The sequence below is a fragment of the Cnephaeus nilssonii genome, assembly GCF_951640355.1.
Source record: "Cnephaeus nilssonii genome assembly, chromosome: 12".
Taxonomy (NCBI): Eukaryota; Metazoa; Chordata; class Mammalia; order Chiroptera; family Vespertilionidae; genus Cnephaeus; species Cnephaeus nilssonii.
Genome location: NC_137083.1, coordinates 68,709,916 through 68,854,094, shown reverse-complemented (window position 1 = coordinate 68,854,094; position 144,179 = coordinate 68,709,916). Strand labels below are relative to the sequence as shown.

General features: G+C 41.8%; 2 protein-coding genes across 4 annotated transcripts in view; one reads left to right on the top strand and one right to left on the bottom strand.

The window, feature by feature from the left end:
* The window catches only part of KCND2 (potassium voltage-gated channel subfamily D member 2), a gene marked incomplete at both ends in the record, with an annotated part of 537,232 nt that extends 522,572 nt beyond the window's left edge, over window positions 1-14,660 (top strand). The window contains 4 exons of the mRNA XM_079786391.1: window positions 4,757-4,852; window positions 7,730-7,822; window positions 12,233-12,480; window positions 14,483-14,660. Of these exons, the coding sequence (XP_079642517.1) occupies window positions 4,757-4,852; window positions 7,730-7,822; window positions 12,233-12,480; window positions 14,483-14,660 (615 nt within the window). The remainder of the gene's footprint in view (window positions 1-4,756; window positions 4,853-7,729; window positions 7,823-12,232; window positions 12,481-14,482) is intronic.
* A 37,229-nt stretch (window positions 14,661-51,889) lies between these two features.
* On the bottom strand, window positions 51,890-124,139 carry TSPAN12 (tetraspanin 12). Of its 3 annotated transcripts, XM_079786400.1 has the most exons (9): window positions 124,122-124,139; window positions 123,701-123,872; window positions 122,645-122,780; window positions 107,032-107,114; window positions 105,895-106,030; window positions 79,095-79,169; window positions 74,610-74,717; window positions 70,395-70,538; window positions 51,890-53,475 (listed from the first exon to the last, which is right to left on the bottom strand). In XM_079786400.1, exons 3-9 carry the CDS (start codon window positions 122,708-122,710, stop codon window positions 53,170-53,172), a joined length of 918 nt encoding a protein of 305 aa, XP_079642526.1. In that variant the 5' UTR covers window positions 122,711-122,780; window positions 123,701-123,872; window positions 124,122-124,139; the 3' UTR covers window positions 51,890-53,169. The 3 variants fall into 3 exon arrangements, with proteins under 3 accessions (XP_079642526.1, XP_079642525.1, XP_079642527.1); XM_079786399.1 differs by lacking the exon at window positions 124,122-124,139 and having other exon boundaries at window positions 123,701-123,977; XM_079786401.1 differs by lacking the exons at window positions 123,701-123,872; window positions 124,122-124,139 and adding an exon at window positions 122,972-123,495.
* Between the last annotated feature and the right edge of the window lie 20,040 nt (window positions 124,140-144,179).

Genomic DNA, 144,179 nt, shown 5'->3' with positions numbered 1-144,179 from the left:
CCTCTCTACTTCACAATGTGATCTTTTGCGAGAAATCCAACTTCAAAGAAACCTACTTAACCTCTTAGCATTTCCCAAACTTTCTTTATACACACATATTAATTTATTTCAGAGAGGAAGGGGGAGGGAGAGAGAGACAGAAACATCAATGATGACAGGGAATTATTGATTGGCTGCCTCCTGCACACTCCTTTCTGAGGATCAATCCTGAAACCTTAACTGGAATCAAACCTAGGACCCTTCAGTCTGCAGACCGACACTTTATCCATTGAGCCAAACCGGCTAGGGCTCCAACACTTTCTTGACCACAGAATCATTTTGCTTTTAAACCCATCAGTTTTACCTATAACATGTACTAGTTTTATGGAATTCACTTTGAGAAACCCCCAAATTTAAGGAATTAAGAAAAAAATAAAGTTATGAAAAATTGGGATGCATAGGAAAAATGTGCTTATGAGACAAACAATTTTTTTTCCAGCACCATCAATATTTCTCAAGGCAGATTAGGAATTTGAAAATAACTGCAAAGCTATTTTTTATACTGACAGTATGAGCCTTATTTTTAATTAAAATTTGGGAGCCTCCTATTTTTCATATAGGCTTAATATTTACTGAAATCTTGCTCTAACTTCCATAATAGTTGCTAGTACTTGACCATGCAAAGAAGTTGTATTTCCTACAGGGCTGCGGGTAGCGGGCTGGGAGGAGTACATTTCCTCTTACTAGTGAACGGCGCTCTTTTAACCTCCCAATTATTCAGCCAGAGTTGCCAAGATTGTCATAATGAGTGGAACAGAAGTAAAGTGATTTTCTAAAATATCTTTGTAAAGGAATTTCTCTCAATTACCTACTGGAAACAAAGATATAATCACAGGTCATCAAGGGGCTAGCATTCAAGAGACATTTGGTGCGGTGCTCTACAAGAACAATTAAGCCAATTAACCCAAGATGAAAGATAATTCGTCATTGAAATTGAGATGAGAAGTGTGTGTGTTTTCTAACACAGCACATGACTTAGCAAAATGGTTATTCTGTCTCTAACATAACTGCTTCTTTTTTCCTAAGCTTTAGAACTACTTCTATGGTAGTGGTTGCCACCATGTGCATGCTTTCCATGAGAAAGATGTTTCATTTTCCTTTGCTGGACACTATTTTTGGTTAATTTCTATGTCTCCTTTATGAAAGATATACTGTGCCCTAATACTGCTGCTAAATGCAGATGGAATGGCATAGACAAGACTAGTAACTATGATAGAGTAACTATGATATAAAATTAGTTACCATCAGGAGTTGCAGAAAGAGAGAGGGAGAGAGGAGAAGGAAGCAATGAAGAAAGGAAGGAACAAAGAAAGGAAGAAACAAAGAAAGGAAGAAATGAAGGCAGGAAGGAAGTGTTAGAAATAAGGTGAGCCCCACAAGTCAGGGGTCCTGGTAGAACACAAAACATACTCCGGAGCCAGGCAGCAAGGCAAACATCTTTACTTCTACGTAGAAGGGTGCGCACACATGGTCTGGAAGCGCACGCACACCGAGCAGGCGGTCTGCTCAGATTTATAATCCCTTATGCACGTGATCTGTGCTTTGCTCTTGATTGGAGCTCAGGCACACAGTCTTTCACGATTGGCTAATTCAAAGGGAGGGGTTGGCCTTTGCTGTTTCAAGGTGGCAGCCCCCAGGGGAGCTGCAAGTCATGTGGCCAACCTGGCAGCTGCCAAGTCACACAGTCCAAAATGGCGGCTATCTAAACTGTTCTTTGACAAAAAAAGATGACTTGTTTATTCTCATAGGAAGGGAGGAAAGGGATGATGGAAAGGGGGAGGGAGGGAAGGAGGAAGGAAGGGGAAGAGCGAGGAAGAGAAACAAAAAAAGGCATTGACTGTTCCAGGGGACCAATGAGACTTAGGGACTGAAATTTAACAATAACCCCTTTCTGAAAGTGAAATGTGTATTTAACTTACTTATTTCTGAATTTCTACCATCAATTCTACTAGTAAGTCATTTCCAGGTGTGCTTGACACTTGCCATTGTTTTATTGAGTTTGGCCTGAAGTCCTGGCTGAGCAGCATGGCCTTGAAGTTAAACATTTATAACTTCCAACTTCATTGTATAGTATTGTCTCAGTATTTTAAGTAAATATTATACCATCAGCTAAGAGAAAAATTTGTCTATTTTTCCCATCACTTATAAATGTGATCTTTCTACAAAGTTTTATTTTAACCTGGAATTGGCACACAAGAAGAAATTCATGGAGGAAGAGAAAGGGAGTCAAGTTGAAGCTATATGTTATCTTAATGCTATTTTGAGAGCTTCAGACATTTCAGTGTTACTTTTAAATGCTGTGGTGAAGGGCCATCTTGGTACTACAACTTTGGAAAAAGTTTAGTAAAACACACCCACACATACACACACACACACACACACACACACACACACACACACACACACTTTAGTCCAGGAATACTTCTGCTTCTAGAAATTTGTCTTGCAGATAAGCTCAAATAAAGGATGCTTCATTCATACAGTGGTATATTATACATCCATAAGCAAATGGGGTGGATCTACACATGTAGATATGGAAGGAATTCCAAGCTGTATTAAATGAAAAGAGCTGAGTGTAAAAGTGTGAAATGTATTCTCCCAACTGAGTAAAATATACATGTATACACACGTGCATGTACTTATATTTGCTTTCATATACCTAGAAAACCTCTGGCAAGATGCTGTAGAAATATTGTGAGTGGTTGACTCTGAAGCATAGGAGTAAGGTAGCTCCAGGGTCCAGAGAGACTGACTTTTTTCCTGCATGTTTGTAGTATTAAAGTTTTATCACATGTATATATTAATTTTCCATTTTTAAAATCTAGATCATTTTTAATTGTTATTAAAAAGAATATTCCAGGGCTAGAAACCAAAGGTGATATGGGGGGGGGGGGGGGGTAGGTGTAGAAAGGAGAAAAAGGGAGTCTTTATAGGATAATTTTACAAAAATGTTTTTAGCCAAGTTATCCCAGTTGCTTCCTTACACACCCGTGCTAGATACATGTCATATAAGTAGAGTGGTCACCAGAAGATTGCTCTCCAGGACAGTTGGAGCAGATACACAACAGCAGTTCTAAAGGAGAATGAAATATTGGAAATCTGGCTACACAGTCAGTTTGCTCAAAAATATCACTTTGGTGATCTCTCTGTCAATGTGAGCAATTCAACTGACCACCCAAAACCCTCTAAATTGAAGAACATTCTCTATACATAAATGCTTTTAAAATTAAAAATAATAATGTTAGTCTCTCCAGCAAGGAGCACTATGTTTATTTCAACAAATTTAAAGGTGAAATAGAAATTAGGTGAGCATGTTTTTGTGTGGACCTGTGACACAAAAAATTTAGTGCAAAAATTTAGGGATTTTTCTTAGAAGCCCCTATTATTCAGCATGGGTTCTACACTGGACAATTTAGCAAACTAATTGCAAAAAAACCCCACAAAAGTTTCTATTTGAAGGCACAGATGTTAACTAAATTTTGTTTTGTTTTGTTTTCAAGGGATAGAGGGAGGAAGAAAGGAAAAAAGGCAATTGGTTTCTGAAACTTAATTACTAATTTTTAAAAGGACATTAATTTAAATAAAAAGTTGGCAGCTGGTTTGCTGGGTCTTTATTTCATTAAGTTACTCAGATTGGGATAAAAGTGAAAATATAAGTAATATAGCTAGCTATTTTTTTCTCTTAACACTATTGACAGAAACAATAATGAAATAACTTGATCTTACTGTAAAGACTTAATTACAATCTTTAAAATGCATAACCCAGTTCCAAAGTAGTTAATTGATCTTGCCGATATGTTAACTAAAATAAAGCACTCATATTGTAACCAGATGGCTTCCGCCCTGGGTGCTGGCCCTGGACCTTTCACAGGTCAAAGACCTTTCACAGATCAAGCAACCTACAGGCTCTGACTCATTTGAGAAAAATTTCAAGACACAAGTCCAGGTGAAAGTGACAGTAAATTTATTAACATTTGGGACAGCGAGGCAAAGGAAGGACCCCTGGAGATAGGATTGGGGATAAGACCAGGATGAGCTGCCACTGCCCATTGCTCCCCTGGGTGCAGGTCTTGTTGGTACCCTTAAAGCTTAGGGTAGAAGAAACAAATACACGCCTGAGGAAAGGGGACATGGATGCACTCAAAGAAGCATGTGCTGGCATCCTTTGTCCTGAGTGTTTTATCTATTTTCTATAGGCCAGAATTTTAGAGGAGGTCCCAGGGGAGGATCTCAACAGAATACTCATTGGATTTCTGCTTGTGTTGTTTAATATGCTGATGTATTAAAATGAGTGTATAATGGAGTCTGGGGTCATTTTCTAGTTAGTTTTGCCTTTATCTTGGATTAGTCTGGCTCTAATTGGTTTTGTTATCTACTTCCCTGACTGTAGTGATTTAAACCATCTGCTCTTAGGCATCTTTCGTTAGGGAGATAGGGTCTTATGATTTATTGCTGAGCCATTCTGGCAGTTTGTTCAGCCATTTGTGTGTTTGTTCAGCCATTTGTCTCAGTTTCCTCACTCCACTTTCCAGGGAATGTTCCTAGTTTCTTAACCTGCTTCAATCTGATGAAAATTTAATTGTCAGTAATTACAAAAAGCTGGCATGTTTTTAAACATATGTATGCTGACATTGGAATTATACAAGAGTATATGCACTGTTTTTAAGAAAACAATTCGTTGAGTATTAACAGGACATTCATTTTCCTTCTCCTATAGAAAGCCAGACTCGCCAGGATACGGGCAGCCAAAAGCGGAAGTGCAAATGCTTACATGCAAAGTAAACGGAATGGTTTGCTCAGTAATCAACTGCAGGTACCGTCAAGCAACTCACTTTTTTTAATGCTCAATTTGTTGATGTAATATTGATTTATTTCTACTTAAGCATACAATTTTATTGTGGGTAATTATGAAAATGGCTACCAAAACAAGTGTCATTTTTTAAATAACCTCTCCCTACAGTCTTATTGATGGTAGCAGATTAGAAACTGGGCTATAAAATATTGCCAGTGAATCATGATTCTCATTTGCGTTGGGCAAGATTTTTACACACTCGGATGTAACCACATACGATGTTGTGATTTCTAATAAGAAATATATATTTGGTCTTCTTCCTGCTTCTGTCACTGAGCTCCTAAATTTCTGGAATTTCCTAAGAGAGGAGAATTAAAAAGATGTCTTTTGTTATGATAATGAGGTGACTTCAGGACCTCACCTAAGGTTGGTGGCTGAGTACCAGGGGAACCAAGTGATTGGAGGGTTAGAACTTTCAGACCCACCCTCCAACCTCCTGGGAATGGAAAAGGGTTGGAGATTGAGTTCAATCACCAAAGGCTAATGATTTATTTACTCAGTCGTATCTAAGTAATGAAGTCTCCATAAAAACTCAAAAGAAGGGAGTTTGGAGAGCTTCCTGGTTAGGTAACAGTTGGAGATTTCGTTGCCAGTGGAAATGGGGTTCTTTTATGGAGTGGCAAGAAAGGCATTTTCAAGGACCCACATATGGGAGGCTAAGATGTAGTGGTAAGATTTATTGGAATAGAAATAGAAGGCTGCCTGAGGTTCCCGGTGTCTCCTTTTTGTTCATCCCGCTGTGGAAAAAGTCCAGCCTTGTTTTCATCAAGCCCAGAAGAAAGGCCACCATCCCAAAAGTCTGCACCAATGGTTCAGTCCATGTCAGAGCTTACTCCAGCTTAGCTTTTGGCCCTGTCCAGATAGTAGCCTCTATTCCCTGCTGTGCTACAGCTGGTGCTGCAGTACTGTATCTGGGCTTGCAGTTGGAGCCCCCGCTTGGAGCCCTCACTTGGAGCTCACCTGGCTGATGGGCCTCAGGCAGCTGCTAGCCCACATGGCTGCTATGAAGAGAGAAAATGTGAGCACATGAACCCACAAATGTGTGTTACGAGGCAGGAGTTGAGAGAAAGCTTGACTTTTTAAAGCTTGGATTATATTATCTCAGGCTTGGGAAGAACCAAGCACTCTTTCAAAATAACCAATCAATTTCCCAATTCTTTGCCAGGTTGTGCTGGGTCCTCCTCCTAACCAAACCATTTCTTAAATCTTCTGGGGTTCTGTGTCCCTCATCCAACTGGATTATTTTCCCAGGCGAGGTTCTGCCCCTTATGGCCACCATCTTCGTTTTTACTGTGCATGCCTCATAGTGGAATGACCTCCCCCTGCACCATCTTGGCTTCTACTGAGCATGTGCCCAGCAGAGGAATTTCCCCTTTGTTGTTCAATTACTTCCCCCACCCCTCAGTCTGGACAAGTGGGCTGGTTGTACCCTGAGGAAAGCTAATCCTTCCACCCAACACAGGAAAGGGAGAGGTGGTAATCCCATTGGTGGGGTAATGCCGTGATCCCCTGCATGCCTGAAGCTGTCACTTCCAGACTTCATTAGGCTTATTGTCCAATTCAGCTACCTGGTTTATTAGGCATGATGTCTGATTCAGCTTCCTAGTTGATTAAGCTTCTTAATGTCTGATTCCCTTTGCTCCCTTCCTTTATTAATAGCTAGCTATTTATGCTCGCAATCTGAGAGAGTGGCACACTCAGAGAGCCCAGATGCCCTCGCCCTTTTCACATACCTTGCCTTATGCATCTCTTCCACTTGGCTGTCCCTGAGTCACATTATATGCTTTTATAATAAACCATTAATCTAGTAAGTAAAATGTTTCTTTGAGTTTTGTGAGCCGCTCTAGCAAACTAATCAAACTCAAGGAGCAGACTGTGGGTATCTCTGATTTATAGTCAGTTGGTCAGAAGCACAGGTAAACTGTCCCACTTGCAATTGGCATCTAAAGTTCAAGGAGAGGTCACCGGAACCTCTAACCTATAGCCAGATGGTCAGAAGGCCAGGTGATAATTTAAGTTTGCAATTGGAATCTAAGGTGGGGAGAGGAGCATGAAGGACAGTCTTGCAAGACTGAGCCTTCAACCTGTGTAATATGATGCTGTTTCCAGGTAGACAGTGACCAAATTGAGCTGAATTGTAGGACACCACTAGTGTACAGGCCACTTCACTGCTTGATGGCGTTGGGGATAACCCCCACCACTTCGGAGTTGGGTTTAGAACCCCTTTTACATGGGAAAAGGTAAAAAATGCTCAATGACTCAAATACCTAATTATGTTTTATTTAAAAATTACTTATGTTCCTTAAAGTTCATATGAGTGGGAGTAGGGGATGGCATGATGTCTCCTTTTATTTTTTTAATGGAGAGAGAACACCATGTAGTGTCATAAATATCACACAGTATGAAATACAATTTGAGAAACCACTTTTAGCTCAAAACTTTACTTCAATATTTAGGATTCCAGTAATTGTTACTTACAAAATAGCTTTTATTTAGGTGATCATAATGCCATTTCCAGGATTATCTAAGTATTAGATTAAATTTTACTAACCAAAAATAATGGCTCTCAGGTTTTCAAAGGTAAGTGGTAGTTGAAAGAGTAGAAGAGATTTAAATTTTCTGTTCAGGGAGGCAAGCCTAAAAAACCAGACTGCTAATTTGAAAAAAAAAAAAAAAATGTAAATAATGATTCTCAGACTTAAAAGCAACTGCCAGGCTGTGCCTTTCTATCTAAAATAAATAATAATAAAATGCTGACATTTAATCTCAAGATTATGCAGTTGAGGTTCTCATTGTTTGCAAATAAGATAGAAAAGACTGTCTTCTCTGTGTTCACAGTCCTCTGAGGATGAGCAGGCCTTTGTCAGCAAATACGGATCTAGCTTTGAAAGCCAGCACCACCACCTGCTTCACTGCTTGGAAAAGACCACGGTAAGGAACCGGCATCCCTGCCCGCCCTGGTCCTCACAGTACTCCCATTTGCTTTGTGAATACTCGGTCCTCCTAGGAAGGATTTCCCTGCCCGCATCACTGGAAAATAGAATAAAGGACAAAAACGAAAGAAAACAAAACACAAAATTACTTTGAAAGACTGTTGTGACATTTCCATTTGGAAAGTGTTTGAGAGACTTATTAAAATGTTGTTAAACTTAGTGGCTATCCTCACTCTAGTCTAAAATACTAGTTTAATGCAGATGGAAAGTTGTTTTCCAATAGCCAACTGCAAGTCCTATAAAATATCATTTACCCTGCCCGGCTGGGGTTGCTCAGTGGTTGAACATTGTCCCATGCACCAGGAGGCCACCAGTTCGATTCCTGGTCAGGGTACATGGCCAGGATTTGAGTTCGATCCCTGGTAGGGGGCATGCAGGAGACAGCCAATCAATGATGTTTCTCTCTCATCAATGTTTCTACCTTTTTATCCCTCTCCCTTCCTCTCTCTGAAATCAATAAAAACATATTTTTTAAAATGTAATTTACCCTGATTTTAAAAATGCTAATTAAATAGGAAAAAATAATGAAGTTCAAGTGTTCCTGACATCTGGATGAAGGGAATATTAATAGCAATAATACAAAATAGAGAATGACTAAATATAAGCATTTCTTCTTTTTTTAAATATATTTTTATTGATTGCAGAAAAGAAGGGAGAGAGAGATAGAAACATCAATGACGAGAGAGAACCATTGATCAGCTGCCTATGCCCCCTACTGTGGATCTAGCCTTCAACCCGGGCATGTGCCCTTCACTGGAATCAAACTTGGAACCCTTCAGTCCGCAGGCTGAGGCTCTATCCACTAAGCCAAACCGTCCAGGGCAATATACTAGTAAGCATCTCTGTAATTCACAGGTATAATGAACACAGATAGTAAAATTATTTGTTCTCATAAGAAAAAAATGGTGTTTAATCAGTGTGGTGACCCTTTGGCTGCAGATTGAATGTGCATTTGGCCATTTATAGGCTCCCAGTTGGACCTCCTCTTTAGCAAAGTCATCCTTCCCCTAGCTGTCTTGTCAAAAGACGTCACAGTGTGTGACCACAGAGCAGAATGAAACTTTCACCATATTTGGATCAAGTCTTCTCACTCATCAGAGATGCATATTTGTGTTCTCAATTCCAATATATTGCCCATACATTTATTCATTTACTTTCATCTACCTATATAGTCATTCAACAAATACTAGTATGTATCTCACTTGCCTACCATGTGCCAGACAGTGAGCCAAGACCTAAGATATGCCGGGAAGTCAGGTGTGGTCTCTAACCCATCAGTCTGTATGTGTGGGACAAACCACAGCTATTCCTAGGGAAGGGCAGTGAGCAGCAAAGCAACAATGGGCCACAGTGTAGGGGGCAAAGAGGATGGAGCCAGAGGGTACAGCATCAGACAAGGCTTTCTGGAGGAACCTGAGTTCAGACCCACAGGTGACTGAGAGCTAGTTAGGCAAAGAAGTGAAGGGGCTAAAAGGTGATGTAACCCGAGGCAGGCTAGAAATGGCTCTAGGATAAGGTGACCAGATTTTAACATTGGTAAAGTGGGACACCATTGACCGGGGGCCGGGGGGCGGGGGGGGGGGGGGTTCTTCATTAAAAATTTGGTCTATATGGAGCAACAAAAATTTTCATAGAACGCAAAAATAGTATTGTAATATATTTTTTTAAATTTCAACGTAAGTACAATTTACAAATATAATAAATAAAAAATTATGTATAGTATTATTTTATTCTTTAGCATATTTCTCATTTGAGTGAATTTTTTTTAGTAGATTGCTGTCGTTGTTTAAAAGGTCATGAACTTGCCTTAACGTAAGTCGTAAGTGTCACTTTCAAGGCCAGCGCTAGACTTTTTGCCGCCACTATAAAATATAAATAATACGAGTACTGTCTGCTAAATTCAAGAAAATTTATGTATATATGAAATAAATAAATAAATTACTTACCTAAATTATCTGAATAGTTGATTTGTAATGACATCACTTGTTTAACCAGCTTACTAGCACGCAGTACGATGTGTATCGTCTGAGAGACAGTTACAAAATGTTTTCATCGATGCCAATCCCAAAAAATGCCATTGTTCATTAAGTCCAAACAATGGTGGTCGAATTCTAACAACTGATCAACAATGCGAACTTTGATAAGCAGTTCTCGATAATCAGTTCTCAACAATTATTTGTTATTATTAAAGTTTAACATTATAAAATTAACAAAAATAATATAAAACTCATATCCTGGCTAAATGGCCACATGGTCACCGAAAACCGTATATTCCCTTCCCGTTCTACCGCTGTTCCCTAGCTTGTCGTGCATTCTTTCCAAAAATCAGGACTTTTTTAAAACGCCGCGGGACGCGGGACAAATTGTTAAAAATCGGGACTGTCCCGCCAAAAGTGGGATGTCTGGTCACCTTACTCTAGGAGGACTTTGAGGGTGGTGGGAGGGAGAGAGTGTAGCATAGCACACGAGGAGACAGAAAGGCAGTGACTAGCTCATGCTAGGTTTTCGAGGCACGTGCAAAAGTTTTATCTTCATCTCAAATGGAAAATTATTTGAGGCTTTAAACAGGGAAATTACAGGATTGTGGCTGCATTTTAAATAAAAATATGGACAGGTCTATAACTTCCTAATGTAAACCTTTGACATTTAAATAGTAACATTAATAAGAGAATGTATTTATGACTATCTTTTCCTTTCCTTTCATTTTAATTTTTTTACTGTTTTACCATTTAGGGCTTTTTAAATCAAAAATTATTAAATACCAATCGATACAGTTTAAATTGAGCTGCCTATAAAAATATATGGAAACCAGCGGCAGAATGACTTCTTCACTTCCAGTCACTGAGGAGACAAATTGGAACCTCGTGCATTGTAACTTACATTATGTGTGTGAGATGTGCATTGCCAGAGAAGAAAACAGTTGCTTATTGAACTATATTTTTTCTAGAAATTTAATAGTTAACATAAAACTCTATCTTCTCTAAACATATTTTTCTTTGACTTTCAACTGTAGAATGTTAAATTTCGTTTACTTCAAAATGCTTGTCTCAGCAAAGAAATGACAAAATGAGTAACTAAAACAATCTATTTCCTATTAGCCAGTGAATTGCTTCAATTGTTTTGCTAATGGTTAGGCTGAGGGATAGTTAAGTGGAATTCTGCATGTGCAAAGTCTCTCATTATAAGACTATTCCCAGGGACACAAAGGAAAAAATAGTAATTGAAGTCATTTTTTAGTAGCTTAGACCAAAAATATTTTCCTTTATACGACTGAGGTAAAGGTCTTCCATAAGCATTTTAGGAGACAATGCTTCGCTTTAAATATCTTTAAAGCAAATTTTACACCGTGTTTCTCTAAGATGGAGAATATGAAATTATTTCCATCACTATTTGCTTCTTGGCTAGAACCCTAAACACAGGTAGAGATTCTGAACACACCTAGTGATGTATCACAAAGATAAGAAAGGAGACCTGGAAAGTTCAGTTCTAACCCCTTCTGAGTCAGACATAAAGTGACACATTTTGCAGATAAATATATTGTATTTGTTTAACTAATAAGTCATATATTTCTCTCCCCTATGAATTTTATAGGAACATCTAAAGAAATGGGAAGTGTCCTGGGTACCTTATATATTTTTTTAATATATTTTATTGATTTTTTACAGAGAGGAAGAGAGAGGGATAGAGAGTTAGAAACATCGATGAGAGAGAAACATCGGTCAGCTGCCTCTTGCACACCCCCTACTGGGGATGTGCCCGCAACCAAGGTACATGCCCTTGACCGGAATCGAACCTGGGACCCTTGAGTCCGCAGGCCGACGCTCTATCCACTGAGCCAAACCGGTTTCGGCGGTACCTTATTTTCTAATTTAAAAATGTTTTCAATTCCATGTGGAAAATATTTGCTTTTATGTAACAGACAATCTAACTTGGATTAAAATAGTCTCTTTTTTATAATTTCAATTTGTTTAAAAATAAGTCAATGTGAATTTACACATTTTTATGGGTGTTATCTATATTCATTTTCAAGTTTTTTTATTTAGTTTATAATCTCCAGTTTAAATAAATAAATGATATTTCAAGATAAAGTTAGCCTACAAATAGATACCACATCAGCCTTCATGTGTCAATCTCAAGGTGTAACTAGAGAGATGTTGTTTTCCCACAAATGCCAGTATTAGGTAGCTTTGATATTCTAATCTTTATAAAAATGGTACTAGTTGTCCATTGCATAGTCTACATGTACATGGACATTGTTTTAGTTTCAAAAATAAAGCTATTCATTTGTTTTTTAAAAGTTAAAGTGTGTTTCTGTCTTTCTTCACATTTTCTTCCACCTCTGGAACAGAATCACGAGTTTGTGGATGAACAAGTGTTTGAAGAAAGTTGCATGGAGGTTTCGACTGTTCATCGTCCTTCAAGTCATAGTCCCTCTCTCTCCTCACAACAAGGAGTCACCGGCACTTGCTGTTCCCGACGACACAAAAAAACTTTCCGCATCCCAAGTGCCAACGTATCAGGAAGCCATCGAGGCAGTGTGCAAGAACTCAGTACCATTCAGATCAGATGCGTGGAGAGAAACCCGCTATCTAACAGGTAGATTAATCTGTGTGGACACACCTCTGTGCTGGTCCCCAGAGCACATCTCCACCTGCAGTTGTGTTGCTACATGTGTGGCATCTAAATCCTAGTTCCTAGGGTTTAGAATGAGATAAGACTTAGACTGTAACAAGCAGGAAAATGGATCTACTGTAATATTCCTTGAGTCATAGAGTAGTTGTAGCGATATTAAAAGAACAGAGAAAAGATAAGGAAGGCAGGCAACCACAAATGTATTTCTACCTCTTCAATTCCACAGCTGTTTCCTATTTGAACAGACACTTATATCCCCAGGATCCCCATAGGTAAAAACAAATCGCTTGAAATGATAGTTAACACTGCTGAAAGAGACCAGTGAAACTGACATCGATATGATTAAAAAGTATTCAACAGCACCTGTAAATAAATCAACAGTCACTGTGACAGTAAAAACTGAAACTATATCTACACAAATCTTTTGAATCAGTACACAACTTTGATCAAAAAAAGTATTTTGGCCACAATAAACACAAAAATCAATCCAATTCAAAGAAAGATAAGTGCAATGCTAAAATGGTTATAAGTTTATGGACAATTGAAGTGAAATTTTTCTGTTGGTGTTTTCCCTTTGTTTCTCTTTATTTGCTTGTTTTTACAAGTCATTAAAAAAATCAATTTGGCCCAAATAATTTTACTTTGTTCTTCAAATGAAGTAGCTTTTTTTTTTTAGAGTAACAACCATTAATTCAGTGCCATTTCTTTGTTGGTATCCAGTAATGTTTGTGGAAAACCTGAATGAGATTCTGAATTCAGGTTATGTTGATTTACATCAATCAGATATCTCTGGAACCAGAATATTAAATGTTGGAGCAATGAAAGATTTCTGTCTAAAAGATATTCTACCACTCCAACATAGAAAATGGAGAAGTGCTTAGAAAGAAATTTTTAGGCCATAAACATTTAAATTAAGTTTTCCATGAAAACAAAATAGTTTGAAGTTCCCAAGTATGCCCTCCTTTCTCCTTTCCCCCTTCCCACTCCCCACTTAGAGTATTAAACTCATGCAAGAATACCACTTGGGAAAGCCTTTAAGTATTAGTAATGGCTAACTTTTTGGGGGTTCTTAACATTTTTATGTTACTAAGTTGAAAATTTTAAGGGCACCCTATATCCCAAAGGGACAAGATAGGGAAATGATGCTGTGGTCAAATAATTGAGGCTTATCTACAGGATATATCCCTTTCATAATGGTATATCAAACCTCTCAGAGATTCAGTCTTAAAGAAAACTATTTTATTTTGCTCAATTCAGTGTTTCAAAAACCTACCTGATCCTGTTTCTTACATTTTTATATAACATTTTGTTTGAAAAACACTGATGGAATCGAATTTAGCTGGTTTTTACACATTCATTTATGATTAAGGACCTGACTAATGTTCACTTTAACATATAGAGTGGGGTAAACATAGGTTTGTAGTTGTATGTGAAACACAGAGTTTCATTATTATTTACATTATTACTTATTAACTAGAGGCCCAGTGCATGAATTCGTGCATGGGTGGGGTCCCTTGGCCTGGCCAGCGATCAGGTCCAATTGGGGACGTCTTGCCCAATCCCAATGGGGCCATCAGGGTCAGTGGGCCAGGGGGAGGGACCATGGGAGGTTGGCTGTGGGAGTGCACTAACTACGAGAGGCAGCTCCTGCATTGAGCATCTGCTCTCTGGTGCTCAGTGCACATCATAGCAACCTGTTGACCATTTGTTCAACCAGTCCTAATGGTTGCTTAGGCTTTTATATATAGAGATTATTGTATTATTTTCCATGGGAAAAACTGTAGACCTACTTTCACCCACCTTGTATGTTAAGGTTTTGGTGCTTCCTTTTTTAAAATCATGGTGATTATTCTTATACATTTAAAAAGTAACTTATAAACCTGACATCATGTACACGTCTATTGTAGGCAAAAACATTTTTAAGTAAACAACTTACCTTCTTAAATCTATTTTCTTCCCTCATCAGCCGATCCAGTTTAAATGCCAAAATGGAAGAATGTGTTAAACTAAACTGTGAACAACCTTATGTGACTACAGCAATAATAAGCATCCCAACACCTCCAGTAACCACTCCCGAAGGAGATGACAGGCCAGAATCTCCCGAGTACTCAGGAGGAAACATTGTCAGAGTGTCTGCTTTGTAGACAGTTGGAATCAGGTCTAGGGGAATTTGAGCCCTGGCTGTGGAGAGAATTCCAATGTGGAAGAAAGAAGACAAGATAAACATTTTGCAGCTGGAAACGGCAAAGCAAGAAGGTTGGTAGTGACATAAAAACAAAGCTTCCAAACTAGAGGATGGAAATAAAACCACCAAATGGCATTTCTTTAGAGTTTGACCTGTTGTACCGAGGAATAGTCTGTGGCCCTTTGGCTTTGTGAATGAGCACAATGAAATGCCGCCTATTGATGCTTCTTATGACCAGAACTCTTTTATAATAAAATAAAATAAATCTTTGAACCTAATGTTCCAGTTGAATGCAAAACAAACAAAAAAATATGGAAAACATTTTGATAAAAATTTTTCCTGTTAAAACCATGAACATTGGCTATGATGAAGATTTATTGCATATTGAAAAATTCACGCAACGCATTTGTATTAACTGAAGGAAACCATCATAATGCATGCTAGAATTCTTTGGAGTAGTGATCTCAGTTTCCTTATGTTGTCTTCAGAATAGGCATGATAAACTATAAATGTAGAGAGGGGGAATTTCTGTGCACTTGCTACAAGTTGGATGTTCATGTCCCATGGTGGGCTGTGCAAATAAACTCCTATTGGCACTGCAGCATTTCTCATGGGGATGCTCAATAATAAATCTAAAGTGTGCAGATAGTGCTGTATTATCATTTTACCTTGCACCTAGATACTGTTACAACTGCAATAATTCATTATACACCTGTTGTATCAGGAATCGGGATTTTTGTTGTGAGACTTTCCAGATTTTCATAAATTCTGTAAGAGCCACATTCATAGAAAAATGTGTAGCGTGGCCAGGTTTTAGATAACTTTTTAATGCCAACCTCTTGTGTCATACATGTTTCTCAGTAATATTCTTTGATCCACTGTGTCCCTATGACAGTGCATTTCTTGTTCCTGTGCTAACCTTTCTTTTGGATTTATTGTCATCAACTGGACTAACGTTTTGTAGTTCAATAGACTTTCCTACTTTTGTATTCCCCAACAAATCATCTTGTAGGTCGATTATCATCAACAATCCTCTCGTCAAAAATTAGGAAAAAGGAGTTCACATCCATGAATTATTTCTAACCTCTTTGCTGTCATGGAAAAGCCCAATTATTGGATATATTACTGTATGTTTCATACAAAGAGCTGGCTGGGACTATTACCACAGGATCAATGATCCCAGAATCTCACTTGATGTATTATTTATTTTGCTTTAGATCTGGAATAAATTTTGAGAATAACTCATGTGAATTGAAATGTAGAGATAAACTGAAGTGCTTTGTGTAACCATTTTTGATGAAAGCACGCTTTCTATGCCACTGGAAAGGCAACCCAAGTTTATCTCAGAAAGGTTCCTGTATATGGCAAGGAGTCATTTTCTCCAATAAATCAGGAGGACAGGAGTTTGATGATGCAAAGTTGATCTCTATGTACATTTCAGTAAAAAGTCTCAATACTTTTTCACCTTTAAAATGTATCAGCAGACATGTCTGCACGAGACAGTGTAAAAATGTTTTATGTCAAATGACAAGTTTTGTTTATTTCAAACCACCAGTGTAAGGAATGAAGTTTAGCTTCCATACATGGAACGAATTAATAATTATCCCTCTACTGTAGAGATTTTTAAATGCTTATCATAATTTATCATAAAAAGGAATTAATCCAACTATTTTCGAGTGAAGCCAGAGATTCTTGCTTCCCATTTCTAGAATTGCTTCTAGAACAATGCTGTGCACACGGTAGATTTTAATAAGCATTTGCTGAGTGAAAGGAAGACAAACTCTTCTCTCTCTCGGGAAGAATTGCCTTTATTTATAGAATGTCTTTTAAAAAGTTACTAACCTTCCTGGAGTGTGAATACTAACGATTATATTAACACCTGCCTCATGCCACTTTATGCTTCTAGAGCAAATATATAGTGAAACTTCTTTGACGACATTTGTTGAAAATCTTTTTAAAAGTAGACTAAAGAAACCACCATCGAGAATACCTAGGTCTTTTGATTCCCAATGAGAAGTTCTACTTTCATGTTCTGAATATTACATTTTAAAAATGCAGTTCAGTTAGATCAGTATTTCAGTTGACAATTCTGCCTCCTTTTCAACTTATCGTTTATCCCAAACTATTACTTTGTTTAGACTTTTTGGAAAAGAAAAAGAAACTTTTTGGTGTTTTAGGTGATTTAAAAATATACTGTGTTGGTGGTGAATGACTCTTGACGACTGTGTTAAGTGCATCTGTATTGTAAGTGAAATGTAATTATTTCTGTGTGCCATATGGAGTAGCCAAGGTCATTGTTTTTGGCAATTTGGTTTGAAACTCATATGTCTTTATTTTAAAGGGTAGCCTACTATCTGCATTATGCTGGAAAAGTAGACCTTTGGAGAATACTTAAATAAAACATGTGCATGCTTGAACAGGATGACATGGATGGCTGTTGCCCTTTTTTCTTAGACTTTCTTCTTTTCCAAAACCTAGAATGTGCCACACTCCTAATGCGTATCTAGGAGAACTCTGTAACATGTACTCCAAGAACCCACCAATTGTTACCGTTAACTCTAGTCTAAACCAGCGGAGAGAGTAGTTCTGCCATCAATGGGAAGCTAGGCAGTCTTGTTAACAGCATTTAAAGATAAAAGAGTGTCACTGCTTTCAATGATCGTTTTTGGAAATATCTTGGCAACTCCAACTCCATAGCTACTAATTATGATAATTTAATTTTGTTGCAAGATTTTATTGGTCATTAAAAAAAGATGTAGTATAGTTAAAACCAGTGGTGTGTTATACATGATACTATCAAATAGGGCGCTCTCTGCAGGGTGTGACCACAGTTTATTAGCCGGTACCCTACATGCCACTGGCTTCTTGCACAGTGTGGGCCAGAGAGGAAGCTGCTGCCTGAACCTCATAAACTCCTTGACCTCCACTACTTGAGTTAAGGAAAGAGCCGTTATGAGGTAATAACTTTGGTCAGAATTCAATAGATTCTTAGTTAAAGACTCTTTTCTATCTAAGAAAACAGACAGGGTGATTTATTTGTTTGTTTATATGTGTCTCTGTGAGTATGCATATGTAATATTCATACACATACTCATAGGTTTGTATTCATTTTTTAAAATATGCACATACCGATGGTTGGTGGCTTCTATCCAGTAAGGGACAAAAAGTTTAAAAAAAATGTTACAAGATAATTAGAAGAACAATACAGAGTAAATCATTTAAAAAAGACAGTGATTTTAACTAGTGGTCCTTCTGTTAGATAGTCTCTATTTTTTTCTTTATTAATTCTTTTTCCTTATGGGCTTGATTTATTGAGATGTCAATCTTGCATTAAAAAGGTTCAATATACCTCCCTATTCCTTCAACTTAGCTACAATGTGGACTTGGAAAGAGCCTCCAGAGAGTTATATCAATGTCTGCCAGCAATAGTGCTCAAAAGAATAAAAAATGGTTCTTGATATAAAATAAATGACTCCTCAGAGATTCATAAGAAAGGCATCTCTTCCTAGGGTGTTAATAGCTGTTTATTTTATTAACTCACAGATACAAAAAAGGGTTAGTGCTCTGTACTGTTTAAACTTCACCAGAATTTTCAACACAATTGTGCAGACACTATTTTAAAAAAAAAAAGTTTAAATTTCTATCTACCTGGGCTGGTTTTATTTAGGGTGGCAAAACATTCTCTAAAGAGAAAGATTTTTTACTTGTGAAAAATAATTACTTTTTTGGAATTATTATTTTTGAATAACACATTTGCTTAAGATAATTACATAATACTAGAAGCCCAGTGCACGAATTAGTGCACCAGTGGGGTCCCTTGGCCTGGCCTGCGGGATTGGGCCGAAATTCGCTCTCCAACATCCCCCGAGGGGTCCTGGATTGCAAGAGGGGGCAGGCCAGGCCGAGGGACCCCACCAGTGCACCATCAGGGCCAGGGAGGGACGCAGGAGGTTGGCCAGTGGAGAGGGACCACTGGAGGGCTCCAGGACATGTCTGGCCCATCTCACTCAGTCCCAGTCAGCCAGACCCCAGCAGCAAGCTAACCTACCAGTTGGAGCATCTTCCCTGTGGTGGTCATTGCTTATCATAGCAAGCAGTTGAGCAGCCTTAGCATATCATTAGCATATTATGCTTTGATTGGTTGAACGGCTGACTGGATGTCTGGACACTTAGCATATTAGGCTTTTATTATATAGGACTAGAGGCCCAATGCATGAAATTCATGTAAGAGTAGGCCTTCCTTCCTCTGGCTGCCGGAACCAGCTTCCCTCTGGCACCTGGGACCCAGGCTTCCCTCTCAGCCCCGACTTCATCCGGAGGATGTCCAGTCTAATTAGTATATTACACTTTTATTATTATAGATATTTCTTGCAAAAATTTTTTAGTGTAAACAATATTAGATCTATCTTGTACCTTCTAATCCTTTGCTCTCTACTGCTTGCCTTTTTCCTTTCTTTCTCTAGAGCACTAGTAATTATTTTATTAGATTATTCTCCCTCTTTCCCTAATCATTTTTTTCCTCTGGTTATTCTATGGAAATCCAATAGATGACTTCTCTTAATTCTACATATAACTCAAATCCTTGAGCATGTAGGATGTGCCAGACATTGCATTAGGTGCTAGAGAAACAGAGATTTAAAGTTCCAGACCAAATCCTCCTCAGGCAGTTATGTAGGAAAAATAGCTTAGAGTACTCTCTGCTTCACACTGCAGTTCATAATCTTAACCTACAAGTATTCTCCTTTCTGCATATTGACAGTCATTTGGCTACTTCAATCTCCCAAAGACCTCTCTTCAACAAAGGCTGCATCAAGATAGTATTCTTCAAAGTTCTTTCTAAAATCTCCTCACATCATTAAAACTCTCTTTCTGCAGTCCATGGTCCTCCTATTGGAGGAGGGGTTGCAGAAAAGGACACCCATATCCTGGCCTACCTGCTTGGAGAAAGATTGGAAAGCGAGCCAACACAGAACAAAACAGAAAGGAGGCAGAACTTCACATTTGGATTTTTATTCTAATTTAACCCAGAATTTTTTTGTTGGATCAAGTTAATCCTTTGTTAGAGCTAAAAATTGTAACACCAAAAGTTACTTACCTTAACTTATTCAGTTTTAATAGTCAAGCACCAATAAATTGCTCTGTCTGAGATCTCCCAGGTTCCCTGTACAACAGAGGACAAAACCCTGGAAGAGCACAATAGGGAACTAGTATTGAGATGTAGGAAAGAGTATTGAAACAGCCAAAGCATGGACCTGGACCTCAGATAGATGAATCTGTACATTTCCTTATCAAAGGCACTGGATATAAAAATTCCAAAAGTAAAATGTCATGCACACACAATGTTACATAAGATTTAATCTGGATTGTAAAATCCTAATGCAGCCTTTCAATATAGTTTCTTTCTTCCACAGATTCGTAGTGAACACTAAATAATAGTGATTATAGCAACCATAAAAATATGACATTGTTACTGCGCAAGGGTTGATGCACATGGGAGACAAAACTATGACGTTGACTTTTAGAAAAGAAAGCTTTTTATTGCTGAGTGCACACACAGGAGAAAGAAGGCACTGCTAAATCTTCTGGGGTCTGGACAAGTTTCAAAGGTTAAGGAGGACAAGGTGGCATGTGGTAGAGCTGGCCTAGCAAATTTTGATTGGAGTTCTTTTGGAACGTGGCCAATTAAGGTATAGACTAGAGAGGTGAGAGAAAGCACGAAGGAATTCCAATCAAGGAAGGTTTGATTGGTCAGTTCTGTATCTGTCCATATTTTCTGTCTAGGCACTGGATCTTCCATATTGAAGGAACTTTCCCTTCACAAAGAGCTCTGGTGGCCACACTTCTGTTACTTGAGTTCTGTATCCTGAAGATTCTAGGTTCTGGGGTCAACTTGAGGACAGAGGGAGCACCTGGGCAGTATTGTCTCCGTGAAAGAAGGATTACATTACCCACCACCACTCTGCTGTAAGGAAGCAGAGCCAGAGTTCTGTTTCAACAACAACAATAACCATGACTGCTAACTTTTACTGGGTCCTAAATATATGCCCAGGAACTGTGCTAACCACTTTAGCATATGTATCATTCCATTAGCCACATTTCCTTGGAGACCAACCCTTTAATGCTGTACAATGAATTCTCCTAATTCAGAAAAAAATACACATTTTTAAAATTAAATCATGTATTTTTGTGATGTGATCGTGTTCTCCTTTGTAGAAATATTGATGCTATTTATTCTTTTAGAGTTAAACAGAAGTGAGAGGAAATGGGGGGCAGGAGGAAGCTGGGTTATATTCATGCTCTGTTGGTTGCAAGGCCATCATCAAGGACAATCAATTTTTCTTCCCATTTTCTTAGGTCTAAATTTTTTTTATCTCCAAAACTATGCTATGAATAGACTATTTCTGATTGAATATTGGTGAATAAAAATAAAATGAAACCTGACTGACAAATAGATTGCCATTCTAATTGACAAAGGTTTTTTTTCCAGCAACTCCTTATCAGCACAGCACACTCACGGAGTTAATATTCCAGTGTGAGAGCTTCCATCCTCTCTCACTTGTCTCCTTTTTTTAAAAATATTTTTTATTGATTTTTTACAAAGAGGAAGGGAGAGGGATAGAGAGTTAGAAACATCGATGAGAGAGAAACATCGATCAGCTGCCTCCTGCACACCCCCTTCTGGGGATGTGCCCGCAACCAAGGAACATGCCCTTGACCGGAATCGAACCTGGGACCCTTCAGTCCCCAGGCCGACGCTCTATCCACTGAGCCAAACCAGTTAGGGCATTGTCTCCATTTTTGAACAAGGCCTGCCAAGATGTGCAAGCAGTTGGTCAGGGCTGCAATGATAGCCTCAACACAGAGTTGACCCATAGTCCACATCCTGGAGCTCTTTCTCACGGAAGAGAAAGATTTTGGAATTATGTCAAAACCACAATTGCCACCCTTAATTATCTTTTGTATCTTCCTCAAATTATGGCAGACAAAAATTCTGTAGCACAACAATGGCATTTAATAACATGCAAAATAAGATTCAGATAGGCAATGCAATAGCATAATTCAGTGTCTCAAGTTAATATGATACAATAAAAATTTCTTAGATTTTAGAATTTTTTCACCCTCACAAAGAATTCCAAAATTTTTCTGTAAGTTGTTGATATTTTTTATTTGCTCTTGATAAAATAGAAAGCTTCCATAAAGGTATAAACACAGACATCTGATTTACACAGAACTGTAAAAAATTTAATGTACCTTTTAAAATGGTACTTGGGGTATAAGTACTTGTCATAAAACTTCTTCCTTGTGTTTCATCGTTTGCTTGTTTTATGTTCCATGTAGCACTGGCCTATTAATAATATCTTTTTACCTTTCACCTCAATGTTTCTTTTCTTACTTCTCAAAAGGTAAATGTGTTTATCACAAATATTAATGTTGTGTCCAAAACTTCTTTTACATAAAAAATTAAGGTGCAAATATGATTTAAAAGAAATGTATCAAAAATTTAATATTACTTATGGTTTATCATTGTCAAATCCTATTGAACATGATGATAACTTACAAATATTTGCCTCAACGACATAAAGCGTCTTCAAATTGTTTTATAAAGGATAAAAATTCTCATTTCTGTTATTTTCCAAAGTAGGGATATACAGCAGGTAAACTCTAATATAAAAATCACACTTTAATTTGCAAAGGAGGGACTTATTGAATATTCAACAGCCTTACTAGTATCTAAAACAAAATCCACAAGCCACTAATGAGAGACTAAGAAAAAAATGGAACCATGAGTGACTGGAGGAGCCTGAAAGTATATATCCTTTGAAAAATACAGAGCTTGAAAGACTGGACAGAATTCAACATCCCATCAGTTTCTTTAGCTAGGTTATCTAGAATCCAATTCATTGGCAAAGTTCTGAGAACTTAGTTTGATTACACTGTATTTACTATGAGATATGGATTATAAATTTTGTAGGATTATCTGAAATTAATTTGACATTTCCCTCATTACCTCTAGCCTCAAAGTATAAGTATCTGAACTTTGAAGTTAGACTAAATACTAAAATGATTATAATAAAGTCAAGTTAGGAGAATAGGGTTAAGTCCATAAGTCAAAAAGTGAGAGTATTAATGCCTCACTTTATGTGTCTGAGTCTCTCTGATGAATACATTTCTATAGTAATCCCTGACCATATCAAAATTTAAATACAAATGAGCTTTAGAATGACTATGGTTTCTTTTTAATCAGTTGTACTTCCCTTCTCCATTTCTTCTTATAACAGAGAAAATATACTGATGCCCTAAATGTATTGTAAGAGCACAGTCTCAACAAATGTTTTTTATAATATAAGAGAAAGCCAAAAAAAATAATAATAAATTAACTTAAGCATCCAGTGCACTTCTCATAATAGAAACATATAAAGTAATATAAAATATTGCTATAAAAATATAAGTTCTTGGGAGCTTTCTTATATATACATTTCTATTTTTAAATCATAGATTACCATATAATTTATGTAGTGGTTTTCTTATGAAATTCTTTTATGTCTTAGATAAAAAGGAGAGAAAATGAGGGAGGAAGATATTAAACATATATACACACACACAATGAGACAGGCAGAATGTGGAGTTCCGTTTATCTTACTAACTGGTGCATTTTAATGAAATGTGGAAGGGAAATTTTTCTTTGCCAGTAACCATTATAGTTTCTGGTGGTTTTTTCTTTGTTGATTGTAAAAAATTATATTATAGCTATGGGTAGGCTTTTTAAAGCAAATCTTCCTGAAAAAAACTATCAAAGCAGCATTCTTAGGATTACCAAACAGCATTGTCTTTTTTCTAAAGCTTAAATACTGAGAGTGCTGAAACCTGCATTAGCTGGTACAGGAAAGAGATAAGATAGCAGTGATTTTGAGTGCACACCTGAAGTGAAACTAATTGTTTATTCACTTGCAAATGTATTGAGAATCGGTGCCTTATTAGGTTACTTTTAAGTAAAGCAACCCATAAATTAAAAAAATAATAATATTCCACTTCTTAGCTAAATTTGTATCAAACATTAAGGTAATCATTTCTGTTAGTGGGGTTGTGAAAAGCAAACTATGCTTCTATTTTATTACCATGAAAGTAAAAAAGACACCAAGCATTTTGAAGTCTTGTTTTCTAAATGTGTCTATGAGCTTCTGTGCTATTCTTCTCCCTACTTTTCAACTGGTTAGATCTCTCTCTTTGGACTTTGTAATTTATAAGGATCACAGAGATGTACACACGCCCACACTATCCAGTCCATGTTAATCGCTGTACATGACACCATGTGGAGATCTGGAAACAACGTCTTCCACTCAAAGGGAATGTTATAAATGCTTCCAGGATGTTAAACAGTGTGAAATTCACCTCAGGAAAGTTGTTGGAGCATGGATGGGACCTGGAGATTATTATGCTAAGTGAAATAAGCCAGTTAAAAAAAGACAAATATCACACGATCTCACTTATAAGTGGAATCTAAAGAACAAAATAAATAGACGAACAAAATAGGTCCAGAGGTATGGATGCACAGACAGAATAACAGACCTCAGTGGGAAGGGAGAGAGAGGTTAGGGGGGCAGAGGACAGGAAGAGATTAACCAAAGAATAGATAAGCATAACCCATGGACACAGACAATAGTATGGGGAAGGCCTGGGGTGGGATGGGGGTGGGGTGGAGGGGGCAAAAAGGGAGCAAATGAGAGACATCTGTAATACTGTCAACAATAAAATAAAATAAAAACATTTTAAAAAACAAAATTGTTGGACAGTATATTGCCTGTAGTTTCAAGTTATGTAAATTTCAAGAGCTTTCTAATAAGGAAGAATTTTTAAAGGAATGGTTCTTGCATTATATGTCAGCTATGACTAAAACTATTGCAAAGGAGCATATGGACACTCAAGTTGTAGAGGAAGTCATTCTATTCCTTCATTTCCTGTGTGAGTACATTGAATGTTTCAGGCACTGTGCTAGGTGCTAGGATGAAATGATAACAAGATCCTGCCCTTGTTGATATCATAGGAGAGGAAAAATAATTTCCCCTCTATCCTTCTGAGTGCTCAGCTGAGACTCTCTATAACAAAGCACAGATTAACAAGAGAAAAACAAATAAGTTATTAGTGTGTATACCTCAGGGAGAAACCCAGGGAAAATAACCCTCTGAGGTGGTCTAGAATTCAGGATTAAATAGCATTTTATTAGGGAAAGGAAGAGTTGGGGATGTAGGCCTCTTAGAAGAGAGTAAATGATTTTTAGGGAGGAAGAATAGGCCCTTAGAAAACTAGATGGGAGTTATGATATTATGTGGCAAAGTTTGTCCCAGTGTGGTGTTCTCTTCTCATCCCTCTCTTAAGACAGGAGTTGATATAATTCCTGAGGAGGGGACTTATGACCATTGAGTTCCTTTGGAGGACGTATGTTTATACAAGTAAGAGAGTTCAGAGAAAGCCTGTCCCTTTATTTGCTGTTTTTCAAGTGCCTACAGATCAAAATAATCACTACAACTGAAAGGGCAGAGCAGGACAGCACAAAATGTACTGTACCCTCCATCCTGTGTAACTATGTATATGACTCCCTTTTCTGAGCAGTTACCCGACCCGCCCTTAAACCTGCCAATAGGAATGCAGAGAAGTGGACTCAGTCCAAATTAGGCAAACTGCACAGTGCCCCTGTGTAACCAGACCCCTGACCCTGCCCCCTGACCAATCAACGGGGCCACAAACGTTCCCCCCCGCCCCGCCCACTGCTTTGGACCCCCTATAAAGTCTTTGTTCTCCCAAAGCACGCTCTCTCTCTCCCCCACCGCAGCGCTGGTGATTGTTGGAGAAGGGAGCTCCTGCTAGCACGAATAAAGGTTCTTATGCTTTTACAGCGGGCTTGGCTCCTTCCTGGTGGGTTTTGGGGGATCCTGAACACTGGGCATAACACAACAAAGAGGCATGTTTCGGTATGGCATGTTCTGCTACCCTTCGCTACCTATCATGTCCTTGATGACTTGGACCCAAAACAGGTAGAAAGTTAAGGAACCTAATTTAGAGCGAGATACATTCTAGAAAAACAGTCTAGTGCTCAGATCAGCAATGAAATGGTGATGGGGTGGTGGGAGGTATTAACAAAGTGTTGAAGAAAAGGCCTCTAGGTAAAGAGAGACACAGGAGAACTACAGAAGGAAGAGCCAGCCACGCAAAGAGCCCTCCGGGCCTGAGAAGCACCCATAGATTTTCTCTGTGAATATAAAGGACCAATCTATTTGGTTTCCGTAAAATTCATGGACTTTAATTGTTTCCTTCTACTATCTGTTACTTCAGGCCTTTGTGTGATTCAGGGGCCAAATTTTTCTAGTGGTTTTAAAATAATGAATAGTTTATCATTCTTGGTTCCTGTATCTTTCCCTTTCATAGTTAAGTGGCAAAAATAAAGGTCTTTCAGTAAAAATGTCAGCGAACATTTATTCACTAAGCAACCAGCAGGAGCCGTTTGTTGCCTCGCAATTTTCTGCTGCTATTAGGATAACCGTTTCCCAAGCGAAGGACCTGAAGTCAAGGGGAGTTAAGTAACTTGCCCCAGCCACAGCACTGGTAAGTGATTAAGATGGAATTCAAACCCAGGTCTGACAGCAAAGCTGAACTCTTCCCCCTGTAACAGACTCTCTCGTTATTAAACCTGCATACAACACATAATTCTGGTTTCATCACTTAAATACAAGTTTAGGAGCATCTTCTGTTGTTCTTACATCTGTATTATTGTGTTTTTTATCGTTAAAATGACCACTGAGTATTTTTTTTTTATTCTGAGGACATGCTTAGAGAGGGGAAGTTGAAGGGGAGAGAGAGAAGAAGGAGGAGGAGGAGGAGGAGGAGGAGGAGGAGGAGGAGAGACATCAATTGGGTGGTTGCCTTCAGTATGTGCCTCAACAGAGGATCTAACCCACAACCCAAGTATGCACCCTGACCAGGAATCTACCCAGCAACCTTTCAGTGCACAGGCTGATGCTCAACCAACTAAGCCACTCTGGCTGGGCACTTCTAATTATTTTTATAAGCCAGAGTTCATTAATTCACTTTGTTAATTCAACAAATATTGATTAGGCATTGCTCTGCTAGTCACTTGAAACAAAAGAGTGGAAAAGACAAATATAATTTCCTATCATTGTAGTGTTTGTATCATTGAAAACGCTATCATTAATCAAATAAACATATAGGTAATATGTAATTGCAAATTGTGGCAGTGGAAAATAATGGGCTACTACAAAAGAGATAACAGAGGCATTCTCATTAAGATTTAAGGTGCAGAAAAGTTATGTTTGAGGAATTGGCATTTATTTGGTCCTAAATGAGAAGTGAGAATTATCCAAAAATTAGGAAAATACATTTCAGGCAGCAGACATTAGAAACAAAACTGTAATTCACAAGACAGAAAAGCTCTGGTAACATGTGCAAACCTGTTAGAAGGCCTGTGTAGTTGAGCCAGAGTGAGTGAGAGGGGAGTGACTATTAACTGGAAAGTGGACATGGCAAAGGACATGCATGAACTTACAGACCCCTTCACTCAAGGATTTTGGACTTTATCCATAGTCCAGTGGGAAACTAGGAAGAATTTTGAGCTGAGGAGTGACAAGATCCATCTTATGCTTTTAAAGGAACACTCTAGTTGCTGTACTGAAGAATTGTTGGGGGAAAGGACACAAGAGGAAGCAAGGAGACCAATTAGGAAACCAGTTCAGTGACTCCAGTGAGAGAGACGAGATATGGCAGATTTAGAGCAGCACCTGAGAAAACTAGACAATTTAAGGGACATTTTGGAGTTAAAGTCAAGGAGACTTGGTAGTAATTGGTATCAGCATGAGCAAATTCTAGAAAGCTGTTAATTTCTGATTTAAGTAGCTGAGTGGAAGAAAGTGTCATTTGCTGGAATGACCAGGAATTCTGCTTTGAATATGTCATGAATCACCCAAGAGGAGGGGGCAAATAAAGCAATAATAATAAAAATTAGTAGATATTTATTAAATGCTTAGTATTAATAGTTATTAAATATTTAACTGGGCCAGCCACAGTTTTTAAGAGCTTTAAATGTATTAACTCATTTATCACCAGAAAAGCCCTATAAAGCATTTACTACTAGCTTTTCTAGTTTATAGATAGTCATTTTTTCCATAAACATAGAAATGTCACATAATTTACCTAAAGTCGCACAAAAAATAATTTGCAAAAGGTGGATTGAACCCCATGTTGCTGAAAATGTACCCACCCCTGAGGTCTCTCTCTTTGGTCATTAAGTAAACAGTTAGATCCAGGGGTACACAGCACAGAAGAGGATTCGAGAATTATTCCTTTTGGGAATCAACATCATGTAGGAAGTATTAAATCCAAGGGAAAGGAATAAAGTGGAGAATAAGGGAAGGATTCCTGGAAATACCCAGGAGGAGCTAAAAAGAAGTCTGAGAAAGAGTAGCCAGGAGACTGTGGAAGTAAGTCAAGACAAGGGAAGGCTCAATTCAAGTAATGCTGCAGAAATGTCTGTTGGGTAAGGCACGGACTGAAAATGGTGGGGCCATCTGGCACCAGAGTGGTCATTGTTCAACTGAGCAAAAGCACAGGACATGATGTAGTGAGCACAAAACCGAGACCGAATCAGAGACTCAAACATTCTTGAGCTGCTTGACTCTGAAGGACAGCTTTGAGATGAAATTTTTAAGGGACTAGGGGTGAAAGGGGGTGAGATTTATATTTTCTCCATTTGATGGGATGTAATATGGCACGTTCCAATCTGGTGGATGGGAAAGGAAAAGTTGGAGTTGCAGGAAAGAGAGAAAGAATGTAAATAGTGAAAGAAAGGAAGACATGGTCCTAGCCTGTTTGGTTCAGTGGATAGAGCATCAGTCTACAGAGCAAAGTGTCGGGGGTTTGATTCCGGTCAAAGGCGCGTACCTTGGTTGCAGGCTCCTCCCTGGCCCTGGCCCTGGTCGGGGCTCATGCAGGAGGCAACCAATGGATGTGTTTCTCTCACATCGATGTTTCTTTCTGTCTTTCCCTCTCTCTTCCACTCTCTCTAAAAATCAATAGAAAAGTATCCTCAGGTTAGGATTAACAAAAAGAAAAGAAAAGAAAGAAGGAAGGAAGGAAGGAAGGAAGGAAGGAAGGAAGGAAGGAAGGAAGGAAGGAAGGAAGGAAGGAAGGGGATTAGAGGGCAGAAGAAGGGAGAAGCCCTGGGTGGGATGGCCAGTGGCCTCTCTCTGAAAGGCATTCTGTGTGGCAGTGTGTGGCTGAGCATGGAATAGTCACTGAGTGTGCTTCCTTACTGTCCTCTGCTTGTGCTCACCAAGGGTTTGCTTCATCACCTGGTAACCAACTTGCCCCCCACTGCTCTGAATAAAGGAGGAGTGACAGAACTCTAAAGAGCACCTGGGAACCTCTGGAGCACAGAACTGGACCAGCCATGCGTGGCACTCAGCAAAATAGGGAAACAACTGACTTTTTCATCGGCTTCCTCTGAATTCCCTTCTGTTTTCTCTCATTCCCCGGTGCTGGCCAATTCCATGGATGAGAAGGAATCCCTGTGATCCAGGGAGATCATTCAGGAGATGTCATCTCAGCTATCAAGCCACCCACCCACCACCCAAGGGTCCCTAGGTTTTCTTTCCTGAGACCCTTGCATTGGTTCAGATCTCTGATTGTTGTCAGCAAGTGTTAGGAGGAACACGACCTAATTATCATAACTCACAGGAAGATCCAGATGAGGGATGCAACTCCCAGCATATTTGCAATTGAAAATAGACCACTTAGACCTAATGAGTCTCTAGAGATATATTAATGTTGAGAGAGAAGATGCATGTAGTCCCTGAGTATTCTCAAGGGAGCTGTCTATTCTGCCCAATCTGCTTATCAATCAGGATGGCCCTTTATACACAGAGGCACACCAGATACACACAGGCACACACACACATGCAGATACTCAGACACATGCTAATGCATTGAAACATGCATATTTATCTACAACATGCACATAAACACACCTATGCATGTAAACACAAAAAAAACCACAGATACACATGTGCACACAGTGTGTGCTAATATACTGTGTAGTTTTAAAGTACTGTGTAGTTTTTTACATTGAATACACCTTTTTCAATAACACAGATTGCCATCTTTATTTATCTTCTCATCAGTCACAAAATGTATGATCCCATCCATTATTCATTAAATCAGAGTTTCCTACTAGTGTGCCGAACTTATTTGTCCCAAATCTAGTTATGATATATTTTTTTTACATAGTCTGCACCCGTGGTCGGCAAACTGTGGCTCACGAGCCACATGTGGCTCTTTGGCCCCTTGAGTGTGGCTCTTCCACAAAATACCACGGCCTGGGCGAGTCTATTTTGAAGAAGTGGCATTAGAAGAAGTTTAAGTTTAAAAAATTTGGCTCTCAAAAGAAATTTCAATCATTGTACTGTTGATATTTGGCTCTGTTGACTAATGAGTTTGCTGACCACTGGTCTGCACAAATAGAAAATCTCCCTCACTTTTATGGGATATGCCTGACTTAGGTATTCTGTCCAATTGTTTCCCATAATCACTATTCAAACTATGTATTCTAATTATTTTTTAAATCAATACTCAGATTTTATTGCATCTTTAAAATATCACAAATAAGTCTGAGGAATCATCTGGCTGTTTCTATAGCTGGACAACTTAGATCTTATTCATCAGCCTGCTCAACTGTTCCTTTTTCAGAAACATAAATACCATCCAAAATTGTTCTAATATCCTTGCTGAATCAAAGTGCTGAATTTAATAAGTTCAATGTCCCTTCTTTTAAGAACTAACTTCATCTTCCTCAGTATTTCTGGGCTTGAAATACTGAACAAGCAATGCCTGACCTCATCTGAACCCTGAGGATGTATTCTTCAACCAAGAAATGTATGAGTTCAACAAGTGAACCATTCTCCTGAACAACGCATTGATGGGGAAGTGAGCGTACACAGACCTCATCTTGTAGCAGAGGCCCAGTGTAACACCTTGATCATGTTCTGTACATGTCTGCAGATAGTGCGAACAGTGACCAGTTCCTTTCTATTTTCCCACCATTTGCCAACCAGGAGCCTCTTCTTCTCGTTTCCTAGGAGACTGAGTTTTACACTGATGTGATTGAAGTCCCTCCACAGGGTGCCTGTGGGGCCCTTCACAGTAACGGTGTGTCCTGTCAGAGTGATGTTGACATTTTCTGATTGCTGAGAATGGTCTTCTTCCTCTCTATAGATGGGACAAAGAACTACATATTCTAATGTTTTAGTTACAATTGAAGTAAGATTTAAATTCCAATTTAGATTTATTTTTTTTTTACCAAACCATATTACATGTGTGTGTGAAAGAGATAGCAGAGACACAGTATAGCTGGCTAGTGGGCAAGAACAAGTATATGTCAAAAACTCTAAGTCAGAGCAAGGAGTTTGGGTTTATTATTCTAAGTGAATTAGAAAGCCATAGAGAGTTTTAAACAGAGGAGTGATAAGAACTAATTTCATTTGCAAAATACTACCATGGCTGTACAATGGAGAATACTTACAACAGCCAGAGGAAAAGGTATAAAACCCATTAGGAGGCAACTGCTATGGTCCAAATGAGAAGAGAGGTAGCTTGAGCTGGAGTGGGAACAGTGGAGATGGAGAAAGTTTGGTAGATGCAGGAAAGATATTGAAGGAAGTGCTGACAGACTTGCTGTGGGATTAGACATAAGATAAAGAGGCGCACAAACAACTGGGTGGATTTATTAAAAAGAAAAGGCTGGGAAAGAAGCAGGGGGAATCCAGAGTTGTTAGCCATGGTGCATTTTAAATTCATGTAATCTGTGTGGAGATGTCAAAGAGCAGCTGGAGCCCGGCCAGTGTGGCTTAGTGGTTGAACATGAACCTATGAACTAAGAGGTTATGGCTTCAATTGCGGTCAGGGCAAATGCCTAAGTTGTGGGCTCCATCCCCAGTTGAGAGTGTACAGGAGGCAGCCAATCAATGATTCTCATCATTGATATTGCTATCTATCTCTTCCTCACCCTTCCTCTCTGAAATAAATAAATTTTTTAAAAAAAGAGAGCAGCTGGATATATTTATAAATCTGGGATTTCAGGGGGATGTCAGGGCTGAACACAGTCGTATAAGAATTGTGAGAATGGAGGTGGTGGATAAAGGATGGTCCTAGAGGGTGTTAGTAAGGTAAGCATACACATAAATAAGAAACCCTGAGCAGCCGGGGACCCTCCAACATTTTGAGGCAAACAGAGGAGGAGGGGCAGCAAAGAAAATAGTAAAAACTATCAGTAAAAGATGAGATATAGCAACAGAGAGATTTTTTCTTTACCAGTTTTTATCAGTTTTACTAGTATGTGAAACAGCTGAACAGGAATACATTTATTTTATGTGCTTCCTCCTACAAAAGCTAAGAATTTGGGCAAGGCATCGTGGCGGCATTAAAGGTATATCCACAAATTCTTTGCTACTTCTCCCTCCAAGAAGTGGAGCTGAATCCCCTCTCTCCCTCATCCCCTACCACCACCCCTGTAAGCCGCATTAATGAATCACTCCTGGTTAACTGAGTTTATAAGAGTGATAGATGGGCTAACACTTCAAGATTATAAAAAGACTGCAGCTTTTATCTTGGGTGCGCCTTCCCACTGTCTGGGATCAATTGCTCTGAGGCAGGCTGGCTGCTCTTTAGTAAGGTGACCCATATGGGGAGATAGTAAAAGCTCCAATGGAAAGCTACTATCCACTTGCCAGCCATGTGAGCGAACCATCCCGGAAATGAACCCTTCATTTCCAGTCAAACTCCCTGATACTGCAGCCTCATCTAATATCTTCATTAGAGACCCTGAACCAGAGCCACCAGCTATGTGGTTCTCTCAGAAACTGTGAAACAATGTTGTTTTAAGCCACTAACTTTTGGGGTAATGTTAGGGAGCAATGGGTAACTAATTCATCACAAGAATGGAGACAGAAAACGCTATGTAACTATGTGTGATAATCTTCCCCATCTAATGTTCTCACTGCTTTACTCCTAAGGAGGAAAAATATCAAATCTGCTAAATGGATTTGGGGAGACCAGAAATGATATCTTTTTTTTTTTTTTCTCCACAGAGAAATGCAATCTTGTGGCATGGGTCCATGTGTTTAACATCTTCTGCCTTCAGCTATTTTGGTCAAAGCACTGCCTCTCTCAATTAGTATTGCTGGTAATAAAACTACAGCCCTAGAGATAAGTGTCAATACACTGTGGGTTTCACAAAGAATTTTCCAAAGGAATTACTTTAAACCCTCCCAGTCTCCCTGAAATTAGAAGGTCAAGATCAAGAGAACACAGAGAAGGTAAGGAGAATGAGGAGTCGTGAGATATAAAGGAAAAGGCAGACACCCAGGTTCTACCACCTCCTAGCTGTGACACCTGGAAGTTGATCCAACCTTTTGAGCCTCAATGTCTGCATCTCTAAATGAAGTTCTGCCTAGCTCACAGATGGACGGAGGGTTGAATAAGATAAAGCATGTAAAAGCCCCTTTAAACGACAATGCGTAGGATGATCACAAAGGCCATCCCAGACTATTCCGTCTGCTATTAATATGTTGATGGGGAAAGCAGGATGGAGGTCAATGGTTTGTTGGAGGGTAGAATACATTTATTCAGGTGACCCTGAGCGTTCCCCTCTCAAATTTTTCATATTCTGTATGAGCTCAGCACATTTCACTCCAAAGCACAGTCCCCTACACCTGATTCAGCTAGTCTTCTATTTTACGTTTTAATAGTATAAGTGTTTTTTTTTCTCCTCTTGGGCAGTTATTGGTATCAGCTGTTTTATCTGAATTAAAGGCAGAAAATCTTAGGGAATAGCTTCAGAATCCAAGTCAAGTTAGCAAGCATTTTCAGCTTCAGTTTCTACTCTCATTTCTCTCTGTTTAAATCATTCAAAAGAATCATACTAATCATAGCAGTCACCTGTAAACAGATGATCATTTAAAAAAAATCACTTACTGGACTTTCAGGATGTACGTAAAAGTACATAAAAACAACACATACCACCTCCCAGCGCCAAATTGGATTTACAGCTAAAATTTAGAGCAATCAACCTAAATAAATAACTGAAGGGCACCTGAACAGGAGTATTTTATCTGAGGCTTGAAAAAGGAAGCTACACAGTACTAGTAAGAAGGGTGGAGATGCAGAGAGGGCGGATCCCTGAACCCAGGTGCCGCAACTGAGAAGCTGGAGGGATACTGTGGCTGCCAAAGTCCGCCCTGAGGAAAGAAGGGTCTCAACTCCTCAAACTAGAGCATCAGGATCAGGAAGAAGAGCCTGCAAAACATCTGGAAGCAAAAATAAGCTGAAATTTTTGCCTGCTGGAAAGAGGAGGGAGTCTGCTAGAACCCCAGGTCTCTCCTTAAGGGTCAACACACAGGAGCTGGGAGCATAGCTAGGAGCTTGGGAGCTTTGGAATGCGCTCCATAGGGGTCTCTGAAGGAGTGGCCTCAGAGCTAGGGGAAGGAGGCATGCAGCTCTCTCCCGTCAAGCAGGCTAGTGCCACCATCAGTGGAAGACTGCCTTGATCTGTTTTCAGAAGCCCTGCTAGCACTGTCTTGCTAAGCTCAGATTTGAGGGAAAAGGAGGCTCTGCTCAGAGCTGGGACGCTCAGAGTGCACTACCTCAGAGATCTCCAGTCCAGGATTTGACCAGGCATGGCTACGGAGCTAAAAGGAAGAGTCCAGCTTGCCCCTCTCCCATAGCACAGTTGGTGCCACCCCCCGCCAAAGAAGGCTTTCTCAATCTGCTTGCCTAAGTCCAGTGACCCCATCCTGTCCTGCCGAGCTTGCTCCCATAGGTAAGACAGCTGGCTACACCCAACTTGAACATGCAATGCACTCCTCCTAGGGAAGCTAAAGTTGGATACTGACAGAGACTGAATGTTGTGGCTCTGAAGTAGGGGTCACATTCTCCCCATTGAGTGCCAGACCACACTTGCCCCAAACTAGAGTACCCACTAGCCTGAACTGGTCACCTTTACCTACGGAGCTTGAGCCTTCTGGAAGGGTTAGTGGGGCATGGCCAGCTTGGGCCCACTCTACAGCCTTTCTGCATTAGACTCTGGAGGAAATCCAGGCAACATTGAGAAGGAGTGGAGTATCCGACAGGTAGACACCAACCTCAGTGAGCCTTGGTCTTTATTGATCAGACCCCAGGTCAGAGCTCTAGGAAGCCAACCCATATACATGGGTTGGCCTCTCCTATGAGGTCCAGTAGACACAGACACAAACAGGGAACAGCATGATACTTCTAGATAGGTAGCCCCAAACAAGTTACACAGAACACCTCACAGCAACCTGTACCTGAACCCCACCCAAGTGGACCCAGAACCGACACAACCAATGGTAGACTTCAAACCATACCAGAGCTCAACCAAACCAGTCACACAAGTGACACACTCAAAGGAAGATTCCAGCAGGCATTAAACTCTGCTGAAAACAACTCTACCTTATGGGGAAGACCCTGCACAGCATCTCATACATGGTGATTGAGGTTTACCCTTATAGCCACCCAGCTTGAAGGGTCAGCTCCACTCATGAAAGGGCCAACTGCATTCATCAGGACTCAACTAGAACAAGGGGGTGCACAAGAAACATTCTTAGAGCATGGAGCACAGGTGATCTGGATGATTGTGTCACTGAGCCCAGCAACACACCTTAAGACTATACCTGCACAGCAGCTTGCACACAGTGATTAGTGTTGAGCCTCAGTCAGCCAGCCTAAGGGTCAATTGTACCCACAAATGGGGCAAGAGTAATTAAACACCAATTATAACAGGAGGGCAAAATAAGCAACACAAGAGACATTCCTAGAGCACCCAACTTAGGAGATCAAGGAGACTGCACCACTGGGTCCCACAGGAAAACTACTACAGAAGGCCACCCCACCAATACTGGGAGTCATAGCAGTTCTATCTAATACATAGAAACAAACACAAAAGTAAAGCTAAAATAGGGGGAAAGAAATAGGCACCAAATGAAAGGACAGGAGGAATCTTCAGAAAAAGAGCTAAAAGAAATGGAGGCAAAAAATTTATCAGAAATAGAGCTTAAAGTAATGGTTATAAGGATGCTCTGTAGCATGAAAAATGACATAGAAACCAACTATAATAATAAAAGCATAATAGGCTAATTAGACCGGATGTCCTTCCAGACAAAGCTGAGGCTGTGAGGGAAGCTTGGGTCCTAGGTGCCGGGGGGAAGCCAGTGTCAGCAGCCAGTGGAAGGAAAGCCTACTCATGCATCGGGCCTCTAGTGAAAAATAATCAAATGAAAATAAAGAATGCCATAGTGATTATAAATAATACACTGAAAGGAATAAACAGTAGGTTCCATGAAGCAGAGGATCAAATCAGCAATTTGGAAAACAAGGTAGAAAAAATAAAATCACCCAATCACAGCAGCAACAAGAAAAAATAATTAAAAAGCATGGGGTTAGTTTAAGGGAACTTTTAGAAAACATGAAACATAACGGCCACATAATATGGGTATCAGAGAAAGAAAGCATGTAAGGGATAGAGAAAATGTTTGAAGAAATAATGACAGAAAACTTCTCTAACCTGGTGGAAGAAAAGTCACTCAAGTTCAGGAAGCACAGAGAGTCCAAAACAAGATGAACACAAAGAGTCATCCACTAAGACACATCATAATGAAACTGGCAAACATTAAAGACAAAAAGGGAATCTTAAAAGCAGCAAGAAAGAGACAGTTAATTACCTACAAGGGAGTTTCCCTAAGACTGTCAGCAGAGTTCTCAATGGAAACACTTCCAGCCAGAAGGGATTGGCATGAAGTATTCAAGGGAATGAAAAGCAAGGACTGAAATGAAGATTACTCTATCCAGCAACACTGTCATTTAAAATCAAAGTTGAAATAAAAAACATCCCAGATAAAAGAAGGATAAAGGATTTCAATACCACCAAAGCCGCAATGCAAGAAATGCTAACAGGACTGCTCTAAGAAGAGTAAGAAATAGAGAGAGGAACATAGGTATAAAGAAAAAAGGGGCAGTAAATAAGTACCTCTCAGTAATAACCTTAAATATAAATGGATTAAATGCTCTAATCAAAAGACATAGCGTAGCTGAATGGAATAGAAAATATGACCCATATATATGCTTTCTACAAGAGATCCACCTCAGAACAAAAGACTCACAACAGGCTGAAAGAGATGGAATGGGGGAAATATTCCATGCAAATAGAAACAGAAAATAGCTGGGGTAGCAATACTTATTTCTGACCAAATAGACTTCAAAACAAAGGTTATAAAAGGCACAAAAAAGGTCACTATATGATACCAAAGGGATCAACCCAACAAGAGGATATAACCCTTATACATGTATATGCACCTAATATGGAAGCACCTAAATATATTAAAATTTTTGGTGGACTTTAAGGGAGAAATCGAGAGCAATACAATCATAGTAGCAGACTTTAACACCCACTGTCATCACCAGATAAATCTTTCAGGAAAAAAAAAAAAAAAGTCAACCAGAAAACGACGACCTTAAATGACATACTAGATAAGATGAATATACCAGTAATTGATACTAGAGAAGATTTATTTCATCCCAAAGCAGCAGAATATACATTCTTCTCAAGTGTACATGGAACATCCTCAAAGACTGACCACATGTTAGGACACAAAAAAAGTCTCTACAAATTAAAAAATATTGAAGTCATACCAATCATCTTCTCAGATCACAATGGCATGAAATTAGAAATAAACTACAATCAACTCAAAAACATTCAAACACATGGAAGCTAAATAGTATGTTATTAAACAATTAATGGGTTACCAATGATATTAAGGAAGAAATCAAAAATTACCCAGAAACAAATGAAAAGAAACACAGAATAGTCCAGAATCTATGGGAAACAGCAAAAGCCGTCCTGAAAGGGAAGTTCATAGCATTCATTACAGGCCAACCTCAAGAAGTAAGAAAAATTTCAAATAAATCATCTAACTCTACAACTAACAAAAATAGAGAAAACACAACAGGAAAAGCCCAGAGGAAGTAGAAGGAAAGAAATAATAAAGATCAGAAGAGAAATAAATGACATTGAGACTAAAAACACAATGCAATAGAACAATGAAATCAAGAGCTTTTCTTTGGAAGAATAAACAAGATTGATAAACCTTTAGCCAGACTTATCAAGAAATAAGGAGAAATGAGCCAAATAAATAAAATCAGAAATGAAAGAGTTGAAGTAACAACTGACATCACGAAATAGAAAGGACTGTAAGAAAATATTATGAACAACTACATGCCAACAAATTGGACAACCTGGGCTAAATGGACAAATTCCTAGAAACATACAATCTTCCAAAACTCAATCAGGAAGAATCAGAAAACCTGAATAGACCAATAACAACTAATGAAATAAAAACAGTAATAAAAATAAAATAAAATAAAAAACTCCCAGCAAACAAATGTCCAGGACCGAATGGTTACACATGTGATCTTTACCAGACATTCAATGAAGAACTAATACCTACTCTCCTTAAACTATTCCAAAAAATTCAAGAGGAGGGAAAACTTCCAAACTTTTTTTATGAAGCCAACATTATCTTAATTCCAAAACCAGATTAAGACACTACAAAGAAAGGAAAATATAGGCCAATATCCCTGATGAACATAGATGCTAAAATCCTCAACAAAATATTAGCAAACCAGATCCAGAAATACATTAAAAAGATCATACACTCTGACCAAATGGTATTGATTCCGGTGATGCAAGGTTGGCACAATATTTGCAAATCAATAAATGTGATTCATCACATAAAAAATGAAAGATAATAATCACATAGTCATATTAATAGATGCAGAAAAAGCATTCAGTAAAATTCAGCACCATTTGTGATAAAAACTCTCAGCAAAGTGAGACTAGAGGGACTATAACTGAACATAATAAAGGCCATATATGAAAACCTTACAGCCAACATCATACACAATGGGCAAAAACTGAAAGTGTTTCCCTTAAGATCAGAAACAAGACAGGATGCCCATTTCACCACTCATATTCAACATAGTACTCAAGTTCTAGCCACAGGGATCAGAAAACAAGAAGAAATGAAAGGCCTCCAAATTGGAAAGGGGGAAATAAAACTGCCATTATTTGCAGATGTTGTGATATTGTATGCAGAAAACCCTAAACACTCCACCAAAAAACTGCAAGATCTAGTAAATGAATTCAGCAAAATAGCAGGATACAAAATCAATATCCAGAAATGGATGGCATTTTTATACACCAATAATGAGCTATCAGAAAGAGAAAGTAAAAATTCATTCCCATTTATTACTGCAACAACGATGATAAAATGTACCTAGAAATAAATTTAATCAAGGAGGTAAAAGACCTGTACTCAGAAAACTATAGGACATTGAAGAAAGAATCTGAGGAAGATACAAATAAGTGGAAGCATATATCATGTTCATGAACTGGAAGAATAAATACCATTAAAATGTCCATACTACCCAAAGCAATCTATAGAATTACTTCAATCCCTATTAAAATACCAATGGCATATTTCACAGATCTAGGAAAAATATTCCATAATTTTATATGGAACCAAAAAAGACCCTGAATAGCCTTATCAATCTTGAGAAAAAAGAACAAAGTAGGAGAGATCACAATACCAGATATCAAACTATACTATAAGGCCATTGTAATAAAAGCAGACTGAACTGGCACGAACACAGGCATATAGATCAGTGGAACAGAACAGAGAGTCCAGAAATCAACCTATGCCTCTATTAATATTTGAAAAAGGAGGCAAGAGCATACAATGGAGTCAAGAAAGTCTTTTCAACAAATGGTGTTGGGAAAACTGGACAGCCACATGCAAAAAGATGAAACTATACCAACAACTTATACCATACACAAGTAAAGTCAAAATGGATAAAAGACTTAAATGCAAGTCATGAAACCATAAAAATCCTAGAAGAACCTAGGCAGTAAAATGTCAGACATCTCTCATAGCAACATTTTTGCAGAAATATCTCCTAGGGGAAGGGAAACAAAGAAAAAATAAACAAATGGGACTACATCAAATTAAAAAGCTTCTGCACAGCAAAAGAAACCATCAACAAAATGAAAAGAAAACCCACTATATAGAAAAACATAATTGCCAATTATACACCTGATGAAGGGGTTAATTTCCAAAATATATAAGAACTTATGCAACTCAACACCAGGAAGACAAATAATTCAATTAAAAATGGGCAAAGTGCCGAAACCGGTTTGGTTCAGTGGATAGAGCGTCGGCCTGCGGACTGAAAGGTCCCAGGTTCGATTCCGGTCAAGGGCATGTACCTTGGTTGCGGGCACATCCCCAGTAGGGGTTGTGCAAGAGGCAGCTGATCGATGTCTCTCTATCATCGATGTTTCTAACTCTCTATCCCTCTCTCTTCCTCTCTGTAAAAAATCAATAAAATATATATTTTAAAAAAAATGGGCAAAGTACCTGAGGAGACACTTCTCCAAAGAGGACATACAGATGGCCAATAGACATATGAAAAAATACTCAGTCACTAGTATCAGAGAGATGTAAATTAAAATGATAATAAGGAATCAACTCACTCCTGCCAGAATGGCTGCCATCAATAAATCAACAAACAATAAGTCCTGGCAAGGATGTGGAGAAAAGGGAACCCCAGTGCACTGTTGGTGGGAATGCAGACTGGTGCAGCCATTGTGGAGGACAGTTTCCTCAAAAAATTAAAAGTGTAACCGCCAACTGGCCCAGTGATTCCACTTCTCAGAATATATCCTATGAATTCCAAAACACGAATCAGAAAGAATATATGCACCTCTCTATTCATAGCATTGTTTACTATATCCAAGATCTGGAAACAGCCCAACTGCCCATCGTAGATAAAAATTCTGTGATGTGCCTGGCAGGCATGGCTCAGTGGTTGAGCATCGATCTATGAACCAAAAGGTCATGCTTTGGTTCCTGGTCAGGGCACATACCTGGGTTGTGGGCTCGATCCCCAGTAAAGGGTGTGCAGGAGGCAGCCAATCAATGACTCTCTCTCATCATTGATGTTTCAATCTCTCTCTCACTCTCCCTTCCTCTCTGAAGTCAATGGAAATATGTATATTTTTAAATCTGTGGTATATTTACACAGTGGAATACTATGTGTCTCCTCTTACCTTTTGTGACAGCATGGATATACCTGGAGGTTATAATGCCAAGAGAAATAAGCCTGTCAGAGAAAGACAAATACCACTTTTATGTGCAATCTAATGAACAAAATGAACTGACAAAATAGAACCTGAGATATGGATACATGGTAGAGTCTGTCAGATGTCAGAGGGCAGGTGGGTGGGGTCCACAGGATGAAAGAAGGTGAAGAGATTATCCAAAGAACATATATGCATATTCCATGTACACAGACAACAATGTGGTGGGGGCCAGAGGGAGGGGAGGGTGGGTTCTAGGTGGAAGGGTAAAATGGGGAGCATCTAATAAGGTTAACAATAAAAATAAAATACAATTTTAAAGTAAATAAATTAAATTAAAAATCACTTACTAATAAAGCCCACACTTTGAGAAATGCCTTACAGATAAAATGTGTATAAACAAAATACAAGTGCTGATGGATGTTTATTGTGATAACTGTTGCTTCAGACTTAGTTTTTTCTTTTTCTCTCTTTTTTTTTCTTTTTTCTTTTTTCTTTCTTTTTTCTTTTTCTTTTCTTTTTTTTTTTTTTTTTTTGGCTTCCTCCTCTAACCTTTTGTATAGAACAACATTCTTAGGGGGAGCTGCTGGTCTGTAGGAAGAAATGCACAAAAACATTATGATGCCAAGATTGATCCACATAACTAGTCAAAGAAACAGGCAGAATTAGCATCTTTTCATTTAAAAAAATTTAAATTAGAACATACATTTCATCTATTTCTGACTTTGTCTTCTGAGAAGTTAATTTTTTCTTATAATCAGTTCATTGTAAGGGCCCTTATTTCCAAACTAGCAAACATTTTCCAATGTGACCTGTACTGCAAACATATGTACTTGTAATTCTTGGCTTCATCTCAATTGTTTGAGATTTTAAAATATTTTAATATGAAATGTTGTGAAAAGTAGGAAGAATAAGGAAACCTTCATATTCTCACCACCAGCATACAACAAATGTTAACATTTTGTCTCTTTGTTTCAGCTATTCCAGAGCTTATTGAACTGGCTCAGAGCTAACACTAATCCAGGAGGTCCTACATGTCAGTGTGGACTAGTAGTCAGAGTAGAAACTTATGGAAGTCAATTTCCTACATTCAGTGGGGTTGAGAATTCAGAACTTCTTTATTATAATGTAGAAAAGGAATGCAAAAATCAGAATCCATCTCACGGTGAACTGAATGGCTCTGTGAACTCTCCTGTGCTTAACTACGCGGTTTCTAAATGCAAATCATACATTATTCAACAGGAAATCTACCCATTTTAGCTCTTTGATCTATGGAGCAGGAAGGGTCAAACGAAATTGGTTAAAATAGCTCCTCCCTTCAAAAGTAGAAAATCACCAATAATATTTGAGTGATTAGTGCCACTATCAAACTTGACAAATAAGGGGTGGGGATTTCTACCAATTCTCCCATTTAATTCACCTATGAGGTGTATGCCAAATAAAGATGGGTTTTGTAGAATTATGTGATTACCATAAATATAGTCAAGTAGTATTGCCACTTGCACAGTTGTTCAAGATGTGGTTAGCAATATGTCACTATTAAATCTGGCCAATGCTTTTTCTCTAGCTCAATTAGTAAAGATCAGAGAAGCAATTCACTCTTGTATAGCAGGGACAGTATTGGGTTTCCTGTATTAACTCAGGACTTTGAAGTCTCTCTGCCTCTCTGTGATATTCAATGTCCAGGGGCCTTGATTACCTTATCATCCCACCAGACATTATGTTGGTCCACTAATTGGTAACATCATTCTAACTGACCCTGGAAGCACATGTGTGGGAATATCCTTACACTGAAATGGAATTCCTGCAAGTCATCCTTTCCCTTGACAAATATTACCTTTTCTCAGGATGCATCTCCTTTTCTTCATTTTGTCACTGACCTGATAAACATTTTCTTTCCCCACAATTTCCCCTCAAATGGCTTCTCTTTAGTGTGTTCGTTTTTTTAAAATGTTTCTGACCATTCCTTCTCTGTGTCTTTCATTGGTTCTATTTGTCCTCCAACACACAAAATAATATAGCTCATTCTTAGTCATTGCTCATCACCATCACAGTATGTGTTTATGTCTTAGGATTCATGAGAAAAGAGGACTCCAATCTAGAAAGGGGTTTAATACAGGGAATTAGAGTCATACACAACTTTAGGGCTAGAGGAAGGAAAAGTCAGTCCAGCCCTGGGCGGGTGGCTCAGTTGCTTGGAGCGTCGTCCCATACATCAAAAGGTTTCGAGTTCAATTCCAGGTCAGGGCCCATACCCAGGTTGTACATTCAATCCCTTGTCGGGGAGCATACAGGAGGCAATAGATAGATGTTTCTCTTTCTCTGTCTCCCTTCCTCTTTCTCTAAAATCAATAAAAACAAATGAACAAACAAACAAAGAACATATCCTTGATGAGGACTGAAAAAAAATGTCAGTCCAGGAGGTGGCCAGAAATCTAGAAGTGATTGTTCACAGGCATGAGGCCACCAGTGTGAGAAGTCAGTCTACAATTGCGAAAGGAAGAAGTGATGACTAAGTCTTCTGAACATAAAAGTGGCTCTCATCAGAATAATCAACCCTAAAGCCATGCAAAAAGGAAATTTTGAGGAATGAGTTCCTCAGCAATGTGAATTCAGTTTTTACTCTGTACACTCCCAGGTCAACAAATGTAGATTTAAAAGTTAAAGGATTTGGAATTAGGCATAAAAGCATTTTATAAATCTAAGACACTATAATGTTATTAGACCATAACTACAATTTAATAGTTCACTCAGATATTTATAAGACTGTACTGAGCTTTAAATACATTCTGTAGATCCAATCTATATCCATTTATAGCTAAATTAGAGGCCCGGTGCACGGATTCATGCACTGGTGGGGTCCTTCGGCCTGGCCTGTGCCCTCTTGCAATCTGGGACCACTTGGGGGATGTCGGATAGCTGTGTTCGGCCCGATCCCCACAGGCCTGATCCAGACAGAAGGGAACCTGATCCTGTGTGTTGAGGGTCTGTCCCTTGTGGTCAATGCACGTCATAGCGACTGGTCAACTGGTTGTTCGGTCATTTGGTCGCTTAGGCTTTTATAGTATACTAGAGGCCTAGTGCATTAAATTCATGCACGGGGGCGGGGGGTGGGGGTTTGTCCCTCAGCCCAACCTGAACCCTCTCCAATCTGGGACCCCTCAGGGGATGTCCAACTGCTGGTTTAGGTCCCCTGTGGGATCGGACCTAAACTGGCAGTCAGACATTTCTCTCACAATCTGGGACTGCTGGCTCCCAACCACTCACCTGCCTGCCAGCCTGATCACCCCCTAACCACTCCCCTGTCAGCCTGATTGACACCTAACTGCTCCCCTGCTGACCTGGTTGCCCCTAAGTGCTCTCCCCTGCCAGCCTGATTGCCCCTAACGGCCTCTGCCTCAGTCCCCACCACCGTGGCTTTCTCTGGAAGGATGTCTGGGTGGATGTCCAAAAGATGTCTGGTCTAATTAGCATATTACCTTTTATTAGTATAGGTAACATGTATGCCCCTAAAAAGTTATATTATTTTACACGCTTCAAATTATACAGTACATATTCAACCTCTTTTACCCTGTTTTTGTTTTTTTATTTTTCTAAATATATCTTATTGATTTTTTTTTCATGGAGAGGAAGGGAGAGGGATAGAGAGTTAGAAACATTGATGAGAGAGAAACATCAGTCAGCTGCCTCCTGCACACCCCCAACTGGGGATGTGCCCGCAACCAAGGTACATGCCCTTGACCGGAATGGAACCTGGGACCCTTCAGTCTGCAGGCTGATGCTCTATCCACTGAGCTAAAACTGGTTAGGGCCCTCCCCCCCCACACTTCTTTTTTTTTTTTTCTTCTTTTTAGATTATCCACATTTGTAGATATGGCATTAATTCATTTTCCATTGATTTTTAGAGAGAGTGGAAGGGAGAGGGATAGAGAGAGAGAAACATCAACGTAAGAAACATCCCTTCAATTGCCTTCCTTAGGAGCCCTGACCAGGGATCCAACTTGAAACCCAGGTATGTGCCAGGTGTGTTCCCTGACCTGGAATCGAACCTGCAGCCTTTCTGTGCACAGGACCACATTCACGCTCAACCAACCTATCCACTTCACCCTGGCCCTTATACAATTTCTGGAATTTTATTTCAATTAATTCTGGCAAAGTCTGTGGTTTAGGTAATATTCACATTTTGCTGATGATAAAAAAAAAAAAAAAACCAACCTCTTCGTATTGAGACATTATTCTTCCCTCATTGCTGCGTTTTCCTGCCAGCCCTAGAAAGGCTCTTGACAGCGGCTTCACTGGGTATCCAGAGTCAGAAGCATTCTCCTCACCACTACCCTCTCCACAGCCTCCTCTGCACTCTGCACTGAGGCTATCCTGGAGGGCGCAGAGGCTAAGTAATGGAGACAACAGCAGTATTTGGACCACTGGAGCCACCGTATCCATCTCTCCTCTCTCAGCCTTTCTCCACCATGCTGGAGAAGGCAGGGCCAGCAACTTCCAGCAGCACCAAGCTTCAGGATAGGCCAAGGTTTGTGGCGCTAGCTCTTTGGACACTGGAAGTGCTGCAGTCTCTCCCTCTCCAGAACCACTGTTACCCTCGAAGTTATAGGGCTTCCCCGGAAGTCCTCTGCGTGCCTCGCTGTCTGTGGCAAACATGGTAGTGGACTCAGCGATGGGACTGCTATTTTTAGATACTTTGAAACACCCCAGCGCTGAGGTAAGACTTCGTTTCTTGATTCTGACTCTGTTTCTCGACTGTGGGACACTTACAAAAAATCCTTAGGCATGCTTTGACTTTCCCTCCTGCCAATGGCCTTAAATTCCGCACGTACACACCCCTCCGCCCAGCTGGGTGTGGGCACCACCTCTGCGGGAGAGCATCTCGGTGGCCAGGACATTTCTCTGTGTTGTCTTAGGCTCCTGCATCTTTGGTTGAGTTGGCTGTTCGGCTTGCTTTGCTCCCCTGCCCCCTTACCCCCGTCAACTTTGGGCCTTGAAAATATCTTGGTTCTCAGGTTTAGCTCAGGTGGTGTTTGGGAGGGTCTCAGACTGTCTGTGTTTGATAACAGTTCCAGAGACTGAGCAGGTCAGATGGCTTCCTGATTCCTAAATCCCTCCTCCCAGGTCCTTTTTCTAATGGGAGTTAAGTTGCCCAGGTGTGACACTCATTCAGTTTAGGATTCACCCATTAGGACATGACATATTTGCATGGAACGGCTTTTGCGTGGAGGATACCTGCGAGGAGGGGAATCAGCAGTGAAAGGAACCAATGGCGGATTTGGAATCCACCCACAGGGAACCTCGCTCACTCCCCGCATGTCTCCCCACTGCACTCTCTGCATGTCTCCCTCAGCAGCCCGCCTGGGCGTTTGGGAGGCTTGGCTTCCTTCGTTGCCCAGCAATGAAGGAAGCCAAGCCTCCCACCCGCTCCGCCGGCTCCATGGCTCTGGCTGGCGCTTCCATCTTTGTGGCTATGGGCGCCGCCATCTTTGTCGCGGAGTGATGGTTAATTTGCATATTACCCTTTTATTAGATAAGATAGATGAGTACTTAGCCCATGATAACCCAGTGTCCTCTATCCTAGTCAAGAACAGATAACTTCCTTTATTGCAGTTTCTCCTTATTGGAATTATTTTGGACAATGGCTTTCTTTTGTCCTCACTTGAGGATATATTTATTGATTTTAGAGAGAAAAGAAGAAAGAGGGAGAGACAGAGAGAGAAAGAAACATCAATGTAAGAGAGAAACATCAAGTGGTTGCCTCCTTTCTGCACCCTGACCAGGGATTAAATCTGCAACCTAGGTATGTGCCCTGAGTGGGAATCAAACCTGCAACCTTTGGTGTATGGGAAGATGCTCCAACCAACTGAGCCACCCAGCCAGGGCTGGACACTTTTGATTCATTAAACTGACTCATAATTCATGTATTTATTAATTTATACACATAGTAAATAAATATGCAACTGATATATAAGAAACACTACCTAGTCTTATGCAAAATGTTGAGTGGGATACAAAACAATATAATGCTAGTTCTCAAGAGAGACCAGACATATAAACAAAAAGAAAATAAAAATAATATTATAAAATAAAAAATTCAAGATTAAAACAATATAATATTATAAGATAGAAAATATAAGAACCAAACTAGCAATAAATAAATGCTGAACACAGAGTAGGAAGGAGTGTTGTGGGTGGGGTAGTCAGGGAAAGCTGCGTGTAGGAAGTGACTGCTGAGCTGAGACCTGAAGGCTGAGTGCAAGGTGAACCTGTGAAGATGAACCACCAAGTGAGCAAAATCAAGGAAGTGCAGGATATGCAGGGTGCTAGAGGCAACAAGTAGACTATGGTTGGCTCATCTGGCTGGTGTATAGTGACATGTAGGAAAGTATTGGGATTTGGGCTTTGAAAAAATAAATTCAAGTAGATTTTATTATGCAGGTATTGAGAAATATGGCAGAGATTGCTAGTTGACACAAATATGCTTTTCTGCAGTCACAGAACTTACTGGTTAACGGGATACATGGGTGCCAGAACAAAGAGTCTACCCCCTCCCATAGCTGTGCCATGTGAATGGAAGTGATGTGAGTGTGCTTCTGGGGACCTCCCTAAAGGGAGGCACAGGCCTCCTCCCCTCTCACTTTCCCTCCCCGGCCTGCTGCCTGGAATACGGAAGTAGTGTGTGTCATTGGAATGAGGTGAACAAAGAAAACTGATACTTAAAATAGGTGATATATATTTCCTCCATAAAGTTGATTAAAGAAATTCATTTCACTGTGTGTGTATATGCAAGATAGATCATTGGGAGGAGACAAGAGATGGGCAGGGGGGAAGAGCAATGTATGGCTTGGCTTCAGTCAAAGTTTTAGATAATTAGGACTTGTTCTGGGAAAATGGGAAGGATGAAATTAGACCAAAGAGCTGTCTTGAGGGAAGAAGTAACAGGCTTTGGAGACAAATCCAACCTAGAGACATTGGTTCCGGTGTAGAAGGACCTGGCTTTTCTATGAAGGATCAGCTGAGCCCCTCCACAGGCTGACGAAGACACCATGTCACAGAGTGGGGAGGAACGGATGCAGAGCACTCCACTTGTTGACTATATTTCCTCAGTCTCCCTAAGTCCTTTTTGTTCAGGTGTGAGATAGGGTTAGTGATGCCTACAGGTTGCACAACAGTTGTAAAGAGCAGAAAAAAATATGTGTAAAACACCTAGCGCCCAATGCCCAGTGCCTAGTAGGCTGACATAAATGCCTGAGATAAAGAATGATCACAAGAACGTATTAGAATAGAAAATAAATGCACTCTCAAGATGATATCAAAAACTCTCCCATCCTTGTTTCTACAAGGTGCTTGGATATGAGGAAATAAGAACTCAGTTAATTTGAAAGACAAACACACTTGTAAATCACAATATGGTAATAGGAAGGGGAGCTGGGTGAAGCCAATAGCAGTTGGCAGTGTTGTTTTAAAGGGAGGTGGCTCCCGCCCTGGCTAGTGTTGCCAAGTGGTTAGATACTGACCCCCTGCACCAAAGGGTCTTGGGTTCAATTCCAGGCCAAGGGTTGCAAGTTCTCCCCGGCCATCGATGTTTCTATCTCTCCCTCTCCCTCCCTCCCTTACACTCTTTCTAAAAAAATCAATGGGGAAAATATATCCTTGGGTGAGGATTAACAACAACAAAAAAAGGGAGGTGGCTCCTTTTGCCACAGAAGTTTCAGTGGTGCGTTTTTTTATTTTTATTTCTTTTACCTCGGTTGACTCATCCACAGGAGTGGGAGTTCAGACAATAGGAAGTTCATGCAGCATCCTGCTTAAGATTCTCCTCACAGAAGATTTGGTTCTCGGCCCATTTTCTGTCAGGCTTCCTGAGTTCAGAAGGCAAAGCACAAAAATCCTCAGGCTCCACACTGAGCTCTCCGGAGCTCCAGACTGCAAGGTTACAGCCGCCTGCAGACATCTCCATCTGCATGTCCTGAAGGCATGTCCAACTCAGCGCGTCCCCAACCAAATTAATCACCCTCCCACACAGCCGGTTCCCACTCATCTTTTGTCTAGGGTAATGCCATTGCCAATTTACCAGGTATGAAACCTAGAAATTTCCATTCTTTCACTTCTCATGCGACATTCTCCAAGATTCATCTGCCGCCCAATGTTGGAGATGCACCCCGTGTAACCTGTCCCGTGCACTGTGCTTCTGACTCCCATTGTGTGGGAGGGCCCTTCTCTCTCTCCAGACCACAGCGACAGCCATCTGGCCAGCCCAGCTCTGGAGTCTCTACAACCCAGACAGCGCCATACCCGGACTAGCTAAAGAACGGCCCACCCTGGGGAGTTGTCCGATGTACACCTGTCTCCGGGCCTCCACTTTCTCACTGGATTACTCCAGTTACATTTCTGAACCACAAATCGCTTCTCTTTCTGGAAATACTTCAGTGACTCACCATCGAACTTACAGAATGAAGTCTAAGCACCCAAATTTCACCCATTTCCTTTCCCATGATATCTCTTCAAGCACTCTATACTCCAACCACATTAAACAACAGGCCCTGCCCCACAAATAACATGCGCTTTCTTAACTTCAGGGTCGTGGCCCATGGCATGTTCTCTGTGAGCCAGCTAAGCTCCCCTCCTCTTTCCTGACTCCGTCTGAAGGTCATTTCCTCCATGTAACTGCCTTATTCTCCTCTCCTCGGTCTCATATTGCTAATAACACTGACTGCATGTTCTTGTACATATTGATTTTATAATTCAGAGCTGGAAGATACACAGCATCTCTTATTGTCATCTCTGAATCTCCAGGGCACTTTGAATTGATTCTTAGCCTGAGTAAAAATAATCTTCTTACATGTTACTTAAAAAAAAAAAAAAGGCTGATTTTCACAAAAGAAAGCTTTTAAAAATTCACAGAACCAGTTAACAATGTTGTTTGCAATGGACCCAAACAGTGAACTCCCTGAGCTCTGCCATATTAATACACTTTTATTGTTGTTGTTGTTGTTAATCCTCAGTGGAGGGTATTTTTCCATTAATTTTTAGAGAGAGTGGAAGAGGGAGGGAGAGACAGAGAGAAACATCAATGTGAGAAAGACAACATCGATTGGTTGCCTCCTGCACACAACCCAACCAGGGCCGGGGAACCTGCAACCAAGGTACATGCCCTTGACCGGAATCGAACCTGGGACCATTCAGTCCACAGGCCGGCGCTCTATCCACTGAGCAAAACCAGCTAGGGCTTAAATATACTTTTTAAAGTCCCTTCCAGTGTTATTATTCCAGGTGCACTGCTACCATAAGAGGCCTTTGTAGACCTCTGCTATGTTTCATTTGTTCCCATTAAGCAAGTGCATAAGAATATAAGATGATTGTCTAAATTTATGTTGACTATTATTAAAGCAAACAATATATCAAAACTAGAGGCCTGGTGCACGAATTCATGCACGCGAGGGGGGTCCCCTCAGCCCAGCCTGCACCCTCTCCAATCTGGGACCCCTTGGGGGATGTCTAACTGTCAGTTTAGGCCCAATCCCTGGCAGTCAGACATCCCTCTCACAATCCTGGACGGCTGGCTTCTAACCGCACACCTGCTGGCCTGATCACCCCTAAACACCTCTGCCTGCCAGCCTTATCACCCCCAACTGCCCCCCCCCCCCCCCGCTGGCCTGGTCACCCCCAACTGCCCCCACCGGCCTGGTCGCCCCTCACTGCCCCCCGCTGCTGGCTAGGTCACCCCCTACTGCCCCCCCTCGCCGCTTGGTCGCCCCAGGCAGCCTGCTGTTTGGTTGTTTGGTCGTCCCTCACTAACCCCCCTGCCAGCCTGGTCACCCCATGCAGCCTGTTCGGTCGCATCTGATTGTTTCGGTCATGAGGGCCCCTGGCTTTTTATATATATAGATATCTGAAGTCTAAAGATGTAGAAATTGACTTTTATCTACAAATTTAAATGTTTGTTGTTGTTGTTTTTGTTGTTTTTTTACCAAGGTCAATAAAACATTTACTTGTTCTTTCTGTGATGTCAAAAGAGAAGCAGCGAAATTTGACTGCTATCCAAATAATTCGAATAACACTCATAGCTGCTTCAATTACTTGGGCATTTTAGGTAAAATTATGAGGCTTTGAGGTGCTAAGGAAATTATAAAAAGGGTTGCTTTTGATTCTAATTAAGCAAGTTATTTACTGTTTTCATTTAAATATATGGAAGAGAAGAAATCTAGCTGTTGATTTAAAATATTGTATTCCTTAGGCTACTTTTCTCTTAAAATTACTTTAAAAACGGGGATATGAAGATATTGAGGAGATAAATAAACATAAATGGGTACTTTTATACATTATATCAAACAGTTACATTAGCAGTTAGCTCAAAATCAAACTTGAAAAGTAAATGGGCATCTTTTATCTTTTCTCATTGAAGATACACCCTATCTAATAAAGAGGGAATATGCTAATTTACTGTCACACCCTCACAAAGATGGCATCGCCCACAGCCACAAGATGGTGGCGCCCAGTCCCCTAAGCCCCCCAGGGACAGCCCAAGGTGCAGGCAAGCCTCGGATGGTGGCTGCCCATCCGCCCAGGGCCGCCCGAGGCTCAGGTAATCAGGGCCAGCCGAGGCTTGTGCTGCCGGCAGTGGCAGCAGCAGAGTTGTGATGGGGGCATCCCCTTCCCCTGATCGCCAGGTGCCAGGTCGCCTCCCGCCCCTGAGGGCTCCCAGACTGTGAGAGGGGGTAGGCTGGGCTAAGGGACCCCCCATCCAGCACATGAATTTTCATGCACCGGGCCTCTAGTATTCTTATAGATTAGCTTGAGTTTGAATATCATTATTATTACTCTATTCAATCATTTCTTCTCACATTTTTCTCCCTTTGCTAATCTTCTTGAGTGATAAAAGTGCTTACAATTATATAAATTAGACAGACAAATTATTACTCTCTAGAAAATATTTATTGACAAGTTTTAATTTTCTTTCCATTTTCTGAGAAAAAAACATAATAGATAAAATACAGTAAAATGCACTTTTCCCATTTTAAATAAATATATTTACTCTTGTAAAAAATTTAATAATCTGTGTACTTCACCATAGTATCTTAATCAGTGAAATAAAGCAAAGAAATTCTCTGGTTAAGTTGCCACTTATCTTAATGATTCTCACAGCATTTCCCTGGAGAAAGGGAACACTATTCTCTGAAGAATTATTTTCAGACTTAGATACTGTCACTTCTTGTTTCGAGAAGGCAAAGATAAGCTTCTTTAACAAGTGTTTAATGTCAAAAAGAGTCTTAGTTTGAGAGAAAGATAGCATCCAGGTCTTTGCTAAATGAACTAAGTTGTGTGTAAATTTTCTTATTAATACTCCCTAGGGACCAGACTACATTCTGCATTATAATGACTCCTTTTGTATCACACTAGCAATTTTTCAAAATTAGTGGTTAAGTATTTAAATTAATAGTTATGTAATGTAATGTAATGTAAAAACCAAGACAGAATTTTAAAACTCTATTAACAGGAAAGGTTAAGAATAATGCTGTTATACAGGACAAATGTATCCTTTTCACAATTGTTATTAACATTATAAGAACTGAAATCTAGTGAATTATACAGACTTAACACAGATTCTCATATACAAATAGATCCCTGATCAGCTTAAGACAATTCGTTAGTTTGCTCTTGGAAGTAGTTAAGAATATTTTAGTAACTAGCAAAAATCACATTTAGGTAGTCACCAATCTTCAGACTTTTCTTATGTCTAATCTATTTTACCCTCAAAAAATATATCACCAAAGAATAAAAATCATTAGTATTGTTTAACTTCCTATGTTAGCAGTTAACTGGTACTTTATATACTAGAGAGCTTACAGAAGTAAATCGAACTTTACTGTAGCTTCAATCCCTCCATAATAGGCATGCAGAAACGTTGGTCAATCTGTACCAAAGCGTAAACCTCAAAGCATAACTATGTTTAGTAAAAATCTGGCACAAACTATAAAGTGGATATTAGATCTGACCTCAGCATTGTAAAGGGCATCAACTATTGTCCAGGTGGTAACATAATATATGGAACTTTTACCTCTTTGTTTTAGAGTTCAAAATGACATGCGTAGGCATCGATTTATGACATTTTTATTTCTACACATTTCTGGAACAACTCTGTGCTCAAAAATTCACAAGTAAAATGAAATAACTGGGTGGTTTCCTTCTTTGACATTCTCTATAATTCCTCCATTTCAAAGTGTGTATCGAAGCTGTTTGCCATGGAGGTGTGTTCAAAGATCCTCGTCAGGCTTGGTTTCAACAGTTCCACTGAGTGACATGACAGGTGCTGAGTCGTGTCATTCTTCAGGGACATTATTTGGTCTGTCCCAGGCTCCCTCCTATCATAATAGAGAGCCCAGAGCAAAGTGATGGTGAGAATCATGGCCAGGATTTGTGTCACTCCAATGGAGATCCCCAGAAACCTTAGCACCTGCAGTTGTTTGGTTCCTCTCAAAAAGGAGTACATTTTCTTCCCACAACCCTGTAAAAGAAATAATACAGTCAAAGTTACTTTGGATGGGTTACAGAGGGCCAAACTGGTGAAAACAAACAATTGGTATCAGTTAATGGAACAAAACGACTAAATCCTAAAGTTTAAAACAGTGACTCTCAACTGGGACACCTGTGAGAAACCAGAGGGAAGATGGAGATGGGAACTCTTTGAAAAGCCTGCCCAATGATTTCTCCTTTCTTCCTCACAACCTGAAATTGGGAGATGCTGGTAAAACATACATCTAGAGCAAGGGTTGGTGAACTTTTTTTTGGTAAAGGGTCAGATAGTAAATCTTTTATGGTTTGTAGGCCATGTGGTCTCTGTTCCACCTACTCATTTCTGCCACTGAAACTCCAAAGCAGCCACAGACAAAATGTAAATGAATGGATGATGTAGCTGTGGTCCAGATTTGGGGTACAGGCCACAGAGTGCCAACTCCTGACACAGACTGACTCAAATTTTTCAAAACTAAAGTTTCATCATTATTATTATTTGTATACACTGTTTGATTATTGTTCATTTGGTCAGAAGCTTTTCCCCAGGGATCAGGAATATTTCCCCAGTCTGCTGCTGAAGCATGCTGGTGAGCGGAAATCAATTTGTTCCCTTCCCCCTACCTTCCATATGCACACACACCTCTGTCCACTGCCTGCAGCAGATGTATACATGGGGGACTTCCTGACATGGCACCAAGTTCTAGTTCTACCAGGTAAGAATTTGACATCTGACTTAAAAAAATCAGCTTGAATTTTGTTTGCATTTAGTTTTAATTCGAAAGGTTAACGAGTACCTATGGTAGTTAAAGAAGATAATGCAGAAAGAAGAGACGAGAAGGAATAAAAAGAGAAAAAAAATCCATGAGCAAGGAAAATGGGGGATGAGGGGCAAACAAAAGGAGGTAGAATGTGACTAACAACTGTCCTAAGTCACCTCGCAGGTGACCGAAGCATAGGCTACCTGCCATGTCTATAATGAATCCACAACAAAGAAGTGAAATTCCCTCTTCCAAAGGGAAGCTGGTTCTAAATTAAGGTAAAAATATGGAAAATAATTTTATAACAATTAACAAATTTCAAAAACTTTTTCTGGTACATAATGTAATGCAAATCAACAGCAAAAGATTATCCAAGTTTCATCAATTTAACCAAAAGTAAAATTAAAATATTTATAATTTAATATTACTTAACATCAGTATAATAAGATCACTTCTCTGATCATCTTACCTATTTGATACATACAAATATGCATTTGCACACAGACACTCTGGAAAACCAAAATAGATCTCACAAATACAAGTCACCAATGTTCAAATATTTTTCAAAGAGTTCCACTGAGCTAGTTTATCAGAACCCATTCACACTTATGTTTATGTGTCATTCCAACAAGCATCCTTTTGTGACACAGCATAGAATGTTTAAGATCATGAACTGCAGAGCCTGAATTCTGAATTTCAAATCCTTGCTCTGCTACTAAGTTATGTGACTTTGGGCAAGTTACTTAATCTGTCCATGCTCCAGTTTTCTATCTGAAAACATTCATAGTAATAGAGCCTACTGTTTGAGACTTGGGGAGAATTAAATGAAAAAACATATTTAAACACTTAGAATGGGGTTTGGTACATGGCAAAAGTTCAGTAGGTAGAAAAGATAATATTTATCTTTAAAAATCTGTCAATAAATTTAAGCAGAAATTGATAATAAGCTACAGTCTATTGTGTTTCATATTTTGGGGCATTAAAGAAAGTTTGTTTCAATTTTTTTAAAAACAATCATATTTATAAAAAAGGTACAGTAAATTATATAATCTAGAATGGTTAGAAAATGTGACATATTAACACTGAATTTTCTAGAGTGAGAGGGGACCTTGGAAGTCAATGAATTCAACTTTTTAACTTTTAAAAATATGGCTAAAAAAGCACTTCTAGAATGACTCAGCAAAACAGGCAAAGGAAAGAAACTGAATAGTCTTTCCTCTATATAAACAATGAAAGCACTAGTAAAAATTGTCAAAATAGCCCTGGCAGGTGTGGCTCAGTTCATTGGAGCATTATCCTATACACCAAAGGGTAGCAAGTTCGAATCCCCACTCGGGGCATATTTAGGAGGCAGCAAATCTCCCTCCCTCTCTCTCTCTCTCTTTCTCTTTCCCTCTCTCTCCCTCCCTTTTTCTAAAATCAATTTTTAAGAAAAAATATCAGAATAAATGCTTTTATAACTCTGGAAATTCACTGAAGGCTTTCAACAATCTGAGCAGCATTTATGTAAGAAACTCACCTGAGTCCAGTAAGAACAGTAAGCTTTGTGGCATCTTAATTTACCCTATTCCCATCCCCACCCTCCCCAGCTCTGCAGTAGATTTGTGGTCAGTTGCTTGGGCATCGTTCCAGGCACTGAAAGGGTGGCCATTCAATTCCGGATCGGGGCACATGCCCACGTCGTGGGCTTGAACCCTGGCGGGGGATGTGCGGGAGGCAGCTGGTCAATGTTTCACTCTCACATCGATGTTTCTCCCTATCTCACCCTCTTCTTTCCTTTCTCTCTCTAAAAATCCATTAAAAGTGTTTCTTAAAAACATACAAATTAAAAACCAGTGGCCTAGAAACCACCAGAGACAACAAAATAGGAGTGGAGCTACTTCAAAACCCCATTACCAGAGAATCATCATTATCTGTTCTATCTGGTGGTTCCCTGGAAGGCCTTACTTGCCTTCAGATCAACCAGGGTCCCTTTACCCCCATATTTGTGAAAAGCAATCAGAGGTAACTGTTGAACGCTGAGGCTGCATGAAGTTGTGCACACAACGGGTGAGTCAAAAAGCTTAAAAGAAAAAGCTGGGGCAAAAAGAAGCCCATAGGGGCCTTAGCAAAACTCTGACTCACTGGTGGGATCTAGAAGTTACACACATGAGTAGAGCTATGAACATGCTAAGGAAGACCTAGGAAGGCACTAAGATCTCCCCTCTGGCTAACCTTGAGGCTTTGTGTACCCTTGGCAAAGGCTGGGAGACTTACTGGTTCTAGGCATCTAAGGAAATCTCTGTTCATTCATTAACTGACCATGAAGCTAACAGAGCATAGACTTTAGGGGCCACACATGACAAAGAATACAGAACCTACAAAATTAGTTCAGAAAAGTCATTAATGAACAAATAGCAACAACAATAAACCACAAGCTTTTGGGAGGAGGTAGAACCTGATTTACAGAGTTGCCACATTATATTATTTTAAATGTCCAGTTTTTTACAACAAAAACAAATAAAAAATCACAAGAGGTGCAAAGAAACAAGAAAGTATGTCTCATACACACACACACACACAAAGATACATCAAAGAAAATGCTTCGACATCTAACAGACCATCCGACCTCAGAGGGAAGGCAGGGGAGGGGGGTGGGTGAGAGGTCAACTAAAGGACTTGTATGCATGCATATAAGCAGAACCCATAGACACAAACAGTAGGGGGGTGAGAGTATGTGCTGGGGTGTAGGGGTGGCCGGGAAGAGGTCAATGGGGGAAAAAGGAGACATATGTAATACTTTAAGTAAAGAATTTTTTTTTAAAGAAAATGCTTCTAATGAGAGGAACTCGGGGCCTCACTAGACAGCTCTGTCCACACTTGAAAAACAGTAGTTTAAAAAATATATATATTATATATATATTATTGATTTCAGAGAGGAAAGGAGAGGCAGAGAGAAATAATAGAAACATCAATGATGAGAGAGAATCATTCCTTGTTGGAACCTGTCTCTCAATAAGATACAGTTCTACTCTCAGACAATCCCTTTTCCAGAAGGTAGAGAGCAATGCCTGATGAGCTGTCACATTCCCTTTAACCATCCTCTTCTCTAGACGACATATTCCTACTGCCTCCAAGTTTTCCAAATATATACACTTCATCATCCTGATGATCTCTTCCTGGATTGCCTGGTTTTATCAATGTTTCTTTGGAAAGAACACTGATTTTTAACTTTAAAAAAACTAGAAAATGCAATAAAATATTAAAACAACTAAGGTCTTATAAATGGGTTTGGATTCCACGCAAAAAGCTTTTCAGGTGCCCCAGGAGAGTGGACATGGCATTGTATCACATGGCACATGGTTAGGACCTGGTCTCCTTCCTGATAACTGGGACCTGAATGTTATGTCCATGCTGAGGGGGGCCAGGGCTGTCTATTCAAAGCAAAGATCCTAGTTCGATTCCTCAACTTTTATAAAACTGTGTCAGTCTTATCACTTCCTCAGTTTACACAATACATAGATAACCCCTCAAAACAAGATGAAATTTAAGTACTTATGCTTGTCATCAGAATTCATTAATTAAACTTTATGCTTCTCTATCAGAAAAAAAGTTATTATCTGCAGATTATTTAAAAGATGAAATCAACTGACATCTCTATATATTTTTAAATTACATACAAGTATCAAACCAGACTATCAAAATCTGCTACACTGGAATATATTAGCCTATGCCTTATATATTATTCTCCACTAATGCGTATTTAAAAATACCATAAGAAACTGCTCAATAAAATTAATGCAAAATAATATTGAAGATATTTTCCTAGGTAATTCAGAGTAGAAGATTTTTAAAAATCTCACTTGAAAAAATACTTTCGAGTTTCATTCCCTTTGAAAATGTAAAATATTCTATTCTAGCATTAAATCATGCAAATGATGATGTCTCCTTTTCATCTGAGCTTTCAGAAAGCTGAGGGGCAAGTATGAAACTCCACAACCCCATCTGTCCTCATATTAGGCATGTCTAATTATTCTGTTCTTAACCCTGACTTTCCAATGTTATTTATATTTTATTATTAATTCATTGCATCATTCTTGTTGTGTACTGCATTAAACCCTTTGTTTAATAAAAGGATACAGGTTGTAAATCTCTATATATAAAAGCCTAAGTGACTATTCGACTGGTAGCTATGATGCACACTGACCACCAGGGGGCAGACACTCAACACACAGGCATGGAAACATGGAACAGACTGATAAATCTTAAAGGGAAGGGGGAGGGGAGAGGGCAGGAAGAGATTAACCGAAGTTCTTATATGCATACTAGAAGCCCAGTGCACACTAGAAGATTTGTACACTGGTGGGGTCCCTCGGCCTGGCCTGCGCCCTCTGGGGGGGGATATTGGACTGCCAGTTTCAGCCCAATCCCCACAGGCCAGACAGAGGGACCCTACCGGTGCACAAATTCGTGCACCAGGTCTCTAATATGTAATAAAAAACTAGTATATAAATAAAAGCACAAATCTCTCTATACTGACACAATTTAATATTTGATGACTCAGAAGGCATTGTAGAAACTTGCAGCATATTGCTTAATATTAGTGGTTCATTACACAATTACTTAATGTTAAAGGTTAACTTTCCAATATCCCTCTTCTTGATAAGACTGTATTTTCCCAGATTTCTTTGCATAAAATAACTGTCCTCCTCAGCCACTCTCTAAATTCTTAATAGAAACAACTCTGAGCTTATAGTCCTTTCTGCATTATCCCCATTGAAATAATTCAGTCTGAACACAAGTTGTGAACTTATTTTAAGCCAACCAAATAATCATGCATAATGTTTACACTTCTCAATGCAAACTCTGATACTTTCATTGAAAAGCAAGACACTAAGTCTAGAGAAAAAACAAATATAGACTTTTTTTCCATATAATCTATTGTGCTATTCATAGATATTTAGTTACATAAATTAACATTTCTGTCAAGTGAGTCAAAAAGAGAAAATAGAAATGTTAGAGTTCAAAACTGCATTCTATCTCAAAAAAGTTGTTTTAATCAGAATTGGAAAGAAATGAATTGCACTTCTTTGCTTTTCTCAAAATAAAATACTCTGAGTTGATTTACCTTGAATATGTTTTCTTCCTAACTAAAGTTATGCTAGCCTTACATTAATAACCTCAGATAATCCAAAGCTATGAATAAGACATATTGGCTAAACTACTTTACTTGCTGCAATATTAAAATTCTGATCAACTATTAACAGTAAATAATAACATTACCTTTTTATCAGAGAAAAATTACTAATCCCTACATTTCCTGGAATCTATCTGAAGGCATGTCAGATGCCTCATTTCACTTGAGGAAATGATACACTTGAAATTATTCTCTAATCTATCTCCAAAATGAGTTTCTAAAATTAGAAAAGCACCGATGGCTTTCCATTCCATGGCAGAGAGTTAGACAGATCTCCTGGGCTTATGAAATAAAGTATAAATACAGTGTAGGTGCCATACATACCAGTACGATATTTTCATAATGGATTTTTGACAATAAACATGACTTTCAAGTTTGAAAGGACTGTGCTAATCATCAGGTACAAATATATAATCTCTGCTCTAGTGCTTCTAAAATTAAAAAATGAGTAATAGCAGTTCATGAGCTTTAAACAGGTTGGACCACAAGTTCTCCACCGATAACCATAAGCTTTTCAGGGAAATAAATGCGTCCTTTAAAAAAAAAGTTCAACAGCAAGTAATAAAATGCACTATGGGACTTTTTCTTTCTGTTCTCTTAAAAGGAAGGTTAACCAAACCCATGCACAGGAAATGCAGTAGAGAAAGACTTATCATATATAATAAAACCCTAATATGCAAATCAATTGAACGGTGGAACGACCAGTCACTATGACACACACTGACCACCAGGGGGCAGACGCTGAACACAGGCACTGCCTCCTGGTGGTCAGTGCTCCCACAAGGGGAACGCTGCTCAGCCAGAAGCCAGGCTCACGGCTGGCAAGCATAGTGGTAGTGGCGGGAGCCTCTCCCGCTGATGCGGCAGTGCTAAGGACCCCTTGGGGGATGTCCACTTTCCAGGTTAGGCCAGCTCCCCGAATGTTGTCCACCAGGCCTCTAGTCTTATCTAATAATAGACAAACATGTAAATTGACCATACCTCTGGTACGCCCACCAGCCAATCAGGAGAGAATATGCAAATTAGAAGGACAAAGATGGCAGCCGCCCAGCTGCTCCAGGCACGGAGTGGCCAGGTGGGGCAGGACGCTTGCTATGAGAGGGAGGGTGGGGGATGAGAGGATCTACAGGAGCGGCACTCCAGCCCCTTAGCGAAGACAAAGACTGCAGACTCCAGAGTCTGCAGCAAAGAAGAAGAAGGCAGACTCTGGCCGGAGTCAGAGTCCGGAGCAAAGGCAGCAGACTCCGGCCGGAGCAAAGGCCTGGGTCCTGGGTGCCAGAGGAAAACCGGTGCTGGAAGCTAAGGGAAGGAAGGCCTATTGCACGAATCTCTTCATGCAATGGGCCTCTAGTTTCTTAATAAAGGCAGACCCTCAGGTCTCGTTTAATCATCAATATATCTCCATTAGATAGGCAGAACCATCGAATTGAAAAGGCTACATTTGCCAAACATTTTTCATTTTTTTATGGAAAAAAACAAAAACACCAACAAAATAAGACACGGTCCTAGACTAGAGTCAGAAAGCCCAGCAGGTGCTGGCCTCCCAGCGAGGCCAGTTCCAGCAGGCAGCACGCGCTGCCGGACCGAGCAGAAGAGCCTTCCCAAGCTGCTCATTCACATTGTCTTTCACTGGGCCTTTTGTCCACCTAAATGTTTGACTGTAAGAAGTGGGAAAGTGTTGAAACAAGCAAAGTGGGAGACCACACGAAGTCCCCAAAACCTTGACCTAAAAATCTAGCTTCAGCCAGCCCAAACATATATAACCAGGGGCACAACCAGGGGTAATTTGGCTAGTGTAAACACCAATCAGAGGCTGCTAATTTTTCTACTGACTTCAATAAGTTGTTAATAAATTACTGTTATTATTGCCATTAGCTACTACTATGCTTTGAAGATTTGTATTTATTATGTGCCAAGTGGTTTGCTAAGGGTTTCTCATTAAGTAGCTTGATTTAATCTTTGCAAGACTATAATGAGGAAGGTACTATTATTATCTCACTTAACAGATAAAAGTGAGGTTTAGAAGTGGGGGAAAAAATCTGTAAAAGCTCAGCTTGCTCCTCACCAGTATTTCACATCTCAAAATTTTGGAATCAATTAGATCTGAGCTAAGTCACCGACTAGCTCTAAGACTAGCTAGGTCACTTACCCTCTTTGGGCTTCATTTTTCTCATCTGTAAAATGGAGATAACAATACTGTAACCTTCAAAGAATTGTGTTAGGGCTTAAAGGAGATAATGCATGTAAAATATTTGCTCATAGATCTATTAAATATGTATCCTATTTGAAAAACGCAATGTGTACTTTTCTGATTTACTTTAACTCTCAGCTATTACTATAAGCACAAGCTACAGACAGGCACTGTTCCAAGGGTTTTTAATAGGTTAATTCACACAACTCTCCAAACGCCCCTATGAGATAAGAACTCTGGCAATCCTCTTTATTTCAGGTTGGATCTCACCAATAAAGGTGAGAAAAATAAAGCACAGAAAGATTAACAACTTGCCCAAGGTCACAAAGCTAGTAAGAAGCAGATCAAAGATTTAACCCAAAGAGTCTGGCCGGGGAGACTAGTCTTAACTGCTGAACAACACTCATTCCTAAAATCCTCTTCTCCTTTGGCGTGCAGGACACTGCTTCCCATTTCTTCTTTCCTACAGCTGGTGACTCCTCCTCGGCTGTTAGTGTTGCCATCCCCCAACTTCTGTCCTTGGCCGCACACATCACCTCACCTCTTCATGTGGCCTTCTTTACTCCCATGCATTCAATTGCCTCTGCACTGGTAACCTGTTAGTGCTCCGACTCACCCCGGTCTGTTCTCCACCTCTTCATAGCGATTCGTGTAGTCTATGGCAGTGGTCGGCAAACTCATTAGTCAACAGAGCCAAGTATCAACAGTACAACGATTGAAATTTCTTTGGAGAGCCAAATTTTTTAAACTTTAACTTCTTCTAACGCCACTTCTTCAAAATAGACTCGCCCAGGCCGTGGTATTTTGTGGAAGAGCCACATTCAAGGGGCCAAAGAGCTGCATGTGGCTCGCGAGCCGCAGTTTGCCGACCACGGGTCTATGGGAACACAGACTACTAGCCAGAGACCACATTCCCCAGCCTTCGTTGCAGCGAGGCACAGCCATGCGAGCCCTGCCCAGTGGAATGTGTGCAGAGGCGACGGATGGAGAGCTTAAAGCATGGGCTGTGTTCCTTCCCACTTCCTCCTTTCCCCACTGGCTGGAACTGGAGAAAAACAGGAGCCACTTTGGAAGGTAGGTATTAAAAAAAAGGCGAGGTATCTCAGCATCCTGGGCCCCTGGATGACCTCGTGCAGCAGAGCTGCCTGATAGCCCGGGTCAGCTGACTGGTCTCTGAGAGAGAAATACTAGTAGACTCCCACCTTATTCAAGCTATTGTATTGTGAGTTAGCTCTTCCCCTAATTCAGTGATGGCGAGCCTATGACACGCGTGTCAGCACTGACACGCGTAGCCATTTCTGATGACACGCGGCCGCATGCCGAGGATGAAACATTTGCTGCTCCTGAGGATGAAACATTTGCGACTAGAGTCTCGGAGTTCGTTTTTTCCTCAAAGTGACACACTACCCGAGTTATGCTCAGTTTTTTTGGTGAAGTCTGACACACCAAGCTCAAAAGGTTGCCCATCACTGCGGCCTAATTCATACACACAAAATCCATATCTCTGACTGAGTTCTGTCTCCTAAGTTTCATATTTCCTACTGGGAGTACATGGACAAGGACCCTTAAAACCCAGCATTTCCAAAGTGGAGTAATCAAAGCCAACCTCCCCCCGCCCCCCTCTCAGAAAATGGTTTCTACATCTATTCAGGGCCCAAGTCAAAGTCAAGTGTCCTTGTAGTGTCCCTGTCACTCAATCCCCACAGCCAACTCATCACCTAGTCCTGTTCACCCTCCCTCTTTCATATCCTTCACTCCCATTCCCTCCTCTCCATCCTGATGGCACAACGGGAACCCCAGCCTTTACAGTCACTCACAGGAGTGACCCGCAACAGTTTCCTACTGATTCCCTTGCCTCAAGCAAGACCCCATTCTCACCTCAACCCATTCTCTGCCTATACAATGATCTTTAAGCACAAATCTAAAATTGTTATACTTTGTGAGGTACTTCCCAGGTCAAGCCTATTATAATGGCTTTCACATCAGTAAATTCTAAAGGCAAAACCTACAAATAGAGCATGGGGGCGGGGAGAGGGGGTGTTTGAATAGTGAATAGGTAACAAGAAACTCACCATTGAATTAAGTTGAGGAAGAGAATGAAAGGAAATGAGAATGCATTTGTAACCTGAAGCAAAGCTGGCAGGATAGTTCAAGGCCTGATTAGATCAAGCAAAGCCTAGAGATAAAAGGGATCCGCCCTCCTGGCCCGAACTGGCCTGGCAAGGCTTTGAATGGTAAAGCAGATATCACCTGTCAGAGGCCAGCTGACCCCTGCCAGCAGTTGCTGAGGAGATAATGAAGTCAGCAGAGAGGCAGGGAGGGCGTGTCTTTGACTCTAGATAAAAGAACCCTGAGAATGGAACTTCTTGGGGATATTCCATCTAAATCACCACTGGGCTGGCCGGAAAGCAGCCTACCTTTTACTATGTGGGCAGGAGATTCTGTGTGTGTGTTCATCTGAGAATTGCGCTTCATTATGGATAAGTCAGAATCCCAGGACTACTCTGCCCTCAGCACTCCTTTCATAATAATGCTTCCATTTTGCAAACATGCTCGCCTTCTTTATTTCGCAACCATCCGCAGACCTCTGTGGAACACGCACGCGTTATCAGGTATCCAGGGCCCTGCATAGTCCAGCGCCCGTCTGTCCAGCCACGTCTGCGTGGCCCTCCTCATGCCCGCAGTCCCGCTGTGCCGTGCTGTCCGCCTTCCAGCTCTCACTGCATTGCTGCCTCTTTGCTTGGAATGGCCTTTTCAGCCTCATGCCACCCAAATATTTGCTGCCTTTGGTAATGACTGCTTATCTTTTAAGATTGGAAGTCCAGCCCTAGCTGGTTTGGCTCAGGGGATAGAGCGTCGGCCTGTGGACTTCAAGGTCCCAGGTTTGATTCCAGTCAAGGGCACATGCCTGGGTTTCGGGCTCGATCCCCAATTGGGGGCATGCAGGAGGCAGCCAATCAATGATTCTCTCTCATCATTGATGTTTCTATCTCTCTCTCCATCTTCCTTCCTCTCTGAAATCAATAAAAATACATTTTAAAAAGATTGGAAGCCCAATGAATTTCTACCTCCTCTATGTGCTCTCATTGCATATCTCACGCATCAACACAATGGCAATGAAGGACTGCCTACCCTATGCCAGGCTCCTTCTTGTGTCCCAATTCAAGATCATTCCTACCTCTTATTCTAACACTGATGTGAGACTCGTTTATATGCAGATTTGACTCACTTTAGGTTAGCATCATTGGCCAGGACCTGGCCTGGGGCCTAAGCTGCTACCTCTCACTTTCTGCCTCGGACTTGTCTTTCAACACCTACCCCCCTAACTGTTTGTTTCCAGTGTGGTAATTTACTTGGTTCTAAGAAGAATGCCACTAATAACTTACCAGTAAGGTTACCTGGGAGAAAAATTATCATTCCTCACTCCCACCATCTCCTTTTCATCCACAACACTGTCAAGTCTCTACCTCTGGCTCGGAAGTGCTGAGGAAATATCTACATGTCTCAGATGTTGTGTGAGAAAACGATAAAATAAAAGTTGTTTCTATTAGTCAAAACAGACATACAGCTTGACTTACTTTTCTCATTGGTCAAAGATGTTAGCAAAAGAGTGTTAAAAAAAGTGCCAAGGGCTGCAATACTGCCCAGAAAATTTTTAAAAAAAATGTATGTAGATTATAAAACATAAACCACTTGCCAACGAGGTCTGGGTACAAAGGAGATGGGTAAGGATAGAACCTCAAAACTGCTCTCAACTCACAGAGCAGGTAACACATAACTGAGAGAATGAAAACCTCTACTCACTCACCCCACATGGTTCACCATGAGCTGTCCCACCTTCACTGTGAGGGAGCACCCCTCCATTCCCATTCACTACCGTGAGCACTGGAGACCTGTCCATACTTGTCATCATCCGGTTCTTTGTCCCAGAAGCCAGAAAGATCAAATCTGCTCACATCTAACACCCTGCCCTTCTCTAGCTCCCTGTCTGTGCATGTTTCCTGTTACTCAGAAAAGAAATAAACAACCATCTAAAGAGGCAGAAAGGGTTTGGTTCCAATTATTTGTCACAAAAGAAATTATTAAGAGTATTTGAGCCTGGCTAGTGGGGCTTAGTAGTTGAGCATCGACCTATAAACCAGGAGGTCACGGTTCAATCCCTGGTCAAGGCACATGCACGGGTTGCAGGCTTAATCCCCAGTAGGGGGTGTGCAGGAGGCAGCCAATCAAGGATTATCTCTCATCACTGATGTTTCTATCTCTCTCTCTTCCTTCCTCTCTCTCTCTAAAAATCAATTTAAAAAAACATATTTAAAAATATAAACTCTTCAACATATATTTGCATGGCTGGGTCCTTCTCATCATTTGGTCTCAGTTCAAATGTCACCTCCTAAGAGAGCTTAGATCCTACCTGTCCTATCTTAAGTACTTCCTTCATCAATAAAGAAATTCTCCAGCACACATGACCCTGTTCAGAGTCTTCAAGGTGCTTAAAACCACCTGAAATTATTTTTATTGCTTTTTTCTTGTTAGTTGTTTATATTCCTAACTAGAATATATGTTATACAAGAGGAGAGATTTCTGTCTGCAACATTCTCCACTGTATCTTCAACCCCTGGATCCCAGTCGGTAACCACAAAACATTTTGAATGAATGAATGCAATGGAACCAAACTGATCGTCAGAGATATTTTCAATTGTGGTTTTTAGATGTATACTTTCAGACATGTGTTTTACTCAATGCAGATATTTAAGTTGTATACCAGACCCAACAATAACTCTGATGGGAATGTTCCTAAAATGTGCAACTATTGCTCTATTTCTGCTCTGTCATTTTTCACAGGTTTTAAATGTGTCATAAAATATTATTGGGTCAGGGACCAAGCAGGCCACCAGATGGTTGAGAATGATTTATTTCCTTGATGTCAGACCTCTGAACAGAAATCGCAGGAAGAAAGTCGGTTCTTATCTCTGAGCTTACAGAATATGAAAGATAAAAGGGACCTTGAAGTTCACCTAGTCCAGATTCACTCTTAATTTAAAAACCCATTCTAACACCCATGACCTTGACTTTAATATTTTTAGAGATAAGACACTCACTATTTTACAAGAGAACCTGTATCACAATTGGACGGATTTTGATGAGCAAGCTCTTCCTTCTACTGACTCAAAATTTCCTTCCTGAGACTCTGGCCCTGGGAGCAACAATGGGGAAGTCCAGTTCCTGTTCTGACTGATGAACTTTGAAATACTTGAAGACATCTGAAATATCTCCCCTTAGTACTCACTACTTCAGAATAAACATTCCAAATACCTCCAACTGTCCCTCCCTTGTTCTTCTTTCTAGATCCCTCATCTTCCAGGTGGATGATCCCCGGGCACACTGCAATTAGGAAACATGCATTCCAGGGCAAAGTGGAATTAAGTCTTCTTTTTAATGATGGATTTAATTGTACTTGTGCAATAAAGCTACTAAGTGATTCACGTTGGTAAGTCAACTATGCATATAATGATGCACTATAACATTACCAATAGCAACATCTGTTATTAATTAGAAAGTGCAAAAGCAGATTACTCTGATATAATGAACCTCCATCTCTGCTGGAATTCTGTCTAAAGAAATATCTCATAACTGACAATGCCAGCTTGCTACTGAAGGTCTTTTGATGAAAATACGAAAAACTTTTTAAATAATCTGGGCCCTCAAATTTGCCCAGGCACAACAGTGTGGCTTCTTTCCAGCCTAAAATTCATGGAACAAGCAATTATCGACATCCTGAAAGTAAAGAATCCCATTATAAATATTACTAGTGGAGACCATTAAGATAAGCTAGTAAAATTGAATTGTACTTTTACAAGAAAATTTTATTAAATGTTAACTGCAGGCTTTTCAACTAAATAAAGTAAAACTGAAGTAAAGACTTTGTGGGAACATCTGGAAAATTGATTCATGTTTTGCCATTCTCATGGTCAATATTAGTTATAATCAGTATTAATCACTAAAGAAAATAGAAATCACTATACACTGAGTGGCCAGATTATTATGATCTCTGAATGCATAATAATCTGGCCACTCAGTGTATATGCTATATAATAAAAAGCTAATATGCAAATTGTCCCCTAGACCAGGAGTTCGACCAGCAGGCAGGCCAGCCAACCGCCCATGTCCCTTCCTCCTGGCCAGGCTGGACCCCACCCATGCACAAATTCATGCACAAATTCATACAGAGTGGCCAGATTATTATGCGTTCAGAGATCATAATAATCTGGCCACTCAGTGTATTTGTGGGTATAGTCCAATAATTTCCCATACTGACTTGCCACTCCTAAAACTAATAAATGAATTAAGTTTACACAGGGTAAGTCAATAAGTTTTAGTTCACATGTTTACACTTGTACCTATACTGTAATCATCTGTGTGTGTGTTTTTAAATCTAGTGGTGTTGTAATGTGTGTGAATGTGCACAATTATGCCTGCGTTTAATATTATCTTAGAAATGTTCAGCACTGCTTCTGCTTTATGGAATAAGCAGGACTTTGACTGTTGCACTTGTTAGCTGGCCATCCCTGCTACAGACACCAGCCAATATTCAGCGTTCACCCAGAACACGAGAAACAGCACAACAACCGAGGAACTCAGAGACACTGGCCCAACAATTCTTTGTTCAATATACAAGACCTTGTATATTCTTTTTTATTCAAAGCCAAAATGTTACTAAACATAATAGGCTTCAAATGATAATATCCAACACAATGCTTCTCAGTAGCATGAGGCATGACGAAAAGTATTTTGGTTATCTTTTAAAATAAACAACCTGAGTTATTCAGCTGTTTCAACAATTCTTGTTATGACTTGAATTGTGTCCCCTCCAAATGCTTATGCTGAGGTCCAAATCCTCACTAACTCAGAACCAGATCTTACTTAGACACAGAGTTGTTGCAGGTGTGATTAGTTAAGATGAGGTCAGACGGGAGAAGAGTGAGTGACTGGCATCCTTATAAAAAGGGAAATTTGGAGACAGACACAAACAAGAGGAACTCGGTGGGAAGGTGAAGGCGGAGAGCAGGCGATGCTGCAAGCCAAGGAGCGCCAATGATGGCCAGCCAACCACGGAAGGTGAGGGAGAGGCGTGGGGCAGGTCCTTCCTCGCACCCCTCAGAAGGAACCAACCCTGCTTACTAGTACACCTCCATCTCAGATTCACAGCCTCGGAACTGGGAGACAAGTACCTGCTGTTGAAACAACTCACTTAGTGGCACTTTGTTATAGTAGCCCTGGGAAATTAATAAAATTGTGAACCTCTTAAAAAAAATACTTGGCCCTCTTCCTTGTATGTGCCTTTGGAGCCCAAAGCACTTTATTTTGGACATCCTTCAAGGTGGCAGGGTCCTGTCCTCCGAGATGATTTTTTTAAGCCAAAGTTACTCATGTCTGAGACACGGATGTAACAGATCATTTGTGTAAGTATTCCAGTATCTTTTTCAAATTAGTTCCTTTACGCTATAAATTAATGAAGCTCATTCCTGTGCATCTCTACAATTGCCTTTGGCAGACCGGCTAAAAGATGTTTTGAACAATGTTAGTATTTCTAGGAAAAAACGCCTAACCTCCTAAGGTCATGATCTTGAAACACATAAAAAGGCATGTTTTATAAATCCTGATATGATTTTTTTTTTACAGTTTCATTCTTTATAGCATAGTCTATATGTGCACACACGCACGCACGTGTGTGTATGTGTGTGTTTGTGTGTGTGTGTTGTATCACGAGTGTGTCTGTTAAGCCAGAGGTTTACAATAGTGCTTTGTGTACCCAGGTGCTTGCCTGGAGATGTATCTGGGAAATGATTCCGGCCCCTCAGCCTGAGCAGCTTCCTTTCCATTTTGGGCTTCCCCTCTAGATCGAGGCTGCAGTAAAACTTTCGGTAAGGATGGAAAATATCTCACATCTGCCTGGTCCACCACAGGAAGAGCTAACTCGGAGAGGCTGTTGAGCACTTGAAATGTGGCTAGCGCAGCAGAGGAAATGAAAATTGTGTTTGATTTCATTTTCATTCAAATGGCCACACGTAGCTCTCGGCTGCTGTACAGGATGGTGTAGTTCTAGATTTTAATTGGAAGAAAAAGAATTCTGTGGCTGAAAACATTTGGAAATCACCACTAAAAGTGAAGTGATAGGAAAACTTCTGCTAACAAGGATTATTCGGATAAGTTCTTCCAGAAAACACAAATATGCAAGTTGCTTGGCCAGGGGACAATTGATTTTCATTCCAGCGAGCATCTAACTCCATTCCAACAGCTAACTAAAACTCCCATCACTTCTCGCTACCAGCAGCGGGGAGGGAAGAGGCCAGCACTTTCTCTGGAGAATGGGATTTTCCCCTACACGTTTTAATCTAATGGTACGTGGAGGTCCTATACCAGAGTCCGCTCAGGAACTCCAACGTGTGTTTTCCTGACCTCCAGAGTCAGCTACACCCTCTGCCTGCATCTGTTTTCAAAGGACCCTGAGGAAGGGGCAAGAGAACTTGATTCTTAGACAACACATTTTAAAATCCAATTAATTCTAAAACCTAGACCTTCCCAATGTCCTTTGTTAACACGTGATCAGTGTTCAGATTTGTATATTAATTTTTACCTTTATCCTGTTTTTCCACATACCAGAGCAAAAATTTCAAGGGCCTTTGTACTTGCACAGAAGAGGTTATTTCACTGGCATGTTGCGGGTTCTATACTTGTTATTATAAGAAAAGTTTTATCCCCGATAAGCTAAACACATACGGCCTTACCTCTTGATACAGGTCACTGAGATCTTCCTGGTGGGCTTGTTTGGAACATCCTGGGAATTCCCTAACGCAGCAGGAATCTGGGGGCCAGTCCATCTCTGTCATTTCTAGCCAGTCGGTGAAATACACCACTCCACAGCACTTGAACTGTAAAAGAATACTGGTCAGGCTCAGAGACTACACAAATATTTTCTTTATTTATAGGAGGTTAAACAGCAGATTTCTTAAATTTTTGTAGCCAAAGAGAACATTATTCTTCGTCACTTAATGATATGTGTACATTCTCGGTGGATGACAGAAATGTCGTAAAGGAGTCCCCAGTGGAACAATTCTGAACACTAATGCCCCTAACACCTGAACACAGACCAAGCAGGACTCAGTCTCCCTCTCCCTCCCCCACCCTAAGATCCTCCACAAGTGATCTTACAGCAACAGAGTTCATATGCACAACTAACAAAACAAATAGCTCAAGTCTTATATTTATCATTAAGCTCTAGACACTGAAGAGTAGCTGATAAAACTACGTGTATACCTACTTACCAGTTTAACTGCTTAAAAATTCAACTATTATATTAAACGTTTCTGTAATCTCCCGAGAAAGGTTTGTTGACCGACCAAAGCTCCCCTCACAAAGATTACAGACTTGGGTTCATTAACCAAAAAAATCTCCAAAATTTTTTGAGATGTAAACATAACTTTGGTCAATAAATTTTTATCCATCCAAATAAGATTCTAGAAATAAACTATCATATTCCATCACATAAATCACAGAAGAAATGATATTCCTTTAACTTAAGTAAAGTTAGATTAAGAAAAAATATTTTTTTCTTTTTCCTTTTCTTTTTGTCTCATTTCCCCAAGGTTTTGCAAAAACTTTCTCTGGCCAAGGTTTAGATACACTGCTTAAGGATGGATGTAGATCAGGTTCAGAATAATTAACTATGATAATTTTTTGCCCTTGGGTAGAGGGGGGTTACTCTTCATAGAGTGAAAAACAAGCACTATGGGCAGTCTCTGAGAAGAACTCTGCCAAGAGTGATTGGCTCTGTAAATTATGTAGCCCAACACATCCATCCGTGCCCAGGATTTACACTGTGCCATAAAATACCACAACCCACCATTTCAAAATTCAACTAAAATCCACTGTGAAGAATTCTGAACTTCTCAAGTAAAAATGAAACAAGGAAAATCCTAAAAATGACTTTACATTTTTTCATTTGCCTACATGTATAATTTTTAAAAGCAAAAATCACCTTAAGAGTATTACAAATGATGAATTACTGAACGCTATGAGTAATACTAAAATTTTCCAAGAAACTTTACAATATTTTTAGTAATCTCCTTTTATAAACTTGTTCTCAAAGCCATGAATATATATCAGAGGCATCACAGATTAAGTCAAACAGCATTTGACATCACATATTTCATGTCATTAAGATTCCATAAAAAATCGTATGTAGTAGAAAGACTTTACTTTCTAAAAATCATACACGACTTACAAGAGTTCCAAGTCAGTCTTTTAAAAATCCTTGCACTAAGAGAGCACGCGCCTCTCTCATTTCCTAACGACATGTGTCTTTTCTGGTTGATGACAGAAGAATAGCTCTTGGCACATTCTAACCCCATCCACCACAGGACAGCCCATTCCTCTGGCCTTGTCAGGAAATGAGGTGCTCCACAGAAACTGCTTCTTCCAAATTACTTACGCATATCACCTTCGGTGCCAAACTTTTTTTAAATTTTAATGTCACTGAGATGTTTTTTCTTTGTACACAGTTGTTTTTCATCCTCAGCAGAAGATACCGAATTGAAACTTTTCCTGAAAACTCCCTTAAGCAAACGCATTATGATGCCGCGTATGACTGTGGTCTACATCTCCCTGCAGTTTTCCCGCCTCCCTCAAAACCACAGCGTGAGGCAGGGCCACTCTAGCTAACATTGTATCAAAGTCAAGAAAATCCCATCACCGTTTTATATATAAAGAAACTGAGGCTCTGATGGCCCAAGTAACTTGCCAAGATCACAGACCAGCAGGAAGCAGCACCTATTAATTCCAAAGCCTATTCTCCAACCACTATGTTAAAATAACCACATTTTTATAAAGCAGGAGGTTGTTTTGTTTTGTTTTTTTAAATAAGGTATTTAATAAGCATCCCCAGGGCTTGAGAGTCCACGAGGCTGAAGGACATGCACAGAACAGCACCAAATAAATAGCTCTACTATTTATTTTGTTCAAAAGGAATGTTATGGGCTGAATTGTATGCCACCTGAAGTTCATGTTGAAGTTCTCATCCCCAAAATGTGACCATAGTTGAAGGCAGTGTCTTTGCAGAGGTAATTAAATTAAGGCCATCAGGTGGACCCCACACCCATATGCCTGATGTCCTTCTAAGGAGATGAAATTTAAACGCAAACACATGCAGAGGGAAGCCCACATGAAGCCACTAGGAGACAGCCATCTGCGAGCCCAGGACAGAGGCCTCCGATGAAACCAACCCCACATGCCGTCATCGCAGACTCTGAGCCTCCAGAAATGTGAGACAGTGCGTTTCAGTTGTTTGAGCCCCCCAGCCTGTGGTACTTGGTTATAGCCACAGCCCTAGAAAACTAGTGCAAGGGTGTTTTTTTAATCTTTTAGGATACCCAGAGGTCTTCACCACCTCCTCTGGGGTGAAATAGGCCTAAGATATGGAGGAGGAAATTTAGCATGCAACAAATCTAAAATTTGCAATGCTTGTACATTCTCTATCTAAGTGGAACTCCTTTTCCTAACATTTAAGAAAAAAAAAAAAAAGTGCTTTGTTTTTTAACCTGTATTATCATGGTCTACATCACAACCCTCCTCCCCCCGCAAAAAAAAAATAAAATAAAGAACTCTGGGCACCTTCTACTCAGGGCAGTAGCTAAACACAGCTTCCTATAAATTCCCTAATGCTTTACTTATTTTTGTGGCATGTTGTTTTTAGTACAAATGAACAGTAAACAAACAAAGTCAGGACACATTTAAATAAACAGGAAATCTGTGTTACAATGATAATGGTCACCATCTCAACAGCGAGAACACAAAGGGCCAGATTTGGAGATTATCTTGGACTTGAACTTCTGCCCATATTCAAGCCAGAGTAACTGAGCAGAGAGCTGGCTATCTATCATGGAAGACACTGGCCCTCAAATGCTTTGTGGCCCAGCTCTAAATAAAATGAAAGGAAACGGATACACTTGGTCATCTGGAAATGTCACTCCCTTCACAAGGAAACTGCTTGGAAGAGAAGCTTGGTTTGAAGCAAGATCAGTGATGAACTTCAAGTCACCAGACTTTCAGCATCTAAATATAGTCCCCATGTGAGCAGATGCTTGCATGTAGTGCTGTGTGGAAGTTAGGTAAGAAAAGCCCCTATACTTTGTAATGTTATTGTTAATAACCATAAGCTAAATAAGATCAAACTTATCTAATCTCAAGAACTCGAGGAGATATTGTATTATCCCCACTTTACAGGTGAGACTGAAGCTTAAGAAAGTTAAGGAAATTATAGAAGCTCATGAAACAGGAAGCAGGAGAGCCAGAATTTTCTGACTAGAAAGCTCATGCCTTTAACAACATATTGACTCCTAATTCTCAAGTGAGAATGATCATTTAAAATTTTAAATGATGTTTAAAATACAAATAGCTCTAAAAGTGATGAGAAAATGATCTATTCAAAGAGAAGGTGGATATTTATTAACTCATGAAAAGGAAACTTCACAGTAGCTTAGTAAAGAGGCTTTTTAAAAAATTTGAAACTATAGAGAAGCATGTGAAACGTAGAGGAAATGGTATACGTGGGAAGGAAAGCAGAACCTGGCTTTCCTTAAGGTATTTCTCAATAAAGAATCACACCAGTGGTAACTGAATCACAGGCTTAACTTTTCAGCACAGAGAACGTGACCAAGGCCAAAGCTTTGAACATTTGTTTTGAAAGTACGCCATTTATTCTATACCAGTGGTTGGCAAACCGCGGCTCGCGAGCCACAATGCGGCTCTTTGGCCCCTTGAGTGTGGCTCTTCCACAAAATACCACGGCCTGGGCGAGTCTATTTTGAAGAAGTGGCGTTAGAAGAAGTTTAAGTTTAAAAAATTTGGCTCTCAAAAGAAATTTCAATCATTGTACTGTTGATATTTGGCTCTGTTGACTAATGAGTTTGCCGACCACCCTTTACCTCAGCAATGGTAGCACTTACCTCTCTCTGAAAAAAATTCCAAGCGTGAGTAAGCCAGCGGTATCTAGGTAAGCCATAATTCGTCATTCTGGCTTTCAAAGTGACCATGTCTGACCACTGTACTGGAAGCTGAAGATAAAAAACAGAATATCAGCAACTGTAACACAGAGACACACACTCAGACGCAAAGACATTCACAGATTCACAAACTCGGTCGCTCATAGTCTCATACACATACTCACACATGCCTGGAATGTGCTGTAATTGACAAGTACTTTATATCTGTTGTAGCCTGTGTTAACTCAGAGCTACTAAATACTTACTGGGCAATCTCTGCTTGTAGGTTTTTGTACTAAATGTAGAGGTATGTCATATAAAGCAAAGTAATGCAAAGTCAGCTAATGCCAGCATTGAGCTCCAGGAGATCACAAGACAAGTGCACGGTGTGATCTACAGACACACCTGAAGAGCTCCTCACAACAAACCATCCCTGCAGAGCAGTGCTTTTTGATTTCCAGAAAATTGCTGTTTTTGAAGAAACTGCAGATTATGGTATTAACATAAACAGGGAAGAATCAAGAAGAAAAAGAGCTCAACTCAAGCGTCACTCTGGGATAAGTTTGTGAACACCTTTTCAAAATCTGGATTTCAGAGGCATGCTGGAATTCTAGAAAGATCAGTTCCCAAATTGAAGCATTGTCTGTGCTTCTATTCTCAGGTCACCTAGCACCGTGTCCCTTGACAGAATGTTTAATCGTGCCAGAGCTTCCGGTACCCAACACAACACCGGACCAGAAATCCAGTCAGCGCAACAGTCTGTTACCAACTGTGCCCCAGGAGGAATGGGGCGCACAAATCCCCGTGTCATGGCGCGTGCAGTGCTAACGTGGCTTCTGGGAGGCTGGGCAGACATCCACATCTGACCTGTGGTGTCACACACACCAGGCTTAGACAAGCAAGCTTGACACTCACTCAAGAATTGGATCACTTGGAAATCTTATTTTTAAAAATAGTGATACCAATAGGGGTAGTTTAAAAATCCCTGACCACAGACATTCTTCATTTTTTCCCTTTGTTAATTTTCTTTTTTATGACTTGGAAATGCCATGGTACAAAAGAAAACACCCCAACACGTACTTGGGCACACAACTTTGTTCCCTACATCACGGGCTTAGTGTTCATGTGGTTTCAGCAAAGCTCAAGGTGCTAACCAGAGCGCAAGCTACTTACTATAAATTATTATCGTCTCCTATCCTTTTGAGCATAAAACACATGAAAGTGAAATGAATTCTCCAGAAATTTATCATCTGACCTAATATCACTGACAGATTTTTTTTTTGAGAGAAGAAATAACGAATAAGAGGTGACAATATATGGAGAAAGAATGGAGAAACAGACAGTCTGATGTCAAATCTTTTGGTTTGGTGATTAGGACAGTCTCATTCTTAATGTTATTTTCCAAAATAAATATAAGTTGTTTCTCCCTTTTGGCCACAATCAGTCTTGAGACCAAATGTGGCAAGAAACAGAGATCATTGAGGTTCTGGAATAAAGTACTAGGATCTGGTCCTTAAAGGAAAAGACGCATTTGCTGGCTCCTTGCATGGAGCAGCTAAGAGCGCAAATCGCACAGAATCTATGCACAGGCTAGATTCTGTGCGATTTGGCAGCTAATAAACTCTAAGGGCACTTTTCACTCACACTGCTGTTAGTGAAAAAACAAGTTAAAAACATGCAAAAATTGCTTACTTTTACACAGGCCTTGCTCTATCCTGGTGAAGGATAGATTAATGGGGAAGATTACCATAAGCAAAACCGTGATGTACGCCATCAACTGAGATGACAGTCTGAATCCACCTACTACCACTGTGATACTTAAAAGATATTTGCAGATGGCCCCTTAACAGAATAGAAGACGGTATCTAAACAGTAAAGATAAATTCTTTTCGATGAACTCAAGTTTCTTAGAATTATATTAGAACCAAAATATTTCCAGTCAAATACGTTAAATTAATTCATTTCAAACTGTTTTAACTTAGGAGATTTACCAACATTAGTATGACATAAACACCGTAAAAACCATTTTTAAAATCCAGAGAAAGTAAACTCATCTCTAAAAACGCTTTAATTATCCAAAACAATTCAATCGAAAGCTGAGGTGAGGGGATCAATAATTAATTATACAATTTTCTATATTTTGCTTGAATGTCAGAGACACATGCATTTTTCAAAAACAGAAAAATATTAAGAGACCATCTCTTTATCAATGAAACACAAAAACTGAACCCCTGAAAACAACTAATTTTTCACCCCCCTACATATGCAAAGTTTCTAGGGTAAGAAGTGAAAATATGATTCTCAAAGATAGCACGAGTATTCCTATTTAATAGATTTCATTTTCAGAAAGTTAAGTTACATTAAATTACTTAGAACCTGTGTCGATTTTTCAATTTTCATAGAGAAATAAATAATTATAAATTCTCTCTTCTTTCTGAGAGTTGTCACACACTGGGGACGCTTCAGAGGGCTTTCAGAGGGGTTCAGAGTAAAGGCAGTGTCAAAGCATCATTTACATATAAATTGGAGTATGCAGAGAACCAACTAGTCTGCAATTACCACTTAGTAATCAAAACAGTGTCACAGCAGATTCAGCATAAAATCTTTAATAACTGCATCAGTACCATAAAACAACTTCAATTTTCTTACACAGCTGCCGAAATGCCTCTCCGAAACAAATACAAAATGATCTGCCTCTCTGCTTAAGAACTCTTACATTTTAAAGAGTTGAAGACTCGACTGGGGAAACTGTCACAAATGCACATGCCCAGTCCTCTGCCCCTTCTCCCTCTGCTTTCCCCTCTATTCTGATTTAGCAAACCTGGCCTCAAGCCCTAGAATGCATAGTTTTGAGAATCACCTTTGGTGACTCCTGCTAGACAGTCCGAGGACTCCATGTTGAAAAGCATCATCTTACTGGAATTACCCTGACACTTACAGTGGGGAAATCTGGCCCGCCACCATGAAAACAGCCAGCGATCACAGGCATGCAGAGGTGTAAACCTACCAACGTCCACCAATAAAGTGAACAAACGGTAAGTAAGTAATAATGGCCTACATGAGCAAGAGTGAAGTGCACATGGTAAAGCAAACATGACTGCTAACATCTTAAGACTGAGAAACTCTTATTCTCATCCATTCTAATCCTATCTAATAAAAGAGTAATATGCAAATAGACCATCACTCCAACACACAAGATGGCTGCCCCCATGTGGTCAAAGATGGCTGACCCCATGTGGACACTAGATGGCCGCCACAAGATGGCCAGCAGGGGAGGGCAGTTGGGAGGGACCAGGCCCTGCCAGGGAGGGCAGTTGTGGGCGATCAGGCCAGCAGGGGAGGGCAGTTGGGAGGGACCAGGCCTGCAAGGGAGGGCAGTTGGGGGCAATCAAGCCTGCAAAAAAGGGCAGTTGGGAGGGACCAGGCCTGCAAGGGAGGGCAGTTGGGGGCAATCAAGCCTGCAGGGAAGGGCAGTTGGGGGGGACCCAGGCCTGCAGGGGAGGGCAGTTAGGGGTGACCAGACCTGCAGAGAAGGGCAGATAAGGGCAATCATGCTGGCAGGGGAGCAGTTAGGCATCAATCATGCTGGCAGGGGAGTGGTTAGGGGGTGATCAGGCTGGCTGGCAGAAGTGGTAAGGGGCAATCAGGAAGGCAGGCAGGCAAACAGTTGGGAGCCAGCAGTCCTGGATTGTGAGAGGGATGTCCGACTGCCCGTTTAGGCCCGATCCTACCAGGCTCTGGCCTAAACGGGCAGATGGACATCCCTCGAGGGGTCCCAGATTGGAGAGGGTGCAGGCTGGGCTGAGGGACACCCCCCCATGCACGAATTTCGTGCACTGGGCCACTAGTATAACTATAAATGTTGGTCCCGTGGTTTTAATTGCAAAAGTAAAAGAGAGAAAAACTGAAGAGCTGTTTCCATGTAGCCAAGTGTCCAACTGTCAGAGTGTTTCTAGGCTGGAGGAAACACACAGCAACTCTTCAAATAACGCATCCTGAAGTGGACTATGGCTCAGCGTGGGGCCAACAGGGGATGCGTGCCTCCCAGTCATGGGTGGACAGCTTTTTATAAGGCTTTTGGGCAGATTTTCAAGCTTTCTTAAACTTGTTGCAAATAAGAATCTTTCCGAACTATATACTCAAAAATTGGTAAAACTACTTGAAAACACATATTATTTTAAGTCTATTATATCCATGTTTAAGCAATCCGTGGAATTAAAAACACATATCATAGTACACCAAAGGAAATATTGCAAATTAGGGTTTGGAACTATGCTTTAGACACAGAAAAGACAGTGTTACTTTTCAGAAGTACTGGGACTACATGTTATCCTATAGTATAAATATTCAAATCAATAACCATGTGCCTAAATTACTCCAAAGGATCTGATCTATAAGACTGACCTGGATATAGTTTCAGATTGTGATTGTACCCCATTTTGAACTCACCATAATTTCCTGCTCATATGTCCAAACACCACAAGCCAGTTCCACACAGAAAATGACAAGTAAACTTCCAAAATACTGTAGGAAAACAGAAAATTAATGCTGTTAGAGTAGCATCAAAGCAAAATATGGCCATCTGAGACAAGCTAAATATTACTCGGTGCTGTTTATCCAATGAAAGAAAAGAGGCGCACATCTGGGATGCTCCCTCGGGAACAGATGGGGGAAATTTCAGCAACTTAGAGACATCTGCAGACAACACTGAATATCCACCTAGTGCTCTACGTACCAAATACTTTCATAATTTTTTTTTTTGTTAATCTTTATCCGAGGATATTTTTCCATTGATTTCTAGAGAGTGGAAGGGAGCAGGGGAGACACAGAGAGAGAAACATCGATGTGAAAGAGACACATCTATTGGTTGCCTCTCACATGCACCCTGACCAGGGCCAGGGATCGAGCCTGCAATCAAGGTACATGCCCTTGACCAGAATCGAACCTGGGACCCTTCAGTCCACAGGCCAATGCTCTATCCACTGAGCCAAACTAGCTAGGGCTCAAATACTTTCATACTTAATTCATTCAAAAACCTGGTGAAATGGATAGGTCTACCTCATTTTGCAAACGAGAAAATTAACGCAAAAAGTAGATAACGTGAGTTGCTCACAAATGTGCATAGTAAATTTTGGAGAAGTTGCCAGCCATGTTCTCTATGGTATAACTTGTCAGCTCTCCAGTTGTGCAGATAACTTTACAGAAGTAAGTAGTAAAAGTGTGAGAAAGAATGGGTTCTCTGAAAGTTCTCTGCACTAATTGCAGCAGAAAGAAAACAGTGCCACTGTTCTCGAATCTTCCACTCTGCTTCTGGTGCGGGGTCAGAATGGGGGTACCAGGTTGTGATGATTATTGATTATTTCCTTTCACTGGAGTGGCAACTCCCTTAAGGCCAGGAACTTTATTGTGTTCCTCATCACAAAGCAGGTGTTCCATAAAAGCATAAATGAAGACAGAGCAGATCACTATGTGGTCAGAGACCGGGAGCTCCCTGGGGCTGGGTGATCGGGAGAGGCCTCTTCATGAAGGGAATCTTTAAGGTGAATCCATAATGACAAGGAGAAGGTAATGCTGTGAAGATGTGTGGGAAAGCAACCAGGAAGAGGCAATATCAAAAGCATGGCCACCTTTCAGAGTGAGCTAGTCAATCAAGAACTCAGTGGTACCTGGGTGGGAAAGGTACAGGGCACAGATTTACTTGACCTTATGACAAATTAAATCTAAAATGTAATTCAAAGAACAAATTATTTTTGCAAATGATGCTGCAGCTTCATGGTCAGCGGTCTCTGCTTCATTGCCACTGCATTCGTCTCAAACATCCCGTCTTCTAATTCCAAGGAAAACTTTTAATATAGCATACACAGCTCAACTGCATTTATGCTTACATTTTCTTATTTGTGTGTTTGTTTTTTTAGAGAGAGAAGAAGGGGGAGGGAGAGAGAGACACATGGACTTGTTGTTCTACTTTTATGCATTCATTGGTTGACTCTTGCCTGAGCCCTGACCAGGGATTATATGAACCTGCAACCTTGGCGTATCAGGACGGCGCTCTAACCAACTGAACTACTCAACTAGGGCTGCATTTCCTTTTTCAGTGACCTCCAAGTCCTAGATAAAGGCATCCTCGTGTTGGTTGTTGCACAAAGAATCACTCTGCCATTAATTAGTTTAAGGGCTGGATCTAATTGAGGCATCTATTAGGCATGGTACTAATCCATCGTTTTAATAAAACAAAACTAACCAAGAATTAAGCTACAGCTCCGCTGAGCTTTGTTAAGGTTGGAAGTGTACTTATGTGTCATATTTCACTACAAAACCATCGGTTGTCCTCAACAGTATTGGGAACATGTATACACATCTCTGGTAACGGTGTCAGCATGTGTCTCTCATGTTTCTTACTTTCCCAGCGCACGCGGTTTCATGAGAGGATCTGTACCAACCTAGTTTGCAGATCTTTTCTCTTCTTTCTTCTCCTTACTGCTATCCTTCTAGAATGGTGTAAAGAGCTCTGAATTTAGAGTCAGAAGATTGAAGTTCAAATACAGCTCTGAAACACACTCTGTGACCTTCTGGCAAAATCATTATACTGCCCTGGCATCAGTTTGCTCATCTGTATAATGAAATTAAAAATAAGGCCTTCTTTACTGCTATCAAGGTTGATTTGATAAATGGGAAAGTGCTTTGAAAAAATTTAATCCTCAACGGAGGATATTTTTCCATTGATTTTTTTTTTTAAGAGAGAGTGGAAGAGAGAGGAAAAGACAGAGAGAAATATCACTCGATTGCCTCCTGCGTGAGCCCTAACCAGGACCTGGGCCAGGGAGGAGCCTGCAACCAAGGTATGTGCCCTTGACCAGAATCGAATCTGGGACCCTTCGGTCCGCAGACTGACGCTCTATCAAACCGGCTAGGGCTGAAATTTTTTAAATTTCGAAGTTGTGAAGTATTATATCAACACTATTCTGAACTAGTTTGTGAAACACAATCCAATATTAACTTGTCCATTTCTCCCGGACTTCGCCTTAATTTCCAGCAGTGTGCCACGGTTCTTCCTCATCATCATTTTCCAGTATTTCATCTCCTGTTCTTTACTATTTTACTTTATTCCATCTTCCACGCATCAGGGTTTCTCTGCTGGCTGCACATCAATCCTGGGAGGCTTCGGCGTTTAAGCCAGCTGGCTGCCTCCCCCACAAGTCTCAGTGCTCACTGATCTGCCAGACCACCAGTTCTGACTGGCAGATAGCCTATCCTTAAACATCATTTCATCCCCGGTGTCCAAACAGTAGCTGTCACACAGCAGGTATTCAATAAATGTCAGTGGAAATAATGATCAGCTTACCAACTGAAGAAAAAAACAACAACACAATTTCAGATTTCCTTGAGTTTCTCTAAATGAGAGTTTCTGGTTATCGTTTGACTCCCCTGGATTTCTGCTTACACATTTCTATTTTAAATATTGCCTCTGTTTTACTATGTGAATTATACTATGATAATTTAGTGTGCCTTTAAGCATTTAAGACAATTTACACGGCTAAAGAAAAGAAACAATATACAGGCTCTCCCCATATTTCCTGGGTTACTATTATCTAAACATTTTAAACAAATGAAGACTGGAAAAGCATGTGCTTAGACAAGGAAATGAGAATGCAATTATTTGCATTACACACTATTTTATTTGCTTTAAATATTATTCAATACAGAGTTCCTTAAAATAGCTAAGTTCTCCTACTGTAATTAAAGTAAAATTTGTGTTATACAAAGAAGTTTTATTCCTAAACATAATGTTCATTAAAATGTAATCAAGTCAGGCAAGCTGATAATAGGACACAGCCCCAAAAAGATGTAATTAATTTGTGATTTTTTCCCCATCAAATCTCTCAAGCTGAGAATAATTACTTTTAGTTAAAATATGAGGGCCCTTGCCCTGGCCAAGTGGTTCAGTTAGTTGGAGCTTCATCCCATATACCAAAAGGTGGCGGGTTCAATCCCTAGTTGGGGTGCTTATGGGAGGGAGGCAATGGTGGATGTTTCTTTCTCTCTCTCTTTTTCTCTGTCCCTCCCTCCCTCCAAAACTCCCTCCCTTCCTTTTTTCTCTCAAATCAATAAAAACATATCCTCAGGTAAGGATAAAAAAAAAAAGTGCCCTCACTGGGTTCGATAATAGGAGATTTTATAAAACATTGTATGTGAAATTGCTTTGTTGATTTTTTTTTTTAACTATACAAATGGAAGAACATGGGCTCTGAAATAAAAGAGACCTGGCTTCAGATTCTGGCTCCTTACATACCAATTGGATGACCTTGAGCAAACCACTAAGCCTCCGTTTCCTCCCATGTAAAATGAGAATGTTAAAATTGCCTGGCAGTGCTGTGTTAAGGATTCAGGCAGGTCAGGTGCTGTCTCATGGTAAGCACTACCTAAAGATAACCATTATTAACCAGATTACAGTATCTGTTAGAATATAAACTCCATGAGGACAAGAGGTATCATGTAATGCTTTAAATACTGTACTTAACACACGGCCTGACATAAGGCACATACCCAATGCACACAGATGGAACTAGGATTGGAGGTGGTGAATAAAGCTCTTTATCTCCACCTAAGACTATCAGCGTCATTCTCACTGAAGCACAAGGAAAATCCCTGTCCAGTGCAAACATAGCTGGTATTTTTTCAAAACATCTTTATTGGGAAACTAAAGCAGGAAGGGTGTGGAGGGTGTGGAATCCAACTTCTTTTATTAAAATACTGAAATCAATTCGTCTGTTATTTTAAAGGAAAGTTGACCAAAGAATGGCAAGAATGGCAAAGGCTACCAGTATTGTCCCCTGCAAGTATTTGAGGAGAAAGGGAGGGGCATAAAATCTCACTTTCCTACTTAAGCCCCTCGTGACTTGTAAATTCATCCCCCAATAGAAATAAAGGAAATTCATCCCCCCCTATTGAATGTCTCTTCTTATTCTATGTGTGCAGACAAAATAGTAAAATCTCAAGGAAGTCCTTTCTTAAAGGAACGTTTATTTATAAAAATGATTGGGTTCCCTGTCACTCCCACTCCCCAGGATTTTCTAAGAGAGAAAGCAGATTAAACACCTCCCCTTATCCCATGTCCCTCTTGGAATTTCACTGGAAAAACAATAGTGATATTTTAAAAGGTATAAACCTGCCAGGCTGGTGTGGCTCAGTGGTTGAGCATCAACCCATAAACCAGGAGGTTACAGTTTGAGTCCCAGTGGGGGTACATGCCTGGGTTGCAGGCTCCATCCTCAGTAGGGGGCGTGCACAAAGCAGCTAGCTGATCCATGATTCTCTCTCATCATTGATGTTTCTCTCTCTCCCTCTCCCTTCCTCTCTGAAATCAATAAAAACATATTTAAAGGGTATAACCCAGAGATAAAGGAAAAGATTAACAGCAAATATATTTTGGAAGGTGCAAAGAAGATGGAAAACTAGCAAATTGTTCAGCAGTCCTTCAAAAGCTGAATGCTTAACCAGTACTGGGGAGAGTTTGGAACAACCTAACTCACACTACAGAGCCCTCAAATGCTCAGATACTTCTGGAAGGTAGGGCTAAAAAGAGGATGACTTATTGAAAACCTGTTTAGGAAGAAGTTAGAACCCGCAGGTCCCTCCCCAGGCTATGCAACTGGGTGACTATCCACCCCCACCAACACAGAAGTTGGAGGGGTCATTGTTCTGTGGAAACCGTAAAACTGAGTCTCAGGATTGGGGACAGAAGGTACAGTAGAGGATAAAGTACAGAGAATTGAAGTTCAAATTTATATACCTTTTCCGCAAAGGTTCAAAACTAAATCATACTAAAATAGCATTGGATTTCTCAACAAAAATATTGGAAGCTAGAAGACAGTGAAAGAGGTTCTTCAATATTCTGAGGGGAAAATGATTTCTAACCTATAATTCTATAGCCATCAATATGAACACCAAGGCTATCTAAAGCCCTTCTTAAGCATACAAGCTTTTTAAAAAAATCTACCTCCTCTCTTTGCTTTTTCAGGAAACTACTGGAAGATGTCTCCCTAAAATGAGAGACTAAACAGAGGACAATGGCTCAGATACCAGGAAACATGGGACCTAAAATAGGAATGAGGCCAAAAGAAAATCCCAGAATAATAGAGTGATGGGCAGCTATACGGACAGGAGCAGAGCAAGGAGGATAGGCCTCCTGCAGAAGGTCACCAGGGCAAAAGCCCAGGGCGCCTAGCAACAGGCAAAACTGGGAAAGCAAGAATTCACCCCTAGGTAACCTTTCCTCCACTAGCATATCCCTGGTCATGCAGTTTAGACCCTGACCTTTCATATTGCTGGTCAGGAAGTTTGGACCCTCCCCTGGGCATGTTGCTAGTCATTCGGTAAATTCATTGGGAGAGGAACAAGGGACTGGAAATTGGCCTCATGGGACTCCCATGCAGGCCTTTGCACCACTCCCTTTGAGAAGGCAAGTTGAGAGCAGATAACCACCCCCACCACCTCTTGGCTGCATCACTGTAACCACCTCCTTGGCTGGCTTCTTGGCAGATTGACAGTGAGAAGCAGGGGAGGTCTGTGTGCATGCGCCCCTGGCACTCTTCCCCTGCGGTCCAGGGCTCTCCCCTAGGCGCAAACAAGGAAGCGAGTCCTCCGTCTGTAGCCTAGGCAACAGGCCTTCGGCGTGAACTGGGACGGGTGTGGAAAGCCCAAGAAATACCCGGAAGCTTAGCATGTAGCATAGAAAGAATGTCGAATATGTATGTATGCCATATCTGGGAGACAAAGAGCCCAGGGGTATATAAGGCCAATCCCGCTGTTTGGAACTCAGCCTTTGGAGATGACTCTGCTGGGCCAGCACCGGTGCGAATAAACAGTCCTTTTCTGAACCTCCGAGTGCATATGGTTTGTAGCTTCTCGCTGACCTGATTTTTGCCATTATACCTTAAGCATTAATCCCTAGGGATGACATCTACACCTCAGTTGTGTTTTAGCTCCAGGCAGAGCAAAAGCAGCAAAACCAGACAAGTGATGCCTTGGCTGACATAAGGACCAGCTTCATCAACTAATGACCCGCTTGCTGCCCTGGTGTGACAATCAGTGCAGACCAGGACCCTGAAAAGACACATCTGGAAAGCTGATGAATATTCTACTGAGACCCTCCCCGTGAGACCTCCAGGTAAATAGCCTCAAGACACAGGACCACGCCCACATCTTTCTCCACGCCCTCCCCCCCAGGCCCATTTTCCTTGATTCTCTGTTTCTCCGAAGCTCCAAGGGCCCTTCTTTTGCTTTTGTAACTTATTTTCTGAGCCCATTTCTTCGCCAACTCACTTTTTCTACCTCGTGTCTCTCTAATTAGCTTTCTTTTATAGTTTGAGTCTTGACTTTCAATTCTTTCTTAGCCAGAACTCAAGCACAGAGGTTGCTGAGCCAAGATCCTGCCAGTAACCTTCTAGTGACCCTTTGCAGCCCTAGGAAGTAAAGGAATAGCACCTGACAGCAACTCTTCAGCAGGTCCAGACTGGAGCAGGTCTAAAATGCTCTGGGAGAGGGAGCTCTGTAAAAAATCATCAATAAAATGCCCCAAATATATGAAAATATAAGGATGAAACTTACACTGGGGCGTTTAAGAGTTTAATTAAACAGAAATACATAGAAAACAGTCATGTTGATTCCAAGAAAAAGAAAGTATTATTTCAGAAAAAAATTATAACCAGTCCTTTGCCTAGCCCAGCTGTGAACAGCATTTACATAGTCATGATCATGTAAACAATGATCCAACCAAAATTATGAGGTGTCCGCGTTGAGGTGAGATAGGAAGTATGCCCGGGGGAGGGGGAAATAAAGGGAGGAAGGGGGCCAGTTCTTCATCTTTGTGTGAAGTCAGCCCATAGTGCTTAAAACTGAAAATTAATTGAATGAGACGAGTTACATAAATATGTGCTTTCGAGGCAATCTGCTAAAATAAAAATTGAAAGTGACTGTGTCTTAGGAGTGGAACTGTTAGGGGTGAAGGACTACTATTTCTCATAATAAGACTTTTAGAATGAAATTAACTCTAAATTATGTGTATGAAGCACTCTGATAAAAGTAAAAAAAAATTTTAAAAAACAAATAGCCCCCCTGATGCCTTCACACCAAAGGAAAAAGGTTGGTAGCCAAAGGATGTTATATATGTTTTACGTAGAAAAAGTTATTCAAAATGGCTGAAAATTGTAAGTAGCCCAATTATGCTTCATGGTTATTAGGACTAAAGTGGGTGGATGACAACTGGAAACTTTATGCTCAGAAACCATCATCCTTTTGCTAAACTTTCTTTTAGAAGCTCAAAATAGGAGTGCTATAATGAAATAAACAAGTGTATATTTAAATGTAATTTATAGACCATCCCAGAGGTCTCTTTCACTAGACCCTGTTTGGAAATTTGGATCTCTCCTGCAATGTTACTCGTTAAAACTACACATACAGTCTGCTCAAACCACTGTGGGGTGAATTATTACCCAGGATATTTCATTTAAATCACAAAATTATGAAGCTTACAATCGATAATTCTCTCTCATCATTGATGTTCTATCTCTCTCCCTCTCCCTTTCTCTGAAAATCAATAAAAACCTATTTTTAAAAAATTTGAACTTAGAATTCTATCTTACATGGGGTTTTGTTCAATAATGAAGACCTGAATTTTATTTATTGGCAGAAAAGAGATATATATGTATGTATACAGAATGAGGCAAAAGTAGGGTTATTATTGTTCGTATGGAAAATAATACAATAATGAATAAATAATAATACAAGAATAAACTCTACATTTTGTGTACTCAAAATTGTTAACCTACTTTTGCCCCATCTGTATGTAATCAAGCATTATGACTATATCAAATTTAAAGTATGTAAAATATCAATATACTTATCCTATATAATAAAAGCCCAGCAACCAAATGGCAGAACAACCAGAAGGACCGCTTGACCAGTCGCTATGATGAGCACTGACCACCAGGGGAAAGACACTCAAGAGCTGCCCCCTGGTGGTCAGTGTGTTCCCACAGTGGGAGCACCACTCGGCTGACAGGGATGAGCGGTGCTCCCACGGAAGGCCGATTCCTGCAGGCCACGCGTCCCACCAGTGCACGAATCCCGTGCACCAGGTCTCTAGTATGTAAGTGTATATGCAATTGTGTGCACGAGTAAATACACACCAGTATGGATGCCCAAATCATTTATTATGCAAGAGATTTACATATATTATTTATTTTACTCCTCAAAAAAATATTACATAAAATGTCATAAACTCTATTTTGTTACAAGAGAAAATGGAGCTAGGTGTTTCCATCCATGATTGAGAGACAACAGAACACTAAGTTGTTCAGAGCACAGGTTTGGGAACCAAGCATCTGGGATTCGGATTCCAGCTCTACCACTTCATAGCTGGCAAACCACTTCACCTTTCTGTGTCTCATCTATAAAATAGGGACAACATAGTGCCAACTTCATAGTATAGTTGGGAGAAGTTAATGAGTCAATACATTAGAGCACACATAATATCGGCTAGTACATAGCACATATTATGTTAGGGATGTTGGTGGTGGTGTTAGCAATACCTCACAATTCATCATGTACACCCCCATCTTCTGGGCACACATGCAATACATGTTCATGCATGTATTTATAAAACCTTTCTTGTCTTTGAACTAAGGAGGAATGACCTAAAACCCCTATATTCCCATCGTTAATATTTTCCGGTAGGGAAAAAAAAAAAGACTTCCAATAATATCAAGAATTTAAGGATGTCCAAAAATATTCCTTTATTTTTTCCTTCCTCCTAATATGGCTAGATAAAGCACAAATGCTGCTTTAATTGCTATGTCAAAATCCTCAACAAATTATATCAACAATTCCATCTTTTGTTCTTAGGTTTTGAACTTATATTAAGTGAGTCAGAACAGCTTCTTTTGAAATTGATTTAAAAATTAACTTTTGTTCTTACTTACATTTTAGGTTCTTTAAATATATATATATATATATATATATATATATATATATATATATATATATATATATCCTATCTAATAATAGAGTAACATGTAAATTACCATCACTCCGCTACGCCCACGATTGGGCAGTGGGAGGCTGGGGGGCGGGACTCGGGGTGAGGGGCACAGATCCACTGCCACTGAGGGGGGCTACCCTGCTGTTGAGAGGCACAGGAGGCAGGACTCCCACCCCTTGTGCCTCTCAACGGCCAGATCCGTGGCCGCTGAAGGGGCCTGCCGCGGACTCCCGCCCCCTGTGCCTCTCAACAGCAGGGTAGCCCCCCTCAGCGGCCACGGACCATCAAAAGTGGGGGAGCTGGGTGCCTGTCTGCTCCGGCACCAGGCCTTTCAGAAGCCTCCGCCGAGCCGGAGGCTTCTGAAAGGCCTGGTGCACCAGCGGACAGGCACCCAGCTCCACCGCAAAAAGCGAAAGTGTGTAGGGGACCCTACACGTGCATGATTCAATCATGCACTGGGCCTCTAGTATATATATATATATATATATATAATTCTTTATTATTTAAAGTATTGACAAAAATAGAACCAGAGACATAGAAGCATCGAACAGACTGTATAACCTATGAGGGAAGGCAGGGGGTGAGGGGGTAAAATATATTTTTATTGATTTCAGAAAGGAAGGAGCAGGAGAGAGAGAGAAACACCAATGATTAGAGAGAATCATTGATCAGCTGTCTCCTGCACACCCCACACTGGGGATCGAGCCTGCAACCCGGAATCCCAGGAATCAAACTGTTGACCTCCTGGTTCATTGGTCAAGACCAAGCACTAAGCCATGCTGGCTGGGGGCATTTTACAGTTTTTATAATGAAGTATATAGTACCATGTAGCCAATTGGTGCTTAACAGTTCATTAAACTGAACTTTGATAAAAGCACTAATAAGTTAAAGTGATTTATTTTCTTTTTACATCTTCACTTCTTTACTATTACTAATTGATATTAATAACATTTCTAAGAAAGTAATATTTGATTTTGCAAATAATATTTCAAATAATTTTCACTTTTGGGAAGATAGATTCTTTTTAATTTTCATTTCTAACTTATCAATCTAAAGAAAACAAAATATAAATAAATCTGCCCTTAAAAAGCCACTTAATTTACTGATGGCGTATATTTATTGAGAATATTAAACTTAATAAGCAGTGGACAAATATAGGAAAATACTCTCGATTAGTAAGCCTTAAACTGAGCTTCATTCTGTCCAGTTTCCTACCACAAATAGACAAAACAGTTATTTTTAAACTGTTTTTCTATATAAATGCCAACTAGGAAAGAATTTTTATATTAAAACAAAGATGTAATGTCTTTCTTGAACATTTACATGTTTTTCTGTGCAAGCAAGCAGATAATCAACCAAGTGTCACAGAACCGCCTCACTGAGAATATATTTCACTGGGAGAAGAGTAAAAATTATAAATACTGGAAGGTGGTTTTAACCTGCTACTCTCTTAAATTATAACTAAAAACATAGACCCTTTTTTCATAACTAACATTCAACATATTTTGAAACTGCAGAAGTCAGATTAGCTTATCCTTGAAAATTAGTACAGTCTGAGATTCAACTCCCCCAAATAAAAACTATTTCAAAATATAACATACTTTACTGTATATTTTAGTATTTTTAAAACATGGTGCCTTTTGACTCCTAGGTACATGCTACATAACCAACACTTTTGATAAACAAGAAGTTTGATGAAAGGCCTGCACTCACTAAGTGATAAATGGTAAACTCCAGGCTCTCCCCTGTCAAATACTAAACCCTGCAAGCTTTCAGTGCTAAGTAGGTCTATGTCAGTTGTTTATTTTGCCTTTCCCAGTGATTGGAGGTTTAAAAATATTGTATTACTTATAGTTAGTAAATAAGAGAATTCCAGTGCCAAATATTTGTACAAGATAATGGAACAGCCGACATTCTGTTAAGAATCCACTGGGACTAAACTAACAGTCCAAGAGCCCTCGCTGCTTAAAACACACCTACACATGCCTCTGTTTTAGTCTCCTCTTGAAATGATGTCATAGCAGACACAGGCTTTCTTCTTTCTCTAGGCCAGTATTCACCACGTTCTATGTCTCTCTACACAGTTTTAAAAGAAAAGGCAACATTAAATTCCTTTCTTTTGAGAATCATAAATGGAATGAGTTCAGTCTAATTGAGAAAAAGCTAGAACTATGAACCAGTTTTTGAAGAAACAAAGTCTTGTAAGTCCTGAGCCCACGCAGAAATTTAAGCTAAAGTAAGAAAGTACTGGTACGCTGTGGTCCTTTGTTCATGCTTATATTTGAACTAGTGGCCCGGTGCACAAAATTCGTGCAGGGGGGGGGGGGGCGGGGGACGAGGGGTTATCCCTCAGCCCAGCCTGCACCCTCTCAAATCTGGGACCCCTCAGGGGATGTACGACTACCGGTTTAGGCCCGATCCCAGAGGGATCAGGGATCGGGCTTAAACCGGTAGTCGGACATCCCTCTCACAATCCAGGACCACTGGCTTCTAACCACTCACCTGCCTGCCTGCTTGATCACCCCTAACCACTCTGCCTGCCAGCCTGCTCACCCCCAACTACCCTCCCACCAGATTTCTCACCCCCAACTGCCCCCCCTGCCAGCCTGCTCACCCCCATCTTCCCCCCCTCAGGCCTGATTGCCCCAACTGTCCCCCACTGCCAGCCTGCTCGCCCCCAACTACCCCCCCCCTGCCGGCCTGATCACTCCCAACTGCCCTCCCCTCCTGGCCTGATTGCCCCTAACCGCCTCTGCCTTGGCCCCACCACCATGGCTTTGTCCGGAAGGACATCCGGAAGGACTCCCAGCCTAATTAGCATATTACCCTTTTATTAGTATAGATAAATATAGAAGACTATGTCTAAAATGTATCAATTTACTCCCCTTTTCAATTTTATTTCCACTGGTTATTGCTGAGCCAATTTCTTGATCAAAGATGTTGGGGAAGCTCGCATGACTATGTGACTGCTTCATGTGCTGTTCAAACCTTTCGACAGAGAACTGTGTTACACCAGGTTCTGAGGGACTTAGTCAAGTGCTCCGAGTCGCCAGAGCTGGTGGTCTTTATCATGAGATAAAGCATTAAGACTGAGGCAGTAAAGTAGCTGGACATGTCAGACAGGTCACTGCATAATCTCTGTCGCTTTGTAAGCTAGGTCTGCTTGCTTAGCCCCATCTCAAAAGATTTACAAGCTGCTACCAGTCTCTGAAGAGGCTGTCTCTACATATTATTGGGCCATTCCTCAGAATGCAAGACAGGGATCTTTATCACCAGAACCTGGGCAGGAAAGTGCCAATAGAAAGGAGCCTTGGAAATATATCCTAGAAACACTGCCAAAGTAACACCAGACTTAATTCTGATCCAGAGCATGTCTCTCACACAGACTCGAACAAATATGTCCAGATCCCTTCCAAACATAAGGGGCCAGGAATTTACTGCAGGCACCGTTATGACACCTTTTACAATACAAAAATGTTAGGAAATTGGCAATTTTAAAAGATGTTTTGGTGGGGTTTTTTTAATATATTTTTATTGATTTCAGAGAGGAAAGGAGAGGGAGAGAGAGTCAGAAATATCAATGATGAGAGAGAATCGTTGATCAGCTGCCTCCTTCACGTCCCTATTGGGGATCAAGCCCACAACCCAGGCATGTGCCCTTGACCGGAATCGAACCACGAAATCCTTTAGTCCACAGGCTGACACGCTATCCACTGAGCAAAACAGGCTAGGGCTAAAAGATGTTCTATTAGTTAAAACAGGAACTCATTCCTTAATACCTGCCAATAACTTTTGCATCTATCTATGGCTCTATGTCTCTGAAAGTATCTTCTTCTAAATCATGTTCTTTTATTTTGCCTTTATTTTTCAGACAAGATATACATTTGAACTTACGTTTGCATATTCTCCAGAATAACCACAAACCTGTTTGTTGAACAAATTAAAGGAAAAATATTTTCTTTAAATTTTAAAAATCCATGTATAGCAATATTTACTCTTTTTTTTTTGTCATTTTGATAAATGGATTCAAGCAAAAACATTTTCTTCCTGAACCAAAAAATAAATTTTCTTCTTCAAAGAAGAAAGTATAAGAACACAACTTGATTCACAATCATGCTGAATGTTCAGGGAAAGAAAAACTTGTGGTAATAATGATAAAAGCACTAAATTCTCACCAGACCTACCCAAACATCAGTAATTCAGGCTAACTGATACAAGAAACATTTTGAATTCAACAGAATAAACCAGGGAATGATTTTAAAGAAATGCACTTTTGTTCCACAAATATCTGAGTCATAACGACCGTTGAGAAGTAGAGGCCCTTGAAGACCTGCTTTTGTAAACGGGTCAATGATGACCTGAGGCACCACATCCACTATCAGTTTGTTCTCAATCAAGTTAAGCAGTTCTCTAATGATCCTCTGATACTAATGAATTGTTTATGGGACTCCCTCCCACCCCCCCTCCCGCCACACACACACACACACACACACACACACACACACACACACCCTCCCGCCACACACACACACACACACACACACACACCCACCCACCCTGCGTCTGGAAGTTGCTGTAGCGTTCCAAAGAACTGCTGAGTCTGACACGGGCTTGATTCCCTAAGGGCACCTTAGCCCGGCAGCCAGTCTCCCAGTGACTACTTTAGCTTGATAATTATATTTTTGCTATGAAACCTGAACTAAACACACCCAAATCAACAGAATTGCACTTATAATGTACACCTGGAAAACATTCCAAAACATTCATTAGCCTTCCCCACCTGAGTACCTTTATTCCTTCATCAGAAAAGGCACATCGTTAGAGTAAGAGTATGTTTTCCATTCTCTCTTATATTATTAAAACAAACAAACAAACAAACAAAAAACACAAAAAAAAAACGGTTCTCCACCCTAGCCGGTTTGGCTCAGTGGATAGAGTGTTAGCCTGTGGACTGAAGGGTCCCAAGTTGGACTTCTGGTCAAAGCACATGCCCGGGTTACAGGCTCCATCCCCAGTGTGGGGTGTGCAGGAGGCAGCCAATCAATGATTCTCTCTCATCATTGATATTTCTCTCTCCCTCTCTCTCTCTCCCTTCCTCTCTGAAATCAATAAAAATATATTTAAAAACAAACAAACAAACAAAAAACCCCATTCTTCAAACGGGAAGGCACCTTAGCCCAGAGTGGCAGGACCAGGTAGCTATTTTCTCCCAGATAAATAAGCAAAAGGCCCAGGAGCAAGCAAGAACAGACCCTGCTACTAGGGTTACCTAGCAAAAGATAGATCACTTCACATCACTCTTCAGCTCACAAAACTTCAAACTGCAGAGTACATATGCACAATATTAAGACTCTCCATTATCTGGCCCTCGGTCACACAGCCAACTCTCAGCCCTGCCGCACACTTGGCACACATCTACCCATGCCCTACACGTGCCCTTCTCCAAACACACCCTGAGCTTCCGAGTATTATCACTCATTTTCCTCCACTAGCCTTTCAATTCCTCAAAAGCACCTTGCTCCCCTAGCAAGGGCTCTTCTGTAAGCCATGGCCCTCCTCCTGACCACAACGCACCAACCTTCCGCACTCTGCCCTCCCCCACCACATCTCAGCTCAAACTCTTCTCCTGTCCCTTCATTAAAGGTTCTCTCCAGAGCAAGGCTATTGTTCCTTAGAGTTCATTTAAAGGAACTCCAATAACACAAAGAGAAAACTTTTAAAATTAAAATATTTCATTATAAAAGGCAAACCTCTCACTGTGTCATTTAAAAGTTACTAGTCCATGTCTTCGGCTAGCTGTGCAAACCCTGCACAGAACTTGGAATTTTAAAACATTTAAATTCTTGTTTCATATAATAAACACCAAAAAAATCATATTTGTACTTAATTAAAAATAATGATTTCATTGGCAAGTATCACCTAATAAAATGCCTATATTCATAAAGGCACTGTTTCTAAAATGTCTTGCTAGTTGTAATCATTTTAAGGAAATTTTCAGTTTTCACATTTTAAAGTTTTGAAACTAAAATAATGGTAACCTAAAGAAAATTCAGAAATAAACACTTATTTTAGAATAATTCAAATGTACTGCTTAACAAGAATACTAAGTGATACAACACTACAGTGTTTATACACTTTAAATAAAATTTAAATTAGTGTTTCTGTCATCTGAGCTAAATATATGCACTGAGTGGCCAGATTATTATGATCTCTGAATGCATAATAATCTGGCCACTCAGAGTATATCCTATATAATAAAAGGCTAATATGCAAATTGTCCCCTCGACCAGGAGTTCGACCTGCAGGCAGTCCGGCCAACTGCCCATGTCCCCTCCCCGTGGCCAGGCTGGCCGGACCCCACCCATGCACGAATTCATGCACCGGGCCTCTAATATATATATATACTGAGTGGCCAGATTAGTATGCGTTCAGAGATCATAATAACCTGGCCACTCAGTGTATATCTTAATCTGAGTACATAACCAGGGCCTGTTATCGTTTGTCTTAAAAAGGGAAAAGCTATATGGATGACAGTTTTGAAAATGATGTAAGGTTATTAAGTTTGTAAAATTTCATGCAAAAAAGCTTAACTTTAATTCATGAGCTACTGTTTAGTCATCAACTTCATTAGACACTGCACATAAAGTAAATATTAAACATCATTTTTCTAAAATATTTCTCTGAAAGTTACTTTCCGCATGGGCTTAAATGACTTAATTCTCTCATCTTTTACATGTGTTATGTGTCTTCTTATTTTAACTCTGTTCATTGAGGGACACTGTATCCTGAGTCATCTAGACAACTATATGATTTTAAATGAATGTCTATGTTCTGTGTTTGACAAAGGGAGTCAATAGACCGACAATGTGGAAGCAGATGAGGATACAAAAACACTGCCCAATTGCCAGATTTGCCTCCAGGTAGCATTTGAACTGGTGAGCAGCATTCACAGCTGGACAAGCCTTTCAACAGCATGTGCTGATAGAGAAACACCTGGCTTTTAACTCTGCACGGACTAAGGACCGTCACCCAATCAATGGATATAGATAGATTAACATGGCTTACACTTAACCAAAGTTATCTCAGATGAGTATATGAAGAAACAGTATGTAATAACGCTTAAAATGCTTCCTATGACAGAGTCCATCAGATTATGCAAATGACATAAATACAAATACTTGAAGCATTCATACTTCAAATTTTAAAGTAGGCAGAAAGTCTCATGAGCACTCAAATTCTGTCACAAAGACCCAACACTAAGGCCACGAATTTCACACGGTTGTCCTGGGTCCAAGTTACTGGCACGATATCTACTGTTAAAGACATCAGCGCACATGCTTTTCAAAGGCATAATTAGAAGCATTCGAACAAACACCACTTAAGCAGCAGGAGTGGTCCAGGAGCTCAGTTGAGGCTCTTATACATACAGAAACGAAATGTACACACTGAGCTTCTCTATCCAGGAATGCCTAAATCACCTTCAGATTCCTCTGCTTGAGACTTTTGTGAGTTTAACAACTATAGTTAACAACTGTGGTTTTTAGAAAATTCTAGTCAACATGCAAAATAAAATGCATACATTGAAAGGATATGTTTCTGTTATATTAAAAATGCATAAATATTGAATACTGTATTTCCAGATGTCAAGTAATACAAACATTACCGCGGTAGGCAGTTAGACAGGTATGTGCAGAGAAGGGATGCTGGGCAGGTATAGAAGGTCACCAGGGCAGAAAGCCCAGGGCGCCTAGCAACAGGCAAAACTGGGAAAACAAGAATTCACCCCCAGGGTAACCTTTCCTCCACTAGCATATCCCTGGTCATGCCGTTTAGACCCTGACCTTTCATATCGCTGGTCATGCAGTTGGACCCTCCCCTGACCTTTCCTCCCAGGGCATGTTGCTAGTCATTCGGTAAATTCTCTGGGAAGAGGAACAAGGGACTGAAGCATTAACCCCTGGAGGTAACATCTACAGCTCAGTTGTGTTTCAGCTCCAGGCCCAGACAAGCAGCAAAACCAGACAAGTGAAGCCTTGGCTGACATCAGAATCAGCTTCATCAACTAATGACCCGCTTGCTGCCCTGGTGTGACAATCAGTGCAGACCAGGACCCTGAAAAGACACATCTGGAAAGCTGATGAATATTCTACTGAGATCCTCCCCTGAGACCTCCAGATAAATACCCTCAAGACCCACTTCGGTTCTCTCTGAAGCACGCTCACACCTTCCTCTCAGGAACATTCCCTGGCCTCTCTGTTTCTCCTCCGCTCCAAGGGCCCTTCTTTTGCCTTTGTAACTTGTTTCCTGAGCTCATTTCTTCTACAGCTCACTTCTACCTCTTTGACTTTCTAAATAAACTTTCTCTTATACTTTGAGTCTCGTCTTTGAAGTGTTTCTTAGCCAGAACTTAAATACTGAGATTGCTGAACCAAGATCCGTTCTGACAGCTGGTGCCTTTTTCATTGTCACCAGCATTACTATCATGTGCAGTTCCTTATCCATAATTCTATTCCCGCAAGGTCTGCCATATCTGGCTGCGCTCCTTAATTCCCCCAAATCTTAGTTCCGTCCATGGCTTCTGAAGACTATGGTGTGACCTCTAACAGGGCTTTCCCAGTGCCTCCTGCCCTAAACATTATCATCTCATCCCATGCTGGAAACACCCAAGCATAACATCACACTCTCCTATAAAAACCTTCACAATTGGACTACTTCGTGTGTTTCTCACTGTGCACCGACACCACAGCCACACTGAATTTCTAAGTTTTGCCTAAACTTGCCAAGTTCCTTTACTCCTCCATGTCTTTATGTCTTTGCACATAATCATGTTGCTCTAAAGCCCCTTTCCTCCTCTACCAATAAGCTCTTACACATTTTCAGTCTCCGGCTCAAATAACTGTCCTATAAAGCCTACCAGAAGCCTCCAATTGCTTCTTATTCTGTGTTCCCACAGCAATCTATTTTTTACTTTAATATTGTATTTTCCTTTGTTATTTTCTTTGCATTCTCCCCTTTCATCTTTGCCCCTCCAGTGTCTAACACAGACCAGGTACTCAATATATGTTTAAGTGGGGGGAGGATGGAGAAGAGGAGGAAAGAAAAAAAGATGAATGGGAGGGAATAATATAGAAAGGAAAGAAAAAACCATTTATTCTTTGACGGGATGAGAGAGAACCATGGCAGAACTTTTAGAGTTCCTCTTATAATAAGGACATTAAAAGATTATATTTTAAAAGTTAAATGACTACTGACTGCCTTGGAATTATAAACAAAGTCTATTTAAGTCATACAGAAATAATGCCAGTAATTAATTAACCATAGCAGTGTGGTGGGTGAAACATGCTTGGGCTTTGAGCATAAGACAGTGTTCACACTGATAGTAACTATAGCAACTAGCAGCTGTGTATCCTTGGGCATCCTACTCCCCTCATCTGTGAAATACATCCTTTAAGTATTTCCTCAGAAAACAAGGGTAAAACACTGGGCACATGCTGAACAAGCAGTCAATGATACGATGGACCTTGGTTTAGAAATAAAGTTGCTAAGCCCGGCTGGCATGGCTCAGTGGTTGAGCATCAACCTATGAACCAGAAAAGTTTGATTTCCGGTCAAGGCACATGCCAGAGTTGCAGGCTGTATCCCCAATGTGGGGTGTGCAGGAGGCAGCTGATCAATGATTCTCTCATCACTGAAGTTTCTATATCTCTTTCCCTCTCCCTTCCTCTCTGAAATCAATAAAAATATATTTAAAAAATAAGTAAAGAAGGTTGCTAACCATCAACCAATATTAAAAATAGAAAATAATAAAGATATTAAATGTGGTAGTTTAATTTTAACTTAATAACTATAGAAACAAAATTTATAACTACTTATGAAAAGGCCTTCAACGGAGCCTATAGAAAAATTATAAAGGTTATCCAGTTTTATATTATTATTAAACAACAAAAAAACATTGAGGATGGCAATCTCTCCATGATCATTAAAAATTAATTTGATTTTTCTCTAGCCAGTTTGGCTCAATGGATAGAGTGTTGGCCCTCGGACTGAAGGGTCCCGGGTTGGATTTCAGTCAAGGGCATGTACCTCGGTTGCAGGCTTGATCCCTGGCCCCGGTCAGGGCATGTGCATGTGGGAGGCAACCAATCGATGTCTTTCTCTCACATCGAGGTTTCTCTCTCTTAGTCTCTCCCGCTCCTTCCACTCTTTCTAGAAATCAATAGAAAAATATCCTCGGGTGAGGACTAACAACAAAAGAAATTGATTTGATTTCCTTTAAGATAATCATTTCAAATCTCGTTTAATCACTGTATATTATGAGAACACTTTAGAAAAGCTTCCATACAATCAATGGCCATATGAAAATTCTCCTGAAAATAAAATTGGGAGAAAAAGAGGAAACTTTCGCCTTTAAACAGAAGGTATTGCTCTGAAACATGTGACATGCATCTGACTTAATTTTTGACCAGTGCTTGACTAGTTGTGGTTTGCTGGCAATTGAGCAATCATTAGCATCCCACTCTGACAAAGGACGAACTCCTGACAGTGGCACTCAGCTGTTGTCAATATTGTAACCGTGTCTGTTCAATCTGTTTACAATCCCCCTGAGCTGACACAGCTCCCCCACTGCCTACGTTAACAGCAAGGTAGAACTGCAGAAATAAATGAATTTCATTTGGTCTACAGCTAAAAGCCTTGAGAAGTACCCATATAGGCTTAAAACCAATTCCCATTTAGCTCCAATTTCTCTTTTAAAGAGAAGGAATTTCTGCTACTGAAATTACTTTGAAAGTCACGGTATAATCAAGTTTGTTTTCCTAGTCATTTTTGGCTTGCTTTCCCAATATAATTAGAAGTTAATTTTTCCCAATCTCCTCATATAAGTATAAAAACGTTTCTCTCCTATGACAATTTCACATTTATTAAGAACAAATGTGTAGTCAGAGTAGGGTTGCCAAATTCAGCAAAAAAAAAATACAAAAAAAAAATACAGGATGCTCATTTAAATTTGAGTTGCAGCTGAACAATGAAGAATGTTTTAGTACATTATAGCTTAATATTGCATGGGACATACTTATACTAAAATATTATTCGTTGTTTATCGGGGATTCAAATTTAATTGGATGTCCTAAACATTATTTGGGAACCTTAAATTAGGATATTTTTAAATTGTATCTATAATTCAACAGATGGTCAAATTCATGACCACGCTTCACTGGAAGTATTTTTCTATGGGTGTTCTCTGAGCCTGAAGAGTTGTTTTTTTGGGGGGTGAAGGTAGGGTGGTCAGGCAGGTTGGTTACAAAACTCTGTTTTGCGGTTTTCTCACTTGCTCTTGATCAGTCTGATGAATAATAGCATTTTTATTTCTGCCGGAACATCACCATAGCCCAGTTGCCAGTTCTTTTTTATTGACCATCTAAGAGATATGGTGGTTCTCAGAGATACTGGTTATCTTTAAAAAAAAATTCCTCCTGCTCATCTGGCTTACAGGTCTTACACATGAAACAAGACTTTGACTCCAGAGAAATGGACAAGTTGGATTGAATGAATTCTAGTTGTTTAAATATTCACATTAAAAACAAAAGAAAGAAAGAGGCAGCTCTCACCCCGGCCGGTGTTTCTCAGTGGTTAGAGTGTAGGCTCTCGCACTGTGGGGTCCAGGGTTCGATTCCCAGTCAAGGCTATGTACCTGGGCTGCAGGTTTGATCCCCAGCACTGGTAGGGGCACTTGGGGGGGGGGGGGCAACCAGTCATCTCTCTCACATCAATGTTTCTCTCTCTCTCCCCCCTCCTTCCCTTCCACTCTCTCTAAAAAGCAATGGAAAGAATATATCTTCAGGTGAGGATTAACCAAAAAAAAAAAAAAGAGGCAGCTCTCTCTATGGAATAAAAGCCCACGCTTTTCCCCACTCCCTTCCCCTCAGGTCCATCTTCCTTGCCTCTCTCCTAAGCTCCAAGATCCCTTCTTTTTCCTCTGTAACGTGTTCCCTGAGCCCATGCCGCTCAGCTGGCTCACTTCTTCCACAGCTCACTTCTTCTACCTTTATGGCTCTCTAAAGAAACTTTTGCTTTAATTTGAAAAATAAATTAAAATAAGGAACTTCCTTAATTTTTTCTAACTTAGGATGAAAAGCTAAAGGGTACAAAGGAAGAAACCATGAGAGCTGCCTTGCAAATATTTGCCAAAGACCTACAACATCATTTCATATTTCAGTTGCCCTCCCTTAACAAGCCAATCCCTTCATGGCTAACCCAACCTAGCAGCCAGGCTCCTCCTTTAAAACCTCAATCTCCTCACTGCCTTCCAGGCACCATCCCCCACCTTATGTGTAGTCACTCCTACTCCCACTGTTCTAATTTTGTCCATTATTCAATTTAGTAAACACTTATTAAAGCAATGGGCAAGCCCTAGCTGGTTTGGCTCAATGGCTAGAGCGTCGGCCTGCGGACTGAAGGGTCCCAGGTTGGATTCCGGTCAAGGGCACAGGACCAGGTTGCGAGCTTGAAACCCAGTAGGGAGCGTGCAGGAGGCAGCTGAACAATGTTTCTCTCTCATCACTGAAGTTTCTATCTCTCCCTCTCCCTTCCTCTCTGAAATCAATAAAAATATATTTTTAAAAAGCAATAGGCAAGGTGAATGGTTCGTATTATCAAGTTGTCTATAATCTGGTAGTTTGATCTGATTATAAAAAAACTAGAGGCCCAGCGCACGATTCAGTCGTGCGGGTAGGGTCCCTAGGCCTAGCCTCCTGCGATCAGGGCCATCTTCTGCCTGTTCACCAGTCCCCAGGCCCAATGCTGCCTCCGCCGCCGCCACTGAGCTGCCAGGCTGTTGGGATCACCAGCTCATCCCCTGCCGCTGCCGCTGCTGCTGGGGCTTGAGGCGCTGACGAAGGGGAGCACGGCAGGGGATCCGGGTGCGGACAACCGGCTCCCCGCCTCTGATGGCAGCGGAGCTGGGCAGGGGGTCCGGGTGCGGACAACCGGCTCCCCGCCTCCGATGGCAGCGGAGCTGGGCAGGGGGTCCGGGTGCGGACAACCGGCTCCCCGCCTCCGATGGCAGCAGAGCTGGGTGTCCAGGGTGTCCGAGGCAGCCCCCCTCAGCGGCCGCCAATCCAGCCGTTGAGAGGTGGGGGGCGGGGGGGGGGCGGGAGTCCCATGCCTCTCAATGGCCGGATATGCCACCCCGAGTCCCGCCCCCCAGCCTCCCACCGCCCAATCGTGGGCGTAGCGGAGTGATGGTTATTTGCATATTGCCTTTTTATTATGAAGGATGAAATTTATAACAAGGGAAACGCATTGGACCACAAAGGCTGAGAAGCATCTATTAGAGACATCAGTAAAGGCCCAGAGAGAATGGGCTTGAGAGTCAGAAACATTAAGGCCTGAATCAAAACTCTACCCATTATTACTGAGTGACCTTGGACACATTACTAACTTCTCTGAATCTCATTTATGATTATCTTTATTAGATTATTATTGTCAGGTTTAAAATGAAAGATCATAGGGAAAATGTTTTATACACTGTCAGATATGTTTATAAGCACGTAGGAAAAGGGAGCAATTATAGAGTAAAAGAGTGATGTTGTTACAAATATGTTGTTGGAACTGGATTGCCATGTCTGCATACCAGATTCTCCATTTCCTAGCTATGCAAACTTAGGCAAATCACTTAACCAATCTGTGCCTCATTTCCTTGTCTATAGTATGGTAATAAAAATAGTGTCTATCTCATTAGAATTTTGGAGAGGACAAAATTGATTAATTCAAGTAAAATTCTTCATATACAAAATTTAGCTAAACCTCTGCAGCATCTGTAAGCACCTGAGAAATGTTCATTACTTTAATTATCACCATCATCTTTGTCATTATTATGATTTCCAGAGATAGTACACAAGTCTTAATGGACTGGAATTATTAAAACAAAAGTATTAAGAAGAAATTCCCAGCTAAAGGGACAGCAAGAATAACAGCAGGGAAGAATGGAGCAAAAAGTTTGTTCAAGGCTCAGAAGATACAGTTTGACCAGAGAATATTAAAGTAGGTAAGCAACCTAAAAATGGAAGACAAAGACTGGATTACAGAAGAAACTGATGCAAGACTGAGGCATCACTAAATGCTTCATTACCCAACTAGGACTCTCTCAAGGTTTCAGAACAGAGGAGCAACATGACTACTGTTGAATTATATTAACCTGGTGGCATTAGCTTTGGGTAAGTCAGAAGGAAACAGAAGCAGGAGTTTCGTTAGGCGGTTCTGCAGTGTGTCAGTAAGAAGTCAGGAGAGCCTGAATCTGGGCATTACAAATAAGAGTAGAGAAGAGGGGACAGGTTCCTGAGCTGCCGATGCAGAACTTACAGGACTTGGCAAGTGCTTAGAGGAGGAGGCTCTGGAAAGGAAACCAGAGAAGAACTACCTGAGAAACGGGTCTGAGGCGGATTGGTTATGGGTGACAGGTAACTGGGAGTTGAGACCACCAATCATTCCTTAGCGAGGGGAAAGCTGTGTTGGGTCTAGACAAACTGAGGTCTGGAAACCAGCCATGATAAGAGAAGCAGCGCAATGGGAATGAAATGCCCCCAGGCAGTCCATGGGAAGGCGCATCCAACAGGCACACACTGGACGGCAAAGCACCAAAAGCTACACTGTGAAAAGGAGTGCAGCCAAGTAAAGGGAGTGGGATACAGCACATCAACGTAGGCCCATCAGCCTCCTGGAGCAGGTGCTGAGCCCTTGAGGCTGAGCTCGGCGTTTCTCCGCGCCACCTCACACACTAGCCTCTCAGGCACAAACCTTTATGACTCATCCTGCCTCAAGTAGAGAACAAATTACTTTGTTCTTGTCCGCTTGACTTACCAGCATTTGAGCAGACTAATGTGATGCATAAATGGTTTTGCAATGTGTTTCTAAAGCCTTTAGGTTCCCTGAAATATGCTATGCCTCCCCACCCCCACCCCATCCCACCGTCCAGGGACCATCCAGTCATACGGGCTGGGGGAGAGGAGAATAGCGGTCACACTTAAATTGGTGTAAATAAAGCATCATTGTGAGATTGTGGGTTTAAAGAGGATTCGGAGCCCTGGACACTGGTACTCAGTGGTTAGAGCGTCAGACCACTCATTGGAGGGTTGCAGGTTCAGATCCCTGGGCTGAGTTGGGAGGCAACCAATTAATGTGTCTCTCACATTGATGTTTACATCTCTCTCCCCGCTTCTCTCTTCTCTCCCTCCTTCACTCCCTCCTTCTCCCTCTGTAAGTAAATAAATAAATAAATAAATAAATAAATAAATAGAAAAATATCTTCAGGTGAGGATAAATAAATAAATAAATAAGAATTCTGAGTTTTTTCAGTTTAAAATACTTCATCCATGCTTTAAACTATCAGTTTCATTTAAAGTAAGTCCTTTAGTTTATGTTTAATTATTGTCCAAATATCTTAAATGGCAAAATAAGGTTCCAAAGCCTTCACCATGCTTCTCAACAACGTGGAGCGAAGTGAGGCCCTGGGCATGTTCCCCTTCTCTGAGCGTGGGGTATTGTCTGCAGCATATTCTGTTTTCTAACCATGGGCCTGAAGAGTTATCCTCCAAGAAGCCAAGGAATGCATTAACACAGGTTGTCCCTGGGAAACGCGAAGGCTCAGTGCAGCTTCACACGAAGGTTCTGCTTAATTGGCTTGGGAGGGAGCCATCAAGCACTGGTGTGCCAAGCTGGCTCCTCGGAGCCCATTTGTACTCTCTCTCCCCAGTTCTGCATTCACTGATACCATTTGGTAACCTAAAATCCACCATGCTGGGAGTATTTACCTCACAGAAACCTGCAAACGCTACAAATCAGGGCTTTTTTTTCTGCCCAGACATCCAGCATATCAGCACACAGAAATTTATTATGTTCCCTACAAGGAATTAATGCGTAACTAGCCTTGAAAACCACTGCACAGAAATGAATATATTCAATGAATTCTGGGGGGCACCTGATATGTTTGCAATTATATTAGCAGCCTCAATACCTGGTGCCACTAACATGTAATATTTTATACACTCAATGCACTTCAAAAAATCTTTATAGCCCTAACTGGTTTGGCTCAGTGGATAGAGCGTCGGCCTGCAGACTGAAAGGTCCCAGGTTTGATTCCGGTCAAGGGCATATACCTTGGTTGCAGGCACATCCCTAGTAGGAGGTGTGCAGGAGGCAGCTGATCGATGTTTCTCTCTCATCGATGTTTCTAACTCTCTATCCCTCTCCTTTCCTCTCTGTAAAAAATCAATAAAATATATTTTAAAAAAATCTTTATAATCCTGGCCGGTGTGTTCAGTGGTTAGACTGTTGGCCCATGCACCAAAGGATCTCAGGTTCGATTTCCAGTCAAGGGCACGTGCGGGAGGCAACCTGTCGATGTGTCTCTCTCACATCAATGTCCCTCTCTCTCTCTCTCTCTCTCCCCCTCCCCCTCTCTCTTCCCCTCTTCCTCTCCCTCTCCCCATCCCTCCCTCCCTTCCACTCTGTCTCAAAAGCAAAGGGGAAAAATATCTTCGAGTGAGGATTAGCAAAAAAAAAAAATGTTTTTTTAATCTTTATGTAAGCTGTACTTTTAATTGGCTCAGATTTTTAATGTTAAAAAGAGAGTTTGCTAATTTTTTTCATTAGAAGTTTAAGCACAGATTTGGGAATCATAGAACTTGAGTGCTGAAGGGACTTTAAGAAGTAATCTAGCAAAGTCTTTCAGAACTAAAAATAAAAAAACCACTAAGATCATAGACACCGAGACTCACGTATATGTGCTAACCCACGTAAAGGCAGTGCCAGGATGGTAATGTCTGTCTGCTACCTGACCACCTGAACTTCCACACGCGCTTAGACGGCAGATCGGTTTTAAAAAGAAGAAAGAAACCGCGTTCCATTATGATGTCTCAGGGACCTGTCAGAGTGGCCATAAGGCCCATGACTCAAGACAAAACTCATACTTTTGAATGAAAACGTCAGCACATAGCCTGAGTCAGACAATTAAGTAGAGCACGCATTTCCATTCCTCATCATTTGAGGAAAGCAAAGACGTGGGTTCAAGTCATCTCTCCTGGAAAAAGCTGTCCCTCCGGGTCAGAGCACTGCTGTCCCAGTCCCCGAAGCACATAGTCTGGGGCACTGAGGAAAAATAGTCCACTACTGGTTGGTCTTTTCGACCACAATAAAGAGGAGATAGAAACACCATACCCATGCAAGAAGCAGCAGGTTTCTTTTCACGGTTCCACAGTATCCTAGCATCCCCACAATGATAAGGAAACAGCAAACGGCAATCATGACCGGATGGACCACGGGGAAGTAAGTCAAGATGACAGCCTCCTCTACCCTGGAAAAGAACAATCATGTCACCTTACAAAGATATGTGATCAAAAGGCACCCAAGACTTGGTACAGGACACCACTGTGATTTGCCTGAATAATCTTTAAATCATCATGTGCAAAGACAATAGCTGTACTGCTATTTTCAAAATCACTGTGCTATCTCAGCGATGTGCTTGCTTGTTTTATTTTTGTTTGGTTTTGTTTTTTTAGTTTTTATACAAGTGGTACATCCCAACTTCAACTAATTTAAAATATATGATGAGCTAGAGGTCCTTAACAAGAAGTCGGTCTACTGTTAGCTCTGAAGCCTCAGCCTGGGGAAACCACACTGGACCCTTCGCTCTTTCCCAGCTAAGGAGTCTCCACCCTCCGCCCCCCCCAGATCTGGGGATCCATTTAAAAGAAAAGGGAAGGGGGAAAGATGACTTTTGCTAGAAAACGATGAAAAAAATCATTAACTACAGCCATAATAGGAAGAATAATGGGAACAACAAAAATTACCCTTTCGACACTCCATTGCGTTAAGGGCTTTACAAAAATATATCTCAGTGAATCCTTAGGACATTTCCGAGTGGACTATATTACATTCCCCATTCAGAAATGAAAAACTTTGAGGCTAGGAGAAGTTGAGTAATTTGCTCCTAGTGAGGTTAGTGAATCAACCTTTGAAATTTGAGAAGAAATGGCATTGAGTGGGTTTGGTTTTCCTGAGCTCAGGAATATGAAGGCAACAAGTTTGGGGATGATTTTTGTAGAAAAAAGTAGCTCTGCTGTCCTTTATATGCAAATATGACAGAGCTGACACCCTGTCAGGAGGACAGGAATGATCTCTTAGGACCTTAATGAGAATGCTAGAAAAATGCAGACAACGGTTGCCATGGGCAGGGAAAACTTTCCAAATGAACTTAGGAGCAATACCCTCTAAACAGCTGAGGGCAAAGTTACCTAGAAACTAGTGCCTGAGGAAACCTGATCAAAGAAATCAATCCTTACTTGTAAAGCCTACCTTGTTTCTGCAGTTAAAGTCAGAACATTACTTAGGTAGTCCCTCATCCAAGCAGAAACTGCCAACACGCTGATGGACATTAACTGGGAAGAAAAAAAAAAATACAAAGGTTACGAAAGATTTATGCAACATTCTCTGCCAGATTAACAGTAAAAAAATAAAAATAAATAAGGATATTGCCTTACATAACCATTATGCTTTTTCCTAATTTCCTGTTGAGATTTACTTTTACTTTATATATCTGCCATTCCATTTTGTAATCATGACATAGCCACTAAATAGAAAGTCACCAAATAGGACACACATAGCTAAACTATTTAACGGCTGATTCCAGGTCCAGAACGGGAATTGCACAAGATGAAGAGGCCACAGAACAATTAAGTTATGAAATGCACAAGATAAGCCTAAAATATGTCAAATGTAAAAGCAAGGAAGCAATCAAATACTATTGATGTTGTCAAAAATAAAAAAATAAAAGTCCAAGGAGCTAACTTGGAAGAGCTTCCACTGGCTAAATTTCAAACAATTTGAGCATCAAAATAATAGCAATAATAATAATAACACAATAGTTTGAAATATCAAATATGCTAAAAATGAATAAATTCATAATCACACTTAAACAAAACTCACTGGTCACCTTTGTAGAATGTTAGATACTCAAATCATTATTCAGAAAACTGTTAAGAATCCAATATTTATCCAACCTTTTCTATAAAAATTAAAGAACCGAAGACTTCATGAGAGTTTTTATAGTGAAGAAAGCATGATAGAGTATTACCATTTATCAACTCCTTCTGAAATAATGAATTTCTAGGCAAGGATCCTCAATAGAGGTAAAAATGATCAGGATAGTAGTTCTGAATCCTGTCTGTACATCAAAATCACCTAGGACTTTAAAAAAATTACTGAGCCTGATCTACCCTGGACCAATTAATTGTTGAGAGTGGGGGCTAGGCATCAGAAATGTGTAAACACTCCACAGATGTTCTAACATGTAGTCAGGACTAAGAACCACTGCCATTACATGAAAGTTTAGAATGGGAGAGCAGGCAGACCCCACTGATCAATCTTAGTATCACAAAAAGAGACAACCAGGTGTTTCTCAACATGATGCAATGAGAAATACACAAGATACATTTGAAGTATTTTTACCAAGAAGTCAAAACTGAATCTAATCAAGCCCCTAACTGTATAAGTTTATAGGAAATACAGGGAATAGATTTAAATTTGTTAAATGCCACCATGGGGATGCAATCAGCAAAATTGAGAATATGAGAAATTTACAGGACAAATAATCTGATTTATTTAATTTTAAAAATTGGCAAAGGGGTGCGGGGAGGAGAAACCATTAAAAATTAAAAGAGGTTTAAGAGGTTACTCAATGCAACATGTTGACCTGGTAAGAATTCTTATTCAAACAAACCAGTAACAAAGAGACATTTATGAGACAACAGGGTATATTTTAACATGACTGGATATTTGAAAATATTAAGAAATTATTGTTTTTTATTTTAGATATACTAATGGTATTGAGGTTTTTGTGTTTTTTTTTTAAAAAGAACCTTATATTTTAGACATATATGCTGAATGGTTAAATAAATAATCCAAAAGGCTGAAGTCAACCCCTCAGTTCTGAAGGTCTTTCCTATTTTGATGGAAATGTTTCTAAAATATACCTTATACTTGGCTTTTAAAGCACAATATAGTGAAGTTCTATTTCATTTGATTTTTAATAATTTCTGGCACATTGTAAATATATCAATTACCATTATATGTTATAGATTTAGCTTTAAGTGCTAAAAGAAATGATGAAAATACAAGATGGAATGTGTCTGTACTGATTCAAGCCGTGGCCATGAAACATGCTTTCTGGAAAAAGGCTCTAGGGTGAGTATCACATGGAGAGCCCTGTGCCTCTTGGACAGTGACGTATGGACACCTGCTTGGAAAATCCATTAGTGAATTCACGTGTCCTTCATTCAGCTGCAAATATTTACTCAGCACATACTGTCTGCTTTGTACTGTCTGTGCTAGATTCAGAGACCCAACAATGAATAAGACAAGCAAGACGCCAGACTTTGAGGAGCCTCTTGTGGGACACGAGAAATAAATATATAAATCAGGTGATTACAGACTATAAAAAGTACCATGAGACACAGAAAAGTGAGGTAACCTGTTCAAGGTCTTACAGACTCTAAGTAGCAGAGCTGGGATTCAAATCCAGGCCTTTGGAGCTTTACCCACAGTAATGAACGACCTTCCCAATTTAGAGACAAGTGTGAGAAATTCCACAGACAGTGAGGAGACCAGCCTGCAGAGCATGCAAGCTTCCTTTTCAAAAGGGGTGAGGAGAAGGGAGAGGAGGGGGGGAGGTAGTGTATAGTGGTCAGGCTCAATTTGAATGTCTGAACTATATTCATCGGTGAATAGGAGCGCAGGGGCCTATTGTCCAACACAGGTTAGGAGGCTTGGGACCACAGTTCAGAGGAGAATTAGGCCGGTTATTACTGTCCTCATTTCTGTTGGGAATGAAGAACAGATTGCAAACCTAATAAAGGCTACTCAGGGAATGAGCCACAGTGTATTGCTCCTAGCTTCTGTAAACTAGATGCTTTGACATCTGTTCTACATGTTATGCTGGACATACCTTAGTCTGGAGAAACTGATAATATGCTTGAGTTAGCTTGTCTCGGCCACCTGCTGTCCACTGCCTTGGGGAGGAGTCCTTCTCCTGGGACAAGCTTTTCATTTTGAAATACAAACTCACCAATCCGAAGCCCACCTCCGTTACTGAGCTCCCTCAGTCTGGGCTGCTCTACACCTGCCCTAACCACTGCAAGGTCCAGTGCCAGACAACTAGAGGCAGTCCCTATACTCCAAAATGCTGGAAGTATTCCAAGTGGCCAATACAAAACCTACTTACCCTGCCTTGCCTGGTCCTTCTCAAAGAAGCCACAATAAAAGCACTTGCCTGGTCCCGCCACCTCTCTGCCTTGTGGTAGATGCCTCTGCTTCCCCCTCTTGGCCCACTATGATGAGACATGTACTCTCTTGGGATTTGTGAGTATAATGAACTATCTTTTCAATGCCAGTCATCTCCTGACATGTTGGCCTTACCATCTATACTAATAAAAGAGTAATATGCTAATTAGACCAGGAGACCTTCCAGAGACCTTCTGTACATCCTTCCGGACAAAGCCATGGTGGCGGGGCCGAGGCAGAGGCAGTTAGGGGTGATCAGGCCAGCAGGGGAGAGGAATTGGGGGTGATCAGGCCATCAGGGGAGAGCAGTTAGGAGGATCAGGCCGGCAGGGGAGGGCAGTTGGGAGTGATCAGGCCAGTAGGGGAGGGAAGTTGGGGGCAATCAGGCTGGCAGGGGGTGGGGGCAGTTGGGGGCAATCAAGCCGGTGGGGGGCCAGTTGGGGGCCATCAGGCTGGCAAGGGAGGGCAGTTGGGGGTGATCAGGCTGGCAGGAAAAGGCAGTTAGGGGCGATCAGGCCAGCAGGCAGAGTGGTTAAGGGTGATCAGGCAGGCAGGCAGAAGCGGTTAGGGGCAATCAGGCAGGCAGGCAAGCAGTTGGGAGCCAGCAGTCCTGGACTGTGAGAGGGATGTCCGACTGCCACGGATCAGGCCTACACGGGCAGTCGGACATCCCTCGAGGGGTCTCAGATTGAAGAGGGTGCAGGCTGGGCTGAGGGACACACACCCACACACACCCCCATGCACGAATTTCATGTACCGGGCCTCTAGTCAGAGATATAAATGCATAACTGCAAACTGTGATAAGTACAGGGGAGGAATAATACAAGTTGCTATAAGAACTCCTTTTGGGGTGACTTACCTATTCCAAGGGGTCAAAGGGACTTGTCTAAGAGATCTGAGGGAGGTCTGAAGGATAATTATCAAGTTCATTAGGGAAAGGAAGGCTGAAAAAAATATTCCAGTCAGAAAGAACAGAAAAGGTCCCAGGGTAGAAGGCATCATGATATATCCAAGGAAGGGAAATTGGCACATGGTAAGAACAGAAAGCAAGGCAGAGATCAGGATCAGATCACAGAGTCTTAGAAGTCATTTTAAGGCATATGAACTTGACCATAAGGACAATGAGAAGCCATTATCTAAAAAAACAACAACACCTTGGTTTGAATTCCAACTCTGCTCCTTTTCGCTATATAACTTTGGGTTGTCATTTAATCTATCTCAAGTCACTTTTGACCTCAGGCCTTCTCTTAATCTTTCTCCGTCAGCTTAAGAGACAAGTCAACTGCAAAATCAGTCCAGAAACGAAATCGTGCTGAAACCGGTTTGGCTCAGTGGATAGAGCGTCGGTCTGCAGACTGAAAGGTCCCAGGTTCGATTCTGGTCAAGGGCATGTACATTGGCTGCGGGCACATCCCTGGTAGGGGGTGTGCAGGAGGCAGCTGGTCGATGATTCTCTCTCATCGATGTTTCTAGCTCTCTATCCCTCTCCCTTCCTCTCTGTAAAAAATCAATAAAATATATTTTTTTAAAAAAAAGAAACGAAATCGTCATATATTTGAAAGTCTACCAAGTGGGTAAGGGCAGAAGCAGGGTGGCATAGCTACTATAGGGCTTCCATGGCCATTCTCACTTTTGACATCTCTAAAACGGAACTAATTTCCATTCCTCTGAAAACCTACATGCACCTCACACCATGTTCCCTACCTCCGTAAATGGTATAATCAACGCTTCAATCACATAAACTTGCAACTGAGCCTCTCCTTCTTCCTCAGTCCTACAACGAATTACTTGCAAGTCCTACAGATTGTTCCGGCAACGCGTCTGGTGAATCCCTCCCTCTTTCCTGCCACTCCTGCCTAGTGCAGGCCCTCAATCTCTTGCCAGGCAATTACAATCACCTTCCAATAGAACGCTCCAGCTCACAGATTGCACCTCAAATCCACCCTTCCATTAGCTTTATAAAACAGAGATCAAGTTCTTCTGCTTTAAAGCCCTAATAGCTGCCCCTTGTGGCTCCTCCCCAACTCTCATGTCCACTTCCCCCAATGCTCTCCTGGAGAAAAAAGTTTAAACTCCTCAGCAGGCCCTCTTCAGTCACCCTTTGACGTACCTCTTAAACCCGTGTCCTGCCAGCTCCTACCCACACACATTCTGCACGCAGAAGACCAAAAACACTGCTCACACATGCCTAAGATGCACCGTGCACATCTCCAAAGCCTCCACGTCTTTGCCCAGTTTCCTCTGCCTGCAGTGCTATCCTGCCCCAGCCTTTCCATCCTGAGAGACCAGCTCAAATGAGTGGGAAGACATTCTCCCAACTCCCTCCTCCCCAGTCAGCGTGCTAGTTCAGACCTCACAGAGCAGCTATCTAGCTTCCTATTTTTACCCACCGGTCTGACTCCCCTAGACCACTACTTACAGCTCCATCAAATAGTAAGAGCACCAGGCCCCATAGTGAGGCCTAATACTGTTAGATGAATGGATGAGAAAAAAGTAAAGGGAGATGATTTCAACTGCTAAACAAGCTCTCAGAGAATTTTAGCAAAATTAGGAGACACTTTAAGCAAAATGAAGCTTCCTATCACTGGAAGTTTTCCAGTGGAGAGATGCTTGCTGAATTATAAGGTCCAAGATTTACATATCAGGTCAGAAGCTGGCTTAGTGTTCTCAAAAGTCCTTTAAACTACAAACCTTGTGTCCTACTTGGCCTTACTGTATTTCTCACAGCAGTTGCCCAAGCACCGGAGCTGTGCACAGAACATTAATCAGCATAAGTTACATCAACCCAAAGCCTTATTTTATAGTAAACAAGCAACTCTGAGAATAAATTGCTTTTTATTGTGACGTTATTTCCATCCACATCAAATGTCTAAGAGCAGTTTCGTTCTCAAAGAGTGATTTTATCCACTAGGGTTGAGAAAATAATAACAGTAACAACAAAGATAGTGCAAGCTATAGCAAGCTAAGTTGTAATGAGACACATTCACCTTGACAAGTAATCCTGATGTGTTAAATCCAGGAAAACAAATTATGCAACTAATTCTGGACTCCTTACTAATCATAGTATTTTCTACTAGTTTTCCAAATTAAAATAAAATAATTCTTAAACTCTTTCATGATGATTAAATTACTATAAACACTGTAGTTACCCTATGTAACTAGGCTTATAGCTCCTTGCATTTTCTCCCATATTGCAAAATATTATTTGTAGTTCAAAGGAATGCTTAGCAAATAATACAAATATTACTTCAAAGAGCTATATTTAATATACTCCTTGGCAGGACATTTGCCACATTCTGTCTTGAAAAACATTTAGAAAATGCTAGCTCTCAATAAATATTTATAAGTATGAAATTTCCCATGTAGGAGATATATTCTGGTTCTGTTTGAATCTAATTATGTAAAAACAAGTACTGAATCAAGTTGTTTTCTAAATCAGAATTTTACGTGTACTCATATACCCTAGATTTATTATGCAATGTATATCTATAGTTTCCACCAAATAGTAAGGTCACAGTCAAAAAACAGATTTTTAAATCCGTCCACTGTCTGCCATAAAAAATATATATAGTCTCATATAAGGTGACAGTGACACCGATCGTTTCTGTTCAAGGCTGACAGATGTCTGAAACCACCTACTTGAACTTTTCCTTTTCTGTCAGATCGTTAGAAAGGAGCAGAATGCTAAAGAGATGCGGACGTAGTTACAGCTCTGTCTGCAGAGAGCTTGGAGAAGCAATACAAACACTCTGAACCTTAAAACTGCTCATCTTAAAAATTGAGAAGATGGACTAGAGGCTTTTAAATTCCCCTTTTTCTTAAAAAAAAAAGAACTCAAATAGTTATTTATTAAAATGTAAATCAATTCTTGATTATTTGGGGGCTGGCAGCCCAATGCCAGTACTTCCCAGTAATGTGTCTATTTCTTGCCCGCCTCCCTCTGCCTTTTGGTTAGCTGGGACCTAACCAGGTTCCTTCTACCAAGGGATGAGCAGCAGAAAGAGAGCAAAGAGGCAACACCATTTGAGAATGCCATGGGGGGGAAAGGGCACCATAAATTATGGCCGAAATGAGTTCCAGAGACTACTTGTGGGTATGATTTGAGCGTCAACATCTATTAATTGGAGCTGAATAAATCAATAGCACCCTGGAGCTGCTTTGACTAATAATTTTTATAGATCATCATGCTGCCCTGTAGATGGGGAGACCACACATCCTACTCTGGCCAGGCTGTAAGCCTCTGTTGTCCTGTCATAATTATTAGTAGGAACATCCCCTTCCCTTCCCTGGTTCCCAGGACAGGTTACATGATCACCCTAGAGAGACTGCAGGTAACAGAAGGGTAAGATGCCTCATTCTGCACCGCAGTTTCTGTGCAGACCAATGAGAGTAAACTCCACCTTCACGTCCCCAGTAGCCCAGCTTGTGATTATTCTCAGAGGAAACAAATGAGTGAGGGACTACCACCCCAGTCTGTGCTCCAAAGAATCCTCCCTGCCCTTCTCCTCAAAAGGCATTCCTTAAGAAGCATTCAGTTTGCCCATCATTGCCCTGCTGAGCACACTATAAAAATATATATATATAATAAAGAGGTGATATGCAAATTGATCCTCATGCCTTCATGCCCTCACACAAGATGGCCACCCCATGTGGTCAAAGATGGTTGCCACAAGATGGCCAGCAGGGGAGGGTAGTTGTGGGTGATCAGGCCAGCAGGGGAGGGCAGTTGGGGATGACCAGGCTGACAGGGGAGGGCAGTTGGGGGGACCAGGCCTGCAGGGGAGGGCAGTTGGGGGTGACCAGGCTGGCAGGGGAGGGCAGTTAGGGGTGATTGGGCCGGCAGGGGAGGGCAGTTTGGGGCAATCAGGCCAGCAGGGGAGCAGTTAGGCGTCAATCAGGCTGGCAGGGAAGTGGTTAGGGGTAATCAGGCAGGCAGGCAGGCGAGCGGTTGGGAGCCAGCAGTCCCAGATTGTGAGAGGGATGTCGAACATCCCCCAGCAGTCAGACATCCCCCGAGGGGTCCCAGATTGGAGAGGATGGAGGTTGGGCTGAGAAACAACCACCCTCCCAAGTGCATGAATTTCATGCACTGGGCCTCTACTATCCTATATAATAAAGGCATAATATGCAAATCGACCAAACCGGTGGAACAACTATCTGACGAGCAGGAGGCAGCACCAGGCCAGCCAAGGCGCATGCCAGTGGGCAGAGGGAGGGGACGGCAATTGGGGTTGGGGTGGGGAGGAGCAGCGACCGGCGGCGGTGGAGGGGCGATGGGAGGGCACCATCCCCAGATAGCCTGCCTGTCGCCTCCCACAGAGGGAGGCCACCAGTGACAGTAGCAGCTGCGGCAGCGGGGGATGGGGAGGGCCGCTCCCTGGCCACCACCGTCCCCTGATCGGCCCACCCAGTCATCTCCCACAGAGGGAGGCCAGACTGCAGCTTAGGCCCACTCTCCCCAGGGAGCGGGCCTAAGCTGTCAGTTGGACATCCCCTGAGGACTCCTGGACTGCAAGAGGACGCAGGCCAGGCTGAGGGACCCCCCCCCCCCCCCCCGCACCCGTGTGCACGAATTTTCGTGCACCAGGCCTCTAGTGTGTGTGTGTGTGTATGTATATGTATATATATATATATATATATCAGCTTTGCCCCTGGGACTAAAGTTTATTTAAAGTCTATTTTTATAAAGCACTAATATTTGTTTGAGGGCTCTCCAGTACTCCTTAGGAAGAGTTAAAGGAAACTGGAAGCCTGTCATAGAGTAAAGCTGAGGGCATTCATTTAGAAAGCAGTACTTGAATTTGACTATACATAAGTGCTGTGGGGATGCAAACATCCACTCATCAAGAACCCCTTTAGGGTATGCATGGGTCAAACACCTACAGATGGGGGGAGAGGTTATGGGGGGTGTTGTGGGGGGGGACAGAACATCATTTTTGTTTGTTTCACCTACCTTTCATATATTCCAAAAGTGTGAACTAGCTAAGCCGGCATAGCTCAGTGGTTAAGTGTTGACCTATGAACCAGGAGATCATGGTTCGATTCCCAGTCAGGGCACATGCCCAGGTTGCAGGCTTGATCCCCAGTGTGGGGTGTGCAGGAGGTAGCCAATCAATGATTCTCTCTCATCATTGGTGTTTCTATCTCTCTCTTCTCCCTTCTTCTCTGAAATCAATAAAACATATATATATCTTGAAAAATATCCACAAGATAAAAAAGCGTGAACTAGATGCCCTGTCTCCTGTCTACTTTCTAGGCTTTCTTTTTGTAGTTGTTGTTGTTTTAAATGTTTTTATTGATTTCAGAGAGGAAGCGAGAGGGAGAGAGAGAGAGAAACATCAATGATGAGAATCATTGATCAGCTGCCTCCTGCACGCCCCCTACTGGGGATCAAGCCTGCAACCCGGGCATATGCCCTTGACCGGAATCAAACCCGGGACGCCCCAGTCAGCAGGCCGACACTCTATCCACTGAGCAAAACCAGCTTGGGCTAGGCTTTCTTTTATATGTTTCTTTTCATCAAGGTAGTTTAAGAGCCATTGCTATTAAACAATGGCTCTTATCTACTAAGGAGAAATAGGAGCTTAAAACTACTGGTTTGGCTCAGTGGATAGAGTGTTGGCCTGCAGACTGAAGGGTCCTGGGTTCGATTCCGATCAAGGGCACATGCCCAAGCTGTGGGCTCAATCCCCACTAGAGGGCATGCAGGAGGCAGCTGATCAATGATTCTCGATCATTATTGATGCTTCCATCTCTCTCTTCCTCTCCCTTCCTCTCTGAAATCAATAAAAAAAAATTTTTTTTAAACTACAAATATGGTATTATACTTTTAAAAAATAATAAACATATTTGAGGAATTTTACGTGTTCACCAATTTCAGGAACTTTCAAAGAGAACCATATTTGTCCATATTTGTAATAGCAGAAAATTATCATTGGCACTCATCATAAATCCATAGAAGTTGTCTTTAAAATGGAGAAAACTTTTCATTTATTTTAATCATCTGCCATCTAAATAGTAAAAATAGGATAAATGTAAAGAAAAGATAATCCAGCTCCTTGCTCCATCTTGGAAAGAGATTTTAGGGGTAGTTTCCTCCCGTGCACCGTGTCCCATGCGCCTTTCCCATTACAAACCCACTACACACTCATGACAAACCTACAAGGTCCAGTATCTGTCTGCCAAACCCTGTGCAGCTGTAGGGGGATCATGCTTCTTTGGAAGGAGGAAAAACCACTCAACAGAGGACAAATCAAGGTGCCTGGACACATAGCAATGTGAATGCAGTGCATTTTCAGTCCGAAATGTGCTGGGGATTGTTTCCTCTTAGACATGTCTATGCCTCACACCTCCAAAAATTAAGTACTTAAGATATACTATTTTTTACTAAAAAAAATTCACTCAGTGTGATTTTCAACTACTAGAACAGCAAAACAAAATTGTATATAGGTTCCCAGTGTTTTCCCAATTAAGATTTCTTTTTCTTTTCTCTCAAATCCTTGTGGGGTAGAGAAGGGGAGAGGGTGCCAGTATAGCAGATACAGGCTGGGAAAAGTCCATTTAAAATGCCGATTGAGAGCAAAAGACTGTAGCTCTTGATCGAGAGGAAGGAACAATTGTCCAATCCATACTCAGGATGTGAAGTCTGGTGTAAGAAGTGGGATTCATAAGCCGCACTGGTTTGTTCTGCTTCCAATTCCAAAGAGAACCAAAAGCAAGGACAAAGCCTCGCTCCGCAAAATGTGGCCCTCACACCAGCAGCCTCAGCAGCACAGAGGAGCTTTTTAGAAATGCAGACGCTCAGGCCTGACTCCACACACTGAATCAGCATCTGCATTGAACACACACGAGGCCCAGGTGATGGTCCACACGTAGAGGACTTGGAGTGAGCAGCGGACAGCTAATCCCTTCCGACTAAGGCTGTTTACTTCTCTGCTGCAAATAAATTCCCCACTGTGTCCAGAAGTACAACTCCCCTGGCACTTGGAGAGAAAAAAAAAAATTGGAACTTTACATTTCTGTTCTGTTACTTACTAGCAAGTTACAGAACTTCTCTGAGTAACCTCCCCTTGCAAAAACAAACACACACACACACACAAACAAACAAACACTATCTTCCCTAGCTGTGATGAGAATTAGAGGAGAGAGTAGTGTAAGGATGGCCAGGCATGTGCCCAGCCCAAGGCAGAAAACTGCTTCTGTTGCAGTAGCGAGAGGCAATCAAGGATCAGCAGACACAGCTTTAACATTGAGACAATAATGGCGATTTCCCCAAAGCTGGCCTACACATTTCATACAATTCCAACAAAACTCCCACAGTTATTTCTAATTGTATGCCACAATCTTACAATCAGTATGTAAAAAGAAATCTGTAACCAAGACAAAAAAGGCAAGTGCTTTAAAAAGAACAGAACATGCAAGAATGCATAAAATTCTAGAGAAAAGTTCTATTAAAAACACAGAAAATTTTGTTTTTTTATGCAGCAACAGATAACATAAGTGAAATGAACAAAAAATAGCGCAAACTGAAATTTAAATATAAAATATTTAATGAATATTAATTATGAAATGAATATATATAAATATATGTGCATATGTAAATTGATGTTATGCTCACTGATGGTGGAGGAAGTAAAAAGTAAAGTAACAGTGAGATAAAACTTTAAACCAGCGATTTTCAACCCATGTGCTGCAAGAATTTTTAAAACATGCAATGCCTTACTAGTTAGTCAAGGGCACTGACCTCTTTTCCCTTATATTGTCAAATTTAAAAATGACAACAGCCAACACAATAGCCATCCGGTGTGAATGAATCAAAATTATACCTATTTTTTGTCAGATAGGCAAAAAATATATCATACTTTTTGGTGTGCCGCTGGATTTTAATAATTAGTGTATGTGTGCCATGAGCTGATAAAGGTTGATTATCACTGCTTTAAACCTTTCAGAATGGCAAAAATTAAAAAGTACCATCACCAAGATGGCAACAAATATTCGCATCCTTACAATGGGGTGTAGTGGTGCTCTGATTTCTAGGGGCTGGGTTCCCAGCACAGGACTGCTGCAGCTAAGGAGTGTAATAGTGGTAACACTAGCGGCAGTGTTAATCACAACAATTACAATTGCCACCATTACCACTGCAAGGAGACCTTTGACTCAGCAACCCACCTCCTGGTAATCTACTTACAGGAGATCATTATTGTAGTAGTACCAGCAGTAACAACTGCAAGTACTACTACTACTACTGCTACAGAGACAGTACTTAAGTGCCACTGTTCAAGCACGTTACATACAGTAACTTGAATCCTCACTCACAACAACTCTAAAAAACAAAAACTCTCATTCCTATTTCACAGACTAGGAAATTGAGGTATAAACGTGCCTAGCAAACATAAGAACTTATACTGATACTAGTAGCCCATTTGCAGGAAGAATCCTGCAAGCGGCCGCCACGCCGTGCGCTGCTGCTGTGGCTGCCGCCGCCGTTGCAGCCGCCGCACCTGCACCAGCCGCGCCTGCACCGGCGCGCCCCGCTCCGCCCCTCCCGGGCTTTCCCTCTGGCAGCCACTTTGCTTTCCACTTTTCCTCCCTCTTCCTTCTAAGTTGTCTTCAGTCTTCACTCCTCCCTCCCTCAGCGTATGCAAATTAACTGCCATCTTTGTTGGGTAATTTGCATACTCGTCCTGATTGGCTGGTGGGCGTGGCTTTGGCTGGTGGGAGTGGCTTGGGCGTAGCAAAGGTGCGGTAATTTGCATATTGATATTTTATTAGGTAGGACTAGCTCTTTTGCGGCTATTGTTACACATCCTCTGACAGCAATTCTAACCCAAAAGAAAAAAACAATTTAATAAAAAATATTGTGAATGTACATCTGAATGTTCATGAATGGGAATACGTGGACAGGTATGAGGAAAGATATCTTTATATGAAATAAAGAAAAACAGGAGGACCCACACGAGGCAGTTCGCACGGATTATTTTGGTGGAGGAAGGTGACTTTTGAGAGACAAGGAGGGCTAGAGAAAGGAGGAAGCAATCTCAATAATCAAAACACACACCAAGTGAGAAAGCTGAGGTGGAGAATAAAAACAAAGACATAACATTTCACAGTCTTTGGGGACACAAGGAGCTCTGCAGGAGTTTAAGGAACAGGTATTTTCAAGCAAACTTCATTACTCAAAAGAGCCATATTTTTGTTAAATGATTTGGGTTTCCCCCCCCCCAGGTAATAGAAATTATGGAGAAAATTTCCAAATCATTTATTCTTTGTTCAACAACAACAACAACAAAAAAACCCTACTAATTCCAAGGTTCAGAACCCATACTCATCCATGGAAAGGCACTGTGTAGAGCAAGCATGTCAAACTCAAAGGCTAACACAAGCCAAATAAACAAGGTTTAAGTTTATGTGGGCCTCAAAAAACCTTGTTCTTCAAAAGCGAAATATTTCCTGTTGCGCACACCAAACAAGTCAGTACAAGACTAATGACGGGGCAATCGGCTGCTAAAATATTTGCTGCTGGTATTAGCGGAGAGAAATGGTATGCTGGCGCATAAGGAAATGAATGCAACACCATTATAGTAATCAGTCATTAGCGAATGTTGTAGTTCGTTATTAATAACTAGAGGCCCGGTACATGAAATTCACAGGGGGGAGGAGGGTATCCCTCAGCCCAGCCTGCACCATCTCCAATTTGGGACCCCTCGAGGGATGTCCAACTGCCAGTTTAGGCCCAATCCCGCAGGGGACAATCTGGGACCACTGGCTCCTAACCGCTCGCTTGCCTGCCAGCCTGATCGCCCCCTAACCGCTTCCCTGCTGGCCTGATTGACGCCTAACTGCTCCCCTGCAGGCCCGATCACCCCCAACTGCCCTCCCCTGCTGGCCTGGTCACCCCCAACTGCCCTCCCCTGCAGGTCTGGTCGCCCCCAACTGTCCTCCCCTGCAGACCTGGTCACCCCCAACTGCCCTCCCCTGAAGGTCTGGTCACCCCTAACTGCCCTCCCCTACTGTCCTGGTTGCCCCTAACTGCCCTCCCCTGCAGGCCTGATCACCCCTAACTGCCCTCCCCTGCAGGCCTGCCCCCCCTCCAACTGCCCTCCCCTAAAGGCCTGGTTGCCCCCAACTACCCTCCCCTGCTGGCCTGATCGCCCACAACTGCCCTCCCCTGCCGGCCATCTTGTGGCAGCCATCTTGTGATGACATGAGGGTGCAAGGGCCACCTAGACTTTTATTAATATAGATTATGTTTGACATGCTTGGTGTAGAGGAAAGAAAGCTGAGTTCTGCTCCTGGCACTGTCATCTTTGGGCTATTTGACCTTTGGCTAGTTAATAACTGACACTTAAGTTTTCTCATCCACAAAGTAAGGAAGTTCAACCTGATCACCCTTAAATACCTTTTTAGATATATAAAAGTGTGATGATTCTATTATTAACAAGTACAAAGGAGAAAAATGAAAAACTAGCAAATAGGAGTGATAATTATTAACATTTTAAAGAAAATGGTAATTTGATGAGCCACTTAAAATTATACATTTTTAGAATGAAAAACTGCAATAAAATTAATTAGGAATTGTACAGTTTCAAGTGGTGAGTTTAACTACTCAATGCTTTAATTTTCATGTTGAGGGGAAAAGTTACCAGTTTAGGTATCATTCAGATTACTCACTGAAGTAAGACTTGATTTGTCACCTTAAAATGGAGCCATCCATAAGGAATAGTTCAACAAAAATGTCATTCTCTAGAGACCACATGTAATAGCTCTATGAGAAAAGGCTGGTCAGTGACAGCCAGACAGCCAAATAAATAAGTCACACATTACCATTTCGAATGGGACATTTTAGAATATGTTATTCATAGAATACAAAATTGTCCAAAAACATACCTGCTTAAGCATGACAGTTTCCTAAAGCAACAAAGTTTTAATTTTTATATTCTCCTCAAAAGTTTTATAAATAAGAATGTGAATATGAGTAACACAAAATGAAAATTTGTGTCTGAGTGCAAAGCATAAAAAGTCACTAGCTCATAGGGCATAAAGATTTCTATGAGCTTGTAACATTTAGTGTATTTTATTTTGTTAAATAGTTATGGGATTTTCCAAAAGGATACACAAAATTCCTGAAAACTTCCCCAGTTTAAGGAACCCTTACATGAAAACCACCTTTTCAGACTGATTGGAATCTTCTAGAAAAAATTCCACCAACTCTTTAGAACATAAGTAAGACTGGCTAGCCACAACCAGGTTTTCGGGCTAGGATGACATAGGGAAACAATTCACGGCTTGCACAGTTATCTGAAATTCCTGAAAACAAGCAGTTCCCCAAGGAGCAGGTCATAATTTTCTTATCTACAAGCACAGGCACGTGCATTTATTTATATCCCCAGATTAACTTCAAGTCTAATTTTACTGCCACTGGGTATCCAGGGGTGGATTTCTTTTTTGAAATGGAACTTGAGCTAGATCAAAGACATTTTAAGGTCAAAATTTACTTCTCTGGAAAACAGAGGGTGTGATCCCCTGTAATTAATTAATGCTTAGCCATGCCCTTGGGCGCATTCCGTGGTGGCTGTAGGCAGGAAACCCCGTCCAGCCGTCCCCACCTGTCGGTGCGGTGGCACATACTTACCCAAAAGAGCAGATTGAGGGCGTAGAGCAGACAGCGCAGGCACCTGACGGAATCTTCTCTGGCCATGGTGACCCCCGGGAGGGAGAAGCCCCATTCTCTCACCACATCCTATCCCCAAGGGCAAGGCAGCAGCGACCTGCAGCGGGCAGGGGAGAACAGAGGACTTACCGCCGCGCTCCGCACCCTCAGTTCATCCCTTCCCTGCCAGCCCTCGGCTGGGTCCGGAGCCTGGTTCATTCCAGACACCGCTTCCTCCAAAATCAGTTGGTGAAGTTCTGAGAGCAACCTCCCCGCTCCGCCAAGCCCCAAACCGCCCGCAGGTAACACCTGCTGAGCAGAGAAAAGAGTGGCTCCCCGGACGAATGAAGGCGCGGAGTCAACTCCGGTTCCCGGGGGGCCCGCGGCGCAGTCTTCTGAATTCTGATGAGACGCTCGGGAAAACCCCCCTCCGTCCACGCCCCTCCTGGGGGACAGCTCCGCTCAACTCCAAACTACCCGCCGGAGACATCCCAGGCGCCGCCGGCGAGTCCGAGGGTGGCAGCGTACCTCTCCTTAGGACAATTCCTGGGGCCCCCAACTCCGCGCCCCCCACCCCATCCCGCAGCTCCAGTGGGAACGCGCGGCTCCGAAGGGGGCGCAGCGCTGACTTGGGATTCCGCCCGGCGACTAGAGTTCCGCGGGGAGAACGTGAGAAAGGAGGTCTCGGCCCGGAGTGATGGATTAGCCCGGGGCGGGGACGGGGATGGGGAAGGGCGCAGGGGAATCGGGGCCCGCGCAGCTGTGCAGGCACCGGGTGCGTCCTTCACGTCCCCTCCCCCGGCCCCGGCCCCGGCCGCGGCCGCGACCCCGCGCTCCCGGCCGCCCAGGGAGCACAAAGCCGAGCGCGGTCCCCCGCCCGCCACCGCGTGCGCGCGCCCCCGGCAGGGCGCGGGGGGCAGCGCGGCGCGGGGAGCGGCCGGGGCAGCCCCTAAGTGGTTTAGCACACGGCGCCCGGGCAGCTGCCGGCGCGCCGGCGGGACGGCGGGCAGGAAAGACGGCAGACGTGCGGCCACTCACCGTCCGCGTCCGGCCCCGCTCCACACTCCCGCCGCTCGGCTGTCGGGGACGCACGGAGGGGGCTCATCGGGGCAAGGACGCTCCCCGCGCGGAGCCGAAGGGCTGCATCGGCTCAAGCTGGAGACGCTTCCCTGTCTTCCTCTCCGCCCGCCGCCGCCGCCGCCGCCGCCGCCTCCTGGGAAAAAGGAAAAAAAAAAAAAAAAAAGAGTCCCGGGCAGCAGTTGCTGGAAAGTCTCTGCTAAGCCACCTCCCAGCGCCGCTGTCCCTCCCAAGTTCTCGCCAAGTCCGGACGAGGCAGCGGCGGCAGCCAGGGCTGGCTGCACAAACTCTCGGCGCATGCTCCGGCCGCCGGCCCGGGTCGGATCCTAGTGGGTGTTTCTTGTCCCGTCACCCCGAGTGAGCCCCTTAAGGGACGCCTCACCTCTGCAACACACCGTCCAGGAGCTAAAGCCGGGGGCTTTGGGGAAGTCCACTCAGTAAAATGGTGGTGCCGGAGGAGGGGAGGGGAGGCTATAACCATAGGGAAGCAGGCTCTTATTATATGAAAATATTTGTGTTTGGGAAGGGGGGTGAAAGAGTGGGCCAACCCAATTCCTGCAAGGAGAAACCAGTTTGCACAACCTTTTGGGAACCACCTCCTGTGATTTGTCACTAACGTGGTGCCCTGTGATCCTTTTAATTGCTTTGTTGCCTCCCAGATTAAAACACACACACACACACACACACACACACACACACACACACACAACCAGTTCTTTCCTACTTCCATAATGCACTAGGAAACACCAGAGTAAACGTGTCCAGGTCTGACATCCAGCATAGGAAGAAGGTATTTTTAACTCTTTCACAGGTAATACAAAGACTTCAAATTTTTCTCCCAATAAGATGGCGTTTTAAGTGGCTGACTTACCTTGAATTGTGTACATACTAATGGAATTGGATTTGGATTTTTTTTTTAAGCTAGAGATTCAGGAAGTATTAAAATAATAATGGGAAACTATCCTTTTTAAAAGTTTCTTTGCGGAGTAAGAAGTTTCACACATAAAAATCACTCCATCATATCTCCATATAAAAATTTGATGTTTTATGCCTCGTGATAGCCCACATTTCTATAATTATTTTTATGCACATTGTGTGGCAAATAAATCTACACTAACAAATCTGAATCCCCAGAAATAAAAAACATTTTTTAGAGAATTATTAGGAATTTATTTTAGCCAAACTGACAGCAATTATCGGGAAGCAAAATCTCAACGAACTGAGGAAATGTGCCAGAGAATGACAGTTATACATCTTATTTTATTTTATTACTAGGGGCCCGGTGCACGAAATTCGTGCACTGGGGGTGGGGGGGGGGTCCCTCAGCCCAACCTGCCCCCTCTCACATACTGGGAGCCCTCAGGGGATGTCCAACTGATGGCTTAGGCCCGCTCCCCACGGGGAGCGGGCCTAAGCCGCAGTCTGGCCTCCCTTTGTGGGAGGCAACCGGGCTGGTCAGGGGAAGACACCAGCCCCATCACCCCACTGCTGCAGCCACTGCCAGTCACCACAGCCACCAAGATGTTTTTATCAACACGGACTCCAGTCTCTTCACCAAGAAAAAATGACAACTTTCTTTAGGCATTTTCAAGATGTGTCTTTCATAGGATATGCCTTTCTTTCTTTCTTTCTTTCTTTCTTTCTTTCTTTTTATCCTCACCTGAGGATATGTTTCCATTGACTTTTAGAGAATGTGGAAGAGAAAGGGAAAGACAGAGAGAAACATCCAAGTGAGAGGAACACTTTGATTGGTTGCCTCCTGCATGAGCCCTGATCTGGGCCTCGGCCAGGGAGGAGCCTGCAACCTAGGTACATGCCCTTGATCAGAATCGAACCCAGACCCTGCTGTCGGCAGGCTGAGGCATTATCCACTGAGTCAAACCGGCTAGGGCAGGATATGACATTTCTTAGCCCTCCAGCAGCGGACCTTCGTTTTTTTCTCCAGAAGTGTGGTGGAAAAACACTAGATCACCTTTTTGGATTCTTATTACCCAAGTTACTAAGAATATTACCAGTGGCATACAGGAAGCTTAGCCAATGTGCAGTCCGAAAAGGTGTTTCCTCTATAGTTCACACCAATGGAGGGCTGGGCCCTGCCTAGGCCTAAAGCCTCTGGCCGAAGCTTTAGGCCTGGGCAGGCCCCTCCAGCTCCCTCTGATCACTGGCTCAGCCCCTGCCCAGGCCTGCCCAGGCTGAAAGCCTCTTGGGCAGGAGTGGACCCCCAGCTCCCTGCGATCGATCACAGGGGGTCCGCTCCTGCCCAGGCCGAAAGCAGACCCCCAGCTCCCTGCAATCGATCGCAGAGGGTCCACTCCTGCCCAGGCCTTACCTCACAGTGACCTGGTTGTCAGGATGTTCCTGGGACACAGCCGCTGGGCGCCTATGTATGCAAATCAACTGCCATCTTTTTTTGGGGTTAATTTGCATACTCACTCTGGTTGGCTATGGGCGTAGCGAAGGTAGGTCAATTTACATGTTTGTCTATTATTGGGTAAGATCGTTTATAGGCAATGTTATTTTGTATTCGTTTCAGGGGCACAGCACAGTGGTCAGACAATCACACTTCACAAAGTGCTCCCCCCCTTCATATTTCCAGGACCCATCTGCCACCTTACATAGTTGTTACAATGTGTTATGGTATTTGTCTTTCTCTGACTGACGTATTTCACTTAGCACAATACTCTCTAGGGCCATCCATGCTGTCACAAATGGTAAGATTTCCTTCTTTTTATGGCTGAGTAATATTCCATTGTGCAGATACATCACCACTTTTTATCTATTTGTCTGCTGATGGCACTTGAGTTGCTTCCATATCTTGGCTATTGTAAATAACACTGCAATGAACATAGGGGTGCATATATTCTTTTTAGTTAGTGTTTCAGTTTTCTTCAGTTATATACCCAGAAGTAGAATTGTTGGGTCATAAGGCAGTTCCATTTTTAATGTTTTGAGGACACTTCATATGTTGTCCATAGTGACTGCACCAATTTGCATTCCCACCAACAAACAGTACACGAGGGTTCTCTTCACATCCTCATCCACACTTACTGTTATTGTTTTATTGATGGTAGCCATTATGACAGGTGTGAGGTGATATATCTTTGAGGTTTTAATTTGCGTTTCTCTGATGATTAGTGATGTTGAGCATCTTTTTGTATGTCTATTGGCCATCTGTATGACCTCTTTGGAGAAGTGTCTATTCAGGTCATTTGGCCATTTTTAAGTTGGATTGTTTGCTTTTTGGTGTTGAGTTGAATGACTTCCTTATAAATTTTGGAAATTAACCACTTACTAGATATATCATTGGCGAAAATGCTCTCCTATTCCGTAGGTTGTCTTTTCGTTTAGCAAGCAACATCTTTGAGAAAACCTAATAATGGGGATCCTGCTTACATTGCTCTAAGGGGCGGGGGTGGGGGGATAGAATCCTGTGTTTGTCATTGCCTGTCTACGGTCAGTTGCTGCACGACCCAAGTGACAATGAGACATACACTCATTTGGGTAGAAATAAAATCACCACTACAAGAGAACCAGTGTTCTGGGTTAGAGTTAGCACAATCTTGGAAAGCAAGTCACTAAGCTGAATGTAAGGCAGCAAGCCCCAAAGAGCCAAAGGCAGCCAACCATCTACACAAAACGCCAAGAAAAGTGTCCAGGCATCCATTAGGTGACTCTAACCCTGGCAGCAAAGTATCTTCTAGAAACATGGAGAAGAGTGAAGAAACCCACTTTTATCCACCATCAGTTTCCGCTCAAATGAGAGAGCTGTGGAGACAGCCCATCATCTGAATGCTGCTGGAACCACACATTCCTCTGAGAGATAGAAACACCCCCACATTGGCAATCTATGACTAGTGTCAAAACTGACAAAAACAGCACAAAAAACTCCCATGGCACTGAACAGAGATCCTCTTCTAATTCTGGGACACAGTGCCTTTCCATAATTCATAAACTTTTTGATGTATTCTTTATTCATTTCAGAGAGGAAGGGAGAGAGAGAGATAAAAAAATCAATGATGAGAGAATTATTGATTGGCTGGCTGCCTCCTGCACATTCCCCACTGGGGATCAAGTCCACAACCTGGGCCTGTGCCCTGACTGGGAATGCAACCGTGACCTCCTAGTTCATAGGTCAACACTCAATCACTAAGCCAAGCCAGCAGGGCATAATTCTTAAACTCTTAAGGGCCCTAGAATAATACAATTTTAGAGGAAGTTGCTTTGGAAGTATGTATCCCTCCCCCCTTTTTTTATTAGTAAATAAGTAATATGGAACCATAGAAGTTAAAGGAGTTGCTCAACATTATACTTATAGCTAAATCAGATTCCAAACTAAAATTCGGAATCATACTCTCTAACTGTACGTGAGTTCAGTGATTCTCAAAATATCTGTCTATTCGAGTCACTTGGGAAGTTCTGAAAAATTCTAACACTTAAGCCATACCCCACACCAGTCAAGCCAGAGTCGCTGCAGATGTGGTCTAGACATCCAGGTTTTTCAAAGTTCCCAAGTTAATTCTAACCTGCAGCAAAGGCTGAAAATCACTGCAACTGACGCCTTACAGATGCCAGAAAACTAGCAAAGGAGTCTCTTCAGGTTTAGCTGGATCCAATCCTTCACTTGTGAGTTGATAAATTAAAATTAATATCCTCATTTTACAAGTTAAGAAGAAAACAGAGCTCTAGTTTCTGCTGTAAATGCCCAATAAACCGTTATCAGAGTATATGAGTCAAAATTTCAGTAAAGAAGATTGCACCACATTGGGGACACTGTGGGACCGGGCAGCCGTGACTGTTTCAACCTGACCATGCCTCCCTTCAACTCCTGCCCCTCAACTCTAGTTCTGCCTTCTGGAGTCCACAGCTTGAGCCATCCTTCTCCCATCTGCAGCCCTTCAACTCCTCGAGGGCAGCTGCTATCCCCTCCCTCTCCAATTGCTGTCTTCTCCAGAATTACAGAAGCACAGTAAGACTTGCCATCACAGCTGTCATTTTACGGGCTCATATTTTATTCTGTGAGAATAACATCATTTTCTGTACACACAAAAAAAGGAGGGTAGAAAAATCCCAAAATGGGCATGACAATTTGAATGTAGAATAACACATTAGGAAGATTGTGTGGTCTATTCATTGCCCATGAGGCAGGAATCCAATTAAGTAGCTACGTGTGCTTCATTAAATACCTTTTGACTGTATGGCACCTACTAAGAATACTTAAGATACTAGGAATAAGATGGGTTCCCTATCCTCCAAGAAAAGGCAAAACTATTCTTTTCAGTTTAGATGATAACAGCTGCTATTTAGGAACAATCTCAGATGTGTCAGTCCCAGAGTCAGAACTAAAACTCAGCTATGCACTAAGGTAATATAAGTTCCTCACTCCACGAGGCAACTAATTTGTCCATATGTTATTCCACTCATTCTGCTCAAGTTGTACAGAGGGAAGCAGCAGCATAGGGATTTGGTAGAATGAATTTCTTTTTTCTTTTTTTTTTAGTATAATACCCATTACAGTACACTTAGAACACTTCTTTACAATCAATGCAGAAACAAGGCATAATGTGTTTTGAGCAAGTAATATGTGTCTGACATGCTAGATGCTTCTCATAATGTCTCTTGTTAATTTATCATAAGCGCACAGTGAGAGACTGAGATTCACTTGATTTCTCCAGGGTCATACAGGTAGCAAGTAAAGAAACAGACTATAAGATGTGTCTGACTCTTTGCTATGTTAATCTGCACTAAAATAATATTTCAAATCTGGGTGGGGAGTCATTGACAAACCTCAAAAAAAACAAAAATATTCTAAGGAGTATTTATTAGTTCTTGAGAATATGAGGCTGAATTTCAAATATGTATACTCAAACTATGATTGGTGAATCTAATTTTACCTTTTATTTCTCAAACAGTACACCCAATAGGACCTGAGAAAAGTCTTTTATCACTGAATTAGGCAGACTTCTCTCAACTACAGGCTTAAGGTTAGCAAACAAAATACAGGATTCCCGGTAACATTAGAAATTCAGATAAACAACAAATACTTTTTTGGTATAAGGATATCCCAAATATTGCATGGGGAAAGTACCACATTGGACACACATGCACTAAAAATTTATTTATATTTATTGGAAATTCCAATTTAACTGCACATCTTAGATTTTTATTTGCTAATTCAGGCAACCCTAAAATATTCAACTCAAAGTGCCACAACAATAAGGATATAAATAAATACATTATTTTACATAACAATAGCTTCAAAATAACAATTCATCCATTCCACAATAGCATCAAGGAATCAATCTTTCTCAACTTTACTCTTCTGACATACACAATGTGTCAGCTAATGTCCTTGGGCTACCTCTTCTCCTGATCACAAGATAGCTGTGCAAACCCAGCCATTGCATCCGGTTACTTCTTCTAGAAGAAACTCATCCTTTCTATGGATCTCTCATAGAATCAAGGAAATTTTTCCCAGAAGTATTACAGCAGGCTATTCCTTATGACTCATTAGCTGGAACCCCATCACATACTCAGGTATGCAGCAACTACTGGCAAGGAATATGGGAATGTTGTGACTGGTTTAAAACAACCAGGACATATTCCCGTGCCTGGAGCAACTCCTCTGTGGAGCACACGGCCAAATGGAGGAGGGTAGATAATGGAACACAGTCAGAACTTTGTTTGAGCTGTGGGGTATAGAAAGGAACCGATGCTACTATCCTCTCTCCTACGCAGTGCTCAAACAACCCAGCCCTCAGCCCACTACTTCTGTGGCACTCTTCAGCAAGCACCTTTCAGTCATTCAGACAACCACCGAAGCAGGAACCTCCTGGCCGCAGCAAAACCCTAAGAAAACTCAGATCACATTATTTCCATCCCACGCCATGAGCTTACATCCTATACTACATTTGCATGTGCACACCATACTACTGATTAAAGGATTGCCCAAAGCCGCAGCCTCGGAGAAACCCCCTAGAATACTTTCTTGTTAAAATCTATCCAAACCCAGCCTCCATCCCAACATTCACAGATTTGGACTCATTTCACCAGCTTGCATTGGTACGAATAATCCAGTCCTATTCAATAAATATGTTTGGCATTGTTTCTACAAATTCAGAATTGTGCTAAGACATACCAAAGTTCTAAAATAATTTTCACTCTCAAAGAATTTACATCTTCATTACGCACATATTCTTCAAAAAGCAGGAGCTCTCTTAGCAGAAACTCTTAACTTACAGCTCTTTGAAGCAAACTGCAAAGAAAAGGAGGGAACACGGGCTCCACTTACAAACAGCTGTCAGACCTTAGTTTTCTTAGGAAGATCCCTCGGGAATTATCCCATTATACTACCACATCACCTTCTTATCGTGCCCGCGGTACAACAGCTAGGAGAAGGATAAACTGTTATCATGCATATTAGTCATTTGTCTTCATCTGCGTCCCTTCAGTTACTTGCTGTGTTTTAAAACGTCCATGTTATTCCAGTGGCACATTAGCAACACGTTTATTTCTTTACACCAAAAAAATATTTAATTTAAAAATTTCTTTTCAATCAGCTAATCCAAGCTCACAAGTGTCTTCATCCTAACACATATAAACCAACCATTTTATATACAAAAACAATTGTGATTTCGGTGGTTATAATTCAGTCTTTAAAACTTCCTATGTTATTATTTGTGTGTGTGTGTGTGTGTGTGTGTGTGTGTGTGTTTGTGTGTTAGCCATAGTCATTTAGAGATGTAGTGAACTTTCATTTTGTATTTCATGCTATAAATGCATTAATGATTGAGTAATAAAAAAGAAAAAGTTAGTGTTCCTGCTGATGCTACTTTTTTTTTTCATTGCAAAGAACTAACAATTGCTATTATGTTTTACTACCTTTGTATGGTCAGTATTCTTTCTTAGAAAGCCGCATTAATGATTACTGTTCACAGAAATAAAGGAAGAGATACCATGTCGGGGGCAGAAGACACCCACATGTAACTCATAGAGTTAGTTTTAATAACTTACAAGCATTTCTGTTATTTTACTGCATTTCTTAGCTTTAGCAGTAAAATTACTCACTGTAAGTGACTAGAGAAAAGACTCGGGGTATAATGTGTTTGGTTTAGAAATCGTATGCATGTATACTTTCCAAAATGACTAGTAGGAATTAAAGTGTGTGTTTTCTGGTGGGAGTTTGTATTGATGGTGTTTTATGAGTCACTGTCACCTTAGCGCTGGGTCACAGGGAGGAATCTCTCCAGGTCTGTCACTGTGGAGATGAGCTGCTTCTCACTTCAGGGAAGGTGGCCTGTAACCTGGCGGCAGTCAGTTTGGGCTGCGAGGCTGACCATATGTTAACTTAATTAACTGGGTCCCGGCAGCCATTTCGTGCATCAGACATAAAAACTGGAAATACAGCAACCAAGAATTTATGTTGCTTAAGTTTACTCTCTTTTGTCCCCAACTTGCACTGTACTGAGGCCGTGATAAATCATCTCCCTTCTTCCCTCCCCTCCACAATCCTCACTCTATTCAGGCCGGGATCGCCAACTATCCAGTGCACTCATCATGTTTGCTGTGCATCCAAAGGTTCCCAGACGTGCCTATTCCGCGATGGGAGCAGACAGGGATGGCCAGGACCTAAAAGCCAGACCAATCCTTTGGGTGTGACTGGGATTTGAGTGAAGACCCATCGAAAGGCTATGCAAATCCAGGCAGGGGAGCGGAACCAGGGGTGAGGGGAGTGTGAGGTGCAAAGCCCAGCAGGAAGACAGATGGCAGCATCAGAGAGGCCCAGCAAAGGGTGCCAGGCAGGTGCCTTGGCAGACAGACAGAACTCCGTGTCACAGGACACGGCAGGGGAAAAAAATAATGAAGAAAAAGAAAAAAAACAGGGAAAGCAAGAAAATACCTTCTCCATGTCAAGGTGATTGAATCCCTCTGCCCAAGGCTTAGTGGGTGAGGCTGGGCCAGGGAGATGAAGGCAGGTTCCTCAAAAAGCAAGATTGTAGAACAAGAGCCACAGTCTAGGTCACAGTGATGGCGAACCTATGACACGCGTGTCAGCACTGACACGCGTAGCCATTTCTGATGACACGCGGCTGCTGAGGCGGCCGCATGCCGAGGATGAAACATTTGCTGCTCCTGAGGATGAAACATTTGCGAAATAATGTTTTTTCCTCAAAGTGGCACACTACCCGAGTTATGCTCAGTTTTTTGGCAAAGTTTGACACACCAAGCTCAAAAGGTTGCCCATCGCTGGACTCTAGGAGAAAGTCCTCTCGTCCCCAGTTTGAAGAGTCAGACTAGGGAGATTAGAAACATTTGTGGTTTCCAGATTAAGGAAGAGCTTAAATGCTGAGCCCAGGAGTTTGCACTTTATTCAGAGGCAACGGCAGCCACTGACAGGTTCTGACACGAGCAGAAGAATAACACAGCCAACAACAGCAGACATTTTGAAGTCAGACCTAGATTTGAATGCTGTCTCCAGCACTTGCTGGAAGGGTGATGATGAACCAATGACCTCACCTCCTCACCTCTGTAAGCCTCAGTTTCCTTCCCGCATACCCACCTCCTAAAGTGGGCATGAGTATGATATAGGATGTGAATGGCCCACATGTAGCTGGAGTCACGCTGTCCTGTGGAGTTTAAATAGAATGGACTGAGCCTCTAAGTCTTAAAGCAAAGTGAAAAGGGGGTTTTGGGGGGTGAAAAAGACAGGTTTAGGAAATTTTAGAAATTAAGGGGACCATGGAGGAAGCACAGGGCTGCAGAGCAGCAGAAGGTATATTTCCATAGAATAGGGGAGCTGGGAACAGCAAAAGGTCTATATTAACAAAATAAAGAGAAGGAAGCCCTTCATCCAGAAGAAGAGGAAGAAAGCCCAAAGGAATAGGAAAACAATAAGGAAGGAGTCGGGAGAGCCTCACATGTCCCATGTGAGGTTCAGACCTTTGAGCCCAGGAGTTACTATAGTAACCAGTCTAAGGGAATAGTGACCAATCAGAGGGGATATCAAGGCACCAAGATCTGCAGCCTTTATAAGCCATAGGGAAAAGGAACTCAGTGGGACCCTTTCCTCCTCCCTACATGGGAGTCTGTTCTGTGGGACTTTTCCTCCTCTCCACATGGGAGCCTGTACTTGTTCTTTAATAAATTTCCACCTTTGCTATACCACCTTCTGTACATGGATTCATTCTTCAACTCTGGCGGACAAAGAATCTGGGTTCCAGTCCAAAAATTCTGTTTCAAAAGCAGAGGATCAACATGTTTTCCCTTGTAATCACTCTGGGAATTCTTGGATGGGGTGTTGTGGAGTGAACACGAGTGAATGACCACTGGAGTCCAGACCAAATTAAAATTTAGGCAGCCTTTAATTGCAGGCCAGCTGACTGCTCTGCCTTTTTCCACACACGGAGTCCAGAGAGCAGCCCCGACCCTTTGTGAACGACAGTTTTAAATACATTCACTACATCCTGTTTAAAACAATTTAAAACAAAGGAGTTTTTCTTAAGTAATGTCAGCATGTTATTTACAGGGTCCTGGCACCTGGTGGAGTAAGTAACTGCATCCCGTTATCAGGAAAGTTGACATTGATCTATCTTGTAAGGCTTACTGGCATCCTGTTCTCATGGGCTATTTTGTAAGTTGCAGCTGGGATTTATGGCCAAGTCGACTAGGAGGAAGCATGTAAAAAAATTCCCACTCTCTCACATTCCCACTGGTTTTTATGGGAGAATCAAATCATTGCTTCTTCATTATCAGTACAGACATGATGATAGTGGGTGCGCAGGACCATCAGCTTTACTGCCTGTATTCGCCTTTGTACATAGTTGGTGAGACTATTTATAAGATAGGGTCCAAATGTTGTGGCTATTAACAATAGGATTAAAGGTCCTGCTAGAGATGGTAGGAGTGTTGTTAGCCATGGGGACCAAGAGGATAGATTTTCATACCAGTTTCCCTCAGTTCTTTGCTTCTCCTCTCTATCTTGGAGTCTTTTCCTGAGTTGACTTAGGCTTTCTCTGATGACCCCGGAATGGTTGGTATAAAAACAGCAAGTTTCTCCTAAGTCCTCCTTGCTTCAGGAATAGTAAGTCTAAACCCCTTCTATTTTGTAAGACTACTTCTGCTAACGAACTGAGGGAATTTACATTCTCCTCTAGGGTGCTTAAGTCTAGATCCACTTGGCTGCTAAGTTCCTTAAAGTTTTTGTCCCCCGTGACCAGTGCTGCAGTGCCTACTGCAGCTGATCCGGCTATTCCCAGACTGACAATCAGGGGGACAATTACTGGGGCTCTAAGAACTTGCCCAGGGCCTAGGCCCAGGTGCTCACGCCCTCCCTCCCCAGAATAGTAATATACCTGGGGTAGGATATGAGCTAAGATGCATAAGGAAGGCTTGCGTGGGTGCATCAGTGTCAGAGGAGAGACACAAGGGGTGATTCCTGTGGTGCATGCGAACCAGGTGCCTTCAGGGGCCACTAGGTACTGGTCTGTCTCCTCTTCATTGTCCTTGCTGAACCTCATTACTGAGGAACAGGATTCACCTTAGGGAGATTTTGATAAATCAAACTCTGAGGACATAACACAAGTACCTTGTCCCTGGAAATCCCCAAGGGTTAATTTTGGGGTGTGCCCCATCTGCACATCCCTTGTGGGGGGTTTGCAATTGAAATATCTCTAATGTCTGACGAATCTGAACCAACAGTGGCATTTGCCCCTATCCCAACGTAGTAGGGGGGTTCTGGGTTTAAACACAACCAACAGTCTCTGGTGGCATTTGGGGAGGTCTGGTTTAGAAAGTTAAAGACTGCATCCAGAGTGTCCAGGACAGGTCTCCGGCCTGGTTTGGTAGTATGAGCCTTAGGAACAAGGGTCACCGACACCTCGGTCAGAGGAGTTAACTCAGTATTGTTCCGGGCAGGAGGTGGTGGTGTGGGACCGGGCCTCAGTGGCTGTACTGGAGGCAGCCCTGGTCTAAGGATCTTAAAGGCCCAATGGGGTTTTTCCTTGGGGTCTGCTGGGTTCTCTGGAGGGTGAAGAGGACCCCGGGATCCCTCCCAGCTACATACAGTCTCAGTCCCCAAGTTTTCCCTGCATCCCAGTAACTCTCCCGCCAGTTTAGGGGCGTAATAACAACGGGATTGCAGTCTCCTACCATACAGTTTTTGGAAGGGGCCCCCGGGCGGACTAGTCTCTTGAACCGGAGGGCGGGATCTCTGTTAGTCCACAGTGCCATAGTCTCACAACCCCATTGGGCACAGTAATAGTCCCTGTCAGTTCCACATTCAGGGCTGCCTTCGGCCGGGCATACATAATGCTGAGTTCGCCAAAGTCCTCGTTCTAAGTGGAGGGTGCCACACCCATAACCCGTGGCTACATGATATGCCCCATAAGCTGCTGGGGAAATGTAGGGGGCATTGCTTTCTGGCTTTCTCCAGGTCTCCCCAAATAATCGGCATAAGTCAGCCTCTATGGAAGGGGGCCCTGGGGTCGTGGTATGACCTATAACAGTCCCATCCACAGTCCGGGTCAGTTCCCATGTGTAATTAACCCTCAGGTGGGGATTACTCGCCGAAACGGGCCACAGGCACATCAGGATCAGGAGGACTGCCTTTTGAATCGGATTTTCAGGGGGTCCTTGGTGCGCTGGATGGTCCATCTCCCCGGCTGGTCCTCTGATTCCGCCTTCTTGATTTGAGTTCGATGGATCCAGTGCTTTTTTCCCCCGCAGCCTTCACCGCTGATGGGGTGCTGAGGACAACAGTGAAGGGTCCAGTCCACCTGGCCTCCAGGGATGATGGCTCGTGCTTCCGCACCCACACTAGGTCTCCTGGTTGGAATGCAGGTGGTGCAGGTGTAGTCCCAGGGGATGGGTCTCGGTGAGCCTCTCGGACCAGCTGGTGGTTAAGTCTGGAACTCAACTGTAAGGCCTGTAGGGACTTTAGGAGTTTGTGATTAGAGAGGGATGCCAACACTTCTTCCCTTAGCTTGGGAAGCAGCGGTGGGGGTCGGCCAAACAGAATCTCAAAGGGGGTAAGGCCCTTTACGTAAGGGGTACAACGGGCCCGGAGAAGGGCAAAAGGAAGGAAGCTTACCCAGTTTTCGCCAGTCTCCAGTTTTAATTTTGTTAAGGTTTCCTTCAGGGTCCGATTCATCCTCTCTACCTGCCCTGAACTCTGGGGTCTATAGATACAGTGTAATTTCCATCTTAGGCCTAACATTTTTGCTAATAGTTGAGTGATGTGGGCAATGCCGGGCCATTGTCGGACCCCAACGCAACAGGTAGGCCAAACCTGGGGATAATTTCTGAGACTAATTTCTTTTTTTTTTTTAAATATATTTTATTGATTTTTCACAGAGAGGAAGGGAGAGAGATAGAGAGTTAGAAACATCCATGAGAGAGAAACATGGATCAGCTGCCTCCTGCACACCCCCTACTGGGGATGTGCCCGCAACCAAGGTACATGCCCTTGACCGGAATCGAACCTGGGACGTTTCAGTCCGCAGGCTGACGCTCTATCCACTGAGCCAAACCGGTTTCGGCTGAGACTAATTTCTTAACTACTATCTGTGCTGCTTCAGACTTGGTAGGGTAAGCTTCTAGCCAGCCGGAGAACGGAGAACGTGTCAATAAAAACCAGCAGGTATTGATATCCTCCCTGCCCTGGGGGCAATTCTGTCAAGTCTACTTCCCAATGTTCTCCAGGACTTCTTCCTCTGAGTCTGGTTCCCTGGGCCAAGGGGGGGTGCCTCCCAGGGTTTACCTGTGCACAGATGTGGCATCTCCTTGCAATGTCCTTCGAGACCTGGAAGAGCTTAGGGATATAATAGTCTCATTTAAGCAATTCTACCAGCTTGGTTCCCCTAGATGGGTGCTCTGATGGACCTGAGAAATGAGTTCCCTTCCCAGGGCCTCCAGAATGAACAGTCTGGTGTCGGGTAATTCTCTCCATCCTCCAGATACCTCCTTAACCTGGAGTCTCCTTCCCAGTTCGTTATCAGTCTCCGAATAGACAGGGGTCTCTTCGAAGACCTTTGCCGGGAGAGCTGGCAGGATATGTAGAGGCCCCACTGGTTTGGGGCTGCCTCTTTCGCTGTTTTATCTGCAAATGCATTTCCTTGCGCCTCCGGAGTGTCAGCTGATTGGTGTCCCCTGCAGTGTATGACTGCTACTGCCTTTGGCAGCCAGAGGGCTGCCAGGAGGGCGAGGGTCTCCTGGACGTTTTTGATTTCCTTTCCCCCGATGTCAGGAGTCCCCTTTCCTGATATAGGGCCCCATGGACATGAACCGTAGCAAAGGCATATCGGCTGTTGGTATATATGTTTACTGTTCTTCCTTTTGCCCACCGCAACGCTTGGATGAGGGCAATTAATTCTGCCTTCGGAGCCGATGTCCCGTGTCCCAACGCCTGCGCCCAGATTACCTTATCGCTGTCACGACCCGCTGCTCCCGCATACCTGGTCCCTCCGTCCACGAAGCTGCTCCCATCCGTGTACAAAGTCTCATCCGGGTCTCGGAGGGGCTGGTCAGTCAGGTCCTCTTGAAGATTTTTCAACGAGGACAGGGTTTCAATGCAGTCGTGGAGGGGCTGTTCAGGATCATCATCCGGCAGCAGGCTGCAGGGTTTACAGCTGCTGTCTTCAGAAAGCTCACCCGCGGAGGGTCGAGCTGGAGCACTTGGTACTGGGTAATACGGGCATTTGAAAGCCACCGCTCAGGTGGGCTTCGCAGAAGGGTTTCCACGGCATGGGGGCCACCACCTGCAAGTCCTGCCCAAGAGTGAGCTTTGAGGCTTCTTTGACCAGCATGGCTGTGGCCGCTACCGCCCTCAGGCAGCCTGGCCATCCTGCAGCTACAGGGTCTAGTCTCTTGGATAAATATGCCACAGGCCTTTGCCATGGCCCTAAGAGCTGGGTTAGCCCCTCCTTCGCGATTCCCCGGGCCTCTGCCACATGCAACTGGAATGCTTTCTTACTTTTCTGGGGCCTGTAAGACTGAACCTTTAAACCACCGCCAGGTGTGACCTGCTTAATCTGGAATTTTCGTGATGTTGTGGATCATTAGCGCCCCCACCCCAATACACACAGCATTATCACTCTCCAACAAACACACACACACACACACACACACACACACATTCACATACACGGCATTGGAACACCTTGGGTACTAAAGCCTGCGAGAAGCAAACTTGAGTTTGCCTTGCCCTTTCGGACTGGTACCTCAAGCCCTAGAGCTGGGGACACTGTCCCAGCCCTTTCCTGTTGACCGGGAGGGGTTTGTAGAGTTGTATCTTTGTTTTCGTTCTGCCTAAGTGTGCTCAAATTTTAATGGCCAACACATGAAAGTCTCTTTGCAGGGCTGACCTCACAGCTTATGGAAGGAGGCAGGTTACTCGCTTCTCCATTGAGTGAGTTTGAAACGTAACATTCTGTGCTGAGTTTTGCTAGTCTCTTTGTTACTTTTGCTGGTCATAGGGTGCTTGCATGAAGTTACACAGCTTTCCCTTCCCTAGTCCCTATTCTCTCTTCTGACAACAGCAAAGAAACTCATTTTCTGATCTATTCTGGGAGAAAATCAGGAGAACGGAAATGATAGAACAGAATTCAAAGTCAGAGGAAATATACTCTAGAGAGAGTCTAGGCAATCCATGAGCTTCAGTGTAAGAATTTTGTGCTGTTTTGCGTAAGGATTTGATGTAAGCATCGTGTGTGTGTGTGTGTGTGTGTGTGTGTGTGTGTGTTCTGTGTAGTTAAAGTTCTGAGATCAGAGGCCTCTAATTCATGAAAGTGTTACTGAACTAAACTTTTGAAAAAAAGACCCTAAAAAATGTTTGAAAGGAATTTTACTTTCAGCAGATCAATTTTAATTTTGTATCTAAGCCACTCCAAGCCTGTGGAGTATGTGAAAGAACCACTGAACGTGGACGCAGGCGACTAAAGTTTAGCCTTTCTACTTCTAGTTTAAAAAATGGTTCATCTAGGAAATTGCGAAAGCTAATCGGTAGAAGGAAAGGTCTTTGCACTTTAGTGGACTGAAGACTCGATTTGGGGAGTTAGTCCATAAATATAAATGAGATGTTTTTCACTAGTAAGAGTAAAAAAAAGTATGAATTCTGATAGTGAGTTTGTAATCCAGAGTTTTCCTGAGCCAAAAAACCTGAAGTTGTTGAATGGCTCTCTGGAGGGATAAGAATGAAATTTTAGCCCTAGCTGGTTTGGCTCAGTGGATAGAGCATTGGCCTGCAGACTGAAGGGTCCCAGGTTTGATTCTGATCAAGGGCACACGCCTGGGTTGCAGGCTTGATCCACAGTAGGGGACATGCGGGAGGCAGCCAATCAATGATTCTCTTTCATCATTTCTATCTCTCTCTCTCTCTCTCCCTTCCTCTCTGAAATCAATAAAAATATATTTTAAAAAAAGAATGAAAATTTAATCTCTCACCTTCTGTTAACTTTAAAATTTTTAGTATATATATATATATATATATATACACATATATGTATATATATGTATATGTATATATATACACACACACACACACATATATATATATATATATATATATATATACATATATATATATATATATACTAGAGGCCCAGTGCATGATTGAATCATGCACGTGTAGGGTCCCCTACACGCTTTCGCTTTCGATCACGGGGGAGCTGGGTGCCTGTCCGCTGGTGCACCAGGCCTTTCAGAGGCCTCCGGCGCGATGAAGGCTTCTGAAAGGCCTGGTGCCTGAGCGGACAGGCACCCAGCTCCCACACTTTTGCTTTCGATCGTGGGGGAGCTGGGTGCCTGTCCGCTGGTGCACCAGGCCTTTCAGAAGCCTCCGCCCCGCCGGAGGCTTCTGAAAGGCCTGGTGCCTGAGCGGACAGGCACCCAGCTCCCCCGCTTTTGATGGTCCGCGGTGGGACGTGAGCTCGCTGCCCCAGAGGCCCCTTCTGTGCCGCAGCACAGCCATGGCGCAGATGCTGAGCTCAAGCCGCCGCTGGCGATGCGAGCTCAGCGTCCCGCTGGCTCAATCGGCCACCCCGAGTCCCGCCCCCCCACCTCCTGGCCAATCGTGGGCATAGCAAAGGTACAGTCAATTTGCATATTTGTCTATTATTAGGTAGGATATATGGCTAATATGCTAAGTGTCTGACTGTCCGACTGGTTGCTATGACGCACACTGACCACCAGGGCCAGACGCTCAATGCAGGAGCTGCCATCACACGCATTGGCCATTTACAGAGAAACAGCACCACGGAACTGCACCCACAAAGCAACACTTGGCTTCCCCCAAGTGGGACACAGGCCCCGCCACCACCCCAGAACAACACCCAACCAAATTGCAGCCAAGGCTGCTGAGACCCCATGGCACAAAATGGGGCCCATAGCCAAGCCCAGCCCGGAAACAGTGGCTGTGGACACTGGGTAATGACGTCTTTTGTAGCAACACCTGGCTTCCTCTCCCTAGCGACAGGCCATTTAATAATAAATGGCACTGTGGACCTGGTGCCCACAAACCAACACTCAGCTTCCCCCAAGTGGGACACAGGCCCCGCCACCACCCTGGAGCGACAGCCCACCACATTGCAGCCAACACTGCTGAGACCCCATGGCACAAAATGGGGCCCACAGCCCAGCCCAGAAATGGTCACTGGGTGTTGGGTAATGACATCACATAGCAACACCCAGCTTCCTCTACCTAGCAACTAATTAGACCGGATGTCCTTCAGGACAAAGCCAGGGCTGCAAGGAAAGCCCAGGTCCTGGGTGCCAAAGGGAAGCCGGTGCTGGCAGCCAGGGGAAGGAAGGCCTGTTCTTGCATGAATTCCGTGCATTGGGCCTCTAGTATATATATATAAAAGGCTAAGTTGACTCGTGCATGTGCGATACATATAAAGCTCTCACTGGTGCCAATCGCACGCATGTGTTTCGATCTGTCATGGTTGACACTTCTATTATAAAGAAAGGGTAAATAGCAATCCATACTAATAAAAGGGTAATATGCTAATTAGACCAGACATCTTCTAGACGTCCTTCCGGACAAAGCCGCAGAAGCTGTGAGGGCACCAGTAGGCCCGGGCCGGTCCCACCCGCACTGTGCGGCCCCTCCATCTGCAGAGGCAGGCACTGGGAGAGGCTGGGTGGCACCAGTGGGCCCAGGCCGATCCCAACCGAGCCACGGGGCCCTTCTGTCTGCAGAGGTGGCACTAGGAGAGGCGGGGCGGTCCATGGTCATGAAGCCTCTGCAGATGCTGGACTGAGTGCAACCTTGGTGCCTCAACCTCCCACTGTCCCTCCCCCAGCCAGCCTAGCCCCAGATTGCCTCCCCCCCACACATGGACATGGGGTGGGGCCAGCTCGAAGAAGTGAGGGCCCAGGGTCAGCAGCCCCAGTGGCTGGCTTTGGCAGCAGCAGTGGGGTGATGGGGGTGGTGCCTTCCCCTGATCCTCCCGGTTGCCTCCCACAGTAGAACATCCCCTGAGGGCTCCCAGACTGTGAGAGGGGACAGACCAGACTGAGGGAACCCCGCCCCCAGTGCCTGTATTTTCGTGCACCAGGCCTCTAGTATTAAAATATTTCTTCTAATTAATTTTCTTTCAATGTGCACGAATTTGTGCACTGGGCCACTAGTTATAAATCTAACATTAAGCCATTTGATCACATGTTTAAAATTCTGTCCTTTTTAGATAGTAAAAAAATTACTACCCATACCAATTTTTTAGGGCAAAATATTAATGATCTAACATCCTTTTCTTAAATCTAAAGACTAAGTACTGATATGAGGAGTGTGCTTCAATTCTATTGACAATAATCGTTCAGTGTTTTACAAATACTAAACTATTATGACAAATCACATTTTAGTTGTCGAGGTTCAAAGTTAGGTTTATGTTTATAATAGTAGTTTACATATTATCATTGGTTAAAAATCTCTATTTCTAAGAGAACTTTTGATATGGTCCTCATGTTATATAAATCAAATACTCATGTCTTAAGTGTATCTAAATATTAGAGATGTTAAATTTGCTTTCTTTCTTATTCTTCCTTTGTCTTTCAACTCTGAAGATGGTTGTGATTCAAACATATAATTGTATTTTGTATCTACATTCATACTTAATCCTGTAATTTTTTGTACATTGGACATTAATAGTAGGCATAATTGACTTTACAAATGTATGCTCATTACTAATTTCCTGTTAATTCAGATTCAAGACCGTAAATCATGATTCACTTATCCTATTATTCTTTTTTTACAGGATAAACATGACAATATTACATGATTTTATGACTCAACAGTCTTCACAAAGTAATTAGCACAGCAATAATCAATAACAGCCCAGTACGAGTACATCTGAGATTCTCAGTTGACTAGAAACAATGATCTCTGGGGTCTGTTTTCAAGACTTTGGAACATGTACTCTTGTAGGTGTGTACCAAATATTTTAAGTATAATGGCTGAATGAAACGTGCTGCCAGTTTTCACCAGCTTGAGAGAATACGTTTGCAGGGGGAAGGGGTGATATAATAACCACAGTGTTGTGTGTTTTGTTTTTGTTGGTTTTTAAGCTACAAGCTTTTAGGCTCTTTTTTCCTTCAACCATGTCCATACCTAGTCTCTGATACCATTAGAAATTTGTTCTACAGACACAGGTGCCAATAGAGTGACTCAACTTCCGTTGTCACTGTTGACCTCCATTTCAAGTCTCCTGTGTCTCCTGGTGAAGGAAGCAAATCATGGCATGACTGCATTGCCTCCTTCCTTCCTACTGTCTTTTCCACACCTTCCTCAGTTGAAGAGGAAGGATGTGTATCAGCGGGGTGGCTCGTCCTCCTCCAGCCAAGTATAACAACAGTTCTTTTCATAGGTTCATGATCAGAGTGGTTTGGCATCCCAGTATTTTCCGGTACAAATTTTTCATGTGAGCTCTTGATGAGCTTCCTGGGGCAAACTTCCTTTGGAGCTGGATGGAAGTTACCACAACCAGCAGAAATCAATTCTATTCATTCATAATTATATCCACAGGTCTAACATGGAACATCTGTACTTACCCCTTTCCAGGTTGAATTCCTGGGACTAAGACCACTATTGAGAGAAATTCCTGTCAGCTCCAGGGACCTTGTTTCAAAAAGCACATGTCTTCTTGGAGTTAAACAACCCCTTCAGGGCACTATCTAGGTCTGAGATGATTTCAGGAGATGAAATCTGTTTGATCACCACATGCACACAATGAGCTACAAGAATATACTTCCTTTCCCAATCTTCCTTGCTACATTTAGCATTTTCTTCTGAGTTGTTATCCTTAATTGCTCCATCCTAGTCGAAAACATATCCAAAATAATTGCATGAGTTTCTATTTCACAAGAAAAAGTACAGAGGTGCTGAATAAAACAACACCATCTCTTCTTTCTGCATGATATGAGAAAAAAAATATTTTGCTGATGTAAACTCTCA

What these genes read in the sequence shown, in the direction of transcription:
- TSPAN12 (XM_079786400.1), bottom strand. Translation starts at nt 122,710, where the DNA reads ATGGCCAGAGAAGATTCCGTCAGGTGCCTGCGCTGTCTGCTCTACGCC. An exon ending in GGAATTTTTTTCAGAGAGAG is followed by an intron (nt 70,539 to 74,609) that starts GTAAGTGCTACC and finishes ATTCTTTTACAG; the next exon opens with TTCAAGTGCTGTGGAGTGGT. An exon ending in TCAGTGACCTGTATCAAGAG is followed by an intron (nt 53,476 to 70,394) that starts GTAAGGCCGTAT and finishes TTTCTTTTACAG; the next exon opens with GGTTGTGGGAAGAAAATGTA.